Consider the following 144179-nt stretch of genomic DNA (forward strand, 5'->3'; position numbering starts at 1 on the left):
CTCCCTGAAAGAAGGGTGGGATATGAATGTAATAATAATCATTCATTTATGCTGTCTTTTAAAGTAAATTTTACGAAAAATAACAGCACACTAAAGGGAGAACCTTTTTTTAAAGAAAGCCAGATACATTTATTAATGAAAAATGATCTTATTCATATTTTTGTATTTGCCTTCTAGTTTAATATGAATATGTAAAAACGTTGACTGCTCATGAAGTACAAGGTGATTTCCATAATGTGAAACTGTCTGTTTTTATTAGTACTTGTATAAAGATCAAGGAAGGTGGCCTTAAAAAAAGCCAATACAGAGAAGGAAGTTAGGTAAAGAAAAAGAGCATCTCTAATTCTTCCTGACATTAGATTTACCTGATTAGTGGCCAGTGAACACACATAACCTACAGTCATGAGGAGACAGCCGCTCACCTTCCACTCTTGTACAGCTAACAAATATCTCCTACCTACACAGATATCAAAATAGTGCTTTTATTGCCATGCAATCACAAGTAGATGCATAGCCTGGCTTCTCATCTCAGATGTTTGGGAATTGACTGGGATTACTCAGCACTGAAAGGCATTCTGTACATGCACAGAGACATTTGTTTTTATTTCTAGCATTCCAGAGATGAATCTGCAATACTGAAAGTGTGTTCCAAAGCAACGGACTGGATGTTCAGCCACTAGAATAGATAAAATTAGAACTGAGCTGCACATTCAGAAAAAGCATATGGTACCAGTGCAGAATGCAGATGGAGAATAACATGTTTGAATACTACCCATGTCAAAAATAAACCTCCCTGGGCAAAGTGAGCCTATCAAGCAAAAGACTAAGTTGGAATTCTTCCTAATCAGAAGTTGTTTTTCCAAAGGCAAAATGTTTTTGTTATGGGAGAGTCATTCATTCAGTTAGGCAACCACATACACCTGCTTTCCAAAATGGTACAAGGAGGGTTGTACCAGGATATTTCTCTATGTATTTTTTATTTTAAAATTATATCCTGCATTTCTCAAAAAGATAATCCAAGGCAGTTTACAATAGTAAGTAAAACAGTAAAATACAAATAAATTAAAACAACAATTCAGACTGTACCAGTGCGGAGGAGAAAAAAACTAACTTAAAACACAAGGCCGGGTCACATGTACCACCGAACCAGGGGCCCATTGGACCTCGGGTTCCACCCCCACCCCCATCTCCACCCACTTCCCAGACATAACGCTCCAGAAGCTCTGCACAGTCAGCAAGACTGCAGAAAGGCGGGGGAGCTGGCTGTGCAGGCTTGCTTCTTTCTGAAGGAAAGCCTGCACAGCCAATAGGAGCTGGAGCAAGGGAGGAGCTTCCTCCCTTAACTGGTTTTAGAGCAGTGAAACTGCATTTGCATGTAACACTGGTAAAGGAAAACCAGAGGTAGAGCAAAGGAAACTTAGTGCTAACTGAAGGTATCAAAACACAGTTTGAGGAGGGAAACTATGGGTCCATTGAGAAACAAACAAACCTGCAGTTGCCCACTTTGCATGTTCAGGCTCGGGAACTGGAAGTGAAGGGACCTCCGGTTTCCTGTTACATGTGAACTCGGCCACACTTTCATAAAAGTTGTGAAGGGAAAAAGAAATGCCTTCACTGATGAAAAACTGCCAGAGAGGGTATAGGTTGGTTTACTCTGAGTTGGGAGTTCCATGGGGCAAGAACTATTGCCGAGAATGTCCTTTCTCATGTGGCTCCCAAATGGACCTTTGATAGATGCAGCACATGCAAGAGGGCTTTTTAAAATGATCTTATCAGATGGACAAACTCATGCAGTCTTTCAGGTACATGTAGTTCCACTTTAATTTCATTATTCCTATATCCATTGCTGGAACATCAAAAACAGTACTTACTTTCCAATGAGTTTTGTCACCCATAGCTTGGCATCTAATAGATTTTGAACAGTGCATACTTTCCAGTGGGGTTTATCACCCATTGGAGGGCAGAGTGGTGCTCTCCCACTGAAGCTCCTTCCAGTTGTGCTGGTCACAGGACCCCTTTGTGAGCATAACTCTCATGCTGATTACTGAAGGAATTTTCAGCAACAGCATTGAACTGCTAAGGAAGCTGCCCATTGTAGTTTTCCTATATGGAGATTATTACCTTTCTGTGGTGGCACCCAAATTATAAAACTCTCTCCCTAGACAGGCTTGCCTGGTACCATCTTTGCTATCCTTAGGGCCCTCTCAAAGCCCATTCTGTAATACTGTTGTGGACTGCTTTGAGACCACTTACTAATAAAATACAGGATACAAATCTTGTACATAAAACAAAATTAAGAAGGGTGGAGATCCTTAATGATACATCTTTATATAATATATACTAAATGTAGTAGCCCAAACAGTTCTATTACTTGTAGGGTTTTTGCAGCATCAGGTTAGGGCAATTTAAATGCTAAAATGCAATGTTGGGCAATTTCAGTCTTCAGTCACTAGCACAGGAGCTTTAACTCTGCACTGTGACATGAGATAGTGGAATGGAATAGAGGTTTCTATAAACCATTCTATATACCATTCATTAATTGGACACTACATTTGAAGTTTGCAAATGTTTAATTTTATGGTTTAAACATATACAATTTATCATATCCCCCCTGCCCAAAAATTAAAAGCCTGAGATTAGTTTTTAAATACTCTTGTATTTTTTCATATTTCCTTGGTCACTAATCTGCCAGAGCTCTCAGTTAATGACTAGGATGTAATTGGGCTGCTCAGTCAACTTTACCATTAAATTTATTCTAATACAGTTTTTATCTTTTCCTTTATTTTTCCCTTGCCTAACTCTGAGAATAGAGAAAGTTCAATTGCTCATTTATCACTGATATTTCTAGTAATCCCCACCTTTCCTAGCACTTTGGTCTGGATGGTCTATGAACTAGCCAGAACATTGTGGTACACACTGGGGAAAGGCTTATGATGAATTAGTTTATATTGGCCATGATGATTTATATTTGCCTGCTTGACATTCTAAATTCTGGTGGGTTTTTTTTAAAGGCATACCCCATCTTCAGCAGACAAAAAAGCTGCCTTAAGGTGTGTGGATTAGTCATCTGTCATGAGAAAAATAAATGCTTAGCTCTTCCCTTTCCATCTGTTGCTCAGTCAGCCTTAAGCATCTTTGGATTGCTTGAAAAGAATTTCCCAATTCCTGGACAGACTAGTTCACATACAGGAGAGAATAAAATCTTCTTCTTGCTACCTTCTTCATACTATGAAGAATGAAATATCTTATTAGCACTGCATAAACTTCCAGAGGTCAAACCTCTGAAATTACCTTGATGATGAGGAAGATAATGACTGACTTACATCACCAGCTGTGGGCAGACATCCTTTTACCAGTCATAATGAGTTTATGGGAATATAGGAGCTGAAGGTGCTCTCCTTGCGTTCACTCACCTAACACTGGCTCAGAAGATGCTTGTTCTGACTGGAGCTCTTCTGGAACCCAGGCAGATGTGGCTGATGCCCTTGCAATGGGCTTTCTAGAATCTGTACCAAGTCCTGCTTAGTAATTCCACCTTAGTGTAGGAAGATGATATCTGCCTACTTGCCTGTTTAAAACCTTTGTCATCTTTATAATAATTTTTTAAAAAAATTCAGTAAGAGTTCTATCTATAGGTTTCAGTTTATATTCAAGTATTCAAAAAGAGTGAAAACCCAAGTCCTCCGCAAGTCTTGCTATGCTGCCTCATAGTGGCGGGGGGGGGGGGTTCCTGGTAGGGGTGTGCATTTTGGAATTTTCTTGTTTCGATTTGTATCTGAATCGAAACATCCCCGTTTTGTTCTGTACCCAAATTTTCTGAGTCCAAATCAGCCCTGTTTTGTTTTGTAGCCAAATTTTCCAAATCTGAATCCGAATCGATTTGGATTTTTTAAAAGGGTCCCAGGGCAAAAAGAGTGGGTGGTGGTGGTAGTGTCCAATGGGTGGAAGCTACCATGCAAATTTCAAAGGAATTAGGCAAAGGGCTGATTTTTTGTGGGTTTTTTTTTTTTAAAGTTTACACATCTTTAAGAATTTTCCCATAGGGAATAATGGGGATTCCAGCAAATGTATCGCTTCAAATCAAGGGGAAAGGGAAAACACAGAGCAGAGTGTGGTGGGTGGTAGTGCCCAGTGGGGGCAAGGAAACTTCCAGAATTATTTCAAAGGAATTGGGCAAAGGGCTGATCTTTTGTGATTTGTTGAAGTTTACGTGTCTTTAAGATTTCTCCCATAGGGAATAATGGAGGTTTCAGCAGCCCCATAATTCCACTTGGGGGGGGCAAGGGGTTGTGTAGTGCACATAGGGTGCCAACCACCCCCATACCCACAAGCCTGTGGGGTACTGGGTTTTGTTGTTTCTGAGGTGTTCATTGTAGATTCTCTGGTAGCATATGAGATTTTCAGTGAAAAACAAGAATCCAATCTCATATGCTACCAGAGAATCTACACTTAGAACACCACAGAAACAGCAGAACCCAGAACCCCATGGGTTAGCAACCCTCCACCTGGCCAATGTGGGGTCAGTAAAGAGTGGGAAGAAGCAAAAGAGCCAATGGGGAACAAGGAGGGAATTGTCAGCAGGTCAGCCCATTATTTAGGTCACTAATCAGAAGGCTGGAAGGGTGGGAAATTCAAAGAGATGTCAAACAAAAAATGGAGACTGACTCAGAGATCACCACAAAATGGAGGTCCGAAACAACAAAATGTTTTGTAGCCGAAACAGGGGCGTTTTGTTTTGTATACAAAACTTTTGGATCTGGAAAATGGGTGTTTTGTTTTGTCTACAAAACACCCGAAACAGGCTGTTTTGGGTACAAAACGTTTTGTATCTGAAACGTTTCGCACATCCCTAGTAACTGGGAGGGATGAGTGAAGTACACTGGGAGGTATACTCCCAGTAGGGTCACCCAAAGCGCAAAGGTCATCCCAACTGCAAAGCAAAAGCAAGCAGATACCTATATTGGGCAGCAGCGATAAGGAAGGTGCTGGAGGCACCTTAAGTGACAACAAAAGCATCTGTTCATACTGCGCGAGAGAAGGCAATGGTAAACCACTCCTATATTTTACCAAGGCTAGAAATTGCCAAGAAGAAGAGAGATGCCAAAGTCAAGAAAGATAAAGAACTCAAGAAGAAACTTTAGGGAATTTCAGAAAGCTGTTAGAAGAGACAAGGAGCAGTATTACAATGACATCTGTAAAGACCTTGAGGATGGAAATAGACACGGAAAAACAAGGAAAGTTTCCCAAAAATTCTCTGAACTCAGAAAGAGGTTTCAACCTCGAATTGGTATGTTAAGGGATGCCAAAGGACAGATAGTAACTGATTCAGAGAAGATCAAACAGAGATGGAAGGAGTATACTGAAAATCTGTACAGCAGGGATGTCAACATCCAAGATACTCTAGAAGATATTCCCTACTTGCAAGAACCTCTTGTATGGAAAGATGACGTTAGATCAGCACCCCGTTCATTACCAAGTCAGAAGGCTACAGGAATTGACGGAATAACTACAGAAATATGGCAGGCAACAGAACAAGAGTCAGTCAAGGCTCTAACCAAACTATGCCTGCAAATTTGGAGAACACCACAGTGGCCAACAGATTGGAAGAGGTCAGTCTACAGACCCATACCAAAGAAAGGAGACTTAACAGATTGTGCAAACCATCGCACAATATCCTTAATTTCACATGCTAGCAAAATAAAGCTCAGAGACATCCAATGCACATGAGCGCCCTATGTGGAAAGGGAAATGCTGGATGTTCAAGCTGGTTTCAGAAAAGGTCGAGGAACAAGAAACATCATTGCTGATGCATGCTGGATAATTGAGAAAGCCAAAGAATACCAGAAAGAAGTCAATCCGTGCTTTGCGTCGACCTTGTCAATTTGTGGAATATCCTTAGGAAAATGGGCATCCCAGTACATCTCGTTATTCTCATGAGAAACTTATACACAGGACAGTAAGCCACAGTCCAGACAGAACATGGTGAAACAGACTGGTTCCAGATCAGCAAACGGGTAAGACAAGGCCATATACTTTCTCCTTCTTTATTTAACTTATACTCTGAACATTTACTGAGAGAAGCTGGACTGGAAGAAGAAGAGTGTAGTTTTAAAGTGGAGGAAGAAACAGCAATAACCTGAACTATGCTGATGACACCACTCTGATAGCTGAGAATGCAAATGATATGCAAGCTCTAATAATGAAAGTCAAGGAGTATATTGAAAAAAATGGGCTTATGACTAAATGTCAAGAAGACTAAACTAATGACAATGGGTACAGCAACCAGCCTCAGAATTGATAATGAAGACATTGAAGTGGTGTATAACTTCTGCCTTTTAGGACTGACCACTAACAGTAAGGGATCCAGCAGTCAAGAAATACGCCGCAGACTAGCACTTGGTAGGGTTGCAATGAAGGCCTTGGAAAGGATATTTAGATGCCGTGATGTGTCTATACCTACAAAAATTAGAATCATTTGGACAATGGTTTTTCCTGTGACACTCTATGAATGCGAAAGCTGGACTTTAAGAAGCAAGATAGAAAAAGTATTGACGCTTTTGAACTTTAGTGCTGGAGAAGACTTTTGAGGATATCATGATCAGCCAGGAAAAAAATATATAGATCATAGAAAATCCAGAATTTTCACTCGAGGAAACATGACCAGGCTTAAACTATCATACTTTGGACACATTGAGGATATTCTCACAATGGGGGAAAACTGGGCTAAAGAAGCCCAGCCTGGTTTTTCCCCATTGTGAGAACCAGCGGGCGAGCCCGGTGGTTCTCTAGCGGCTAGCCCACCAAAGTAGCCGTCCCTTTAGCCCAGGTTAGCGGAGTGAGTGCTCCATTAACCCGGGTTTCCTGATCGTGTGCCACCACGGCGTGGCTCTGCGCTATGGTGACACATGAGGAGATCCCCGCTGGGAGGCAGCAAGCAGCCTCCCAGGTTCAGAGGTTCCTCGAGGATGACCTGCGCGCTTGTGCGGGGCATCCTGGAACTTCCGGCGGGCATGTGGCCCCCGATCCCCACTGTCCCGTTGGCTCCATGACAGAGCCGGCAGTTGTGTGGGCAGCCTATACGGCCGCCCAGCTACGAGCGGCGCTCATCTGCAGAGAGAGTGGGCTAAGGGGAGGCTAAGCCTCCCTGAAGTTAGCCCCAAAGTTCTTCTCACTGATCGTGAGAAGAGCATCATTATGTGAAAACCCAGCTCCCTCGAGAAATCCATAATTCTGGGAAAGGTTGAAGAAAAGAGAAAAAGAAGACATCCAGCAGAAAGGTGGATGGACTCGATTACGACAGCAATTAATGCACCACTGAGAAACCTTAAAGGCCAAGTTGAAGACAGATCATCCTGGAGAGAATCTATCTATGTGGTCACTAAGAGTTGACACCGACTTGATGGCACTTAATCAATCAATCAATCAATTAATCAAAAGAGTGTGCCTGGATTATTTGGTTACATGCTGCCTTGCAAAGGTTTATGCGTTCTTTACAGCATAAATTCCAGATAGGGCAAACAGGAGGCCCCCAGTGTTTAAAGCAGTTCTTTCCCAAGCATCAAGACTTGCCCATATCCAGACCCTAATGAAACCTACTGCGAAGAAAAGGAGCAAGGTCCTGTCATACCCATGAACTATGACACAGCAAGGTGAGCTAGGCATGTTGTGGTGATTGGGATTTGTTTTATTCTGCCTCTTTCTAATCTCTTGTTCATCTGATATGTTGTTGTTGATATCTGGTTATATTTTGTATTTTGTTGTTTGCGTGTTTGTTCCAGTGAGGATCCTGTCATGCAGAGCTGCACAATTTCAGCCCTTCAACTGTTGTTGGACTACAATTCCCATCATCCCCAGCAACAGTGACCAATAATCAGAGATTATGAGAGTTGGAGTCCAAGATCTGCAGGAGGGCTGAAGTACTGCCCTGCTGTAGCGAGTGTGCTTGGTGGAGTCAGAAAGGAAAAAGGAGAAAAAGGAGAAGGAGAAAATGGAATTTTTGTTAAACCAAGGATAAACCATTAGTTAAATCTACTTAAGTTTTATTTGTGTGTATGAAGGAAACAGCTATAAAACATTTGGCAATGAAATTCTGAACCAGCTAAGCATGTGAGCCTGCAAAGCTTTGAATGTTCCTGCCACCTCATTTCCTTGCATTCTGGGCCTGCATTCCTGAACTGCTTTCTGCTATTGCTGATGCTGATTGTTTCTCCAGCTTCCTGATGCATGGAGGTATTTTTTCCTTATCAATCCTGAACTCTGCTGTTCACTGGATGCCCACTGCAGCATGGCTTAGATCCTCCACCACCTTTTTTCTTGTCTATCCGCTCTTCCCTGGAAACAATGGAGGTGCTTCTGTATTTCTGCAGCAAATTGGAAGGCTATATTGCTTCACTGTCTGTGCCCTGAAGGCCAAACAATATATAATCATTTGCCCTTTTCTGCCAATTTGGAAGGCGATGCCAATTCTTATGAAGCTGATCTACAAGCCTTAGATGATCATTTCAACCCTACACTGAATGTGGTTTCTGAACATTACAAGTTAGGGATGTGCAAACCAGTCCAGGGATTTGGGGGTTTGCGGGTTCAGAGTTGAACCACCACCACCCCCAGTTCAGTCCGAACCAGTACTAAACCCCCCAGCCAGCTTGCAATTTTTAATTTTTTAAAAATAGATTTAACTACCTTCTGCACCTTCGGGGAGCTTCCTATAGGCTGTGGGGAGTGGGTCCACAAACATTCCCCTGTCCCCCACCAGCCTCTAAAATCATGGCCCGCCTGAGTATTTCTCCCCCCTTTGGCAGCCATTTTTAATTTTTTAAAAAAAAAAAATAGCCACCACACATGCGCAAATGATCTCTGTGAGGCCTCCGGCCATGCTATGCCTCACAGAGGCCATTTGTGCATGCACGGTGACCTCCCAAATGGCCATTGTGATGATTTATGGAGGCCCAAACAAGCCAAAAAATAACATTCTGGTGGGCTGCAGTGGTGATTTTAGAAGTCTGCAGGGGGCAGGCATTCACGGAACACCACCCCCATGGCCTATAGAAAGCCCACGGAAGGGGAAGAAGGTAATTTAATTTATTTTTTTAAAAAAATTAAAAATGCATTAACCCCCCACCCCCGACCAGATTGGGGGTGGGGGTCGAAGTGTGCCAGACTGAACTGGCCTGGTCAGATTCAAGTCTGGTCCAGATTCGAACTAAACTCGGCCAGCCGGTTCCGTGCACACCCCTGTTACAAGTTCTATTTTAGATGCCAACTACCTGGTGAAACTATTGATAGATACAGTATATCACAGCATTGCATGCCTTAAGTGTAACCTGTGAGTTTGCCAACTTTACTGATGAAATGATCAGAGATCAGATTGTTGTGAAAACAAACTGCTCCAAACTGCATGAAAAACTGTTATTAGAGTGGAAACTTGTCCTGGATAAAGTTATAGAGATGGCTAAAGGTAGAGGTAAAGTTGTGCTGTCGAGTCGGTGCCAACTCCTGGTGACCACAGAACCATGTGGCTTTCTTTGGTAGAATACAGCATACCATCGTCATCTCCCATGCACTATGGGATTATGCCTTTCAGCATCTTCCTGTATCGTTGCTGCCCGATATAAATGTTTCCCATAGTCTGAGAAACATACCAGCAGGGATTCGAACTAGCAACCTCTTGCTCGCTAGGCAAGTTATTTTCCTGCTGCACCATTAGGTGGCATAGAGATGGCTAGGAGGGTGGAAAATGCTCTTCACAGTGCCAAATCGCACCCCTTGTTACGCAAAACTCACCTTCTGAATCCCAGGCTATTGAGTCTAAATGCTTCCAAACCTAATCTTCTCATATGGCACTGCCCCATAAAGTGGCAGCACATGGAGGGAAATGGCAAGTCTGTTGTCCACTCCATTACTGATTCACCATATTTTATTTGTCTATCTATTTATTTATCTATCTATTTATTTAATGTATTTGTATACCATCCAAAACGCAAATCTCTAGGCGGTTTACAACAAAACAATAAAAACAATTTTTTAAAAAGGTTAAAACATTACAATTTAAAATAATGTTAAAACTATTAAAAACCATCAAACTATTAAAACAGTATCTAATTAAAAGCCTGGGTGAACAAATGTGTCTTGACTGCCTTTCTAAAAGTTGTAAGAGATGGGAAGGCTCTTATTTCAGCAGGGAGCATGTTCCAAAGCCTCGAGGCAGCAGTGGAGAAGGCCTGTCCCTGAGGAGCCACCAGACAAGCTGGTGGCAACTGCTGATGAACTTCTCCTGATGATCTCAATGGGCAGTATGGTACAAAGAGAAGAAGACATTCTCTTAAATACCCAGGGTCCAAGCTGTTTAGGTTATAACCAAGACCTTGTTTTTTGCCCGGAAACTTATCGACAACCAGTGTAGATCTTTTAAGATAGGAATGATATGGTCTCTCCGAGATGACCCAGAGACCAATCTGGCTGCCATATTCTGGACCAACTGACTACATCCAAAGGCAGCCCCAAATATAGGAAGACTGCCAGTGGTGGCAGGCTCTGCTGATGATCCTGTTGATGCCCTGGTTGAGAACTGGAACAACTTGCTCACCAGGGCAGTAGATACGATTGCTCCTAAGCGTCCCCTCCAACCCGCTTCAAAATTGGCCCCTTGGTATACGGAAGATCTACGGGGGCTGAAGCAGCAAGGTAGGTTACTGGAGTGCAAGTGGAGAAAACCCGACTCGAATCTGACAGATTACGACATGGAGCACATTTAAAGATCTATGCTCAGGCGATACGTGCGGCAAAGAAACGGTTCTTTTCTGCCCGTATTGCCTCTGCGAGTTCACGTCCAGCGGAGTTGTTCAGGGTTGTGAGGGGACTAGTATCTGCCCCCTCTCCCTTGAACCAGAATTTGGAAGCATAAGTTACCCGCTGCAGTGTGTTTAATGAATTTTTCGCAGACAAAATCTCTCGGATTCGAGCCAACTTAGATGGAGACTCCACAATTAATTTGATGTCTGAACTGTGGAGGTGTCCAACAACTCCTCTTATACGATTTGACTGGATCAATTTCAGTTTGTGACTCCTGATGATGTGGACAAGCTGCTTGGAGAGGTGAGGCCTACCACTTGTTCTCTTGACCCTTATCCAACATGGCTTGTTCTATCTAGCAGGGAGGCTGTTGTAGGCGGCCTGGTAGAAATCATAAATGCTTCTCTGAGGGAGGGCAGGATACCTCCTTGTCTTAAGGAGGCAATTATTAGACCTCTTCTAAAGAAGCCTGCGTTAGATCCCTCAGAGTTGAGCAATTATAGGCCAGTTTCCAATCTCCCATGGCTGGGTAAGGTAATTGAGAAGGTGGTGGCCTCTCAGCTCCAGGCGGTCTTGGAGGAAACTGATTATCTAGACCCATTTCAAACTGGTTTTTGGGCAGGCTATGGGGTGGAGATTTCCTTGGTCGGCCTGATGGATGATCTCCAGTTGGCAATGGACAGAGGAAGTGTGACTCTGTTGGTCCTCTTGGATCCCTCAGAGGCTTTCAATACTATCGACCATTGAATCCTTCTGGAACGTCTGAGAGTGTTGGGGGTGGGAGGCACTGTTTTATAGTGGTTCCACTCCTACCTCTTGGACAGATTCCAGATGGTGTCAATTGGAGATTGTTGTTCTTCAAAACCTGAGCTTAAGTATGGTGTCCCTCAAGGCTCCATACTCTCTCCAATGCTTTTTAACATCTACATGAAACCGCTGGGAGAGATCATCAGGAGATTTGGAGTTGGGTGTTACCAGTATGCTGATGACACCCAGATCTACTTCTCCATGTCAACTTCTTCAGGAGTTGGCATATCCTCCCTAAATGCCTGCCTGGAAGCAGTAATGGGCTGGATGAAGGAGAATAAACTGAAGCTGAATCCAGATAAGACGTAGGTACTTATTGTGCGGGGTCAGAACTCTAGAGACTATTTTGATCTACCTGTTCTAAACGGGGTCACACTTCCCCAAAAGGAACAGGTTTGCAGTCTGGGAGTACTTCTGGATCAACATCTCTCCTTGGTTTCTCAGGTGGAGGCGGTGGCCAGGGGTGCTTTCTATCAGCTCGGGCTGATATGCCAGCTAATCCACTGCCTTGGGGAGCCCCCCAGAGGCAAGTCACATGATTGACTCCCCCAGCCACGCATCTGTCTGGGCTTCCTACAGTTGTATTCATCCCCTGAAACTGTTGTGAGTGTTAAGACCTGAAGCTACCAGAACATTATGTCTTTCTCTAGTATCATTAAATGACTTGTATCGTCCACAATTTACAAAACCTTTAAAAAAATAATTTAGGATTATGTTCTCTGGTGGCACATTATATATATATATATATATATATATATATATATATATATATATATATATATACACACACACACACACACACACACACACACACACACACACACTATGCTTTTTGTTACCACTGTTCAGCCTCATTTAAGATTTCTTTACTTCATGAGCTGAACTTCAGTGAGGGGGCGCCCATTTTAAAATCTTGTCTCTGGGCCCACTCCAATCTTGCTACGCCCCTGAATGGGTTTAACTTCCCCACCTGCCCATACTGTGCTTTAACTTACCCTTCTTGGTAGAGATTCAATAGAGAAAACAGGATTGGCACCAGCACATTTAGTTTTGCATTGCAATCAGAAATGCAAATGATTTTTCTTTTAAAAAGTTACACTATCAGCATGGAACTGAATCAGACAGCCATTGGGAAATCTGATTACAACACTAAAGGCTGAAAACCTTCCTGGTTTTCAGTGAGGAGATGCATAATAGAGGAAGCCTGGTGGGATGAAACTAGACTGGCTCAGCCAAAATCCAGAGGGACGAAGCCATTCTGGGTCAGCCAAAATCCAGCAAGGCTTCCAAGCTAACCAAATCACATGGTCTGCAGTTTTCCTTTCAAGTCATTTCAAATTGGGCTTGGAGCAATTGATTTGGGGATGCCAGCTGAGCCAAAGCAGAGTGTGTCAACATGCTTCAAACACAGCACACATGTGGCGCAACAAAATTGAGAAAACAACAAAAAGAGACAACATTTCAGCTCTGGCTACTGGCCAAACTTGGCTTTGATTTCCCAGCATGAGCTGCCCCTGATTGGACAATTAGCTCTTTGCAGTACTCTCTGCTAGCAGACTATTGAATCGGAGCAGCACTTTATTTTATTAGTCACAGAGGATACATCCTTTAGGGATAAATGGATGTGGGGCACATCCTTTTTTATTCTCAGATAAACAGTGCTCTTTGAGTCCATTATCTTCCTGCTGACAAATTTCCCCCATATACTGTAAGTAATGTTAATTACATCTAAGACAGTATTTAATTGTGTGGTTTGCTGCTGTTGACAGTGAGCCGGGTTTATACATATAATCCGTTTCCCCTAGCCCTTTGAAAAGCTTGTGGATATTTGTGCTGTATGGATAACATATATAGAAATTATACATCCCTCTGGTACCCCAGATCCTGTTAGGCTTTGCTTCTCCCCAAACCATCAGTAGACAGCTGAAAAAGATGAGAGCAGCAATAGTTATATATAAGGATATGCTGGCAGTAGACAGTACAGAAAAGATGGCTCAAATCAACAACCACCTTCTGCTTCTCCACCTGTTAAGACTGCTGTCAAAGGGGACCATATACAAAAAGAACAGTTATTTGTAGCATTTTAAACTGAAACAAATTAATAATGGGAATCTAAAACTGGCCAATGTACAAAACAAGGCCATGATTTGGCATGAACCAGCCCACTGTTGCTGTATGGCAATGAGAAACGTGAATCTAATCTCCCTTTCTTGGGCAAGGCAGTTTTTATTATACATAGTGCTTTAGAGTATTGAAAGCCCTTCTCATACATAATCTCAGTAATTCTAATATGAAACCTGTAAACCTGTGGTTAGTTGCATTATTCCCTGACTGCTGATGGAGGAGTAAACTAGTGAAGGAGAGTCACTTGCCCAAAGCCAGATAAAAAGTCATGATGGAGGTAAGGTCTAAATCAGGGATCTGGCATGCAGCCTGATAGTTGTTAAAGTTGTGCCATGGAGTCAGTGTTGACTCCTGGTGACCACAGAGCCATGTGGTTTTCTTTGGTAGAATACAGGAGGGGTTTACCATTGCTATTTCCTGCACAGTAGGAGATGATGACTTTCAGCATCTTCCTATATTGCTGCTGCCCAGTATGTTTCCCATAGTCTGAAGATAAAGAAAATAAGAACACCGTGATGTAGAAAAAACTGAACAAGGGTTCTGTTTTCTAGGTCTCTGAGTGGTGTGGGTTGCTTCTGGTAAATTGAATCTTCACTGCATTTCCCAGTGTTAGAGAGCTCATGAGGGGAGATGCCTACATCTACCCCAGCTGCAGCAGAAGTGCACAGGTAAGGGAGCACTGCTAATTAATATTGTCTGGAGACATGGAATTAACGTTCCGAATGAAGTAGTTTATTTGGTAAATCCATCAGGCAGATAGATATGACCTATCATGCCTCATTGCTACATACAGGATGAGGGGAAGGGAGAAGAAGGAAGTTTCTCTCTCCAGGTGAGAAAATGAAATCTGAGACTATCAGTCTAACAGAGTAGAGAAAGCATAGTCAGAGAGGGAATGCCCTTACTGAATGCCCCTAATGCCCCTAGTAGTCAATAAGGTTGTTGGCACTAAGAGTCGATGCCATGCAGGAGTAGCCCATGCCATTCAGGGACCTAGAAGGGAATTTAGAGGATCAAAAAAAGTGTCTGGGAAGCAAGTTGGCTGCTAGTGTTCCCTCCAGAGTGAAGAGGACATGATGCAGCCTGTCTCCTACCCCCACCTGCTCCCAGGTAAAAGGCAGTATTAAAGCCCTTCTTCTATCTTTTTTGACATTATGTTTTTCTTATATTCTCTGACAGAGTTCTGTAATGACATGAGGGAGGCTCCCAACGGTTCCTGCTGTCATGGCAGAATATCCTCCAACAGTAGTCAACAGGGGGCATGTTCGTCTGATATGACTGTCAGACTGACATGACTGCACAGTACTAAGGGGACCTATACCCAGGTTGACTTTTAAAATGAACACATGTACACTTATTGGTAGAATGTGTGCAGAATATGTACATGTGTACAGACACCTATGTGCACATAGAATGTAATGTCTGAATAGGGCCTTAGTCTCCAGCAATCCAGTTTTACAGAAAGCACAATTTGCTATTTCTGTTCCCATTGTATAACACTGAGTGACCCAGAGGAGCAGAATAGAGACCATCCTCTGTCTTTTTTTTTTTTTTAATATTTTTATTCAGTTTTTCTACAACACAAAGAGGAAAGCACAAATAAAACAAACAAACAAACAGAAAAAGGAGAAAGAACACATAAGGACTTCCATCTCATCATTAAAACACGTGTCAGTAGCAATACCCAGGTCTTGCCTGTAGTTTCATCATTCTCCCCCCAATATAAATCATACAGAAATCAACTCTGGGACATTTTTTTAAGCATTTGTTGTGACCCCCTCGAAGGCCTGATAAAAATCCATTTTATAATGTGTTTTTAGATAAACTAGAAGAGGGTCCCAATCCCTTTTAAATACTTCAAGTTTATTTCTTAATAATGCTGTTAATTTTGCCATTTCTGCCAATTCTAATACTCTAAGTATCCAATCCTCTTTACTCGGGCAATGACTGTCTTTCCATTTGCGAGCAAATGTCAGTCTTGCTGCTGCTGTCAGATACATAACGAGGATCCAGTATTTCCTCGGCAATGCATTGTTGTCAAGACCTAATAGTATTGTTTCTGGGCGAGACCATCCTCTGACTTGTGGGTCCAGTGATGGCTGTTGCTTGTAGTACAGTGGGAGCTGCAGTGGGGGGAGGGGGTGCTTCCTGAGATTATGTTTCTGTGCACAGGGAACGTTCTAGAATAGTTAAAATGCTTTAGAGGACTTATACAGTCTGCTGGTGCCTGAGGCAGACGATCTGAATGGCATCCACATGATGATAAAAACATAGTAATAAAGTAAATGTGCAATTATTTTAATAATAAGCTAAATCATTTTACAATGCGCAGTCCTTTAATGGCACCCCATAATTTGTAGCCTGGGGCACTCTCTGCCTCATCCTGCCTAATAGTAGGACTTGCTCTGGATACATCTTTAAGTTCCCACATGTACCACATCAATTGCATTTCCCCAGCATTCATTTTTCCTATTCACCCCCATCTACCCCACAGCCTGGTAGGAAGTTGTGCGGCTGGGAGAGAGTAGACTCTTCCCCTTCCTCTCCCTAGCAACTCTCAGCCCCTCAAGGCTTTTCTGGTAGCAACAAGCTATCTCACAGTCAGTTCTGTTTTTCATCTGTACTGTAGCCTCCTCCAGTCGGTATTCTTCCCTTCTCTTCTCTGAGAGCAGAAAAGGTTGGTGCAGGGAGCAGCTCCAGCCCTAAAGCTTTCAAATTTTCCTGCAATGCTTCTTTTTTGAATTTTTAAAAAAACTGTACAAATACTTCTTTTTCTGGCTTTTTGTTTCTCATGCGGTTTTGGCATACCACTCCTACCTTCCAAGTTTGCAGCAGCTCAAACACATAATTTTCTTAAGTATACGCTTTAAAAATGAAAGGTTATATTTCAGCTGTATATTTCACCTGGCATTTTAAAGGATCCCATTGTGCATAATGGTTTAAAAATCAGGCATAGAAAAAGGCCATCTTGAAATACCCATGATGCTGCGACTTTTTCCTTAACACAATCCCTGCACCACTTTTCATCTCCAGCTTGAGACAATTCAGCTAATACTAGAGGTGATGTACTCACAACCCCAGTCTTCAACCTTTCAGAAATTTCTGTGGTGTCATAACACTTGCTTTGGAAAAATCTAAAGCACTGAGGATTTATAAGCTTATCACTAGGGCTGCAACTTTATGTACATTTACTTGGGAGCAGGCCCTCCTGAACTCAGTAGAATTGACTTCTGATGACAAATGCAAAGAACTGGGCTGTATAACGTGAAATTGTTTGTACTATCCTACATTATTTATCTCCCACCTTTGCTAGGCTGACAGTTTGATTCCTAAAACAGGGCACCAATTGCTGTTCCTTGTTTCCTCACTGGGGCATGTATTTCCCCCATCCTCTTACCTGGCTGGAGAACACCCCCTTGCTGGAGAACACTGTTGCACGCAGCAGGAGCAGAAATGGAGAAGGGGCAGGAGGAGGGATCTCTGCCAATAAAGCTAGGCTAGACTTTACAGCTGGCTTGACTAGAGTGAATGGGTGGAGGACTCTGTAGTGCTGCTGGATGCAGCAGAGGTGAGTGAGTGAAGCGGGAATGGCACCAAGTTTACTGCTGTTCAGATTTCCAATCTATAGCAACTAACTGCACCATGCTGCATATAAGGGCCAGTCCTGCACTAGAGCCTTATGTCCGTGTTGTCCATTAAACCTTGACTACTGAATTCAGGTTCCACATTGGCACAGCAACTTAATTAATTTATTAACAGTTTTATGCAGTTCACTGGCAGGGGTCTTATCTTAATACTGGCCTGCACAAGGTTGCTACTACTTCAGAGAAAGCAAAGGAGGAGTGAATATGGAACAATGCACAGTTAATTCACTGTGTCTGAATACAGCACAAAGCCTACTTCTTTGAGAAATATTGAGCCCTTTCTCACGACTGAGCGAGAGGCCTTGAGGGCAGGTGGCAGGGAAGGCCGCAGAAGCTTGCCTTCCCCACAGACAAGCAATGTGGAGTTGCTGGGCACACAAATTGCACACCCAGACAGTCTGCAGCTGCCACAGGCAGTGTATCAGCCCCCGGAAATCCCACAATGCACCGCGTGAGTGCATGGTGCATTCTGGGGATCCCCAGCAACCAGCAGGCGTCCATCCGAGTTTCAGCATGGGCTGAAAGCAGCCGGCACTGACATACGGTCAATTGCATGGGGTTAAGGGAGAACCCACTCCCTTAACCTTGTTGAAGAGCCTGGCTTCTTAGCCAGGTTTGCCGCTGAGGCACTGCTAGGAGCCAACTAGCTCCTGGTGGTTCCCACGGGCAGCCAATCCCAGGCTTAGCTGCCCTAGGCTGGTCTGGGCTGCTCATGAGAACAGCTTCAATAATTTCAAGAGCCCATGTCAGACAACTTCCCAACAAGATTGATGAATGCATAAGGTGGAAGCAGACACCAGCTGTGCCCTATTAGCGATGCACCCACTGGCCATGTCCCAGCAGACATACTAGTAATCTTTTTATATATATTGCTAAGGCATACCAGTGGATAATACTATGCGTGGCAACTCTCGCGAGAGTTTGTGAGCAGAAGCACCTAATTAGGCAGTGGGGATTCCATATGCAGATAGGGAGGAGGAAACTGTGAGAGCAGAAGCACCATGGTGATTGGGCAATGGGTATTCCATATGCAGATAGGGAGGAGGAGCCTGTGATGGTGAAGGTCAATTGGAATGCAAGGATCTGCAAAGAAAGCGGTTGTGAGCAAGGAAAGAGCCCTTTCAGAGACGGAGGCTGCCACTGTACGAATTAGATGAGAAAACAAGATCAACAAGACCTGTTAAGTCAGAGAGAGAGAGAGAGAGAGAGAGAGAGAGAGAGAGAGAGAGAGAGAGAAGGAAGGGTGAGGGATTGGCCCGGGCCTGTCAGCTGCCTGAGAAGAATGAGCGGTCATGGTGGCGGCAGTGAGGAAGGGCCCGGTCAGCCGCTGCTGCTGCTGCAGGAAAAAGCAGGAGTGGGGTGAGGGTGGAGAGGTCTCTGGGGTTAATGGGCTGCAGCTTGGCCAACTGGCGCAGGCAACGCTGCAGCTGCAACCAAGAGGGGTGAAGGGGATGGAGCAATGGGATGGAGGAGTTACCAAGAGGGGTGAGAGGGATAGGAGTAACAGGATGGTGGAGGAGGAAAAGGAGCACAGCTCAGGTGAGGGTGGAGAGATCTCTGAGGTGAGGGGGCTGAGAAAGGGGGTGAGGGGAGCCATCAATTGCTAGCGCGCAGATGCTCTTCGTGAGTTAAGCTAGTAATGATATAAATGACTACATCCTGTTTTCAAAACCATAGGGATTGACCTTTGTGACTTCACCACAAGCCCTCCCCATTCTGTATTCCCTGTGATACAATAGCTAGTTCTTGCACACCAGTCACAGTGATTATTTTCCATGCAATTTTCATCACAAAAAATGGATGCCTCTTTTCATGTGCAATAGGATCTGCTCCTGAGAATCACCTATATCCACTTGTGTGTGGGAAAAGGCTAGTTTACTCAGCCGATCATTGGCCTGGTTCACACATAGGAACATAGGAAGCTGCCATATACTGAGTCAGACCATTGGTCTATCTAGCTCAGTATTGTCTTCACAGACTGGCAGCGGCTTCTCCAAGGTTGCAGGCAGGAATCTCTCTCAGCCCTATCTTGGAGAAGCCAGGGAGGGAACCTGAAACCTTCTGCTCTTCCCAGAGCAGCTTCATCCCCTGAGGGGAATATCTTGCAGTGCTCACACATCAAGTCTCCCATTCATATGCAACCAGGGCAGACCCTGCTTAGCTATGGGGACAAGTCATGCTTGCTACCACAAGACCAGCTCTCCTCTCCTGACCAGCTCTCCTCTCATCAAAACAGCTCTCCAAACATCAAAAATCAAGGTAGGAGACAGGCTACTCTGGTTTGTGTGATTTGATTGTTGGAACTCACAAACATCCCTCCAGTCCAGGTTACTCAAAACAGGATAACTCAGCTTTCCTACTCTGCTCTTAACTGAGGTAGGAGGAGAAGAGAGCTCTCTTATCTTGATTCTGTGGTCATGTGAGCCCACTTTCCACTTCCACCCAGCCACGGGAACCCAGCAGGCCCTATCTCACATAAAAACAATAGAAAGCTGTGGCTACAGGGGCTGCTGTCCATGGACATGCCACTTTGCAAAGCACACTCTATAATCCTGATCCTGTTAAAGCTGGGAGCAGCTTCAACAGGGCTGGGTCCTTCATAGCCAGGCAGAGGGCAGCTGCTGACATCATGAAGATTTCTAGTCCGCTGGTAGTGCAAAGCAGGCTGGAAAGGCATCCTAGGCCTCAGAGGACTTTCCATGCTTGTAGCTCCCAATCATAACATTGGATGCTGTACCTGGCTTAATCGTGTGTTTCTTAGGTTTGCTGACCCAAACAGAGGTTCTGGGTCATGTGTGCTACAGGGGTAGGAGCTCTCCTCAACCCTTCAACCTGCCCCCCAAATGGCTGTGTGGACTGCTTACTGTATGGCAGGCCACGTTTTTATGTTTAGGCCAACAACCAACAACATTCATGGCAAAGCCATCACGACAACACTCCAGCCACTCAGTGCCTTGCTGCTAAGCCCATGTAGCATTGTCTATGATGGTGCCCTAAACTGTACGACTGAGTCACTGGAAAATTGCTTTGCCACAAAAGTGGGGGGGGGGGGAAAGTAGCCACTTGCATTCCTAAAGTGGCCACTTACTGGGGCTATTCACACAACTGCATGTATGGCCGGGCAGGTGGGTGGGAAGGCAGGATTCAACCTACCTTCCCCCAGATGACCAGTCTTAGCCCTGCAGCACACAAGCTGAACACCAACCACAATCCGAGCAGTGCAGAGCAATAGAGGCCAGGACTAGTTATCCCGGCCTCTGAGTATCCCGGCTTCCAAGTATCCCACATGCCAAATGCAGTGCACTGAGGGATTCCCCCAAGGGACAGGCACTCTAGGCACCTGTCTCTATGTCAGCACGAGCTGTCACACAATCCCAGCAGCTGGGTTAAGGGCGTGTTTGCGCCCTTAGCCTCGGTTCAGAGCTGGGCTTCAGCACTGGGTTTGGCACTGCAGGACCACATGGATCTGCATGGGATCCTCAGCTGCCTAAACCTAGGCTTGCTGCTTGTGAAAACAGCCTTACACACTAGCTCAAAGTAGGACTTGTGGTGACACAAATATTTCCTTTATTTATTTATTTATTTATTTATTTACATGCCATCCTTTGTCCTGGGACCCCAGGGCAGTGAACAATTTAAAACCAATAAAGCAACCATAAGATTTCATTAAAACTCACTCAAAATCGACAAACATAGTTACAACCAGCTAAGAGGAAATCAGAGGGAAATTACTCCTTGACCAAAGACCTGGATAAAAAGGGCAGACTTGACTCCTCCAAAAGATTGGGAATGAGGGAGCCATGTGGATCTCATCTGATAGCAAGTTCCACAGTGTCTGGGGGCAATCACTGAGAAGGCCTTGTCCTGTGTTCTTGACAAACAAGGTTCAGCCGCTGTTGGTACATAAAGCAGAGCCCTCCCGGCCAACCTAGTCATGTGGGGGTAGATTCAGCTGGGAGCAATCAGGTAGCTGGGGCCCAAGTTGCTTAGGACTAAAAAGGCTTTCTAATGTATATTGCACTGAAAAGTGCTATATAAATGCCCATGTAGGATAAATGCATATCTATATATTTATGAATGCACTATACAGGGTTGGAACCCTTCTCTAGATAAAGGAGTCTTTCTGTCAGAAGAAGCAAATGTTTAGATCAGATCCACAGTTTTTTTTATTCCTTTCATCCTTCACAAAACAGTCAAATAGGGAAAAGATAGAAGAAAGATTTACAAAGCTCAGAGTTCCTGTTCCAAATCACCACAACAAAAGGTTGGTGGAAACATATGAAATCTCCAGTTAAATCTCTGTAAATATAAACACTCCTGACTCTGTGCAGAATGAATTAAAACAGATTAATCATAATCCCCTTCAAAATAGTATTTATAATGGAAACTGCTACTGATCCTTTTATTCTTAGAACAAGAATGTGACAAATGTGATGCATTTTATTTATATATCGCACATTGCATTCATCAAATTGTTTGGAGCTTAATTTCTGTGAAAGCTGTCTATTATATTTAACATTAAAGGTTACTTGGGTCCTGCCTGGATTGTAATGCAGTCTTCAGGTGGAAGTAGTCAAGTGCCATACATAACTCTGCACTGCTGGATAACTGCATACATTAAATTGTTTCTATGGCTATGAGTATATAGTGTAATTTCATCACACTGAATGCAACAAACATCCTATTTGTTATAGTTATGCCATACATCAGTATGCATGGCTGGATAGCTGCATACATTACATTGTTTTGTTTCTAGGCCTCTGAATCCATACTGTAATTTCATCACATCTAATGCAACAAACATCCTGTGGTTTGCTTTTTTTATTATTATTTAAATAAACACTTATGCCTTTCTTTGTCCTATCTTGGGAAATCATTACAGGCAAAGAGGGAGCAATTGGGGTCCACATCAGTGACATTTCTCTATAAAGGGTTTGTGCTGGTTTTACTAATATGATGACATTTGCTCCCTTTGAATATCATGCTGTAAATAAATCTTGGAAGGACCTTTAATGTGGATATAGAGCATATGTAATGTGGGATATAATTAATTCTGTAGATTAAAGTGACAAAAGAATGACACAGCTACTTCTATGACATTTGCTGATCCTTAGGCAAGATTCTTACGCTATAATTCTTAAGGAGTTTACTTGGAAGTGGGGCTGCAAACTTTAATAAACCAATCAGGATAATTGATCAACTGAAATGAGAATCCCAGACAAGTTACTGTTTTTGTAGAAAAGACTCCTTTTGTGCTATGGAAAGGAGCAGAGGGGAAGAGAACTCGGTAGGGCTGTCCTCATGACTGGCATTAGGATAGGAGAAGCCTAATGAGAATTCTACAAGCAAGGTAGGAAGAGGTGAAAATGCTTGACTGTGAGCTGGGTATGGAGGTGGGCAACAGGGATTAGTACAGAACTTGTACCCAGCTCCAGCATGATGGTGGAGGGAAACTGCCCAGAGATGAATGTTTGGGCAGTATATAAGTTTGATGAATGAATGAATGAATGAATAAAAGCACTGCCCGTGCTTCCCTCCTCTGTATCAAGCTCACAGATGAGCATTTTCCCCTCCTCCTATCTAGCTTGTAGAATTCTCCCTATGGCCAATCAGGAGCACACATAACTCGCAAATTAGAGTAGGAGGCTTCTCCTATCCTAATGCTGATCGTGAGAGCAGCCCTTGTATGCACAAGCCCCATCAGTGCATTGTGAAAAGGTGTTCTATGATGAATAAACTATGTCCACCTCAGGGGCATAACTATAATAGGGCAAGGAGAGATAGTTGTCTGGGGGCCCACTGCCTTGGGGGGCCCCCAGAGGCAAGTCACACGACTGATTCCCTCAGCCATGCACCCGCCCGGGCTTCCTTCAGTTATATTCATCCTCCGAAATAGATGTGAGTGTTAAGACCTGGAGCTACCAGAACAGCATATCTTTCTCTAGTACCATTAAATGATTTGCATTGTCCACAATTTACAACCTTTAAAAAAATAATTTAGGATTATGTTCTATTGTGGCACATAGGTGTTATATATATTTTACTGTGGTTTTGTTACCACTATTCAGCCTCATTTAAGATTTCTTTACTTCATAAGCTGAGCTTCAGTGAGGGGGGGCATTTTAAAATCTTGTCTCTGGGCCCACTCCAACCATGCTATGCCCCTGGTCCACCTCTTTTGCAAGCTAGTGTGTTTCAAAATCACAGTTCATTGGGGGCTAGAAAAGCAATATTGTCAGCTTTGGTTGTCACAGAATTCACTAGCCTGGTTCACTGGAATCTAGGTTTAATGAGCATGATTGTGTGAACTCACACCAAGGTGAGAATCCCAGATTCATCTCCAGACATAAACCACTTTGGTGTGGATTTGCACAATCACTGGTAACCCACATTAAACCTAGATGCAAACGATTGTGTGAATCAGGTCACACAAGGAGGTGCTTTACACAATTGGTGTGAAGCACTGTTAGGGTTTGTGCAGAGAGAACGGGTTTAGCCCTCTCTCCTTGCACACGGGCAGGGAGCTGTTCCTGGGTGGCCGAATTGGCCGGCCACACAATTGCAGGCTCCATTACGGAGTCGGCAGGGGTGGTGGGGATCGGGGACTGGCTGGCCCCTGGAAATCCCAGGATGCCCCGTGCGAGTGCATGGGACATCCTGGAGAGAACCCTGAGGCTGGGAGGCTTGTTGGAGCCTCCTGGCAGGGGTCTCCTCAAGAGTCGTCATGGCCTGAAGCCAGGCCGCAGCATCTCACAACTGTAAAAATGCAGTTAACAGAGAGAGCGCTCCATTAACCTCATTTAAGGAGAGGGGTTCCTAAGTGGGCTAGATGCCATGGAACCACTGGACTCGCAGGCAAGCCCAGTGGTTCTAACGATCACTAGAAACTGGGCTGGGCTCCCTTAGCCCAGTTTCTAGTGATTGTCAGAATAGTCTCAAGAGTTTTTAAGCTAAGGCTTTAGGAGTCACACTTTTAAATTCACTAAAAATCAGATTACAACTCCCAACTCAATGTTATCTGTAACTGATAAAAGGTAAAAGTCTCTTACCAAAACAAAGTCACAGAATCACACTGCAGAAGAGATACTTAGGATAACCAGAACTCACTGAATCCCACCTAAGGATCCAATCCCCTACCTATACACTCATAGGATTGTGTTTAAGCCTTCAGTCATAAAAGCCATTTTTTCACTGAGGTGGTGTTCCTGAAGTTTCTTAAGGCATTTTGGACATGTTCTTCATTTGGCATTGAAATTATCATGTTACCATTCTGCAATGGATCTAAAATAATACATGTTAAAGTTATATTATTTTAAAATATATATATTTTTAAAGGGGTCTCTTTCCCCTTTATCATTCTCCAACCATAGTTTTCACATAAAGAAAAAGAAGTCCACAATCTAAGGAAGGTTGTTAATTTTCAGCTAGTGACACATGAAACAAATAGCGCCATTGTATTAATCCCATTCTCATAGTATACATCAAATATCAGCTACACAGCAAAATATGTGGCTCTTTTCTTTTGAAAAACTTGCTTGTGTCACAAATGTTACAGGTTCTAAATGTCACCTCTTCTGTCTGTCTTTCCAAGCCCAGTGATATTAAGTTACAACATGAGTATCAGCCGTGGCCCAATTTAACATCAGGGCAAGGAGATGTTTTAAATTCTGGGACTGCCCTCAGCCATCTGAGACAGTCGCGTTGTGTAACATCTCCTTAAGATTTCAATTCTTGCTCCATTCACAGCTGTTAGAAGGTACAAAATACATTTATGTTGTCCAGACTCTAGCACCTGTTGTAGGCAACTTGAAATAAAAACAAGTTGTGGTTACTTGATAAAATAAGATAGGAACAAACTAATCCACTTCAGTGCCCTTGCTATGTGTTTTCTTCAGGAAAAAGCACTAGTAGCCTTCCTCTTTATTTTTCAGGTAAACATGCAATGTGTCCTTTCCCTCCCTGTCTAGGACACGGTGAGCTCTGTCTGGTGTGGCTGGCTGTCCTTACCTCCGGAGACGGAGGGGTGAGGGGGCCCGAGGAGGCAGGGATGGGTGGCAGCCGGGGAGAAGTGGAGGAATGACTGCCCACGGGCAGGGACTCGGCTCCAGCAGAGGAGGGACTGAGCCCTGAAAGGGCCGAAAGTGGGGGTGCATGAAGATAACATCAGCAGCATGCTTCTGAAGGGAGTGGGTCTGAGCAGGAGGAGGGAGGAGGGAGAATGGCAGCAGCTGTAAAGGGTAGACAATTACAGGGAATAAAGAGGGGCGTTGGCCCTGTAATTGGGTGTGGGCGATGCATAGCCTGGGAGGAGGCATATAAGGAGCCGGCCGGGGATGAGAGGCTGGCTGGTGGTGAGTGTCAGGGCCCCCTCCCCCCGGAGAGGGGCAGGCAGCAGATGCAAATAGCCTGAGATGGAGGAGAAACAGGGTGACGCTCAACCCCCTCCCCATCCCTGCTTTCCCTGGTAATCCTAGCCAGGCTTGATAAAGAGGACAGGGACGTGTAGCCAGACAAGCCCTTTCTCATAATCACTGAGAAAGGGCTCAGAGTGCCTGGGGAGGAAGCCTTGAAAAGCTTACCTCGTCTGCAGACGATCCCTCCGTCTGTGCTGGGCGTGGAGATTGCTGCGCCTACACATGCAGCTGCCTCCACTGGCAGTGTGGAGAGTTGGGCTGAGATTCATCACCCTGCCCACCCCCCCTCGGAACTCCTATAAGCAAGGGAACGGTGCATTATGGGGATTTCCCTGGCACTGGTCAGGAGACCGTTGCTATGTCGGCGCCGTGTGAAGCTGACACACAATCATTTATCCTGGGCTAAGAGCACACTCATGCCCTTAACCTGGCTAACAGGTGGGGCTCTTCGGTGGGTTTGTCACCGCACTGCCACCAGAAGCCACGTGTCTCCTGGCGATTCTCGTGCACAGGTGAAATCAAGCTTGGCTTCCTCAACCTGGTTTTGCCCCTGCATTAGAACCACTGGGAGCCACACGGTGGCTCCTTCTCTTTGGCAAGCCCACCAAAGAGCCCTTTCTCTTTGCCAAACCCGCCAAAGAGCCCCACCTGTTAGCCAGGGTTAAGGGCGTGAGTGTGCTGTTAAATGATCGTGTGTCAATGCAGCACAGCTTCGTGTGGTGCCAACCACCCTGAACCATTTCTGGAAGGGCGGTATAGAAATCAAATAAATGAATAATTATAACAACAACAACAACACAGCAGCAGCTTCCTGACTAGTGCCGAGGGAATCCCCATAATGCTCTGTGCACTCGTGTGGTGCATTAGGGGAGTTCCGGAGGCTGGGACATGTCACCCCAGCCCCTGACCCTCTGTACTGCCAGAGGAGGCAGCTGCACATCTGGGCACGCCATCTCCACGGCCAGCACGGACAGAGGGTCATCTGTGGGGGAACTAAACATTTCAAGGCCTCCTCCCCACACACCCAGAGCCCTTTCTCACTGATTGCATAAAAGGGCTCAGTATAATTTCTCTCAAGTTTCTCTTCTCTCTCTTTCGTATAGCAGCCTTGGGGAGAAAATCTGGATTGGGACCATGCATGGATTTATTTGCCTATTTATTGTTAAATTTGTATTTCATTAAAACAATCCCAAGGCAGTTCACACACAAATTAAAACAAGATTATAAAACTGACACAGTTAAAATATTAAGCTAAAATATAAAAAACATAGCTCTGACTAAAAAGATTTAAAATACAAGCATAAAATAACCATACAAAATACAAAGAAGCAGCAGTAAAGACAATCATATAAAAGCCTGGGTAAAAAGCCAAGATTTCACATACTTTCTAAAAACTGTGATGGAGACTGAGGAGTGAATAGCCACCGGGAGAGCATTCCAGAGTCTGGGGGAAGCAACAGAGAAGGCCCTGTCCCGCATGTAGGACAGCCGAGCCTCCTTCATGGTCGGCACCCAGAGCAGACTCCCTCAGATGACCTCATGAAGCGGGCAGCAACCCTTGGGAGCAGGCAGTCCCTCAGGTATCCCGGGCCCAAACTGTTAAGGGCTTCAAAGGTCAAAACCAGCACCTTGAATTGGACCTGGAAACGAACTGGCAGCCAGTGCAGCTCTTTCAAAATGGGTGTGATGTGATCCCAGCGAGCAGCTCCAGATATAATCCTAGCTGCTGCATTTTGCACTAGCTGCATTTTCCAAATATTCTTCAAGGGCAGCCCCACGTAGAGCGTGTTACAGTAATCCAGCCATGACGTGACTAAGGCATGGGTAACTGTGGCCAGATCTCCTTTCTTGAGAAAGGGACGCAGATGGTGCACTAGCTGAAGTCATGCAAAGGCACCCCTGGTCACTGCCTCCACCTGAGGTTCCAAAAGCAGAGCTGGGTCCAGCAATACCCCCAAGCAGTGTACTTGCTCCTTCAAGGGGAATGCAACCCCATCCAGAACCAGTAAAATCTCCTCATCCCAATTGGCTCTCTTCTTCATTGGATGAAGAAGGGTTAACCTTTTCCATGTGCCATTTTCTTACACATTCAAAGAAGCTATTGGTCTCCAATGATACAATTTTCAAATATATTATTTCGGTATACATAGTGATTTACATAGAATAACAATGGATATGACAATGAATATTTATATACCCATTTTCAACAAAAGTTCCCAAAGCGGTTTACATCGATATAAATAAATAAATTAGTTACTTCCTCCCAGGGGTGTAACTACCATTAGGCAAGGGGAGGCGGCTGCCTGGGGGCCCCCACACCTCGAGGGGCACCCCCAGAGGCAAGTCACATGTGAAGTGAGTGTGTATGTATCAGCGAGGGGCCCATTTAAAAATTTTGTCTCTGGGACCACTCCAGCCTCGTTACGCCCCTGCTTCCTCCCTTCTGCTCACTATTTACCCTGGCTTTAGGGGAAAACCTCAAGTGCCTATATAATTTTTATTTCCTTCCAATATCAATATTTCTGCTGCAATTTCCCCTCTCCTCTCTCTTTATGTTACTAAGCAATTCTGAATATAGTTGTTATTTAAGGCTTGACCGTTTTTGGTCCACACCCTTAATTTTTTTCCATCGCCAAGCTGTTCTTGCCCATTTTCTTTGCTTCTTGTCTTTATAACATTAACCTCACATGCCCCTTTGCTTGAATGAAAGCGAGCAGGGGACAGATGTTGATGCTTTCACATAATACTTCCAACTACAAGTACACCCAATTAAATAAACACACAACAGGCTTAAAAACAATCAAAGCAAAATTTTTTCCAGTGATCAACACTATACTTGCATTTTTGAAAAGGACAAGATATATTTATTGATGATGGGAATAATAGTGGCTGTTATATCAGTGAATCTACCCCAGTGCTAGGGGCTCTACTGGATTGCACAGAATGGAGAGTACTCACTTGGGAACATTGTGTGGTCTTCCCAAGCCTCTGAAGTGCCTAGGTTTTATCACTGCAAGATGACATATAGATAGTTGGATTGACCATTATCTTGGCCCATTAGAGCAGGTATCATTTTGAGCTGTTGCTAACTTAACATTTTTGCTTTGGAGACTAATAATGGCCTGCCCTGGGCCAAATTGGGAGGGGCGGTATAAAAATGCAAAAATGCAATAAATAATAAATAGATAACATACACAAGCAATTACATGTCATCAACAACAAGAACACAGGATTGGCATTATACTGGTTATTTGTACTATGCTATTGTTTTACTAATATTGTTGTTGTAAGCTGCCCTACGTTCTTTTTTTAGAAAGGCAAAGTATAAATCAATAAATCTTCATGCACAGTCCATAGACAGGGATAGGCTGGAACCTAGTTTCATATAAATGTAGCTTTCCTGCAAAAGAAGAAACATGCATTTCAAAACAGTGTTTTTTCATAAGCATTTCTTTATGAAAGAAAAGCATCACATTGGAATTTCCCTTTAATTTTGCTGATGCAGGGTAGACAGAAGCAACACTTGTCAAATCAAGTATTTTTTACCCTTTTGCAGAAGGTCTAGATTTAACCAGGCGCTCACACTCTTATACTCCAACATCCCACTTACACTGGCCTAATGTTGACCTGTCGAAGTCAAGATCCTATAGCAAGCAGACCAGCACAAGAAGGGAGATAAGAAGAAAAGCTGAAAACGCCCCAGAGAGGTGAGGCTCCACCAGTCATTCACTAGCAACCATGACAACAGCATGCATTAATCATGCATCCACCAATCTCAGATTTTGGAGAAGACAAATATTAGCAAACTGTTATCCTCATCTGTATTCTGAGGACAGCAGGCGGTTTGTGCAAAGATCTCCCTTCCTGTGCAAAGTTCCTTTTTTCTATAGTTGCCATCATCACAGTTCCCCCTTGTATGTTCCAAACGTACATGACATGAGGCCAGAGGGATGCAGCCCCATGCCACATACTCTGTCATTTGAATTATGGCCTCCTTGTCAGTACTCTATATATGAGGTAGGTGTGCTGTGACTGGATGCAGAGGTAGTCTGAAACCTCCCAGTCCATTTCTGGGCACAATTCAAAGTGCTGGTTTTAACCTTTAAACCCCCAAATAGCTTGGGAAGGTGTTACCTGAGATAGGTCCTTGCCCCACATGTCCCAATCCAGTCCTTCTTCGGAGGCCCTCCTCCAGGTGCCCCTGCCAAACAAGATGAGAAGGTATTTTCAGTGGTTGCACCCCATTTATGGAATAGCCTCCCCAGTGAGGTTCACCTGGCTTCATCACTTTGTTCTTTTAGATGCCAGGTAAAGACCTTTTTGTTCACTCAGGACTTTTACATTTTAAATTTAATTTTTAAAAAATTGATCTGATTGTAACTGATTTTTTAAAAAATGTTTTTAAAATTGCTTTTGTATCATATTTTGTATTTTCTTTCCCCTCCTTTTTTGGGCTCTATTATTATTTAATGTATGTTTTTATTTCATGTTGTAATATTGCATGATAAGCTGCCCATAGAACAATTTGTTATGCAGTGGCTAACAAAGGAAGTTCTTTATTATTATTATTTATTATCCACTGTGATTGCATGGATAAAGCAGAAGTCAAGGATGCAGTCAGTGTATTGTTGTTGTTTTCCATCAGTGTCAATGAGTGCTCTTTACTTGCACCATCATTAGAACTGCACAATGTCACAAGCCTGGCAGGATATAAGATTTGTCATAAGTCAGCTCCTTCCCATCCTGTCCACATCTTCAACCCATTTTGGGGCATCTTATAAAATATAAATATTCTACCCAGAATGAGCTGGAACCATCTATAATTGTGTTTACTATAGTAAGTTTGGCCCATAATGTCTTGACATTGGTCTACCTATCCTTTACCAGAAGACCTGTTATCGCCTTTGATAGTCCCCTGGACTTGATAGTTCCCCCATACAGCTGGCCAATGGCTGTAATAAAAACTGACTGACTGGTTCTCCCATATCACAATGCTAAAATATACTCTATTTTCTATTATTGCATCAGATGGTCCAGAGCTAAGCCTATGGGGAGCTCTGGTTTGAATTAAGTTCCCTAAGGCAACACTGCAGTTGGATCTATAGATAATGTTTAAATATGTGTTGGCTGATTTTTGAGCTTCGCATTAGATGGTTAAAATCTTTTGCAATCAAACTGGCAGTTATGGGGTCTTCTTGGCTGTCATTTTTCAAAAGTAATCGCTTTGGGTGCCATATTACTGACACCACTCAGGTATGGTATCTTTATAGTGGGCATGACAGTTCCTTTGTAATTAATATTAAACTAGATTCAGTGGCCATAAAAATGTATTCTAAATACAATACACCCTTATTTGTAATCATAGTTCAAAATATAGCAATTAATCAAGATAAGAAAAGATAATGGGATCTGTGTGATCGGTAATTACCATACTTGAAATGAAAGAGAGAGTTCCACATGCAGAGGAATTTTTTGTGTGGGGGTGGGTCTTCTTTACTCACAGTATGATTATTTCTGGTGATCCCCATCCTTTATGTTTTTCTTTAGAATACTTGGAGTGAAACAATGCATTTCTTACCATCAGAAAGATAATAAATGGGTCCCAGGAGGATTTATCTTAAGTCAGATGCATTTGTCATTCTCTATTGATAATCTTTGTACTTCATTATCATATTCAGCTTGCCATTTATATGCAGATGACACAATCATTTACGGTAGTAGATTATGCCCAGAGAAATCTTAATATTATCTTCACACTGATTTAAATGAGCTTTAAGATCATCTGGCAGAATCTAAATTACTCTTAAATATTAATGAAACAAAGATCATGTTATTTGGCACAAAACAAAAGTTGAGTAAACTGAACAACTGGCAAGCAATGTGACCTTGGAGACAGTTAGCAAATGTTGGTTTTAAGGACTTTGGGAATAAAGAATAGTTTTTAGCAATAGCACTAGCACTAGCAATAGCACTTACATTTATATACCGCTCTATAGCCGGAGCTCTCTAAGCGGTTTACAATGATTTAGCATATTGCCCCCAACATTCTGGGTGCTCATTTTACCGACCTCGGAAGGATGGAAGGCTGAGTCAACCTTGAACTGATCGAACTTGTAACCTTCTGGTTACAGGGCGGCAGTTTTACCACTTCGCCACCAGGGGCTCTTTTTCCTCCTACTGCTAAACAATTGGTGACTCTGAGGGTTTGAAAGAAGGCCAGGTTCCTTATTTGGAAATAGTAAGTACCATTATGTCAATTTGGTTGAGGTTTGAAGGGGTGAAATCCTGTTTCATAGTTCAGTCATAGTACAGTGTGTTCTTGTGAATGAAAGGCTCACCAATGCTTTCAATGGAGGCAAAAAAAAAAAAATCTTCAAAAATTCATGAATCCTATCAACTTGGGGGTGCCTGGGTGCAGTTGAGGCCAGCCCTGCCATGCCCCCAGACCCACTTTGGGGTGCCCTGGCACCCCACAAAGGGGGGATGGAGATGACTCAAATCCCCATTATTCTCTATGGAAGGAATTTAAAAATTGGGGGGGGGATTAAAAATTCACCAATAATCTCAGGAGTCTATGATTGCCTTGGGGTTTGGTGGATGGTTGGCACTCCTGGAAGCCTATCACCCACCCCACTTTTGTGCCCCTAGGTGCTCTACATAGGGTATAATGGGCCAATTCATGTCCCCATTATACCCTATGTAGAACTTTTAGAACAGGTTCGACTGGGTTCGAATTTGAACCAAACCAAAGTGAGATTCAAGCAAAACCAAAACCGAACCTGCCCACCCCAGTTTGAATTTGAACCGAACCAGGCAAACCAGTTTTATGCACATCCCTATTAACTACATATGAAACAATAACTGTATATTAGGCCTGTGTTTTGAATATCCAAATAATTATCAACACCCAACGGCAAATAATCAGCACAGCACCCCAGCACTGTGTGGAGGTGACGTTTCCAACCACTCACCTTCATGCACCTCTCTATGGGGAAAGTGCTGGAAAGCACTCCACTTCCCAGGATGCCTTACATGTCTTCCCAGACTTCACTGGGGCTTGGCAGGGCTCCATTTTTCTTTAAGGGGTTCTACCAGCACTGAGAAAGCACAGAATGACATGGAGGTGAGCAGTGGGAACAGTTGCCTCCGTGTGGTGCTAATGTAACTGTGTAGATTATTTGGACTTTGGGTACGCAGACCCAAACACTTGCACAGGTTTGCTGTACTTTAAAAAATAAAATATGATTGTAAACAATACATTGTGGAAAGGTATTGAGGTGAACATCTTTGCTTCCCGATGTTTTAAACACTTGGATGGACGTGGTCAAACCTTGCAGTTCTGAGTACAGGGCAAAGATTAACAACTTGTTTTTTAAAATTCACGTCTTTTATCCATTGCAAAGTTTTCCACAGACTGGTGTTTTCTCAGTGTTACCCAACATGGTAACATTTATTATATTGTCAATGAAATGGTGTGTTTTCATCTTTAATCACCTCCTAAGATAACCATTATTGGGAACATACTTTGTTCTTTCTTTTCTTTTTTTAAAATGGCCACCACCTGCATTATTTCAGTAATAATGATAGCAATGCTACACTCAGCAAACGTGGCTGTTTATTCCTTTTAGGCTTTGCAGCTTGGACATGAGGTTGAACTTTTGCTTCTTCTATCATTCTTACTGATGATAACTACAATATGATTCTGGCTTTTCTTCCATGGTGTCAGCATTGCTACAAGAGAAAAGGACTCTGTGTGTCTAGGTACACAATGCAAGCTTCTATATTGTTACCTAAGTATGCTATACAAGAACTATATGATTAGATGTTATAGAAGCTCTCTTTTTTTACCAAAGCAATTCAGTTATTCACAAATACTCATGGTATAATGTCTGATCTTAAAACACAATACTAGAATTTTAAATGGAATTTTTGAATAAAGTTTTTATTGTTTTTTGATAGCAAGCACCAAGTTTCTTGATGACATTGTTAAACACTGAACCTGATGGAACATAATAGAAACAATCCTTATAACCAATAAACTTCTGTAATGTCCTTCCACACATCTGTGAGTGTCTATTTGTCCATCTTCTCCTCTTGAACTACCTTGCTGGAAATGGCAGAAGTGGTACTGCCTCAGAAGATGGGGATGGTAAAAGACTGGAGAAAACTGAAAGTTTTTTAGCTGGGAGAGAGCTTCTTCCATTTTATTTCCCCTAATAACTGCAGCTGGGATAAGGCCTGCTTTCTGATATCTTAGGGAGACACAAGTCTTTTTGGGACATGACCAACCTGTTGGAATTTGCTATATAGGTGTTGTCTCTGCTCTTGTTTAGGGGCATGCTTGTATGTTTGTTTTGTGTCTATGTTCAGGCTAGGGGATGGAGTCTAAGTTTCAGTAAGCCTTCTTACTTGCTGACTTAAATGCCAACTGAAAAGTTCTCTCTCTCTCTCTCTGTGCATAAGAGGCAGTCTATTTATTGTTTTCTTAACCTATGTTCAATTAGTAATAAATATAAAACTCTTTTCTCAGTTAGTTACTTCCTGTTCAGTTACTTACAGAAGATAAGTAATTTCTCTGCAACATTGGGTTATGGGCCCAGTTGTGAAGCAATAGGTTGTTAGATAACAAAGCATTTGTAGGCAAGAAAGATAGACAAAATGACTATTGCATCTGTGTGGAGGCATCCCACTGTTGCTCAATGAAACAAACTACAGAGAATTGTCCTTCAGAGTGAAGATTTTGCTGAATATTCCTGGACTATCTTGTGTTCTGGAGGAACAAAGAGAAACAGCAAGAATGGGATTCTGCAAGCCAGCCAGCCAGCCATAGGACACATACCTCTGACTGTAAGTGATCAGTTAATCTATCATATAGAAGACAAAAAATGAAGTAAGAGAGATGTGGGAAAGATTGAAGGAGGTATTTCAATAAAGAACCATGAATGGTCAAGTTTCTCTTATGCTGCAATTGTGTAATAAAGGATTCAAAGAGGGAAAGAGTTTGCAAAAGCACATATGCTCATTTTTGGGGATACCAAAAGTGTTGGAACTGCAGGAGATAGATATGCCTGAAGCAGCAAGGGGGGGCGGCTTTTGCTTAATACCTTGCCTAAAGAATATGAGAATATTGTCAATGTTCTTCAAATTAAAGAAAATGTGACTTTGAGTTTTCTGCAGGAGCGTTTGGAAGAATTTTAAAAGGCAAACAGAAAGGTACAAATCATTAAAAATCAAGCCTACACAGTTGTTGATGGTAGGCAACGTTTTATATTTGGGAGCACTTTACATTTAAGGAATGCATGTCCTAATAAAAAGCAAGAGAATTATTCCCTACAGAGAAAAGGGAATAAGACTAAATTCCAGAAAAATTGTCTAACAAACTTGCCTATGCAAAAGTGAAAGCAATGAAAATAATGCTGAGAAAGATGAAAAATTATGTGCTGCAAAAGAAAGGATTAATGCAAGTCAAATAGAAACAAAATATATTTGGATAATGGAGCTACTTCACATTTCTTCAATAATTTGCAAGATTTCTCTGAGATAAGCATGGAACATAACAGTCCTAAATACCTTGCTAATGGGCAGCACATTTTTGCAGAAGGAAAAGGGACAGTTTATCTGAAGTGTAATCTTGGTTCAAACAGAGTGAATAATGTGTGTATTCCGGGACATACTATATTCCAAGTTTGTAAAACAGTTTGATTAGTGTAAAAACAGACACAAGGTGTGGATGTGGAGTTCTTTAAGAAGAGACCATTGCTTTATTTTCAAAGTAGGAAAGCTTCTGATGAAAGGCATGTTGGAAGGTGATCAGCAATATGAAATAGATTTCAAAAATGAGCAAGCAAAGTTGCAACTGAGTGTGCTCGCAAAGATTGCAAGAGTGTATGGCATTGCAGATTCAGGCATCTGATACCTCTAAATACCAATTGCAGGTGAGCAACAGCAAGAGAGGGGGCATGCATCTGGTGGGCCAATGTGCAAAACAGGATGCTGGACTTGATAGGCCTTGGGCCTAATCCAGAAAGGCTGTTCTTAAGTAAGCAAGAAATGCATTTCAAAATTTGTAAAAGAACAATTGGCAAGCACCTACAAGTTAAACCATGCAAATCTGAAGTCATATGCATTGAATGTGTTAAAACAAAAGCAACAAGGGGCACATATTCATCAACCACAGAAAAGCAATCAAATGAGGTTTTGGATTGGATTCATAGTGATATTTGTGGGCCCTTCCCAATAAAGACACTAGGAAAGAATATTTCCTGACTTTCATAGATGATTTTTCTCGCTATACTTACACTTATCTACTCAGAGAAAAATGAGGTGTTGCCAAAACTTAAAGAATGTGTGGCTAGAGTAAGCTACAAGTTTGGAAGAAAACCTAAAACTCTGCACACTGATAACTGTGGGGAATATGCTAGGAAAGATATTGAGCAATACTTATAGATATAGATACTATATAGATATATAATATCTATAATAATAGATAGTATAGATATTGAGTAATACTTACAGAATAAGGAATTAAACATGAGAGAACAATACCTTATACTCCAGAGCAAAAGGGTACAGCAGAGAGAAAGAACAAAACTTTGATTGAAATGCTTCTTGACTCAGGTCTGGAAAACAAATACCGAGGAGAAGCTGTAATGACTGAATAGACTTCCAATTAAAACTAAATGAATATAACTCTTTGAACTGTGGAATAAGAGAAAACCTAACGTAAAGCATATTAGAGTACTTGGATGCAAAGCATCTGCATATATTCCTTAAAAACTAAGAAGAAAATTAGATTGAAGAAGTGAAGAGAGAATTATCATAGGTTATGCACTGTACAGCAAAAGCTACAGAATACTTGATCCTATGACAGAGACTGTTAAATTGCACAGTGTTGCATATTTTGATGAGAGGCAAAAGTCAAATGCCAGTGTGATGTCTGACTGTGACCTGGATTTTCCAGTAAGTAGAAAATCCTAACAGCAATCACAGCAGCAAAATAAAGTAATCATAGACTTTTATATAATAGAGAGGTCCAATCAAGAAGGGGAGATTGAGATGGAACAAGAAGTGAAACACTGAAGCAGAATCAATAAAGAGATTCCACTTAAAAGATTGTCACGGACAGCCAAAGAAGAGAAAATGTCAGAACCTACTGATTGGCCCAAAATTGAATGTGTGCCTGATTCAGACACAGATAAATTGTTGAAGTGCAAGACAACAAGAAGAGGAATGTTGGGATTTGCTAGATAGGCATTGTCTCTGCTCTTGTCTAGGGACATGATTGTCTGTATATTTTGTGTCTATGGCTTGGGGGTGGAGTCTAAGTTTCTGTTAGCCTTCTTACTTGCTGACTTAAATTCAAACTAAGAGGTTCTCCCTCTCTCTGCATAAGAGAGTGTTAGTCTGTTTATTGTTTTCTTAGCCTATGTTCAATTAGTAATAAATATCAAGTTTCTCAGTTAGTTGCTTCCTGTTCAATTACTTATAGAGGATAAGTAATTTCTCTGCATCACAACCAACCCCTGATCTTATCTCAGACTTGTTTGCATGCCTACCAAGTAACCTAACTAATACTAACCAAAGGGGCAAAGATTGCCATCCTTGTCAAAGATTCCCATCATCCCTTTAAAAAGCTGGAAGCAAATGGTCAAGGATGAATGTGGACTTACAAAGGCAAGGAAAAATGGGCCCAGCTGTTATCTCAAATGAAACACAATTGAGTTACAGTTAGACAAGTAGGAGTACATTCTCCAAACCTTGGGGCCAACAGAAAATTAAAACACAATCCAATCATAGCAAAAACACCCACTTCGAGGACACATTTCCATACATATTCCTACTATCTGGTGGTTATCACACTAGTTTATCTTTGTTGAGTGCTGGATTTTTATTGCTTTTTTCACAATGCATTGATTTTATGTATCATGGGTGAGAAAGATTTACATTAAAATGAAAGAGGAGACAAGAACTGTGAAGCAAACATGGACATAAAACTGTTTATATTTAATGCAACACACTCTAAACAAAGCCTTTGTCTATCGGTATCATCATGCTAACCTGGAGATGTGCTCTTCCCAGTTCAGAAAACTGAAGTAAGAACATATGTATGATATAATGCTTTTAACACCATACAGGTACACAAGGATGTTAGTTGTGTCTTAAGAAGTTTTATCAGAGGCAATATGGCCAATGAACAAGCTGCACATGACATTGGCATTGATTTGCTGTAAATGCCATCCACCCGAATTCATCACCTTTGGCAAATCACATACCCACTTCAACATTAGTTGGGCATGCTTATCTATCTTGCCATACAGATGCACACTTGTAACAAAAGAGTTGATCACCATTAGGGATGTGCCTGAACTGGTTCAGCGGCTCCTTAGGGAAGTGCCGAATCAGTCCAGGCACCAGCATTTGAACTGGTTTGGCAGGGCAGGGATTGGTTCCTTTTAATAGCAGGTAAGCAGGACCTTACCTGTTCTTCTGCCACCCCACCACTTTCTTGGGCACGGCACTCACTGTGCAAAAGGCCGCGTGTGGCTCCAGCACTGCTCCCAGCAGCCTGCACGCGGCATCGTCATGCACCTGGCCACCACTGCCGGAGCCCTTTGTGCACATTCCTAATCACCATAAACAGAAACCTGAGATTTGCACAGCTACTTCTCAACTGATTGTTTGTTTGTTTAGCATTATATACTGCTTTTCAGGCGAACCTCCCAAAGTGGTTTACAAAAAGCTTGAATAAAAAACAATATATCAAGCCACACGTTTACATCTTTACATGGGCCTTAGACTAACTTCTTTTTTCTCCCCTCCCCTCAGAGCAAGAGGGTCCCTGATCACTCTGTGGTGGCAGTTGCGGGAGGGATGGAGGGGCCACTTTAGATGGAACCAAGGAGCTGGGTGGTGGCAGGTCCCCAGCCTGTCTGTCTCTCTTCTCTCCTCTCCTGCCCTCAGAGCAAGATGTTTGTACATTTGCAGAGAAATATAAAGTTGCAGCTACTGCTTATGGCAAGTGATTCAGACAAGCATGCTTCACCTCCAGGGAAGGGAAAAGAAAGAAGAAAAGCTAACTGATCAAAAACAAAATGGTCATGTGAACTGGATCTCAAAATGAGAGCATTCTGGGCTGAGGTCTTGAAGAATGTATGCAACTTTTTTACATTAGTGGCTCAAGACATTTACCTCTAGGGTTACCAAATCCTATGAAGGATATGGTCTTTATAGATGTAATAATTGTGTACAATAGGTAATTTTGGGAGGTGGAAGCATCTCTAAGCTCTTTAGCACTCCTACATGAAAAGTAAGAAACCTGCCAGAAATCCCTCTTTTCTTACTGTTAAAGGAACAGGAACCCTGTCCTTCATTGCATCTAGTAATATTACTGTGAAAACATCATTATATTTTTCCTAATAACATAACTGTCTATTGCTTATAATTCACTGGAAAGGCTCAGGACAGGAAAAAAGTAGATTGGAGTAATAACAAGTATAACATACCTGAAAATGCTTTCTGGTCCATTAGGACCTAGAACTGTTCAGGCCCCTGATGTTATCAACCATGCTTAGCCATTTCCACAAAGCTCTGCTACAAAAGCAAAACTTTTGTCTGGTCCTCTCACATGGCCCATCTCATCTTAATGCCTTCTGTTCAAGAGGCATTAGGCTGGTCAAGAGGCAGAACACAATGCTACTTATCTCTCTCAAATGGGGTTTCACATCCTGAAAAATCATTTCTTGTACAACACACTAAAACCAAATGGTGTCGTTCTTGCTCATTTCTTAGTCTTCATCATTAAATGCCATTCTATTGTGCAGCAACCAATAATGGAGATGATGATGTCACAAATGATATGTCACATTTTTGCCAGCTGATTTTATTATGATCTGATTCAAGCTGATTAATGAGCATAGTGACAAAGATCTGTTTCCATGCAGAAATCCTCTGTGTATGAAAGAAGCAGAAGAATATACCAACAAAACAGCCTTCCAAAAACAACTTCTGATACAATATGTTTGTGGAAAATATGTTTTTCCTTCTATGAGACCTTCTGTTTCAAGGGCACCCCTAAATCCTTTAAAGACGATAAATTCCAAAGCAGTGAGACCAGAGAGCAATATGCACATTGTGTTCAAAATAATCCTGCTGTCTGCCTTGTTAAGGAAACCAGATGTTTTACTAGTAATTATTATTATAATTCATATAAGTAGGAATAAAATAAAGCATAATTGTTTACTGCTGCCTGTTTTCCCTAGACATCCTAGAAAATGAGAACGAAAACCTCAGTGATTTTACTCTTGGTAAAATGATTTTTGTTTTCCATTTTACTAAGACACTAAGAGTAAACATGGATTTTTTTAAAAAAGATGTTCATACATATTGCACATGAGATGTAAATATACATTTCATATTTTCTTCCTCACGCAAGTCACCAAAGCTTATGGGGCCATTTTAGAAAGATCACATTGGATTCCACCTTTGATTCAAGTTAAGTCATCAATGTTTATTTCGATCAAATATCAAATAAAGAGATTAAAAACAATATATACACAGAAATATTATAACCCACTGGATCATGACTATACTAATTGTTGTCATATTTTCACTCCTGCTACACAAAATGTAGCTACTGTGCGGGTTATGGTTTGATTTGTATCAGAGAGCAATAGCTTGGTATAGAACACCCTCCAGTCTGTCTGAGTACCTCTGCAATAGAGGGGGAATATATCTTATACGGGAGTACTTGTAAAAGGGACAGTATAATAGGATATGTTGGATTGTTTCCATCTCCTCTACCCTGCATGGACAGGTTCGGTCAGCCAATGGCACTTTTGAGTATCTACCGTGCAGGAGTGCGGAGGGAGAACATTATGTTTTGCCCTAAAGAATTCATTTCACAGCCTGGAGAAGGAAAGTGTTGTTAAATAACGCGCGGGGCCTTTGATTAAGGGAAAAGGTTTTTCTGTTTTCTACTGTAAAATAGCTAGTAACTAGGAGCACAATCTAATCTACTGGGAAGGTCTCCTGTGTGAACCTCTTTAAATGAAAGGGAGTTGTTCAAGAAAATTGTAGTTCCTGTCCATTTCAAATGGACTTGCATGGTATGTTGTCGCATGTCACCAACTTCTTTGTGACCTAAAACTTCTCTCAGATACATCTTTCATCCATTCTAATTTTTTTAGAAAGTTTGCACTCTTTCTAACTGATGCATTCTTTGGGGTAGAGAGATAACAGTGAGGAAGTCTTACCTGCATATTCATATGTTATTGCAGTAGATGCACAGAGAATCTCAGTCTTCAGGATTGCCAAACTGGAGATGTATATAGGACATCAGGTCTGTATCAGGGTCAAGGCTGTATTTTATGATGTCAAGACTGTATTTTATGAGGGCTAATTTCAAATATGAGCCACCTAATGGTGCAGCAGGGAAGTAACTTGCCTAGGGAGCTAGAGGTTGCTGTTTCAAATCCCTGCTGGTATGTTTTCCAGACTATGGGAAACACCTATTCAGACAGTAGTGATATAGGAAGATGCTAAAAAGCATCATCTCATACTGTGCGGGAAATGGCAATGGTAAACCCCTCCTGTATTCTACCAAAGACAACCACATGGCTCTGTGGTTACCAGGAGTTGACACCGACTTGATGGCACAACTTCAATTTAATTTCAAACATCCACAGCCATATTAGTAAAAAATATCATTATATAAATCCCTCTTCCTTCTCTGGCTGTTTCCTTAACTGGAATACTGCTTTGCAGGAGTTTAAGGGAGTAACCTACTAAGCACTATAGTAGAAAGAAATTCTAAGTTTATACAGAAAGGAATTAAGATGGTTCATTTTCAAACCTTGGTGTGTTGCACCATAAGGGCTGATAAATAGTACAGGTGACCACGTACCAAGTGGTAATTTATCACACCGGATATAACCACTTATTAAGCTGGTCATGTGTCTTGCCAAGCCATGAGGAATATCTTAGCACTCTACTGCTTTCCTGAATTTCTGATCAGGTTCAGACGCATGAAAATATTCTCTTCGAAACTTGGTAAGACAAAACAAACCACTAGCTTAACAAGCAGTTAATGCACAAATTACTACATAGTGCACAGTTTCCCCCACCAGTGTTCCCTCTAACAGGGATGCCCAGATGTTGTTGACTACAACTCCCATAATCCTCAAGAAAAAGCCATTGCAGCTGGGGATTCTGGGCGTTATAGTCAACAACATCTGGGAATCCCTGTTAGAGGGAACACTGGTCCCCACAATATTCATGTGGTAAAATTGCAAAGTACCACTTTGTGAACATCTCTTTTTTTAAAAAAGGTTTTCCCCCCAGGATCTTATAACCATGTATATGTTTTCACAGTACCATAACATCCTATGAAAACTGAAGAGAAATGCCACCTAGCAAGGCCAGAGTGATGTACTGAAAACATTTTAGGATAGGTCCTTAAAAGCTTCAGTGTGAACGGATGGGGTTTAACCAAACAGAAACCTTATCAGGAATTAATGCATCTCAGTGATTAATGCACTGAGAGGGTTAATGCACCTCAGTGATTCCAATCACTTCATAAAAAGCCAGTGTTGATTCGGTTTTACTTTGATGAGGTTTATTGCAAGATTCCAGAAAATCAATTTTATGTGCGCAATATTAAACCCCAAGGAATATGAACAGTGTATGTACTACACATAACTTTTTGTTATTACTCAGTGGATCACTAGGGAAATTACATGTTTACCATGAAGAAGGGTTATGGCTTATGTTCATTATCTTGGGCAACTCCCAGCCCACCTGGACCAGAGAAATACTGTAAAACAAAAATGTTAAGGTTCTGAGTCAACACCTAACTTGTCTTCATGTGGCCCGAGGTATACGTATGCTCAGCAGCCGTGGCTTGATTTTCAAAAGGACTTTAAATAACGCCAGCATGGCATGCCTGCTGCTTCACATTCCTTTTAAACAAATGGTAAATGTGGGCCCTCCATGTGCCACTGCTGGTTGTCAGGCAGAGGTAATTTCAGCTTCCATAGCTCTTTCAGGGTCTTCAGAAGTAACCACATGGGTTTTCGACTTGACTTTGAAACAGTCTGAGTTAGATTGCTGATTTAGTAAACTCCAGAGAGTTATTTGAAGAGCTGCAAATATTATCTTGAATTAACTAAACGAGCAACTCTAAACCAAACTTTTTCAGCTAGTCGGGCTGGATGTGAGCCACTCACAGCTGAACACGTAAATAAGTAAGTAAATGGTCTTAAACCAGCAAAGAAGAAGAAAAAGATACATAATACACCATAATAAACCACACATATATAACTTTAGTTCAGCACTACAGATTCAACAGAGGGCTAAACACTTTAAAGTTCCATTCATTTCAATTGATAAGACTTAAGGATATGCTCAGTGCTGAACTTTGCCATTTAAAAAACCAGGACATTAAAATGCTTAGCTCTGTCTAATTCATGCCCATTTCTATAATGGGCATGAATAATAGTCTCTCTCTCTCTCTCTCTCTCCTCTGTCTTTCTCGGCCTCACGCATGCGCATGCATGCACACACACACGCAAGCATAAAGTTTGGTTCCATTATGCCGTTGTTCTTTTGTGGGTTTTTTAAAACTCAAATAGCAACTGAGGGGGCAGCAATCTTGATGAGGACCACACTGTGTGGGGAGGGGGTATTTAACTGTTTCCTGCCATGCCATGGTGCTTATGAAGCTGTTGTCACTGCTCTAAAACAACTAGAAGTTAGGACCAAATTATCTGTCACTTTATGCATGTGCAATGAAGCTGAGGCTTATTTCTTCTTTGTTAATCAGAATTGTGGTGAAATGGACTATACAAATCTATTAATGTAGATTTATGTGAAAGTTGTTACCACTGGCATGTCTGGTGGCGACTCGGAACCAGGCCTTTTCTGTAGTTGCTCCTGGTCTATGGAATGCACTCCTGGCAGATATCCGCAGTTTAGGCTTGCTGTCAGCCTTTAAGAGAGCCCTAAAAACTTATTTGTTTGGCCTGGCCTTCCAAGGCTTGTAAGTGTTGTTTTTTAAAAGGTATTTTAATTGGTTTAAAATGGTTTGAATTGTTTTTGAATAGTTTTTATATTGTTTTTAGCACTGTGTGTTGTTATATCTTTTTAAAAGTTGTTTTACACTGCCCAGAGCCTCTGGATTGGGCGATTTAGAAATGTAATAAATAACAATAACAATAAATAATATAGAAAAGTAGGAGGAGCTTGAGTTTCTCAAACAAAATTGGTAGAGGGACTGAAGATTCTGAGGGCAGAGTGACAGTGACAGTGACAGTAAAGACTTTAGCCCTGCTCAGACTGGGGGGGGGGGGGGGAGGGAAAGGATACTGTAGTCACAGTGTCCTGAGAGCATGCTGGCAAGGGCCGCACCAATGCTGACGCACTAAGAAGCCTTACACCATCACCAAACTTACTCCAAGTTTACAGTTTAGCTGAAGAGGACTTTTTTTAAAAAACAACTATCAGCTGCAGAGGGCCCCAATCAGAATCAGGACTATGGCCAGCATTCAGATTTTTAAAACAATAAAAATCAACAGCCAATAGTAGTTTACCTCCTGGGGCTAATACCAGCTTCCAATGAGGGGAAAGGATAAAACAGCCTCCTACCTCATCATGGTCCTGATTCCTGCCCCCTGCAGCAGCTCTTTACAAGCAAAACAGAATGCAACCCATGGCACACTTCATGTGTTTAAAGGGAACTTGTGTCCTAACACAATTTTGAAAATTATATGTTCATGCAGCGATGCAATTTTTTGGTGCTAGAACAGCTTTAATGGTTGAATATGCACAGTATTAGTCATGATGTCAGTCTCTCTATCCATTAATCTGAATTATGTTTCACTGCAGGCCCACGCAGGACTGACTTCAGGCAGTCTAAATATATATTGCATAACAGCTTTTGGATTTTATTTCTGAATCATTATTTTACATTGTCATACACAGAGATATGTATGCTCTTCCATTTCTCTCTCTCTCCCTCTCTCTCCTATACAAACATAATCATAATGTGTATATAGTTTAATTAACCCCGAAGCTCTTAGTCATAGAAAATTCCACTGAAAAATGTAAAAATTAAACCTTGATTGAAGAATGTGCCCTATCATGTGCTTTGGCAAAACCATAAACTTTGTCTCATGGATGGTTTAGATGAGTCAGTGCAGCTACTTATAATCACATAATACAGAGACTGTTTCCAAATGAGGAGCCTGTCATATGTAGTTATGGACTTCCTTGCAGAGAAGCTGATCTTACCATGCAAGACAATGCAGTGACACTGATTACTTCCCCTTTTCTGTACCTTACTGAGAGCACTGTAAGGTTGGCTTCACTGCCTAATTGATCATGATATATAGATTCAGCCACTGCACAGGTACAGTTTGGACAATATTTCATCCATTGGCCCAGTCACACACAGTTAGTACATTTGCATGCACATTCTTCCCTCCTCCCAGGTCACCTTTCCATAATTGTATGAGTAGAGTTCATCCAATTAGAGAAAAGCACCCAAATGTGCCTGGCAGTGGGAAGGATGTGAGTACTTAGAATGCACACACGTCCCCCTGCTAACTGGGCAAAGAGGCACCTTTTCACATGGTGATTCTCTTTATTGAGCAGGGGGAGAGTAACTGGCCCTATCCACCCCCAGCACAGTACTTCCAGTGACTGCTGCTGGTGTGTGTCTTATGTTTCTTTTTAGAATGTGAGCCCTTTGAGGACAGGGATCCATCTTATTTTTTTGTTATTTCTCTTTGTAAACCGCCCTGAGCCATTTTTGGAAGGGCGGTATAGAAATAGAATAGAATAAAATAAAATAAAATAAAATAAATTATCATGTGTGTTGAGGCTGGTGAACAAAGTATCATCTGAACTGGCACACAATGAGATCATCAGCATGTTGTACTAATCTGAGTACATGAAGTATATCTGCATCAAACCTTTATGAATCAAATAGTAGTCAAACCTTTGGCCCATCTAGTCCTGTCAACGTAGACTGGCTGTGGTTCAAGTTATCAGACAAAGGTGTTCCCCATACCTTTTGAGCTGGAGGTGCCAGGCAGGGGCATAGCAAGGTTAGAATGGGCCCAGAGACAAGATTTTAAAATGGGCCCCTCACTGATATACACACACAAACACACTTCACAATATATAGTGCACTCTCACACTCACATCCCCATTATGAATACGGTGAATATCTAGTTCACATTGAATGTAGTTCACAGGGGCGGATCCAGCAGGAAATTACAGGGGGTGCAACAAGAATCTTCCCCCCATAAAAGATTCCCCCCCATATAAATATTGGGGCTTGGATTTTCTCTCTCTTGCAAATGCACTATGCCAGGGGGTGTCAAATTAAAATCTGGTGGTGGGCCAGATTAGATTCTGATGCACCTCTGGTGAGCCACACATAGGCTTGCACCCACCTCACACCACCTGTCTTCCTCCTCCTCTCTGCTCTTTCTCTCATTCCTTTTCTCCCCCCCCCCCTTCAATTAGCTGAATTCATTACTTTTTACACTAAAATACACTCAGGGAAAGACTGATTTTGATTTTTGTTTTTAGAAGAAATTCGGAACATACCTGCTAATACCAGCTTTTGCATGGAAAATCCTATCACTCTTCCTCTCCCTTACAAAGGTGTTACTAGGTACTTAAAAGATCTAAGGCTTGGGCCCACAGCCTCCCCACATTTTGATAACGAAACCCTTTCATGCTCCCTTACAGGTATTCAACACTCTCCTCCCCACTAGCTTGCTTCACAGCTAAAAATGAATCCCTTTATTCTCCTGTATCAGATTTCTCCTGTATCCTACGCACACAGCTGAGAACCAGTATAGTGTAGTGATCAGAGTGTCAAGACTAGGATTGGGGGACTTACGTTCCCCATTCAGTCATGAAACTCACTGTGGGACTTTAGTTGAGACACTCTCTCTCTGCCATCCAAACCTGCCTCACAGGTTTGTTGTGAGTATAAAAGTGGGGAGGAAGAACATGTACACTACCCTAACCTCTTTGGAAGAAGAACAGGATGTGTGGTATACTGTTGGGATGGGGATGGGTTTTCTTACAAGTTTGCACTAGACTAGTTTTGGCATACTTTGAAAATGTTTTTTTTTTTTTAGAAAACTTAAGAATTCTCTCTCTCTCACACACAGGATGGGACGTCTCTCACATGGACAATATGCACACACAGTTCGGGGTGGGGGTGAGCAACATGGTAGCTTGACCAAGGGGAACAAATCACACACAAACCGATCAAACAACAAACAGCAAGGGTTGATTCATTTTTACAAAATGTCTTCTTACTTTCGTTCTTGGAGGGAGAACAACAAGCCAACAGCCAGCTTCCTGAGCTCTGCAGTTCCATACAAAACAAATTCCAAGCAGGGGAGGAGCACAAGATGCACAAGATGCCAGGAGAACCAATAGGGCTGGGAGAAAAGTTAACCCTTTCTTGACTCTCTGCTACTGCCCAAATGCTGATCTCCAAGAGCCTCAATATTAATTAATAGGGGGTGCAAAACAGGCGGGTGGGAAGTCATGTGATGTGCCTCTGGGGGGCCCTTGATGCAGTGGGCCCCCCAGACAACTGTGAGAGAGATGGTTGTGCATGGAAGACGTAAGACACTAGACAGCAAACCCCTGGCAATGTAGTTCAACTTTCTATATCACTTTCTTTGTGCTGATGTTGTAATGTGGTTATGTAGCTGTGTGTGTAAGCACTGCCAAATGCAAATCTGAGTGATCTGAATAGTATTTTGTAATAATGCTCCACATATTCTCCACACTCCGCATACCGGGTGGCCCTATCCACCCCCAGCACAGTACTTCCAGTGACTGTCACTGGTGTCTGTCTTATGTTTCTTTTTAGATTGTGAGCCCTTTGGGGACAGGGAGCCATCTTATTTATTTATTTATTATTTCTCTATGTAAACCGCTTTGGAAACTTTTGTTGAAAAGCGGTATATAAATATTTGTTGTTGTTTTGCACTGAAAGTTGTTTGAAGTTTTTCCTCTATTTTTCAAACTAACAAAAACGTTTGCTTTGTGAAATCTCCCCCAGCCATCTGAAATCTCATGTGGATTTCAAAAATCTGAAATCTCAGTTCATCTGAATTACCACAAGGGATTAAAATGAGGGGAAACTGAAAAAAGGTGAAAGTATGAGTGGGAGTGGGAAATCATCCTATTTTAAATGCTCATACATATCCACCCATTTTGGCTGTTTTTCATTTTTAGTTTGGTTTCACATAAAATTTAAATTCTATCCAGAATTGTTTGTAATTTGTAGGCTCCAGTGCATTTATAAAATCAGAACTTGAGGCTAAAGATAATCTTTTGGAGAAGATACAAGCAGTCACTTTAAATTAAACATCTACTGGTAAATAAAGATGTAATAAGAATGGAGATGCCAATTTAACAATAGATTAGATGATGGCCATGCTTTTTTCAGGCCTATTTACAGATGGGATTCCAAGGCATATCTCGCCATCAATACTTGAAAAGTCTATACCAGTATAACCGAATTTGTGTCTGGCATTGCATCAGCTCCTACAGTTTGGCAAAGAGCAATGGACCAAGTTTGTTCCTCATAAAAATGCTTTATTCCTGTCTCCAAGGAGACAGGAGCTCCCTGTCTCCTTGGAGTTATTCTGTGTGAGTGTTGCACAAGTTCTTACACTGGACTCCAGACCAGAAGGCTTCCCCTTTAAGGCCTCCACCATCTAGGACGAGAAGCAGAGTCCGGAAGTATAGCATATTTAAGTATAGCGTATTTAAGGGCTCAGTCTATCTCTGACTAGTATTGAAGCAAACTGTCTGTCCCTATTTGACATGGTACAACTCTGCCCCTCTTTGTGGATTCTCCTCTGAGGAAGTGGACAGAACAAGACAAAAGAAGGCAAGAATTAGCTTTAAAAAAATGGGCACACTTTTCATTTCTGTTCAGGATTTATGTACTAAATAACTACACTATGCTTAGGTAGCTAAACAAATTATGCAAAATTATACACTATGAATATTTTATCTTTCAGAACCCTAAAGCCTTTGACAGTTCTAAGTCTGCACAACCTGCATCATACCCAGATGAATTCAGTACCAGATAAGTTTCTCTTTATTCTGAAACTTCACTCCTGGCTGGTTTAGTTTTCTTTTTCTTTTTTAAAGACTGCTTTCCTCTATAATATTAATAAGACAGTCTCCAGGGGCTTTATGCAACACAGAAAAATAGCTGCCACGATTGGTATTCTTTCTAGTTCTGCAGAACACTGGGAAGTAATTCCCTGTATAGCTTTTGAACTGATTTTGAAATTCTCATAATCACATGAAGTGAAATGATGTGTGCAAATGCAGGAATAAGTGTGTGTTGTGTGTGTATGTAAATATTTCAAGTGCTGCAGGCAAGCTACATTTCAAGATAGCTTGGTTTTTACTTTGTGTTCTTCAATATCATGCTCTTAAAGAATATGCCTTGCCCCACCCCAATCAATAACAATATTTTTATTTGTTTGTTTAATTTCAAATTTGAAGACCACCCCAAACTTCTGTCTCTGAACAGTTTACAACATAAAACAGATTAAAAATGAAAACCTTAAAACTGTTTAAAACCACAGTCCAGTTTGAAAAAACAAGACTTTAGAAACTTTTTAATAGTTATCAGAGATGGGGAGGCGTTATGTACATTAAACTCTACTAGAATATCAGACCAGCTCACAGGGAATAATTAAAATCTTTTTCATGTAACTGATTGCTTCATCTTGGATGTATGCCACTGAAAAGTTAGCAAGATAACTTTTAGCTTACCAGATTTTGTGGCTTATACACTTGCTAGTTCATGGAATGATGATTCAGATAACCTAGGTTCATATTTCAGACAGCAAATGGTAGATAGCTACTCAGAAGGCACATGTTTACATGTTTCTTATTATCATTAACTGCAAATGTATTTCAGTAAAGTCAAGCCAACCCAACCATGAACTGATATGGTACTGCTGAAAGGATGCTTTCTATTCATTTAACATTAACAGCTTTTCAAGAGCATGTCCCTCTGAACATTTCCAACACTTCATTTGTGGACTATAAGCAGCTTTATGAAATGATTCTGGGGCTCTGCTAAAACTTTTTATACAATTTAGCAGGGGCAAACTATACTTTATATATACATCGTTTGAAGAAGGCCCAGCTAATTCTACAGGGTTGTAGGTGAATATTTACAAGGATAGTGATGTTTCTGCAACCCAGATGGAAAAGTAACTGTGGGGTATATTTTTGAGCAGAAAGGTTCTTGAAAGTGTTAAACTCACACACACACAAACACACACACAGAGGTTGTCACTCCTCCAATAAAACCACAGCCTCCAGAAGCAGCTTAAAAACACACACCCTTATTATATACCTTTTCATGTAACTTATTCCAGAGAAGATGGAACGCTCTTGGTAAGGGATTCTGCATTTCTGGATAGAGGTATTAAACCTGTCCTGGGTGGAGTTGCACTCTGAAGAGCCAAGTTGACAGTTTCAGGTTGCTCCTGGATTGACTTGTTCCTGGATGCTTTTAAGTGTTGGCTGTGGACAGGAAATGTTTTCATCAGCTTGTCTTGTTCACCAACTGCAACCGTATCTGGAAAGTGTTGACCTGGCCTCAGTTATCTATGTATTGTTACATCTAGACTAGATTATTGAAATGCATGCAGGCATGGGCCTGCCCTGATTACCAATATGCTTTCTAGTTCCATTCAAGTTGTCAATTTTTAACCTTTAAAGCCGTGATAACAAGCTACGAGCCACTGTTCCCTCTAACCGGGATTCCCAAATGTTGTTGAGTACAACTCCCAGAATCCCCAGTTGCAGTGGCTTTTGCTTGAGGAGTATGGGAGTTGTAGTCAACAACATCTGGGAATCCCTGTTAGAGGGAACACTGCTAGGAGCAGTTTACTTTAAGGACCATCTGCAACCATACAGACCTGCACAAATTTTGATATTGACTATGGAGTCCCTGTTTGCGGACCTGCCACTGACAAAAATTCAGTGGGAAGGCACTAGAGACAGGCGTTCTCAGAGTGCCACCTTCATGGGATGCCCTCCCCAGGGAGATCTTTCTGGCCCCATCTTTGACTATTTTTAGACAGCAAGTCAAAACATTTCATTTCTGGAAAACATTTAGTTTGCTGTGATTATCTGGGTTAAATTTGTTTTATTGCTAATGTTTTAGTCTTCTTTCATGCTTCTTGTGTTGTAATTTGTTTATTTTTATATTTTATATCCCGCTCTTCCTCCAAGGAGTCCAGAACAGTGTACTACACACTTAGGTTTCTCCTCACAACAACCCTGTGAAGTAGGTTAGGCTGAGAGAGAAGTGACTGGCCCAGAGTCACCCAGCAAGTATCATGGCTGAATGGGGATTTGAACTCAGGTCTCCTCGGTCCTAGTCTAGTACTCTAGCATCTACACCACGCTGGTAATGTGAAATGCTTTGTAGTGTTTAACTAAATGAAGAATATAAAAATGATGATGATGATGTACCTCCTTGAGTTCTTAGTGTTACATAAATATCCACAAAGTTAAATCTTCCTTCTGTCAAACTGATTTATAAAATACTATTACTGTTGATGCTGAAACTTGATGTATCAGGTGTGAATGACTGTACCTAATGAGGCTTTTAAACATTCATTAACTGTTGTTCTCAGCTCTTTCACTTGACCTTGAGGTCTCCAATTATGGCATATCTATTTTTTTTACATTTTACCTAAGTAACATCAATAAAATTAGATATGATGCTTTAATATTTACATTTATTTAATTGGGCCAGATTTCAAAATGTGTGTTGAATGGAGAAAAGATGAATAGTCTGATCCCAGGCTGCTTCAGACAATACAGTCTGATTGGCCACCCAGTCTTGTAAAATGGAGCATGTGTGCCCATGTCTCTTCCCCCACCAGTGTACAATTTCATCCCTGCATAGTTATGCAGGGAGTGAAATGTTCCAACTGCCTCTAATTGTGTGGTTAAAATATTAAAAGTAGTATCGTCATCACATAATATCAGGCAATTTGGACAGTCTTCACCGTATGTGATGATGTGGGGGTGGAACAGTGCTGCATGCACATGCTATTCCTCATGTCCTGTGACTAAGTGGCCAATCAGATATTATCCAAATTAGTTCCCTGTGGGCTGATGTACTAAAGAATAGGTTTATAGGACCTGGCATTTAAAGCTTAATGTTACTCAAAGCAGCCAGTTGCCAAGTCACTCATGGCAATGAAGTAAGTATTGATAAAAGGGTGCCTACTCATGCAACTCTTAGTACTAAACTCCATGATTTGTATGCTATGGTAGGATTTGCTCCCACCCAGGGCTTAAAGCAAGATAGGAAAAGAGCCCAGAGGGGATTTTCATATATCTACATGGAGTTATCCAGAGCTGGTGAGAACTGTTAAAATCAATCTGAAGCAGTGTTAAAATTAAATAAGCAACATTCTGAATTATGATCTGCTAGCCTAAGCCTTCACTATAATGGAGAGAGACAGACTGTGCTTGTACAGGAAACTTTCAGACTTGTAATCTGGAAAACAAAGACCAATATGCACATGCTCTCTCAAGAACTACAAATCCCAGAGTTACTTTGTACCTGCTTGTAGCAGATTTAACTCAGACTTTGGGGCTATTCTCACGATCTGCAAAAATCGAGCTAGGAGAGCCTAGCCCGATTTTTGCAGATCGTGAGAACCACCGGGCTCAGCTGCGAGCCCGGTAGTTCTTGAGTGAGTAACCCACTCCTATAGCCCTCCCCATAGCCCAGGTTTGCGGAGTTGAGCACTCCGCAAATCCAAGCTATCTGATCGTGAGTAGCCGCGGCGCAGCTCCATGCTGCAGCTACTTGCGAGTAGAATCCTGGAGGGGAGGTGAAAAGCCACCTCCCAGCTCTGGGGGTCTCCCCAGTATGCCCTGCATGCTCACGCAGGGCATACTGGGGCTTCCGGGGGCCGTGCAGCCCCCAAGCTCCCCAGCCCCCGCCGGTTCTGTCACAGAGCCGGCAATTGTGTGGGTGGCTGATTTGGCCGCCCAGGGCTCCCTCCGCTCTTGTGTGTGGGGAGAGCGAGCTTAGCCCGCTCTCCCCGCTCACCACCACAAACCGGGTCTCACTGATCGTGAGACCCAGTCCATTGTCTCAAAGCAAGCCCACATGAGGGGATGAAAAATGCTGAATCATCCTTTGTCTTGCTTTTACCCGCAAAGGCTGTTGCTTTAAACTTAAACCATTCTTTTAGTAGCTCAAATGCTGCCACCATACCAACTTTCTAACAGTTTAATCCCCCCCCCCCGGTGTGGGTGAAATTTCAGGGAACTCTCCTTCTCTTTACTATTGGAAAAGTACTTTTAAAAAATCTCCATGTGCAAGCCTACACGTGATGAGAATACTTGGTAGAGTTTTGAGCAATTAAAATTGAGACATGTTTGCACCAGAGTAAACCTCTTTCCAGCCCCACTTTCCTGAGTTATAAATCCACTCAAAGAGGCAGGTTAAAATTGCAAAGGACCAAAAAAAACACAAAACTTTATTTAAAATACTACAGACTGCTTCTGTCTGAGGCTTTCTCAGCTTTTAGTTACAGGAAAAAGGAGCACTCAGTAACTGCAAGAATACTTCAGAAAGCACCCTCAGATGATATTGGGGCAGCACACTTTTAAAATTGTGATTGCCCAGTTGCAAAGAACATAAATGTAAGAAAATACAAAAAGCACCTTTGAGAGTCTACAGAGACTTTTGCAACACCCTAGCTGGAAAGGGCACTGGCTCAATTTCTCTTAGCTTGTTACATTACAGATAAAACACAATAGAACTGTTATAAGGATTTGCATAGCACACCAGAAGAAAATAATCTAATGCGAGCTAACAAACTGTTCCCTGGCTAAACCCTTCAGAAGGCAAAAGTCCTGGCTTCCTTTCCTCTTGAACTCACCCCAAACTCCAGGAGAAAATTCAAGCTTCCTGCAATCCTGTGTCTCAAGGATCTTCAGATGCCCTTCCTAGAGAGAATTCTCCAGGCTAGCTATTGACCATGAGGCAGCAAAGTTCCATTGCTGTTCACTAAGCCTTCTGCCCTTCCTCTCTCATCTCTCGCCTAGCTGCTTCTGCACAAAGACACACTTCTCTTCCTGCCTCATGGCCCTCAAGGTCCCACTCACCGTGTGTTGAGTGGCTGATACCTAGAAGTCACTGCCTGTCAGTCAAGACAGGGTTCACTCCAGGTTCACTCTTTACAGGAAAGGAAAGGCTGTTACTGCCTGATCGTTACACTGATGGCATTTCCTGTGCATAGACTGAAGGAGGCAACAGGGTGTGGCATCTGACTAGCAGAAGGCGAGAAGGACAAGCACTGTAATAACCAGGGACATTGAGATTCCACAGACCGAGGGAGCCAACATTACTGATAGGTTTTACAGCCCCAGAAAATATTTGAGTCAATAGTCCAATTCAGACATTATGCCATACGAGTGTAGAGATGTCTGTACACTCATACATATGTTAGTTGTTTATTTACAATCTTAGATCAAACAAAGTACATATGTTTGTGTGAATGACTCTACCTGTGTTCATTTTAAAAGTGAAACTGGATACATCTCCTTCAAATGCATTGTACAGATAGGAAGCATAGTTCTTTACCTGTGCTCAACATAACATGTGAATGATTGTATCTGTTTACAGATCTGTACCTATGTACACTATGCAATCATTGTACAAATGTTGAACATACTGCATGAATGGGCCTATTGAGTTAGGCCTTTGATCTCCAAGGTGAGAAGCTGGTTAGGAAAGTTCTGAAATTACACAGGTTTTTCTTTCCAAAGGTTTAGAAAGAATCTCTTGACTTGTTCAGGGCTCTTTTGAAGAGCTAATTTGTTTTTCTTCTGATTTTTTATGAGTTATAGTGGTGTCTAAGTTTTGTTGCCCAAGTTGAGCAGTCTAATGTAATTTGGTGGGACATGATGTCTAAGCCAGTGGTTCACAACTTTTGCCATTGCAGAGACAGGTCATCCACATGGGACTACAGGAGACAAAAGGAGGGGGGTGGGGAATATCCCTGTCAATTTATTGACATCTCCAGGAATCTTGCTTCTCTCTTTCTTGTAACCATGACACATGGTTTTGCACTTTCTTAAATGCAGTGATGATAAATCTCAACAATTCTGAACAGTAGGCTGATTTGTTTGGGCTACGGCTCACTCCACTTAAGTTAAATGAACATTTGAAGCTGTTACATAGTACCAAGGCAGTTTTATTTTTATATATATATTTTTTTACATTTTATATCTCGCTCTTCCTCCAAGGAGCCCAGAGCGGTGTACTACATACTTAGGTTTCTTCTCACAACAACCCTGTAAAGTAGGTTAGGCTGAGAGAAGTGACTGGCCCAGAGTCACCCAGCTAGTATCATGGCTGAATGACGATTTGAACTTGGGTCTCCCCAGTCCTAGTCCAGCACTCTAACCACTACACCATGCTGGCTCATTGGTCTATCTTGCTATCTCAAATGACCTGTGGTCACTGTTCCATGGGGAGGGAGTGTTTTCATTGAAAGATTGCTTGAATCCACAAATAGGTTGTGCTGCTGTGCTAGTGCCACAGGGACAGGCTCATAACCACTGCAAATTTCTCAAATAACTGTGCCAAAAAATTAAGTGTCATTGTTGTTCATCATTCTCTTCACTCTTTCAACTTGTTTATGTGGGGCTTCAGGGGCAAAACAGTGGCTTGGGTGGCAGTGCCCCAAGGGTGGTGCACCCAGATTCCAAATAGGGCAAAGGACTGTTTTCTTAGGAATTTTTGAGGTTTACGCGTCTTTAAGATTTTTCCCCATCGGGAATAATGGAGGTTACAGCAGCCCCATAACTCCACCTGAGGGGCAATGGGATGGCCTGAAGCGAGTGGTGGTGTAGTGCACAGAGGGTGCCAACCCCCCCCCCCCGGATTGCTAACCCATTGGGGTACTGGGCTTTGTTGTTTCTGAGGTGTTGAGTTTAGATTCTCTGGTAGCAAATGAGATTTTTAATGAAAAACCATGAATCCACTCTCATATGCTACTAGAGAATCTACTCTTAGAACACCTCTAGAACAACAAAACCCTGTACTTCATGGGTTGGCAACCCATGTGGGTGGTTGGCACCCTATGTGCACTACACTGCCACTTGCTCTGGGCCACCCCAGTGCCCCTCAAGTGGAGTTATGGGACTACAGAAACCTCCATTATACCCTACGAGGAAAATCTGAAAGACGCGTAAGTTCATTAAATCTTTAAAAATCAGCCCTTTGCCAAATTCCTCTGAAAAAAATTGTGGTAGCTTCCTTGTATCAACTGGACACTACCACCAACCACACTCCACTCTGGGCCACCCCTCCACCACCCCCACCCCCCGCGTGAAACTATACTTTTCTTTAAAGCTCCATCATAGCCTATGGGGAAAATCTGGAAGTTTTTCAAACTTCAAAAATTCACCAAAAATCAGCAGTTTGGCCAATTCTTTTGAAATTTTTGTGGTAGCTTCCACTCATTGGGCACTATAACCCCCACCCACTCTTTTGACCTACTTTTTAATCTGAGTTAATTCAGATTCGGATTCGGATTAATTCGGATACAAAACAAAACTGGGGTGATTTGGCAGGCTTAATTTTGGACAAAATACAAAATGGGGTTGATTCAGATTTGGTACAAATTGAAACAGAAAAAATACAAAATGTGCAATCCTACTGATAAGTTGCTAACTTGCCTGCTACCTGTCATTCTTCTGGCCATTGTAGTAAAGGAGCAAACAGAGGTTTCCTCAAATATGGGTTGGCACCAGAAATAGACCCTGGTTTCAGTTTCCTGCAGCAGTGCAGATCACTGCTTCTGCTGCTACAGCTTAATCTAATCCATAGATGTGGAAGCCTGAGGGCACATTACTGTCATATTGTAAAGGTGAATAATAGAATGAAATCTGTTTTTGAGTTTTCTGCTACTTCTGGTTTTAAATGACTTGCAGCTGATCTCCTTCTAAGCTTCCCTTGCTTATCTTAACTGGCATAACCCTGCTTAGAAAATCTCAATTACTTTTATGATTCTTTGTATCACTGTAATACCCTAGAACTGTGGATTATTGTCTCCTCCTCAAAACTGTTGATATTGCTCCCACTAAAGGACTTTTTAATCCATTTAGAACTTTTGAATTCTGACATTAAACTTGAGTGCACGATGAATAATACATCATTATGACTACTGAAAGAGTTTTTATCTTCATTCAGAACTACAAAAATGACAACGATTTTGGCACCTCAAAGGCTAATAAGTTTATTGTGGCATAACTTTTGTGACGGAACTTCATGCTCGCTATATCAGATGCATGAAGTATAGTACAGAAAAGGGAAGACACACATACAGTACATCCACAGGTACAGGCAAAAGAAGGCTGGGGACAGAATATCATTACAAAGCAAGCTGAATAGTGTTCATGAATGCCTAACAATGGACCAGTACTCTCTTTAGTGAATTAGTCACTTCTAGTCTCTGTTCAGCTACAGTCTGGAAGTGGCTAGTTCACTAGAGAAAGTAATGGTCTTTCCTTAGATGTTACAGGCTGCAAAATCTTGCATGTCAGAATAACTCAGGATGACTGGTTACTATGTTGAATTATATCCCTTTTTTCTCCAACATCATCACAAAAGCCTAGCACAAAGTACACTGTTGAACTTTGTACCATTTGAAGGAGTGGTCTAAATTTGTAAGTAGGAAGAATGAAGAAAGAATGCATCATTTCTGATTGTACAAACACATCTATCTTTTTCAATCTTAGTCTTCATATATCATTTAAAGTCCTTTCTTACATTAGGCGTGGGAGCCACTGCATAGAGTGAAATTCAGATACCACTCCTGTAATGTGTATGGTTACATAGATCCTTCCAATGCAACTATTGCACCATTTCCTACAAAGAGCCAACATAATATCAGGAAGGCCCTTCAGGTTGCTTTGTTGTATGTTATAGCAGTCATCGATGACCAGGAATTGTTTTCAGCTAGTGGCAGCTCTGTACATGGGCCATAACATGTATCAAATCAGTCCCAGTGCATGGCTTGCTGGCTATGTAAACTGCTATGGGAGCTTTTGTTGAACAGCAGTATATAAATATTCTTAGTGGTAGTAACAGTGGTTTATATTCTGGTTCAAAGCAAGCTTCCTCATTAGGTAAAAACAATGAGATTTCCCTACCATATAAATGTGTTTAAGGCTGGCAGTGTTGCAAGTCCATTGGAATCAATGGAAGATATTTCCATTGACATACTGTCACTATTCCAAAGCTTCATGTGCTCTGTGATGTACCTTTCGAGCTTCTCCATGAATGAACATCCCATCCCTTTGGGTTGTTTAGGATATGAGATCACTTAGCAATAACCACTTGCCTCAAAATAACAAAAGATGCTCATGGAGAAAGACATAAATTCCACTAACTAGAGACCTTTACCAGACATGTTCTTCTTTTTTTCCACAACACGAAACAAGAGTGAAAGACAAACAACACATGACAGATGTTATTCACATGGCTTAACACACCACTGGAAGGTGAACAAATAGTACATTAATGAAGGCCATAGAAGAAACAGTTTAGAACAGTATTCCCCATTAAATTTATAGAATGTTATTAGGGTATAACAATTCGTAATAATGTACGTGAAGAATTTTGACTGCATGTGAAGTATACATGCCAAATGCATAGTTAGATTTCTAGAAAAGGTGGAGAAATTTAAAACAAACTGGTATAAATCTTTTAAAATGCATTAGTTTTTAAACTGAATTTTGCATAAACTTCAGTATTATGTGTAGGTGAGACATTTCTCTTTGGTGTATGCATCTGGGCAATATTTGCAATGACATTTGCATGCACTTTATTTATTACTTTCATAACCCCAAAGGCAGATGTAATAGTGGTAGCTAATCCATAAAACATAAGCTACTTACCTTGAATTATTAATTATTATTACTACTGCCACCAGTGGATTATAAGATTATATTATGGAACTAAAATTGTTCTATGTGCTTTGCAGCAGAAGATGGCTTCCACAGTAAGAAGGGCACAGTCTAAATCCTAAAAATTCCTGCAGGTTTTGTGAAACTGCAACTACCTATGAACCAAGGTTAAATTCAGTATGGAACTACTGAAGTCATCATATAGAAGACTGTTGTCAGTAGTGCAGGCATGAAAACATATTGATCAGAGAAATAAAAATTTGTTTATTTTTTAGTTAGATTTCTAGCTGGCTCCAATCTAAAAGTTTGAGACAAATAATGCCATTCAAATAAAATGCTAAAACTTCATAAATAAAATGCCACAACTGAAATTCCCTCATCTTGAGTACTCTAGCCTTTGAAAAGTGACTCAAATAGATTTCTGAACAGAAATCCAACTTAGATTTCTGTTGGACAGGTTTCCAGGAAAAAAGTACTCCATAGTGTGGGACATCTGATGGAACATCTCTCTCTCTGTGCCCTTCTAGTAGAGAGAGATGATATCATCAAGAGATACTTTCAGCTGATTGGGTGGTCTTTTTACATCTTTAATTTTATGGGGGAAAGTTACATTTTTAAACAACTAAATAACTCAATCCTATTTGTATGATCTGAAATTTAGAATAACACATCAAAGAAAGAAATAGGAATAATCAGGAATACAAAAAATATAACAAAAAGGGTTGCTGTGATACATGTTTAAAAGAATTCAGTAACAAACATATATCTTGTAATCAACAGAACACTACTGAAGAAAATTGGTCTTTTGCATTTCCAGTTAGATGAGTCAATTACGTTTAGAATTACATTTAGAACTGGAAACCATTTTTCTATAAAATCATCATTGAATTTGGGATTTACTGTAGCTTTTATTTAATGTGAAATTTTATCCATTGATAATATTACCATATCTTATCACATTATCTCTGAATAGCAGGAAGCCTTTTATTTTTCCATTTAACTGTGTGTGGAAGACATAGAAGAAAGCACTTTCTCTCAGTTATAATAGATCCAAGCTATTTAAGGCTTATAGGTCAAAACCAGGACCTTAAGTTGTGCCCAGAAGTAAACAGGGAGCTAGTGCCTGTGCAGATGCTAGAACACTGCTTTAATGTGCTCTCTATGACACCCCTCCCCATTAGGAGAAAAATATTGTTCCCATTAGGCTAAAAATTAGGATGGGGGAGTCACCACATTAGGCACCACCTGAAGCTTCTGAACAGTCATCAAGGGCAGTCCCACACAGAGTTAAGTCTTCAAATATACACAGGGAATTAAGGATTAGTGAAGTATTCTGAATACAGCCTCTTTACACAGCAAGAGTTCTTCTAGTATAAAGTCCTGTTGCTAAGAAACTGTAATTACAAAATGTCAAGATGAAGTATTTTTAAATAGGAAATGTTTATTGTTGAAGGTACTTACCTTGGAGATTTTTGCCAGAAGCAAACTATTATTTGCAATGGCCAGTTTGTTCACACAATTATACATGCTTTTCTGAAAGAGCCAGAAACGTTCTCAGCACATTGTTATAAAACAATGTACTGAGAACATTTACTCATTCACTCATTCATTGTAAAATTCAAAACCAGGCATTTTTTGGTATTTTTTTTAAACCTCTATTTATAGATATAATCAAAATGTTTCCCAAGACATTTTGAAGCCACAATATTGATCGTAAATACAAATGGGAGAAAGTCATTTTTATCTAGGACTAGCCTTACACCTTGACACTATATCACCAGGACCGGATGGAAGACTCAACACTTGCAAAGCTACCAGGTGTATTATTGAGCCATATACCAGGGCTTATTATAATGTGCAGCTGGACACATTTTGTGCAGTGGGAACTAGGTTTTTGTACAGTTGGGAATATGGTGGTTTAAGAAGGAATGCATGGGGCGGGGGGATGAAAGAAATAGAAAAATAAGATGGTTGCAGTATCCTTTCAATCTTCATAACTCTATATTATTGGGACCAGCTACTTGAGTAGACAAAAGCATTTATAAGTTCATTGAATTCTAAATACAAACAGTACATGTAGGTAATACAATAGTTACATGACTGTGAAAATGTGTCTCTAGTGATAGTGCCATATGCCAGACCACTTCTCACATTATATTGATCACTGTTATGTTTTTCTTTCTTCTCAATTAAAGTTTAGGCAGTACTCAAGGATTGAGGGGTGGGGGCTGTGTTGTTCAGTTGTGGGGGAAGCTTAAACTGAACCTTGCCGTATACCAGAGGACCACATAGTGATCTCCATGCATGCAGTGGAGTTTCTGACTGTTATTTTCCTAAGCATGTCACTTGACCACCTACTTTGGAAACTCAGGGCACTTTCACAAGTTGTAATGCAATGTAATGCAATGTAATGCAACACTGAAAGCTGCTCTTAGGACACATGGACTTGCCACCTTCTAAAACATGAGGCAGATGAGCTTCCTCAACAGGAAAATGGCCTCACAGGCCCCAGTACATGCTGGTACCAGGAAGATCTTACTCCTGCTAGTGTGGTGACTCGGGGACAATCACTAAGGACAGTCTACCTTAGAACCCACAGAATCCAGAAACTTGGACATATACCCCACTGTCAGATGCCTGGACTCCCCTGATGAGACAGGATTCTCTACAATCACTCCCTGGACTCCAAAAGCAAAGACGGTGACAAAGATGGAAGCTACTGTTAAAAGATGAGGTGTTTCATTGGTAACACAAAGCTTCCGTTTATCAAGTTCTGTTCCTGAGAACAAAACCTGACTTGAATCCTTCCAGGATCAGGACCTCCACTAATATACTTGGAATGCAAGGCCTACAATAAGAACCCTCACATCAGTGGCGGCTGATGCAGGTGCCACCAGGGGGTGGCTGGCGGGAGGAACCTTTAGGTATAGATTAGTAGGAGCTTACCTCTCATACCACTGCACCGGAAAACATTTCCCAGCAGCAGCGTGCCATCTAGCACCTGCTGTGGTGGAGGATCAGCTCTGTCACTCAGCTGGCGGAGGCCATTTGCATGGCCAGCAAGTGGCCTCCACACATGTGCAAAAGCCAGCTGAGTGGTGGAGCTGATCCTCCACCACAGTGGGTGCTGGGTGGCACAGCACTGCTGGGAAGAGCTTCCGGGGTGGTGGTATGGGAGGTAAGCACACTAATTTACACTTAAAGGTGCCTTCCACCACCACCCCCGGCAGCGCCTGCACCAGCTGCCACTGACTCACATGCTGCCTGCCTGATGCTAGTGGAACACCAGTCCTGCCCAGGTCTTTGTTCTGTGTTCTTGCTGCCTTGTGAGCAGCTACCCTGCTATTCAGCAACTGTGTTCTGTTAGGAGTCCAGTATTTGTCCCCTACCTGGAAAGCTCTCCATCTTACTTTTCAAGCCTGTGATCTCATGCCTACCAGCTGATGTGCTGGTAGGAACAAGACTTAGCGGTAAAAAGATCAGAAGCAGTAAAAGGGTCATGCATATACTTGATTATTCTCTCAATCACAGTATTGAGGAAGAGGTCAAATCCTTACGCTCAGTCCTATGTGCTCCACTGGTATAACTAGTGTATAAATCAAGCTATTAGGCATAGGGCACCCTAGGGCAAATGTTCAAATGGCATCCCCTTCAAGTGTCCCTGGTAAATCAACACCTCTATACAGTTTCATTTAGCAAGTGATCACTCCAGGCTTAAGCTTAAGATGCATGATTATAGTGAACATAAGTTTTTACTACGATTTCCTATAAGCCTTAAATGCCACAAAATAAATTTTTAAAAACTGAATATACGATTTGAGTTGCACTAGGAGTAATTATATTGTAGATCTTTGAGACATCAAAGAAAATGATATATGGAAAAATCACTATGTTGAGCAAGCAAGAGGGATAGGATAGGATACTATTGATATTCACACACAATTAGCATTCAGAAATCCAATATTTCATCTTAATCTGTGCTTTGTTTCACTAGATTCAAAGCAATTCATATTAACCTAAAAAATCTCATGATAGATTGCAACTATCTCGTGTTAACTAGCTTGCATGAAAGACAGTCCTTGATTGGCATTTTCCTATTATGTGAGCAAACTACCCATCAGTGAAGGCAAGCTCAGTAAGTGTTTAGTTTATTGCTTGCTATCACTTCAGCTGGTCATGTAAATTGATCTCCTGAGAATAAAGAAGTTGAAATAGTCTTTATCATTCTCTTAATAAGGAAGACCTTCTGCAGAAAAGGAGGAAGGACTGGAAATAACTGGAGTTTCTCCTGCTGCTTTCCCCAGTACAGTAGCTTTAAATAAAGTAACAATTAGGGCACAGTCCACTTGAATCCAAGATGAAAAGGAATGCAATGTTCCTGAATTCCTGAGGCACACATCAGCATAATCTGTGGGCAAAATCAACTTCTGGTAAGCTTATGACCTGCACATGGCTGTTACATACAGAAGAGTTAGAAATATTCTGGATCTTGCTTTCCATTGTAATTCGCTTTGAGTGGATGAACACTGATTTCTTCATTAAGGCTGAGAGTTGCTTAAAGTTGTTTATTTAAATAAACAGCAATCAGGTTGCCTCAAAAAATTTAAATGTCCAGTTAATACGTAACACCAAATTGGAGTTAAATAGGGCAGAAGTCGGAACTTCATTACATCTGAACACATGAAACCGCAGTTTTGAGCTGAAAGTGACCTGTGGTTTGGCTCGCCAAACCTTCGGTTAGCACAAAGGTTCGCCACCGAGACCTCTGGTTTGACTGCTGAAGTGTTACATCCAACTCTAAATGCTGCCATAACCATGGTTTCATGCATATTTTCAAACCACAATCATCGAGGAGAAGGCGCAGACTTGCCCAGAGATATGGCTGCTCTGTGCATGCCGTGGATTTCGTTGGCTGCCTCTCAGAGAAACAGCCCCAGCCCTCCTGTCATCGATGCAGCTACAGAGTTGCCCAGAAACAGGGACGCTGCCACGTCCCATTGCAGGCTTGTCATCCTCTCAAGTGACACAGACAGAGAGGGGTATTCTCTCTTCCAGCTCTGTCCTTTGCTCCCCACAATCAGGCAAGCTGGAGGGAAAGGGGATGGGATGACAGGATGGGCACGAAGTTCTTTGTTCCCAGAGAAGGAAGCAACTGTGATGTCTGTTCACAAACACTCTAGGTGGCAACAGAGGCAGGGCACCCCATCACAGCACCAAGAGGAGAACACTTAGTGGGAGGGGTTGCCTGGGGTCAGGTCCAAAAGACAGCCCCAAGCAGGGATTTTGGAGCGCCTATTTTTCAGGTGCTAGGTTGCACTCTGGTACTTGCCACACATTATCCCACAGACCGCTCTCTGACAAGAGTTCCAACCCATTGGGGCTTGCAAGCAAAGATACTCTATTGAAAAAAGCCGTGAGGACAGATACTTCGGCGAGTGCTGTCACAGTCTTGGTGACTGAGGCCAAGTAGCTGTTAAACCATGCACCCTGACAGCCTCTCCACCCATGTGGACATATGCACTCTTGCCTGTGTCCCAAAATGGCGTCCTCACTGTCCTGGGGCCAGTGGGAAACAGGGATCTCCTCTCCTGTGAATCCCCATGCTGGGAGAATTGCATACGGCACATCACTAGACTGAGCCCAGGAATTTTGAATAAGTTTTAAAGTCTATTCCAGAACCTGGTGTCTCCCCCGTCGGCACACGCGGACTGGCTCTGACACATGGGGCACCAAATCCTCTAGGGGTACACACAAGGCTTCATGGAAAAGGGGGGTGTTGCAGCGCTCGAGTTCAATCTTTTGCCATTGAGAGTTGCATGACCCCTGCAAGTACGGCCCCCTCTAGAGATATTTGCTTGTCCCGTGAGCATGCAGTCCAAAGGGAAACCAAGGGCAAACACCTCTGGTCTTCCCCAGTAGACTGGTCCTCTCATGCGAGGGATAGCCAACATAAGCAGGGCACTCTATTGCTGTGAGGGGAGCAAATGGTGTGTGTGTGTGTGTGTGTGTGTGTGTGTGTGTGTGTGTTGTGTGTGAGCATGCATGCGCGCTCTTGGCCGGGTTTAAAAGGCAGCCCCATGCAGGGATTCTGGAGCTATCTTTTTCACTAAAAGGTTGGGGAAGGGGAGCCCAGCCCCTTCCCCTTTGGGGGGGTTTGCCTCCCTAGGCTTACTCATGAGCAAGGCCAGTCGCCAGGGTCAGTAGTGCTCCAGGCTTAGGAGAGTGCACAACTACGGTGAAGACAAATCTGGTTGATCTGGGACAAACTGCCCACTCACAAGAGTGCCAGGCCATGAGGACAACCCCTTACAACTCATGAGAAGGACCATCAGAGTGGAAGGGAGATAATCGCTTAGCAAAATTTCTAATGATATCTGATAGCAAAACATCCCCCTTCTCCCACAGATCACTATCTCATGAGAGTGACAGACCATTGGAGCTCCGTATGGAGCCAGGTTGCTGTGTGGAGGAAAGCCATCGGGAGGGGTACCCTGGATAGTGCTTTCCTTGTCTTGGCAACTGCTGCCAAGTTGCTGTCAAAGTGTGCCACCTGCCAGCCCCTCTGCCCATTTATTGACATGTGCATCCTTGCCTGCACTCCAAAACTGTGATCCTGCTATCCTGGGATTGCTTGAAAATGTGGGCTCCCCCCTCCACACTTGCAAATCTGAATACAGCACGACCCTAGACTCGACCCTGGAATTCTGAATAGCTTTAAAGGTTCATCCGAGTGTCTCCCCTATCTGTGCACATGGCCAGGCTATGGCACATGAAACGTCAAAATCTGCTTTGGGTCTGTGCAAAGCTTCATAGGGATTTGAGGGGAGGGGTTGTGGAGATTCTGTTCTATCTTTTACCATGAAGAGTTGGGGCCCCACACAAGCAGAACCCCTTTAGGTGGGCTTCTTCCTTACTGATCTTCTCATGAGCACATAGTCCATGGATTGACCAGAACCCTCACAGCTGCATGGTCTCCCCAGAAGACTGGCCCTCTCATGAGAGGGTGAGCCTGTGAGCAGGAGGTTCGTTGGGTCTGGATGAACTGCTTTGAAGGGGTTACCCCTCAGAACACCATCCTAGGTTATTGTGGGACAGACCTCCCAGTATCCTTTGCCCTCCCTCATCTAAATATACCCTCCTAGGAAGTCTCAATGTTTCCCTCCTCTCCCAGAGTAACACAGAAATATTCCCCACCCCCGGAACCCCACCCCCGAATTCGTGCTTGTGAGGGACTATCAGAGCTCCACTCTTTGTGGACCTCTGGTGTCATTTCTGTCAGAATTCAACTTAAAGGGCATTTAAATCCCTTTAAATGCCCTGCCATTTAAAGGAATTTGCCCTATCCCTGCCGAGGGAAGGCCGTGCGTTCTGAAAATGCATGATCACACTTCGAGATTGTGGCCAATTGCAGCTGCGCCACTGAAATGCTGACACTTTGCCCACAGTCCGTCCGTGTTGCTGCTGGGTTCGCAGATGAAAAAACAAGAAGCACCCAGCCAGACAAGCAAAAAAGGAGACTAAGAAGGCTACTTGCTCAAGGTCTCTTTGAGATAATTACAAAGTATTGCCCCTGAAGAAGGCCTCTGAGGGCAAGACACGTTGGGCTTCAATAAAAGCTTCACCGCATTGTGAGACGACGTCTCCTTTTTTGCTTGGCTTGCTGGGATCAGCCTCGGAGGCTGCGCAGCAGGCAAGTGCTCCCCTCTCCTGGAACTGGAGCTTGGCGGGCTGCAGTTTGATGAGCGTTTGCAGTTCAAAATTGAAACCTGGGTTTGCCATCCTTCTGTTTCATGTTATGTATGAACCGGGCCAAAGTGTCAATACTGAGTGTTGAGAAGTTGCTTCTCTCTGGGGTATATATCCTTACTTCAAGATGGACTGTTCATAAAACCTCTCCAGTCTTTGTGTGTAGTGAAGCTGAGCCTCAGAAAATGAGAATAATTCACAGTACAATAAAGTTCTGTTTAAACATGTAGAGTTTATCCTGCAGGAGAGTTCATAGTGGAGTGTGTGTGTGTGTGTGTGTGATGACACTATAGAATGTGGAAACTGTCTGAAAATGGGCGGTGAGTCATGTAGCTTTCATTTCTCTTTGATTTTTTCTTTGGCTTTTGATTTTTCTTTGGCTGATTTTTCTTTTTAACTTCATGTTCCAGCATTCTTGCCCTGATCCTTTTTTACCCTACAACCCCACCTCCATTGCTAGATTTACTGTCTCAGGTGCTGGGAACTGACTCAACTGCTTCCGCTTGTTCAAGTTTCATTTACTTTGAAACAGGCTAGAGCAATGAAGCATGCTGTGGAATAATATGCTCATTCTTGTTGAAAGTTACACCTTCATCATGGTCACCTTTATCCTGTTCTTTGTAGTCCAATGTATGCCCCAAAATTATTGCTATGCTTATTGTGCAATATATGAAAAATACTATTGCTTGTAGTGTTAAATAGCCATTCAGCACAAAACTTCCTTTACCAAATTCAGCCAGCTGCCCTCAGTCTTCCAGACCTGGTCTCAGGCATTCATGCCCTCGTCCAGCCTCAAAATAAATGCACTCTATATTGCGCTGCTTACAAAGATGGTTCAGAAATTTATTTGTTTGTTTGTTTGTTTGTTTGAAACATTTAATATACTGCCCACTTTGAAGACTCCGGGCAGTGTATAAAAACATGCAAACAAGACAACATTAAAAACTACATTCTAAATTAAAAACTAAAGTAACTACCACAAAACAAATAAGGTAATCTATAGGGCAAAAGCCTTGAGAAAAAGAAAAGTCTTCAACAGAGATTTGAAGATCAGTAAGGAAGGGGCTAATCGAATCTGAACAGGAAGAGAGTTCCAAAGAAGTGAGGCAGCAACCGAAAAGGCCCTTTTGCGGGTCCTAGAACCCCAAACCTCTCAGAAATCAGGGACCGACAAAAGGGCCATCTGAGATGATCTTACCGGATGGGATGTAACTGGGTGGGAGAGGCGGGCCTGTAGGTAGACAGGCCTCCAAGCCCCACATAGCTTTGAAAGTCAGAACCAGGACCTTAAATTGAATTCGGAAGCAAATGGATTTGGTTCCAGATGCAGCTGCCTGGATTTGACTGGACCCAAGTTCAGTTCAGACATTATGTGGTACGTGCGTGCAGATATCTGTACACTTGTACATGTGTCTGTATTATTTGAAAATGAACCTAGATACAGGCCCTTCAAATACATGGCACAGAAAGGAAGTGTACTTCTGTACCTGTGTTCAACATAACATGTGAATGACTGTACCTGTGTATATATCTGTACCTGTGTACACTGTATACTCATTGTACAAGTGTTGAACATAACATGTTAATAGGCCTCAAACCAAGCAGGATTCCATATAGTACACAGATATTTTATCATATGCATAGGGTGTCAGTCCTTTTTGGCATTCAGGAAAGGTTCTGAACCTGACCAGAGTATTTCAAGAATTGACTTCCCCCCTACTTATGGCCCTGCCCAAATTCTACAGTTCACCTTTCTCTTACTCCCTTTCTCTTACTCCCTGTCATCGGATGTGTACTGGTTGGGTCTTTTTGTCTATGGTGCCTAAAATTTGGAATAACATCCCAAAGAATGCTGATCACTTTTTGACCAATAATGATATCTTCTTGTTAATCCAGTTGAATAAACAACAGCAAGTTTTTTCAGGCCATGGTATTCAAATTAAAATCTGAATGCTGCTGACATTATACTTAACTCATGATGTTTGGGTTTTCACATGATGCTAGTGTTTTTGTAAGGCATATCACATACATATAGCATACTGTGCTACCTGTTTTATACTTTAGGAACCAATATAATAAATTCAATGGTAATCTGTTGTGCTAGGGTTCTTTTGTGGCATTGCAACTTAGACTCCATCTCCAACTCCTCTTTTGGGGTTAGGTTGGATCAGTTTGTGACTCCTGAGGATGTGGACAAGCTGATTGGAACGGTGTGGCCTACCACCTGTTCTCTTGACCCTTGCTCGACATGGTTTATACTATCTGCCAGTGGGATGGTTGTAGAGGGCCTGGTAGAGATTATAAATGCTTCTCTGAGGGAAGGCAGGATGTCTCCTTGTCTTAAAGAGGCAATTATTAGACCACTTCTGAAGAAGCTTACCTTGGCTCCGTCAGAGCTGAGCAACTACAGGCCTGTCTCCAAACTTCTGTGGCTGGGCAAGGTAATTGAGAGAGTGGTGGCTTCCCAGCTCCAGAAAGTCTTGGAGGAAACTGATTATCTAGACCCATTTTAGACTGGCTTTCGGGCGGGCTATGGGGTGGAGACTGCCTTGGTCGGCCTGATGGATGATCTCCAATTGCGAATGGACAGAGGAAGTGTGACTCTGTTGGTCCTTTTGGATCTCTCAGCGGCTTTTGATACTATCAACCATAGTATCCTTCTGGAGCGTCTTAGGGGGTTGGGGGTTGGAGGCACTGCTTTGCGGTGGTTCCGCTCCTACCTCTCTGGCAGTTTCCAGATAGTGTCCCTTGGAGACTGCTGTTCTTCAGAATCTAAACTCTTATATGGTGTGCCTAAGGGCTCCGTATTGTCTCCGATGTTGATTAACATCTACATGAAACCGCTCAAAGAGATCATTGGAGATTTGGTGTAGGGTGCTATCGGTATGCTGATGACACCCAAATCTATTTCTCCATGTCAACATCATCAGGAGAAGGAATAACCTCCCTAAATTCCTGCCTGGAGTTGGTGATGGGCTGGATGAGGGATAACAAACTGAGAATGGATCCAAATAAGACAGGGGTACTCATTGTGTAGGGTTGAAGCTTGGGAGATGGGATTGATCTGACTGTTCTGGATGGGGTCACACTTCCCTGGAAGGAACAGGTACGCAGTTGGAGGGTGCTTCTGGAACCAAGCCTCTCCCTGGTGTCCCAGGTTGAGGCAGTGGCCAGAAGTACCTTGTATCAGCTATGGCTGATATGCGAGCTGCATCTGTTTCTTGAGATAAACAACCTCAGAACAGTGGTACATATACTGGTAACCTCCAAACTGGATTACTATAATGCGCTCTGTGTGGGGCTGCCCTTGTATGTAGTCCAGAAACTACAGTTGGTCCAGAATGCAGTAGCCAGGTTGGTCTCTGGTCATCTCGGAGAGACCATATTACTCCTGAATTGAAAGAGCTACACTGGCTGTCGATATGTTTCCGGACAAAATACAAGGTGCTGGTTATAACCTATAAAGCCCTAAATTGCAGGGCCCTGGGTATTTAAGAGAACGTCTTCTTCGTTATGAACCCTACCACCCATTTAGATCATCAGGAGAGGTCTCTGTGCAGTTGCCACCAGCTCACATGGTGGCTCTTTGGGGACGGGCCTTCTCTGCTGCTGCCCCAAGGCTTTGGAATGTGCTCCCTAACAGCATCCCCATCTCTGACAGCTTTTAAAAAGTCTTTAAAGATGCATCTGTTCACCCAAGCTTTTAATTAAATATTGTTTTAATAGTTTTAATACTGTTTTAAAATATTATTTAAAGATTGTTTAATTGTTGTAACATTTTAACTCTTTTGTTGTTCGTTTGTTTTAAGTAATGTTTAACTTTTTTGTTTTTAACTTTGTTGCAGACTGCCCAGAGACGTAAGCTTTGGGCAGTATAAAAATATGTTACATAAATAAATAAATAAACAAACAAATAAATATTTGTATTATAATAACATAGGATACTGATTAGGGAGACATCCTTAATCTGCCAGAATAGACTAATGTTAAATTGCAATTGTGTCTGATTTTACAGCGACTATTTAAGATACAAGAAAGACTCTTGAGTTCTTAAGTACTAGCATCCTTTGCCTGCCTGATCAGTTTTGAGCAACAACACCGTTTTTTAAAAAGGCAGAGTATCTCTATTTAAACAAATGATGCATCATGGGATATCTTAAAGAGAAAGAGAAAAGAACCTTAGAATATCTTCTACCGTGTCCTCCTCAAGCAAACTTACTATACAACAATAATGTATTCTTGTCTTGGGAAATGGCATAACCCCACTAAATGCCTGCCAACAAATAGTAATGTACTGGGTGAGGGATGATAAATTGAAGCTGAATCCAAGCAAGACAGAGGTACTCATGGTCAGGGGTCATACGTTGAGGGACGTGATAGATTTTCCTGTTCTGGATGGGGTTGTACTCCCCCCGCCCCCGAAGGAACAGGTATGTAGCTTGTGAGGGCTTTTGGACCCAGAGCCTCAGTCTGGTTTCTCAGGTTGAAGCCATGGCCAGAAGCGCTTTCTATCCATTTCAGCTGATATGACAGCTGCATCTATTCCTTGAAGATAATGATCTCAGAACTGTGGTACACTCTTTGGTAACCTCTAGGCTTGATTACTGCAATGCGCTCTACGTGGGGCTGCCTTTGTATGTAGTTTGGAAATTTCAGTTGTTTCAAAATGCAGCAGCACTGCTTTGGGAACTTGGTTGAAAAGCAGTTTATAAGTATTCATTGCATTTGTATTCCTATCTGTGTATAGCTAGCAAGTGCCACAGCCTTTTCTGGATATTCAGGCAAGCCCTGCTGTAGAGAAAGTGCCTGAACTGGGCTCTCCCTCCTTCAGATCCATCAGGAGGGAAGCTCCAGGCAGCCAGGAGAACACTCCATCTTTGGATGGGGTGAGCTCCAACACCCTATGGTGTAATTATGACTCAGCTCCTGAGTCGTCAGGGATTCTGGTGGTGGTTCTAAGGCTGGGACAGCTAATTTGCTCGGGGACACCAGGGTACCAGTGCTCCAAGGCTGCTCCAAGGAAGTGACCAGCTCTGGCTGCTCTTGGTCTGAGGGATCTGGACATCTGTCATTGGACTGGGGAGCCAGACTAGAGTGGCTTCCCCATTCTCCAACAGAGTTTCTTCTAGGAGAGAATCCAGGGGTACCCAAGTAACTAGCCACTCTGTCAGACAAATAAACTCTTCAGGCATTCTTAGGATGCCCACCTGATTGTGGCATATGCTACAGGCATTCACATTATGCTCTTGAGTGTCATTCACACAGTCGACTCAGAACTATAAAAACTGGGGAATGGAACTCCAGTAGCACCCCCCACTTCACAGCAAACAAGAAACCTAGAAAGATATCTGAGACCATTCCTAGTGGAAGAATAGTAATAGGCTCTAGCTACCAGCCCTGTACTTTCTGTAGTGTTCTAGAGGAAAGCCTAAATCACAGGCCATCTTTCTTGTTCTGCTCTAATGAAGCAGTTTTTGATTAATTCCTGCAAAATTTAAAATATCAGGGTGCCCCATAAATATAAAGATAATCTATACTTTGTAAAACATAGTATATGCATAAACCTTCTTAACTATAATCTATTACCATTTAGCTTAAGTTCATCCCCACCACACACATAATGAGCTTACTTGGAGTAGCCCAGTGCAGGATTCTATAGGCCCTGATCAAATGTACCCATTTCTACTGCCCCTGGCTTGGGCCCTCAGTCTGCAGAAACTGAGAAGAAGATGAGCCATCCTTTCATTTTGTCTCCACTTATATTTAGGGGCCTCCACAGGTCTGTGATTCATCAGGGGAAATGGGTGGTGGTGATGGTGCTTGTGATCAAGCTGAAGGTTCAGTCAGAGACATAGGGGGTGAAACCAGAGCCCTATTCACATGTTAAGTTCAACACTCATACAGTCTGTGTACACAGATGCAGATCTGTGCAGAGGTACAGTTCATATGTTGCGCTGAACAAAGGTACAGCCATATACTACCTATCTGTACCATGTCTTTGAGGAACATGTGCCCAGGTTCTTTTAAAATGAATGTAAGGACAGTCATTCACACAAAAACATGTATGTAATACCGACATCTCATACATAATGTATAACATAAGTAAAACATTATGAGGTTGTTCACACAAGCAGCCGTAACTGGGCTTGCAGAGCCCTACCTGGGTGGGATGCTCAAGTAGAGTGCCGAGATCATGCCCAATCCCAGTGCTGCCCTGCCGGTTAGCCCGAGTTTTGGTCTCAGGATAATCAGTGGCACACCTAGGTAATTTTGGACCCCAGGCCCCGTTGTGAGCCCCTGGCCACCGTGGGGCTCCCCACACCACAAGCACCCCCCTTAAAATTGTTTTAAAAGGTAAGAATCCTGCATTTGGGGGGCCTCCCTAGAAGCCTGCTGCCACCCTGACACTGTCCCGCTGCGCAATGGGGCAACGGTAGGGCAGGCAGGTGGGTGGTGGCAGGCCGCTTGGGGAGCCCCCCCCTTCTGGGACATTTGGAGGCCCCCATCTGCTGTGAGGCCACAGACCAGAGCCCCAAGGTCCAGGGGTAAGAGTGCCTCCGGGGCTAATACCTTCCATCGTCGTACCAGGTCATGTGTCTGCTCAGGCGGCCTGCAGCCCGAGCCGCCACTGAGATGGGTGTCTATAATGCCTGGCTCCTGGGAAATCCCCCAATGTACCACACTCCTTGTGTGGTGCACTGAGGGGTTTTTGGAGGCCTATATATAAAAAAACCTGTAGCCCCTTTGGGGGGGCTTCCTAGAGGCCATGTGTGTGGGGTCTGCAAAGGTTCCCCCTCCCCCCGCTGGCCTCTAGGGCCTCACAGGGACCATTTGAGCATGTGCGATGGCCGGTTTTTAAAATATATTTTTTTAAAAAATGGCCGCTGAAAACAAAATGGCCACCGCGCATGCTCAAATGGCCTCTGCAAGGCCTGGCATGGCCTAGGGCCTCACAGAGGCCATTTAAGCATGTACGGTGGCCATTTTGTTTTCAGCAGCAATTTTAATTTTTTTTTCATTTTTAAGAATGGTGCCCCCCCCCTTCAAGTGGCGCCCGGGGCACGTGCCCTGCCTGCCCTATCCTAGATACACCCCTGCTGCCAATTTGTTTCTGGGTCCAATTCAAGATGCTGGTTTTTACTTTAAAGCCCTTAACGGTTTGTGTCCTGGATACCTGCCTACTCCCAAGGGTTTCTGCCTGCTTGGCGAGGTCATCAGAGGGGCTCTGCTCTGTGTGTTGAAAATTAGAGAGGCTGAGCTGTCATGCACACATGACAGGGCCTTTTCAGTTATTGTCCCCAAATTTTGGAATGCTCTCCCAGTGGGCATCTACTCCTCAGTCTCCATCACAGGTTTTAGAATGCAAGTGATCTTGGCTTTTTACCCCAGCTTTTATGTGAGTGTTGTTTTTGTTGCTGCTGCTGTGTATTTTATGGTCCTATTGTGTATGTTTTTTAAACTTTTAATTAGATTTGTATTTTTATATTCCAAATTAATATTTTAACTGTGTAACTGTTTTATAGTCTTGAGATTGTTTTAATGAAAGGTGGTATATTAAAAAAAGACAGAACTCAAAAGTTCACATGCCACGTTGTGAACATTATTGTTTTGCTATTCTTGTACTTTTTCATTTTTCTAAACACATTACCTTTAAATGTCCATCTTTGTAGTAACTGGAGGTATTTGCAATTTAACTTCCCCTTTCAGCTTATAGGTGAGCTAGTTGAATGGTAAAAGTGTGGCTTATGCGTCTAACCCAAAGCAGAAGTACAGAGGCCCTACATTGTGTTTTGATTGACATGATTTCTAAAGTGGGGTGGAGCTCACCTGGCTTAGTTATTTGGTGAGGAAAATACACTCTGAATATGTTATACCCTGCCTTCAAAGTCTACTGTAACTAGTAATTTGATAAATAAGATTCCTAGAGTAGAAGGGGGATGGCTGTGGTTATTAACTGGGGGGACACTTATGTGTCCAAAAGCATGCACAGGTACAAGAAATATGTACAGATGTGATAAAGTGATGCACACAGATCATATCACACATACATATACTCCTCAGCTACATACTCTCAACCACCTCCCAAACTCACCCATTGCCTTGTGTGCTTGGACTCCGCTGACATACAGAACAAGGATGCACCAGCCCAGTGAAAGAGCAGAATAACAATACAGTACTTCCCAACTAGCTGCACTGGTGCTTCGGGGAGAAGCAATTTTTGATGCCCTCCCTTTTACCAGGAAACTCTCCATGACAGCCAAACATATGCCCTTGGGGGCTACATAGCCCTCAGGGACATATTTATCTGATGGTACAGAGGGCCTCCTAGGGAAGGGGAGGGTATCCAATATTCCCGCCTCCCCACTACACTGGTGAAGTTGATTGGGAAGTTCTGTTGGATTGCTTTTTCGCTGCACCAGTGCATCCTTTCTCTATTTATCAGCCCATGTCTTCATACATGTTCATTAGCTGCATGTGCATACTGTCAGGGCTTTTGGCACAATGTTGCTAATAATGGGGTTCAGCCTTGGAAAGGGGATGCTCCTTAGGTCTGTGGCTTGTCGGGAGTGCAGGTGTCAAGAGAAGAAATCATTCAAGAGAGGGACAAAAACATTATTTAAAGGTGACACAGGACATGGTCCACCTCACTTGACGTTCTAAATGGACAAGGTTACATGCTGAAAGGTAATGAAAAACGTGTTTCAACAGTGCATAATTTAATATATAAACAGCAGAAGAATCTGTCTTTGATGAGGCATGAAATCTTCCCAGAACTGAATGAAGTGCAAAATGAAATAATTCATGGTTTGGAGGGGAAATAACATAATGAGTTATTGTGGCCTTGTCTAGAAACACTAAACTTTCACATCCTGCAATCAGCTAAAGCAATAAGGCAATATATAAGCTTGCATTTTAATAACTGCAAATGTTACGCAAGTGAGAATCTCTTGATTAAATTTATTAGAAATGTGTTACTAGCATTTTAAGAAATAAAGCATTTATCACAAAAGGATAATTTCTTCAGTTAAGCTCATTAGGAAATCACACATCAATTCATGCATAATTACAGGGGGATTTCTGCCACTCATGACAAATCATTACCATATTTGCTTAAAGTTGAGTTAATTTATCTGCGATTTCAAAAAGGTGGTATCCTAAATAGGAAGAATTAGCTTATACAAATGATGAGACTATCAATAGCACTTCAAAAGACTCCCTCCACCAGACAAAGGTCCATCTTTTAACGCCTTTGCATGAAAAGCTTGTTCTTCTCAATGAGCACTAAAGCTTTTCTTCCCGTGTCAGAATCCCATATTATGTATCCAGTACCAGGTACTTAATGAATAGTTTATAGTCTGGGCACGTTTACTTGCGCCAGACATACTCATTGTTTTTAATGATCGTTGCAGTTTGAGATTGAATTGAAAGAGGGGGGCGGGAGATGAGGAAGAAGCAAGTTCTGAAAGTGCTGGAAAACTAATGTCTCAGCAGCAAAGCAGAAAATGAAAGTGAGCAAAATGTTTTGTGTACTGGCATTAAAGCTCAACAGCCTCTGCATTGTTAGGAAAGGTTGGAATAGGAGAGAGAATTCAGCCTCTCTTTTGTCTCCCAGAATTTACACTTTGAGCACAATAATATGACACTATCTTCAAGAAGGGTTTCACAATTCACAAGGTCCAGGTCACCAGAAAATGTGTGGCTCTTGCCCTGGCTAACCTATGAAAGGATGTCTGTGTTCTTATGATATAGTGGAATACTAATCAGGGTGGACAGCGTATATGCACATTTGAAACTGGCCTCTGTGCTGTATCCTATCCAGGTATCTTTTGTAGTTTGTTTGTTTGGTCATTTGTCCCAAAGGGGATCCTGTAGTGAGTGTGGGTGGGAGAGTCAGAAGAGAAAGGGAGGAGAAGGAGAAGGAGAAAATTGAATTGTTGCTGAATAAACCTTTAGTTAAAGCCGCACAAGATTTCCTTGTGTATATGAGGGAAGCAGCTATAAAACATTTGCAGCAAGACTTTGAACCAGCTAAGCATGTGAGCCTGCAAAGCTTGTGAGTGTTCCTGCAACCTCATTTCATTGCATCACTAGGCCTACATTCCTGCACTGCTTTCTACAGCTGCTGCTGTTGATTGTTTCTCCAGCTTCCTGACCTACAAAACTCCTGAAGGTACTTTTCCCTTATCAGTCCTGGAGTCTGTTGTTCACTGGATGCCCACTGCAGCATGGCCAGATCCTACAGGGGCGTAGCAAGGTTGGAGTGGGCCCAGAGACAAGATTTTAAAATGCCCCCCCCCCCAAAGTCCAGGGCCTCCGCACACCCCAGGCCCCCAAGGATTTAAGTCTGATATTCCAAACTAAGTATGCTGCCTGGAAATACATCTCACTGAATACACACACGCACACGTCACAATATATAGTGATATACATTGAGTACTATACATTTGTATTACTTTTAATGCCTAGAACACACTAGAAAGATGAATTATTAAAATGGGCCCCTCGCTGCAGATTAGCAAAGGAGACTTTCAACCATGCAGGGTGAGCCTATGTTTGTTTTCTCAGAATTCTGAACAAATTCAGTCAAGTTTGATTCCAGGAGGTTTTTCACAGGAGGCTTTTAAAGCCCTTTAAGACACATCTCCTCTGGAATGGAGGTGCTGCATTCACATGTTGGCCAGATTTACCCTGAAGTCCCTGCAAGTTATTGGGGAGCAGTTCACACACAAGAAAAATAAAATAAAAGCACCACACATGCTTCACAGTTCTCACTCAGACCTTCTGGGTTGCAAAACAACTTGAACATAAGTGCATTTATAAATGAATGAATGAATAAATAAAATTAATAAAATACTGTTCCAGAAGTTTTTGCAATTTTCTGCCATGAAACAAGCCACTTATAGGACTTTTTAGATAGTTTTTTTTAAGTCAGCAAATTTTCCAAGCTGTTTCAAAATAAATATTCAGAGACTTCTCGGTCCCTCCCCACCCCCCCATATCCAAGCCCTATGGCAAGCAGATCCCTATATATGGGGGGGGGGGCGGGAAAGGTAACCACAAAAAGGAGTTCACACTCTACCTGGCAAATGCTGGTCTGGGTTAAGCAGGGCAGCAAGGGGTCTTCTGCTGCAGAGAACACTCTGGCTGCCTCCTCCTTCCTGGCTTGCTTGGGCCCTACTCGAGTTCAGGCTTCACTGCGGCCTACACGGAGGCCTCCGTGGAAGCCCCGCCCACCCGCCGATCAGCTGAGAGGCGGGAGAAAAGGAGCTCTTTGCAGCTTGCCTGCTGCTTCCATTGCGGGCCAGCAGAACAAGCAGGAGAGATGGCGAAGAGGGCAAGTGGCTGAGAGGCTATGGGGCTGGGCAGGGGGCAATGGGGAGTCACATGAGGTGCCTCTGGGGTGCCCCTCCAGGCAGTGGGGCCCCCAGACAACTGTCTCCCCTTGCCCTATCATTGTTACACGCCTGAGATCCTACCCACCTCCCTTTTTTTTGTCCACCCCAGAAGAACCTGCTCTTCCCTGGAAACAATGGAGGTCCTATTTCTGCAATTACCGCCTCACCCCTGATTTTACTTCAGATTTTACTCCAGACCCCTGATTTTACTCCAGCAAAGTGGAAGGCTATATTGCTTCACTGCCTGGGCCCTGAAGGTCAGAGAAAATACAATCATTTACGCTTTCATGCCAACTTGGAAGGGGATGCCAATTCTTATGAAGCTGAAACACTTTTCAAGTGTTAGATGATCGTTTCAACCGTACTTTGAATGTGATTGCTGAATGTTACAAGTTTTAGTCTAGATCTCAACTGCCTGCTGAGTCTATCGATCAGTATATCACAGCACTGCATGCCTTAAGTGTAATCTGTGAATTTGCCAACTTTACTGATGAAATGATCAGAGATCTGATTGTTATGAAAACAAACTGCTTCAAACTGCATGAAAAACTGCTATTGCAGCAGAAACTTACCTTGGATAAAATTATAGAGATGGCTAGGAGCAGGGGCGTAGCTATAGTTGAGCGAAAGGGTTCAAAGAACACTGGCCCCCAGCTCCTGAGGGCCCTCCAGCTCCACCCTCCCTATTTTCTTCATTATCTCCCTCACTCTGGGGGGCCGCCAGAGAGAGAGGGATGTACATGGGCCCCCCATCCCTTAGCTACGCCCCTAGCTTGAAAGGAGGAAAATGTCTTCACAGTGCCAAATCGCTCTTTTTGGTACCCAAAAACCTGCCTCCTGAAATCCAGGCTGTTCAGTCTTAATCCCTCCAAACCCAATGCTCCAGACAGAGGCAGCACAAGGAAGGAGCTACCAATGCTACTGATGTGAAGACTCTGCCCACAAAGCCAGTTTTGTTCACTGTCCTGCATAGAAGGTCACATACAACAGGTGCAAGGGGACACTTTGCCAAGGTTTGCAAGTCTTCTGTCCACTCTATTACTGATTCAACAGACAAGGATGAGGCAGATGACCTGTTTCCTGACAGCGTTTTAAGTGTGACAGTGTCAGAGCCTGCTTCCTCACATTGTTAAGTTAAACTTATTGGCAATGAAGTGAGGATGATGGCTGATTCTGGTTCTCCGTACACTATAATTTCCCATATGCTTTACAAGAAACTCCTCACTACATCAGATCTGCACTTGCAGCTCTCAGACATCCACCCATGGGTATATGGAGATTCCCCTGTTGCCATAAATGGATACTTCACTGCTGTTCTGGAATGCAAAGGATGTGCTGCAGAAGCGAAAGTGTAGGTGTCACAAAAAGGAGTCTCAATATTGGGCTGCAAACACCAGAAACATCTATGGATAGTGTTAAACCCAAGTAGCACGGAAACTGTCCTACAGATGATATGCATATGCTGTATGATTGCTGATTTCTCAGACGTTTTTTGCTGATACTCCTGGCACTGCTATACATGTCAAACATAAAATTCAGATGAATGCAAATGATACACCTGTACAACACAAAGTGAGGAACATACCCACAGCATTGTGCCAACCACTAAGAGAGGAGCTTTTAAGACAGCAGTGTGCTGACATCATAAAGCCTGTTGATTAATCAGAATGGGGTCTCTCATTGTTCTTGTGCAGAAATCAAATGGTACACTTCAAACATGTGTAGAGTTAAGAGATGTGAATTCCAACATGGTAGTGGATTACCCATCCATTACCCAATATGAATGAAGTGCTGATTACTGTGAAAGAAGCCACAACTATGGACTTGTCTTCAGCCCATCATCAAATTCCTCTGCTCAAGAGTTATTGCATATACACAGCCTTCATTACCTCAGAGGGTCTTTTTCAATACAAAAGACTGCCTTTTGGATTAGCTCTGAGAATTCAGTATTTCAACGAATGATGCATGCAATTTTGGAGACTGGATGGCATCGATTACTTTCAGGATGATATTTTAGTGTATGGCAAAACCACTGATGCTAAACTGACAGAAGTCTTAAGAAAGCTCTGACAACATAGACTTACTATCTCTGCAGAGAAATGTCGGTTTTGCACACACACAATGCCGTACTGGGACACAAAATATATCACAGTGACTTACATCCCCAAACAGACTTGGTGAAAGCTATTCAGGAAGCACCAGAGTCATGCAGCAAGGATGCACTTAGGCCATTTATAGGATTTTGCTAGTATTACTCCAAATTTGTTAGCCAATTTGCCTCCAGATTTGCTCCATTGTGTCTTCTTTTAAAAAAAGAATGTAGCATTTAACATTGAGATGCGTCTTGAAAAGCTAGTTTTCATACTATTCAATTGGCCACTGCTGAAAGCCCTGCTGTCACTTCTTTTGACACCAACAGGCACACTATTGTAACTACTGATTCTTCTGAATATGGTTTGGGTGCTATCTTAACCCTGCAAAAAAGGGACAGGGAAGTTACAGTTGCCTTTGCTTCCAAAGTGCTCACTGCTTCAGAGAAGATGTGCTCAACCATTGAAAAAGAAGCTTAAGGAGAGGAGAGCTGGTCTTGTGGTAGCAAGCATGACTTGTCCCCGTAGCTAAGCAGGGTCTGCCCTGGTTGCATATGAATGGGAGACTTGATGTGTGAGCACTGCAAGATATTCCCCTCAGGGGATGAAGCCGCTCTGGGAAGAGCAGAAGGTTTCAAGTTCCTTCCCTGGCTTCTCCAAGATAGGGCTGAGAGAGATTCCTGCCTGCAACCTTGGAGAAGTCGCTGCCAGTCTGTGAAGACAATACTGAGCTAGATGGACCAATGGTCTGACTCAGTATATGGCAGTTTCCTATGTTCCTATGTTCCTCTAGCATGTTTCTGCATGGTGAGGCTGTTCAGGACTTACTTGTGGGGCAGAAATTTCACTTTTTTGCAAGAACATAAACCCCTATTTATTTACTACTCAGGGATCAGGTCAAGGAATCCCAAGAATAGCCAAATGGATCACCAGACTTATGGATTTTGATTTCCAGGTGGAATATCTTCCACATCTTTGGAATACCATACTGCAGATTGTTCAAATCAACTTCCACTTCCAGGCCAAGAGGAGATCCCAGAAGACAAACATGAAGGGTAGTAACTGCACAAATAGCTTCATCCACTCAGTCATGGTGATCAAATCTTCTGAATGGAAAGCGGCCCTCAGTCAGAGCCAGATTAACGTAGTAGCAAATGTAGCATTTGCTACGGGCCCCGCATTTCTGAGGGCCCCACACACCCAGCTTGAACTGCCCCTTCTTCTTTCTGCTCTCTACTTGGTTGGTGCCGCTTCTCTCCGTCCTCGCTGCCTGCTGCTGCCAAAAGTCTGTTGCCGTTGATGCAAATGTTTTCCTTTTTGAAGGAACTAAGAAAGAAAGGAAGGCAGGGAAGGGGGCGGCAGCAGATCAAATGGCCAAGAGCAAGGTGTTTGTCTGCCTGACAGTGGCGTGGAGTGCAGCCGGGAGAACTGGGTGTTTAGCTAGATGCACTGGGTCTGATTTTTCAGTCTGCCCTGTAATGTGAGCGTGGCTGAGTGGTGCGAGATGGGAAGTTCTGCTTGGCAGCAAACATGGAGCAGGTTGCCGCTTGTATGCACTTTTTGCACATATGCCGCCCAGCCTCTCTCTGCAGTGAAATCCTGGCTTGCATCTCACCCCCTTCTCTTTTTAGCAGCTTGATGGCTTTGTCAGCCAAACACCTCTGGGAAGGAAATTCCGTGCCCTACTTGGCGCTCAGAGCCTGACTTTTGCTGTCTTGGGGTCATATTCTCGTGCAGCAAGCAAACACGCGTAGCCCTAAGGAGGTGCTGCATGACTTCCCTCCTCCCTCTCCCAGCCCCCTTGGAGTTTCCCAGCTCCGTCTGGTATGGACAGTAGCAGCAGCTCGTAGGAACTCTAGCAGCGCTGCTCACCATGCTCAAGCTGCATATAAACAATGGGGCCTCTGCAGGCCGGCTAAGACTGGGGTGGGGGAAGGACTTTTGTACTGTCATGGGATGCTAGCAATAGGTATCCTTTCAGGCTGTTCCTTCCCTGGTCCAGATTCTCTATAAAATGTCTCTATAAGGACAAACATGGGTGTGGGGTAACAAGGAGATTCATGGAGGTTTGCAGAAAACCACAAGGCGAAGAGAGAGGTTCTAACTCTTATACTATCTTGTGAGGGGAAAATGACCATCTTGACACCAATAGGCTGGAGGGGATTCCAGGCTGGAGTCAGTAAGGTTATTGTCTCCAAAATATCAATTTGGGAAAGGTTGGAACGAAATAAATAGGCATTACTTCAAGTCAGTTGTTTTAGGGTGGGTTGGTTCTCATGAAAAAGCCAAGGAGTGGGCTTTAAATAAGAAAACCGACTATTACAGCAAATGAAAAAAATTGAATTATTTTACTTTGCAAGTAAATAATTTATGTTTTAATATTTATGTGCATTTTTAAAATTTAGGGCCCCTTTATAACATATGCTACAGGCCCCACACTAGTTTAATCCGGCCCTGCCCTCAGTGTTGATCAAGTGCTTACTAAACTTAAACCTTACATAACTAATGGGTGGCCATGCATAAGCAGGGTACCTGAACATCTTCAACTATACATGCATGTAGCAAGTGAGTTGTCCTTTCTTAATGAATTGTTGCTGAAAATGGAACGTTTGGTGGTGCCAACCTCCTTACAAGCAAAAGTGATCAAAATTGCCCATGAAGGTCACCTGGGCATGAGCTTGACTAAAAGATGAATCAGAGAAAGTTTCTGGTGGCCAGGTGTGGACAAATACATTGGAAAATGTAATCCAGAACTGTATGGCTTGTGCTATATCTGACATATTGCAGAAGAATTTTACCACCCCCTTGACTCCAGTAAAGTATCCCAATAGTTCCTGGGAAAAACATGCTCTGGATATAATGGGACCTTTTGATAAGCAACTCACAAAACAAAGGTTTGTTATAGTGATGGTGGATTATTATGTCAGGTGGCCAGAAGTTTCATTTGCTGACAACTTAACTACAAACAAGGTGATCAGTTCATGGCTGCAGTTTTTGCAAGGGAAAGTCTTCCTTAAGATGAGTGACTGACAATGAGTGACAGCTTGATTGATTGATTGATCGATCAATTAAGTGCTGTCAAGTTGGTGTCAACTCTTAGCGACCACATAGATAGATTCTCCCCAGGATGATCTGTCTTCAACTTGGCCATTTAGGTCTCTCAGTGGTGCATTCATTGCTGTCATAATCAAGTCTATCCACCTTGCTGAGAGGCAGCTTAAGGTAAAGTGTGCCATCAAGTTGATTTCTACTCCTGGCGCCCACAGGGCCCTGTGGTTTTCTTTGGTAGAATACAGAAGGGGTTTACCATTGCCTCCTCCCATGCAGTATGAGATGATACCTTTCAGCATCTTCCTATATCGCTGATGCTCGATATAGTACCAGAGGGATTCAAACCGGCAACCTTCTGCTTGTTAGTCAAGCATTTCCCCGCTGCGCTATGCTTACCTCATAGGAAATGGAGCAATCCGTGCATAACCATGAGGTAAAACACAAGACTCTTTCCTCGTACCATCCTCGGAAGGAAATGGCTTAGTGGAAAGAATGAACAGATTATTGAAAGAAGATTTGCAACTGGCTACTACACAGCAACCACCCTGGAAAGAGGCAATTTGCTTATCGAACTACTCCTCATTCCACTACAGGACAATCATCTTTTGAACTGCTGAGAGGATGCAAAACTACCACCAAACTTACCCAATGTGTTGTATCCTATCCAGTTATCTTTTGCAGTTTGTTTGGACATTTGTCCCAAGGGGGATCCTGTAGAAAGTGTGGAGGAAGAATCAGAAAGGAAAAGTGAAGGGAAGGAAGAGAAAATGGAGTTGCTGCTGAATAAAACTTTAGTTATATCCACATAAGGTTTCCTTGTGTGTATGAGGGAAGCTATAAAACATTGTGCAGATTTCATAATGTGCATAGGTGTCTGCTTTTAGTTCACTCCCTCAGGGAAAGTTAACAACTTACTCACAAACCAAAAAGACAGCACAATTTAAACCACAGTTACCACACACTCTTTAAACATCTCAAAGCCTATGCTGATTTCCCTAAGAGCTTGGGTGGTGCAAAGGCAAGGCACTCCTAGGAATTTTTGGCAAATGCCAAAAACACAAGCTTTTTGGCATTTGACAGGTAATGTTATGTATCTCTAGGAAAGGAAAGGTTGTACCGTCGAGTTGGTGTCGACGTCTGTTGACCACAGAGCCATTGGGTTTTATTGGTAGAATACAAGAATGGCTTACCATTGCCTTCTTCCTTATGTATCTCTAGAGGAACCTTATTCCTCCAAATTTTTCATAGGACACTCGGCAGGCTTTGTAGACTGTAGGGCCCTTTCCCCCAACAACCCAAAGTCCTCCTTATTTTTCACACACATAGTCTAGCTTTGTCATTAAACTCAGTTGATCCTTACGCAGCTCGTCCATTTTATATTTCCTCAGTGAAGAAGTATCACTCATTTTGAATGCTGATGGGTTGTCAGCCATTTTCTTCACAGTGTTGAGGATGACACAAGATGATGTGAAAGATTAGTATACATTTGTCTTTATTTCTTCATGAAAATAGAAGGAAGAATGCTATATGCTGCACTCCTTGTAACATTCCAGGCCTGAGAAACTGTTTGATTAATTACATCATTCTTTTACAAGTTCAAATAAAGCCTTCAAGGCCTTTTCAAGATACAGCAATATGTGATGCTATTTAGTGATACGTCTAAACCTGCTGCTCAACATCAAACACTTCAGTAATAACTCACATATTTTAACAACAGACTATCCTTTGAAATCACCTACAGGCATCTAAAAAAAGGCAAGAAGGGAGGAGATACATTTATAATTGTGGTAATTGCACTGTGTGTTTAGTAATCCCAGGATACTATGGACCCAAGGAAGGTGCTGCAGTATGATGCATTAGCAAGCATAATGAAGCTCTTTGGTTGAAAGTATGCCCATCTTACCCATCTCTTTACTATGAGAAACCTCTTACCCATCTCTTTACTATGTTGAATTGCATATAGTTTCTTGGAACCAAAAAAACAGATACAGCCCCATTTGGCATAGCCTTTGCACAAAAAGGAGACAAGTAAAGGGTTACAAGTTCAACCATAGAGCTGCCTTCAGCCCAAGGCATATTCCTGAGTCCTATGAGGACAGTATGTTGAACACTTGTACAAGTGTACAGTGTACAGAGGTACAGATCTGTACACAGGCACACTTACTCACACATTGTGTTGAACACAGTACACTTCGTATCTGTACCATGAATTTGAGGCACCTATTTGAATACTATGAATTCAAATTCAAATACCATAAATTTGGGACACCCAGGCTCACTTTTTAAATGAACGCAGGTACAGTCATTCACACAAAGCCATGGACAAGTGTACAGACATCTGTACACTCATGAAGCATAATGAGCTGGTTCCCATGAACTGGCCTACATTGTCCCTAGGTATGATAATGTCAGGGCCGCTGAAACAAGATCTCATTGCAAGACCTCAATACTGTCTGGTAGAGTAGCAACTACTCTCTGTTTATCAAATATTCAAATTCGTTCTGGAGGTCGGCCAGCTGCAGCCTCACTGCTATTGCCATCAAATCGGGCAGCTACACAGGGAGAGCAGCATGACGGCCACGCTCTTCCCCATACCAGGGTAAGTTTTCCCACATTTTCTTGCCCTACACCCATCATCCCAACAATGTCCTTGAGTGACTTTGGGTGGGTGTGTTCTTTCACGCCATCATGCCGATGTTACTGCATGCAGGGATAATGCGGAACAGTGTCAATGTGAATCGGCCCAATGTCTGAATAGGACTCTGCTTTCATTGTAATAACTTATTAATTTATTATTTGAAATATTTATGTCCCGCCTGCTGACTAACAGTCTTGTACTAGCTTACAATATGTTAAAAGACATGAAATCAAACATTCTGGTCTTAAAGTCCCTCGCTGGGCAGGCTGCCAAAAATGTCTCCCACAGCTCCTGGCTCTCAGTGGTAGAGACACTGGAGAGCGGTCAAACATGTTTACAAGCCTGTTTACAAGCTTCTCCCCCATCTTCAAATATAAACTGCCAGTCTGTCTACTGTTGGATCTCTTGACCAGAGCAGGCCTCATAGGAAATAACCCTGGCCTGGTAGTGGCTGCAGATGCTAGATGTTAAGAGTGACATTATGCTGGGAAAGGAGGTTTCAGCTTTTCCAGTGCAATGGTAGCTTTGCCTGCACAGAAGTTCATAAGATCAAGCCAGAAAGATTCCATTTGTACTTCTGGGTAATGCTTTTGGGCAGAATACATTACATTACACACACACAAGCATCTCATTCACAAGGGTTTCCCTTTTTGGTTTGTTGGTTTGCTACTGTTTCTTTAAAGTGTCCCTTAGATGTCTATTTCCTGCATGTGAAGCTCACTACATTGCTCTTTGGCTACTTTAGCTACAGCCAGTATGAACATTATTTGATCCATAATGTTATATGTCCTATTGAATAGCTTACAATATGGGTGACCTGAGAAATTTAACATAATGCCTCCAAATCTTACCAAAGGAATGAAACTAACAAATTAAATCAGATTATCTGTAAATACAACTTAGAGGTTTCAAACTAAGACATGGGATGCCAAAGCATACAGCAAATAAATGTGTTTTTGTATGTGCATCTTTGTAGATCTACTTCATGTATTTTTCCCTGGCAAGGAGTATTCGTCACCCTATTATGTTTCTTCCGAGCAGTAACGATTTTGCCTATCCTTAATCTATTTGCTCATGACCAAATTTGTAAGCTCATAGAATTGCATTTAACCCCTAGTCACGTTGTATCTTACCTTCTTGCTATAAATGCGCTCCATTTATCAACCCTGCAACTTCAACATGTATTTGATAAAGCTGCAGAAAGAAGTAATACGTCCTAGAACAGAAGGCAATGTATTTAACAGAAGAGGGGCAACTTTGGGCATGGGTGAGGAAACTGTAATGTTTGGGGTTTTTTTTAATGCAATGCAATGAAAGAGGCCGTGCACTACTTTGTATTGAAATGAATTGGCTTTGCATAATTGATTCCAACACACTGGTAGCCTGAGGTCTGAGCTGTTCAAACCGAGAACTTATTAGCCATGCTACAAAGACTGAAGAAAATGGTGCCATCTGTTGAAGGTTAGGGAGAGAATAACATTACTGATACAACACAAGCTCAAAAAGTAGGGCAGAACCAGTGAAGTAGAACCCCTTTATATAACTATGACGACTTGCCTATCTTTTTCATATTTGCCTTATAAATTGCTCTTCAGCGCTGTTTGGATGATACCGAATACTGAGCAGTATAATCTTTACATTTAATCTTCCCATTATAAGGACAGTTCAGCTAAAACGGACTAGCAAGGCCTTGCGGTAAGAAATGGGAGTTAAGAATATGTTGCTATAAATAACAAAATATGAGCGACAGTTGTAAAATAAATTGTATCCTGCGTGTTTTTTAATCTGTTAGTTGCCAGTAATTACTTGGGATTTGTCAAATTCGGAAGAAGCACATGTTTTGTTAAGCGGCTGCAAAAATATAGGAAGCAATGTATATGCCAGGAAAAGAAAAGCATCATATTTGCTACTAATAAAAACTTCAAAGCTTCTCCATCCATACGTATTGCTTCTTCTCTTAAAAACTCTGGCTGATAAACCTGTGCGAAATTGGATGGTAAAATCAGACATGGTCAGCCAAGTTAGGCTCAGACTTATCTGACCCCTTTCACTAAAAAATTGAGGTTTCCAGAGCTCCAAACAGCACCGAGAGTCTGCTCCCCCCCCTCTTTTAGCAATCGTGGCTGTGGGAAGGGGGGTATCTTCTAGCCTCTATCTGCCTGCCTGCCCATGCATATCTCAATTTTTTTAAAAGTCCCCCCCAAGTTTTTTTTAGCCCATTTACTCACAAAAAGTGGGTTTTCAGTTTCTCCTGAGATATTCTGATATTACATCACTTCCCCTTAGATTATCTGATGTTACCTCACTCGCCCTACAACTCTCTGATGTGCAATAACTTTTCTTCCAGGTTCACAGTGAGGATCTGTGGTTACTTTTTAATTATTTTTTAAGGTTTGTCCGATTCCAACCCTGGTCCTACCCCAGTCCCAGCCCCAATCCCAATTCTCATCTTGATCCCAGCCGCTATCCTGAAATGAAGAAGAGTCCAAAGGCTCCCAAACCAACATTTTCAGGGTCAGATTAGATGGAGTCGGACCCGATCTCGACTTTTGTATTCATGCACAGGCCTACTAACAGATCCAGACTAACTCTCCATCAACACAACAGGGTTTTCTGTTGTGGATGAGGAGAAGCAATTTTCAACTATCTCCCCTTCCTTCTGCAGTCACCATCTCCCTAAGGGTCCCCAACCTTCAGGGACATAATTTCAGTGGACACAGGTAGATGCAGAGGGAAGAGGAAGTTACCAAAAATTGCCCCTCCCCACTGCCTACAACAGAAAACTCTGACGCATCAGGAGAGGGTTAGTGTGAGTGTTGACTACCATAAACTAACCAGACATAAAACTGAATTTACCTTTCAAATTTGAGATCTCCACTTCTGAGGGCCATCCGTCTGCCTTCCTAATTGTTTACATGTCCTTGGCATATCTCTGAGTACAATCCTTAGGAGGCCACGTAAAGGACACTTGTGTATGCATGTACTATGCAGTTGTATAGTACTTACATGCTGCTGTGCTGAACTGACATTATCAGCTGCTGTGCCGGTGGATCTTAATATGTGTTTACCTTTTGCTGCCCAGCTTTTTATTGGGTATCTATCCCACTGGTATGTTGATAATACATGGTATTGATATTGGCAGGAACTGTGATCCAAATAAACTATATGTACAGATAAGTTCTCTGAAGTTCTCACTGCTATGCCTCTGACTGCTAAAAAGGCAAGCCATTGTTTATTTTTTTAAGTGACTTGCCTCTTTGGCTACCAGAGCTGTCACCGCAAAAACCTTCTAAGATCTGGCAATGGACATCATCTCACTCACCCATCCACCTACCCTGCCTGTTTGGATCACAGTCTAATCTCATATTCTGCATCAATTAAAGTAATTTCTTTTTTAAAAAATCCAAAAGCTAAACCTAAATTTACTGACAAACAATTAATTTAAAAACAACTGGGAATTGTATTCCTATTATAGCATTAAAACTATAAGCATTATAGCATTAAAACTATAGGCTATTTCATGGAAGTTCATTATAGCACCAAATCTTGGCAGGTTGCAATGTATTTTAAAATCTATTTTTTAAAGAAACTGTTGAATTGGAACAAAAAACAGATTGGAAAGAATACAAATCCAGTATGACAGCACACATTGAAAAATAGTAATAGTGCTGGTAACTGCCCAACTGTGCCCATGAAAAAGCCACTGCAACCTAACTATAAGACCTATCTCACAATTATCAGTAATGAAAAAAGTCACTGAAAAGGTATCTGATTCTAAAGTTGTTTTCAGTAGTTCAACCTTGAAAGAATTACAGGGGTTGTTGAAACAATAACTATGCTCTGTAAAAAGGGAGTCTCTTTAGAAAGGCAATGCAATGACTCATCACTTTTTGGTTTAGTTTTAAAACCACTTAAGCTTGCAAAATCCCTTACAACAAAGAAATTAACCAATGCTTCAAGAGACCCTTTTCAGATAGATTTATTGATCAAAAGGAGCCATTTTTGAATGTCTTGCCTGCACTGGTAAAGCCCCCAATTTACTCTCAGTGTTGAGTCATGATTTTCCATATATATGCTGACATTGCTGAAGGGGAAAAATATAGGCTAGCTATGAGAGCCTTTAAAAGGGTCTAGATATTGTTTTTTTGGAGTGCCTCGTAGAAGTCAGACATGTGGCAGCTCGGCTTGCTTTTCACAGCAGGTTTGACAGATAGTCAGCTGAAATTACTGTTAATAATAGCAATCATGACATGGTGCTAGAGGACCAGGTAGGAAATGGCAGTTCAGTCTGATATATTTTGAGAGAGAGAGAGAGAGAGAGAGAGAGAGAGAGAGAGAGTATTTGCAGGCTAGTTTATGTGGGGGTTCATTCCCCTCCCCCACCCCATTGTTTGAGACAGTGGCTGAAAGTAAAAGTATTTGATTACTGTGCTATTTCTGCAAATATAAGGTATGTAATTAATACAATTTTATACAGAAAAAGTTTATTACTGTAACTATTAACTACCTATCCTTGAGTGTTACAAGAAATAAGAAATCACATGAGAAGATAAGAACAGTCCTGGATCAGGCCCAAGGTCCAGCTAGACAGGCGTCCTGTTTCACACAGATGCCGCTGGGAAGCACACAGACAAGAGCTGATGGCATGCCCTCTCTCCTGCTGTTACTCCCCTGCAACTAGTATTCAGACTAGAGGCATCCTGCCTCTGAGGCTGGAGGTAGCCTATAGCCCTCAAGACTAGTAGCATTTGATAGACCTCTCCTCCATGAAGTTATCCAAACCCCTCTTAAAGCCATCCAAGTTGTTGGCTGTCATCACATCTTGTGGCAGAGAATTCCATAGTTTAATTATGCATTGTGTGAAGAAGTATTTCCTTTTGTTGGTCCTAAATTTCTTGCCGATCAGTTTCATGGGATGACCTCTGGTTCTAGTGTTATGTGAGAGGGAGAAGAATTTCTACATGTTAGAATGGTCTAAGGCCTACTTTTGTGGGTTGCTATGCCACAAACGATGCACTCAGGTAGGGTGCAAATATTGCAGTGTCAACAACAGCATCATGGGTGGAGTTTGTAAGCTAGCTAAGCTAGGGTGTCACAGCAAGCAAATAATGCTGTTTGCCAGTCACTTCACAAACTACGAAACTCTAGCCTTCCCTGTTTTGCTTTTCCTTGGAAAACAACTGTGATTGTCAGTTGCTGGGATGACAGAGTAGTGAGTTGAGTAGGGAGGATATTGGGCAGACAGTTTATATTGTAATGGGCAGAGGGGGAGGTATCATACAGGGATATAAGAAGCTGCCTTATACTCAGCCAGACCATTGGTCCTGTGGTTGTCTTTGGAAGAATACAGGAGGGGTTTACCATTGCCTCCTCCCACGCTAGCATATTATCTACCCTATGTATTACCTACCCTGCCTGAAGCAGCACTCCAAAGCTTCATGCAGGAGTCTTTCCCAGCCCTACCTGAAGATGCCAGGGACTAAACGTTCTGCAAGCAAGCAGATGCTCTACCACTGAGCTACAGTCACACCCCCTGTGACAGTTCTCACATGTAATCACCCATTCTAAATGCAAACCAAAGCAAACACTGAAGCTATTCTCACGATCACTGGAAAGCGGGCTAAGGGAGCTTAGCCCGCTTTCCACGGATCGTAGGAACCACCAAGCTCACAGGCAAGCCTGGTGCTCCCAAGGCGGCTAGTCTGCCTAACTACACCTTCCCTAAGATGAGGTTAATGGAGAGAGTGCTCCGTTAACCTCATCTATTTGCTTGTGTGTTGCAGTGGCATGCGGCAGCAAACAAGTAGACCCCCAACTGGGAGGCTGCAAACAGCCTCCCGGGCTCGGGGGTCTCTCCAGAATGCCCTGCACACTTGTGTGGGGCATCCTGGAACTTCCAGGGGCTGCGCCGTCCCCAATGCCCCTGCCGATTCCGTGATGAAGCCAGCAGTCATGTGGGCGGTCAATCTGGCTGCCTAGGTACAAGCAGCTGCTCGTCGGCAGGGAGACCTGGCTAAGCCCACTCTCCCTGCAGTTAGCCCCAAAGCCAGGGGTGTAGCAAGGTTGGAGTGGGCCCAGAGATGGGATTTCAACCCCCCCCCCCAAAAAAGTCCAGGGCCTCCACACACCCCAGGCTCCCAAGAATTTAAGTCTGATATTTCAAAATAAGTATGCTGCCTGGAAATACATTTCACTGAATACACACATGCACACTTCACAATATATAGTGATATACATTGAATACTATATATTTGTGCTACTTTTAATGCCTAGAACACACTAGAAACACTAATTATTAAAATGGGCCCCTCGCTGCAGATTAGCAAAGGAGACTTTCAACCATGCAGTGTGAGCCTATGTATGTTTTCTCAGAATTCTGAACAAATTCAGTAAAGTTTGATTCCAGGAAGTGGTTACCCCACCACCACCGGATATATAGGGATCTGCTTGCCATAGGGCTTTGATATGGAGGTGGAGACTGAAAGTCTCTGAATATTTAATTTAAAACAGATTGGAAAAATTGCTGGCTTAAAGAAAACACTATCCAAAAGTCCTATAAGTGGCTTGTTTCATGGCAGAAAATTACAAAAACGTCTGGAAGAAACAATATTATATTATATTATATTATATTATATTATATTATATTATATTATATTATATTATATTATATTATTCATTCATTTATAAATGCACTTATGTTCAAGTTGTTTTGCATCCCAGAAAGTCTGAGTGAAAACTGTGAAGCATGTGTGGTGCTTTTATTTTATTTTATTTTTCTTGCGTGTGAACTGCTCCCCAATAACTTGCAGGTACTTCAGGGTAAATCTGGCCAACATGTGAATGCAGCACCTCCATTCCACAGGAGATGTGTGTTAGAGGGCTTTAAAAGCCTCGTGTGAAAAACCTCCTGGAATCAAACTTTACTGAATTTGTTCAGTACCTGGCAAAGGCTGGGCTGGCCGGCCTGGGCAGAGAGTGTGCTGCAGAGAACTGTGGTTGCCACTCTGCCTGCCTGCCTGCCTCCTTCCTTGCTTGCTTGCTTGGGGGCCTGCTGGCCTACTCGCATTCAGGCTTCAGTGAGGCCTACTCGGAGGCCTCTCTGGAAGCCCCGCCCACCCACTGATCAGCTGAGAGGCGGGGAGAGAAGGAGCTCCCTGTAGCTTGCTGGCTGCTTACTTAGATTGCGGGCCAGGAGGACAAGCAGGAGAGAGGGCAAACAGGGCAAGTGGCTGAGGAGCCTTGGGGCTGGGCAGGGGACATGGGGAGTCATGTGAGGTGTCTCGGGTGGGGGGAGGGGGGCCTTCAGGCAGTGGGGCTGCCAGACAACTGTCTCCCCTTGCCTAATCGTAATTCTGCCCATGCCCAAAGCTCTTCTCACTGATCGTGAGAAGAGCTTCCCTGATTAGCAAAGAGGACAGTTCATCTTTCCTGCTGAAAGACTGACCCTCCTCCAACTTCACAAGAAAGGGAAGGGAAAGGGGAGAATTCATTGTTACAGCAGGCAAAGGCACGTTGGGCCTGCTGAGGCCTTCCGCTCCCAACCTAGGCTTGAGATGTTCAGAGCAATATAGTACCCGATGTTGTTTAGTATGAAATCTCTAGTAGTAAATAAAGCCTCAACCATCAATTTTCTTCTTCTGCCTATTGCCAAAGACTAGAGAATATGTCCTGGCTATTGTTTGCCCAGATTATTTTACATGGTTTGAATTGTACTTCACTTGAATTACAGTGCTGCATCATAAGTTCACTTCAAAAGCTTATCCAAAGTCCTGCAAATGATGGAATTATGTAGATGGTCAGTTATCCCAAGATGAAAACAGAAACAAGGAAAGAGCTCTTGATTAAGAGGAGGGCTGGTCTTGTGGTAACAAGCATGACTTGTCCCCTTAGCTGAGCAGGGTCCACCCTGGTTGCATTTGAATGGGAGACTAGAAGTGTGAGCACTGTAAGATATTCCCCTCAGGGGATGGAGCCACTCTGGGAAGAGCAGAAGGTTCAAAAATCCCTCCCTGGCGGCATCTCCAAAATAGGGCTGAGAGAGATTCTTGCCTGCAACCTTGGAGAAGCCACTGCCAGTCTGTGTAGACAACACTGAGCTAGATGGACCTGTGGTCTGACTATGTTCCTATTATCTTGGAATGCTTTCCTTTACTTTTAGTTTGAATTTGCCCCTCAATTATTTCAGCAAATCTAAAATAGAAATCAGGGTATTCCAGGTTAAGCAAGCCTTTGGAACTCGTACATGAAGGGTTTTCTATAATTCAGACAGTATCACTGTTGTTTAGTACAAGTACATTTGCTTGAGTAAATCCTTTTAAGCTTTTGTTTGCTGGGGGATACATTTCTCCTGAGGGGAAGAGTTTCTCAGCCCTATCATTATGTAGCATTTTATTCTCTCTTTGAAGTTTTGCTTTGTCCATTTCTGAGGTGCAGGGTTTTTTTTAAGACAGGAAAATTGAGCTTAATTTTTTAAAAAAGAGAAAGATACATAGATACATCCCAATTAGTTTTGTTTGTGTTCAGCATTCAGCTGCTCACTGTCAGCTTACTAATGTGATGTACTGAGGCAGAGCTGAGCTTAGACTCAGGCCCAACCTCCCAAGGCCAAGGCCAGAATTTGTAATTAGATAACTCTTGCAGAGAATTGTGGCGGGCGGCAGAGGGTGGGGGGGAGAACTACTCTCTTGCTGTTAGCTGAATACCAGAATAGACAGGGTTCCCCTGGCAGCAGCTGTGCCATTATTTTTGGTTATTCATCTCCCCTCTTATTATTTCCATCATTCAATGCAAGACTTCCAGCAAAGCATCTTACCTCCAGCAAAGTCAGACAATCGGAGCCGCTTTCTCTACACACCTCACTGCACTGAGAAAGACCGGATGGGGATTGCTATAAAAACTATACAATCGGGCATTCTCGCACTCATCTTCACCACCACCACCATACCCTCTCTCTCTTTTAATGACGATTGCATATGATTGTTTTCTCAAGTGCCAAGTGGTGCAGGACTTGGAATGTGTACCTTACATATAGACTTGGGAGGGCACAAAAAAGGTAGTAGGCAAATGCAGCCAGTGTGTGGCACCACCTGCTGGATACTGCTACAATCTGGTATGAACTTGCTCGCTTTCTGTCAGATGACCTGCTTACCACTGTTGTCTTGCAAGAAATAAATGGAGTTATGCTATTAGCAGAAAACAACATTACTTACAGCTGTCAAAGACTGGTTTTTATGAAGAGAGAAGGCAGAGCAGTGCTTTCACTCATACTAAGACACTTAGGATGGCTTCATTTATCTGGCTTATTAACAGTTAGGGAAACACTTTCCCCAACACCACAGTCATTGTCCTTTTGCAAAGGAAGTTAACTGGAGCTTACAACTACAGTGGATTTTCACTTTGATAATTATATTAAATGCTGCCTGAACTGACACAGCCCCACATCGAGTTTCCTCGATATCACTATAGCAATAGCACTTACATTTATATACCGCTCTATAGCCAAAGCTCTCTAAGCGGTTTACAATGATTTTTAGCATATTGCCCCCAACATTCTTGGTACTCATTTTACCGACCTCGGAAGGATGGAAGGCTGAGTCAACCTTGAGCCCCTGGTCAGGATCGAACTTGTAACCTTCTGGTTACAGGGAGGCAGTTTTACCACTGCGCCACCAGGGGCTCATGACTATTTATCTCAGGTCCTGATGCAATGGTAGATAGGTACTTCACCATCTTCTCAATCCCCCACCCCATGATGCCTCCTGCTCTTCCCAACCTTCCCCCTTGGCTGGGGGTGGGAAGTCTCTTGGGAGGAGAGGGCTGCAAGGAGGAAGCAGTGGATGGGAGAAGTGGGTTAAGCACTCCCTCCTCCGTACTGCTGCCCGATTGCAAATCATACCCTCCCCTGTCACTCTAGAGCTCTTCAGCAGTGAACTGCCTTCCCAAACCCAGGTCTGCCATATCTTGCTTGGCCCTTTGTTCATAACTGTGAGTAGCTGGTTGAGATGAAGGACTCCTAGACAACCTTGGAAGAGATGGGGATATCAAATATATACCTCCCATTTTTAAAAGTGATATGAAGCAGATGGTTAAAAAAAAGTGAAGTATTTGACAAACAATATTTCAATACCTGTGGACTATATGCTGTACTGGCTAGTGGGAAATGCATCATAAACTCTTTTTAGAGTGAATCTATAGATCCCAACTTAAAAGAATGTTCAATGGGGCTGTGAAAAGAATGAAAGTCTGGATATGGGTATGCAGTGGCAATACTTTCAAATCACAAGTCAAGTATCTCTTCTTTTTCTTCCTGCATATCTACATTTGTATGGGAAGTTAACTTGAAATACCATCAGTGGGAAAGGCACTAATTAAAGAATAAATGCTGAATTCTTCTTTCAGATAGAGTGTTCCTGTGAGCACTGCACAGGCATATGCACAAAGCAGCAACATTCATAGTATCTTTTCATTTCTTTAGATCTGTTATGAGCCAATTTTACTTCAAGAGGCATGCAAAGATCTGTTCATCTGAAAGACTTTTAATTATATACAGACTTTCATAAATGCATCCCCCTTCTTTGAAACGACAAATAGTTTGGATGACTTCCTAAAAAGCATCCTTCCAGAATCATTTTTCATCCTTAAATCAAATTTGTATAGTGCAGCTTCCCTATATAATGGGAAATGTTCTTTGCAAAGAACATTAGCGTATGATATAAATGTATTGATTCAGAAAGAATTTTGAAATGGCATTTTCCAGTAGCATAGAACTGTTAGAAACATAACTCTTCAATCCAAGGAGCATGGCATGAAGAAGGCCAGAAATAAGAAGCCACTTCCTCTTTTGCAGGTATTATAGAAGACGATGTGCAACATTTTGCACAAGCAGAACTATAAAAACAATATATAAGCTGCCTATTGTAGCACTGTGTGGATTCACAAAGTTTTCAGAATGCCACTAACGCTATGAGAACTATATTCTTTCTCTCATGATTCTTTAGATAAAACCCATTGTAGGTGGCAGCTTCTGGGAAGTCTGAGTAGACATGCTGTTTACAGTTAGGGTTGCCATGTCCCCCAGAATTTAGGTTAGCCCCCAGATTTTGGCTCCTCCACTCGGCTGCTAAATTCCACCTTGATTTACATGGATTTCAAAAGCTCTGCCCAAATTGCCCGGATTTTACTCTGGATCCGATCACTTGGGAGGGCAGAGAAGGAGGGAAAAGTATACAAATCTGTCAAGTAAATAAATAAATAAAATGCAAATTAGTTGCCACATAATTTGCCTAATTTGCAAATTAGGCCACCCAGCTTTGGGGAACTTGACTATGGCAACCCTATTTACAATGCACCTAGCACCTAGCACACTCTTCATTATAAAGTTATTAAACAATTAATTAGTAGTAATGGTGTTGATAGCAGTTAGTAGCTGGAAGCTACTAAAAAAAATCAATCTGTTTCTAAGCAACATAAACAAATAGAACTCGAATGAAAAAAATCCAGGTATTTTGAGAGGGGAGTTGGGGAACGTGCTAATGTTTTGCCCTCTCTCACCACCCATTTAGACACTTATAACACTAATAAGACACTGAAAATATAAAATAAAATAAAATAAAATAAAAGCAAGCGTAATGGTTAATGAAGCAACCTTCATTATGGATAATGGTTCTAAGATGTCTATTTCTCTTCTAGTTCCTCATGTTTACTAGCAAGAACATAGCCTTCCAATGTGGATTGGCTACAGGATTTTCTTCCCATTTAGCAGAAATGGGTTAAATGCAAAGTCTCTTCCATCAGCTCTGATCTCCATTTAGCAGCAACAACTATTTCTAAAGGAAAGGGCACTTATATTAAAAAATGCATATCCGGTTACCAGGTCAACCACCACATTCCTGGCTGGTGGGTGTCAGTTAATGTGTTAGGGGAAATTATATGCAGTGATGATAGACACAAGCTGTAAGCTCTTCTTACCACAGTAGGCAGGAAAGGTTACAGAAGAAAATGCCTTGTGGCAACAGTGACCTAAAACCTTGGTTCTTTTATGACTATGTGTGCATGCCTCTATGAAAGAGGGGTAACTGTTAGGAGGATCAAAAGGTAAAAATCAAGTATTAATTACATTTCAGTTTCCTGGGGTTATATGAAATAAATAATCAGACCTCACTGATGATGAGATCAGAGTGTTTGCTGCCTGTTTCCTTGCATTTAGAGGAAATGATTTACTCATGATTAGTTTTAACCTTGCACCCAAATCTACAGCTCCCTTATGCTCTTCTGTGGATGCGGAACTCCTACTAGGGCTGTGTGAAGTTTCATTTGTCCAGGACCAGATAAGCAGACCTCCAAATCTGTCAAGATTGAAGAACAGTAAGTTGAAGCACTGAATCAAACTGGGGTCCCTCCAAATTGGCTTCCATATTGAATATTTGCACAGCCCTGGTTTCTATACATACAGGTTTTCCCATACATGCCAACAAGATGGGGCAGTTCTATGTTGGAGTGGATTAAAGCCTTTGTCTCAGAGCTAGCTCACGTGGGACTGGGCTTCTCCTAAAACCTTTCTATATTTATGGTAGATTTAAAAGGCTGCCCACCAGGCACCCTAAAACTTTCAGAGAGCCAGACCAGTGGATTGGGTACTTCAATTCAAGGTCCCTCTGTAATTGGGTATTGGGCAAATACAAAAAAATCTTCAACATGTGACCTTGCACAGGATCAACTGATGGCTGCTGAGCATCTGAGGATGCTTTTGCACCAGAGAAATCCCCCTTCCGCTCTGCCCCTTTTCCTGAGTTAAAAAAGCTTGAAAAAAGAGAACAACCCCCCCCACCACCAACAGTTTTATTCAATTACTACCGACTGCTTCTGTCTGAGGCTTTCAGGTTTTAAATACACTCACAAGTACTTAGTAGCTTACAAATATAGGTTGTCCCTAGGCTTCAGTTTCAGGTTGCATTTAAGCATGCTTAAAAGTTTACAGAGTCTTTTGCAGAGCCCAAAGTGGGTTGAGCATAGGCTAGTGTATCTTATTTCAATTATGTTGCAGGTAAACAATAATAGAACAGTATCAGGAATATGCAAAGCACACACACAAAGATATATAAGTTTCTAACGCAAAATCTGACTGACAAACTGTTCCCTATGCTGAATCCTATTTTCCTTGGAAACTCATCCACCACCTTATGAGGATCAAGCTTCCTGCAACCCTGTCTTTCAAGTATCTGCAGTTATTCCATGTGAGAAACCTCTATACTGGCTTTGACAATGAGGGAGCAAAAACTCCATGCCCCTCACTAAGCCTTTCCATACGTGCTTCTCCAGCACAGACTGCCCTTCTTGTTCCCAGGATTTCCAGGAACCACTCTCTAGGTCTCACCCACCTGGTGTACTGATTGGCTGCCCTGGAGTTCACCAGCCTGTCAGCTGAGACAAGGGTTCACTCCCTGTTAACTCTTTAGAGGGAGGGGAGGCTGATCACTCCATATGTGAATATGGGAATGCACATTCAGTGGGAATTCACTGAAGAGTTTCTATAGAATACAAATGTGAAACAGAAGAACTATTAACAAACATCAATTAAAAGTAATACACAAATTCATAAATACAAACATAAATATACATACATACATACATACATAACATAAATTCACTGGATTATCCCTGTCTTTATGCTTCTTAAGGGATCATTTCCCTTAAATGATGTTCTGTTCTTCACCATAGCATATTTAGCAATGCATTTAGCAGTTTTACCCTTAAATAATTTCTATAATGTGCATGAAAAAAAGGTTCTGGAATCTTCAGCACCCCAGAATTTAATTTTGTATTTTCAGTGTTTTTAATGAATTTTTAAAATGTTTTTAAAATGTTTTTAATGAATTTTTTCATTAAAAAACAATTAAAATACAAAATTAAATTCTGGGGTGCTGAAGATTCCAGAACCTTTTTTTCATGCACATTATAGAAAGTATTTAAGGGTAAAACTGCTAAATGCATTGCTAAATATGCTATGGTGAAGAACAGAACATCATTTAAAGGAAATGATCCCTTAAGTAGCATACAGACAGGGATAATCCAGCGAATTTATGTACTTGGAGTTTTAAAATCTCATTAAAAGCTCCTGAAGAAACAACAGCCTTGTTTGCTGTAAGAATAGATACACATATTTCAGAATTTGCAGAGGTAAACTGTGGGCTCTCACAAGATCAGTACTGGAATCTGTGCTTTTTAGCATACTTTCCAGTAGGCTTATGAGATCATCTGGCATTCCGTGTGTGTGTGTGTGTGTCCCTACCTATCAACTTCGCAATGCTTGGACCAATATGAACCAAATTGGGTACAGTTGTAGGGACACATAGTGTCACCTCAACGGCGTAGTTTGTGATGATTTCATCCACCCCAATTCAAGATGGCGGACATGTGAACATTTGAGGTGCAAGTGGGCTAACTTGCGGAACGTCTAACCAATTTGAAGCAAATTAGGTACAGTTGTAGTGAGTGACACACAGGGACACCTCAATGGTGTAGTTTGTAAAGATTCTATCCTCCCCGATCCAAGGTGGTTGACACATGAACATTTGAGGCGCAAGAGGTCTAACTTGTGGACCTCAGTCTGAACCAAATTTAGTCCAGTTGTAGGACTAGTGAAAGAAAAGTAGGCAGATTAGTTCTTATTAAAACAACTTGTTAATTTATTCATAAATGCTGCAGAGATGGTCAATTTATTTCCATCACTGATGTTACAAGGATGCTTGCCATGAAATGAACTAAGGACAGAATGATGACACATAGTTGGCAATGGTGGAAGTCTCTGCAGCATTTTCCACTTTGATGCATTTTCTTTCATTGAGAGGAACTAAATTACTAAGTCCAGAATGCATAGTTCTGTTAGCATCAGCTATAAGAGGATTGTACTGTTCTTTCTCATACAGATTGAGATGTGTCCAGGAAAGATTCCTCCATTGACATACTATGAAATGTTCAGAATTTATGTTGACAAGGGAGTTTCAGTTTAAGTGTTGAATTCAGCAAAAATGAGATTAAAAGCAAAGAATGAAAGCTACTTGCAAAAACTTAACCACAATGAATTATACCCAAAAAGTTTAGTCATAAGCATTGTTGCAATCAATGAGACTAGTTAGTAATGACTAACTTAAGACCCATTAATTTCATGACTAACTTTCTTTGGTGGCACAGACCATGGAAGAGTCTTTAGAGATGATGCAATTATCATGCTACCTCTAAGATATTTCATCAATCTCAGCATTGTCTACACTGAATGGCAGCAGTTCTCCAAGGTTTCACATATCAGTCTTTTTGATCCCTACCTGGAGATGCCAGGGATTGAACCTGGAACCTTCTGCATGCAAAGCAGGTTTTCTTCCACTGTTCTACAGCCCTGCTCCAGGGACCTATGAATACCTTTCACAGATCATGCAAGATGTCCTATTAATTCCACTAGAGGACTTCCCATCTGGATCAGCTTCTAATAGACTGCCCAAGAAGGTGATTCAGCTCTGTGTTATTAAAAAAAAAATTACTGTATTAGGTCATCTGCTTCAATATCACAAACACCAAATTTGTTGCAACATCCCTCAGTTTTTAAGTGGTGGTCAAGTGGTGGTTTTGATCTTTAAAGTTGGGATTGGGAGGCACTGTTCCACACCAACCTCTCAGACAGATTTCAAAGTGGAGACTTTCACTTCAAAGTGAGAGCTTTTGCATGGAGTCCCACAGGGCTCCATACTGTCTCCAATGCTTTTTAACAGATATATTAAACCACTGGGAGGGATCACCAGGACATTTTGAGCAGAGTACTATCAGTATGCTGATGACACCCAAATCTGTTTCTCCATGTCAGCCTCATTGGGAAATGGCATAACTTCCCTAAGTGCCTGCCTAGAAGCAGTCAAGACTGGATGAAGGATAACAAATTGAATCTGAATCTAGGTAAGATGAAGGTACTTATTATGGGAGATTCGGACTCAAGATATGGTTTAGATCTACTTGTTCCAGTAGATCTCCCCCAGAAGGAACAGGTACACAGTTTGGGAGTCCTCCTGGATTCAAACATCTCCCTGATGTCTCAGGCTGTGTCCAGGAGTGCTTTTTATCAGCTTCAACTGATACACCAACTACGTCCATTTCTCAAGATAAATTACCTGAAAACAATGGTGTGGGTCACTTCCAGGCTTGACAACTGAAATGTGCTCTGTGTTGGGCAGCCTTTGTATGTAGTCTGAAAACTGTGGTTGGTTCAGAATGCGGCAGCCAGGTTGGTCTCTGGGGCGACTTGAAGAGATCATATTATTCCTATTTTAAAATATCTTCACTGACTACCAATACGTTCCAGGGCCAAATACAAAGTGCTGGTTATTACCTATACAACCCTTAATGGGTTGGGCCTATGTTATTTAAGAAAGTACCCTTTTCATCATGAAGCCCGCTGCCTACTGAGATCATCAGGGGAGATCTGGTTGCGGTTACCACTGGCTTGTTTGATGGTGACTTGGAACCGGGCCTTTTCTTTAGCCACCCTCAGACTTGGGAATTTGCTCCCTGTCAGAATCGGAGCTCCCCCATTTCTGGCTACCTTTAAGAAAGTTCTAAAGACACATCTGTTTCTTCAGGCTTTTAGTTTAAAGAAATGTATACTGTTTTTAAATTTTTCTAACTATTTGGTTTTTAATGATTTTAATTGTTTTAATTTTATTATGTAAACTGCCTGGAGATGTTTATATCAGACAGTTTATACATCCAACAGATAGATAGAGCCCTAAAGTGTGTGGGAACAGGGTGCCTGAAGGACTGACTACTTCCATATGAACCTGCTCAGCAGTTGTGATCAGTATGGGTCCCTACTCTTAGTGCCCTTTCATGAGAAATGTAGGCAGGTGATTACTTGGGAGAGGGCCTCTAGGACCTTTGTTCAGGTCAGCCCAAAGTCATTGGGCATCTGAAGCAAGGTACCAAATGCTGCTTTTCCCTGCATCTGGAGGTGGCTATAGGCAAGATGCCTCTAAATACCAGTTGCAGGGAAGCAACAGCAGGAGAGAGGGCATGCCTTCACCTCTTGCTTGTGGACTTCCCAGAGGCATCTAGTGGGCCACTGTGTGAAACAGAATGCTGGACTAGATAGGCCTTAGGCCTGATCCAGCAGGCCAATTCTTGTATTCTTCTCTTGCAGGCTTTAAATAGAATAGCCTGCTGGTAGCTTCCTCTCATCACCCCAGGTTGCAGGGATGACTCTGAGGGATAGCAAGCACTTCCCCCAAAATATTTCCTGCTCCCCCTTTCACTTTCCTGTCCACCAGACTGGAACTTTACAACAGATTACCAGACAATACAGTCATGGTACTATAGCTTGAATTAATTATTTTGAAAGGCATCTATTGTTTACAGAAGCCTCATTCATTCACTCCTCAACCCCAGAACAGCCAGCAAGTGAAGTACGATGCGCATGCAATACCTCTTACCTTTCTTTTAGCCCGGGTTTAAAAACTGGGCTACCTGGTCGAGGATCTCTGGGATTGGTCCCAATCCTGGCAGTTCTCACCACCCACCCTACAGCTCTCCTACCCAAGTAGGGCTGGTCATGAGAATGACCTCAATGTATAGCACAATCCTCGTAGCCTCAATAATATTGTTTGCCACCCCTTTGCTCTCACAAGTTAGTTGTTCTAGAGTCGCTCCTGCTGAGCTACAAATGGTTAGATTGGGAGCTTCCCATCCGACCACTTTTAAAGGGGTGTGGGGTGAGAAGAAGAGGCTCCTGGCACCCTTCCTTTCTTTGCCCTATGTCTTTTAAAACCTGAAGAGGTTGGAACCAATCCCTGCAGGCTTTAAAAAGGGTGCAGGATGAGATGAAGAGGCTGCTGACAGCCTGACCACTACTTCCACTACAGTGGCCAGTTCCACACTCATCCTCCTTTTGGAAGTTAGTTGTGGTGGTGTCATTTAATTTATTATAGGGTTTGCTTTGCTTCCTGTGCTTCGATGCCGTTTTGGTCTGCAGATGGCTTACAAGCTTCTGAATTGGTTAATTGCTGCTTTTAGCTATTATTTTTGCATCATGGCATCCTTTTATTCTGTTTGCTCTTCTCTTTTGTCATGGATTAATGCTTTCCTCTATTTTGTTGAGCTGCCTTGAATGCCATTTGGCAGAAAAGCAGCATACAAATTTTGGACAATAAAAAGAAATCAAACAAGAATTTTATGATACTATTTAGGAGGAATGGGCAGCTGTGTGTGTGTGTGTGTGTGTGTGTGTGTGTGCGTGTGCGTGTGCATGCTTAACTTTTGGCACAAAGTACGTCTGCAGTGAGGAAAAGACCCCTTGCTATTTGTTACCTCATCAAGCTTCATCAGTAGTTTCCCAGAATTACTTGTGTTAAAGCTCACATTCTGAATAAACAATTGATAGGCAAAGTATGAAGGATTTTCCCTCTCTCTCCTTTCCCCTCTTACTCATTGTCCTTTCCTACTTTCCATTCTGCTGAGCTGTGCATTCTGTGCTTTACAGGGGCTGAACAAGTTTTAGATGCTGTCATGGTCTTACTAACCTTATTCTTACCACAATGTCTGTTCATTTCATAATTGCCGGTAGATGTGGAAGACTCCAGATTATCATCTCTAACATATGGATCCATTCATACATACACCCACACATCGTCCCAAATCCATTTTTGAGATTATCACACGTTTGTTATGCAGATTTTTCATTCTGCCAGCATGTTCCGTACTCTTTGGAATAGTCATTTATTCTGTTACAAACCATCCCTCACTTTCTCTGAGTATAGATAGATAGATAGATAGATAGATAGATAGATAGATAGATAGATATCGCCTGTGTACATGGAGAGGCATATAGACATACTGCCCTGACACAAGACACAACACATTGGCTATAAATTCAAAAGGCGGAAAATAAATAACATTCACTGTCTGAACGTGTGGTTTAGCTTGGACAGTTCAATGTGCAAGTTTAAAAAGTGAATACAAATTAGTCATAAAATGGCCCCATCTATTATTCACTGGGTTTGCTGTGCTGTCATGAACTGAAAAACATATTTATTAGAGTGAGAGCTTTTGCAGCAGAAGGGATATTAAAGCAAAGTTTTGCTTTGCTCCTCAAAGCTCTTATTTTCTCTTAGATTTGCTACCCTAGATACTATTAAAGAGCTTTGGGTCAGAAATGAAAATATCTTTAATAAAACAAATTGGACTTCACGCTGTGGTTTGCAGTCAGTGAGTACGTTCACTTACCAACTTATTTTTCCAACATCCTCTGTTGCTTGTTTTAGAACAGATATGTTAAAGGTAGGTCTCAGTCTTCTAGAGAACTGTCTTGATAGATGTATTGCTCAGAGCAACATCTGTAATTTATGAATATAGAAAATCTACACTGGCTCTCATTGTCTGCGCAGTACATGTGCTTTAGGGCAAGTGAGATGCTTGGATAATGGAAAAGCAGAGTGCTAATAAATCTCTCTGCTATGAAAGCACTGCTTACATCTTCCCTTTAAAATAAATCCAAAGCTAAATTCTAAATTACATCTTTAGAGATCACTGATGCTGTTTCTTCATGTTATTGCTATTGTTATATTGAATGTTTGCTTTGTAATATGCAGGCGCTGATGTTTGGTTTAAAATGGATCTAATTAAGTGGAGAGCATCTGACTTCTTACCAAGAATAAAACTAGTAAATCACCAAGATCCTATAAAAATGTACTATACGGCTCTGAATGAGATGCTGGAATCATTTAAGTTACTATCTGTGATAACAGCAGAATGGCTGAAACTATTACAATATGCTGTGAAAATTTCTACTCTGGTATAAATAACTTGATCCCAATCTCTGCAGACTGTGAAGAAAATTAAGAACATAGAGATTGATGCACCGGAACAGACCAATGATCCATCCAGTTTCATATTCTGCCTCTGACAGTAGTCCAGGCATGATGATCAGAAGAAAAAAATATACACAACCAGTTGTGGGATACTGTACCAGAGAGAGAATTTTTTCCTTAACACCAGCTGGTGATCAGTATCTGCTTTAAAGCATGAGGATTGATGGCAGTTGTAAATTCCATCCTAGCTAGTGCAGCTAAATTGGATTGCTTCTTATTGTCCCCAACCTACCCTTCACCTGTCCTCCTCAAACATGCAGTCCTGTTGCCTATAGCTAAAGATATAATAGGATTTCCCCCCCTATATGTTGTCCTAAGAAGGCTTTCAGTTTTCATTGCCTGACAAAAGCTCTCCACCTAGTTTGAAGATTATCTGGCAAAGAAGCAGTCCCTTTAGAGTTAAACTAGACAAAAGGTATTCTGTGACTCATAATAACCATGGCCTCTTGTCATTTACACCTATGCTATCCAATAACTTTCCCAGTTGCTGCAAGGCCCTGTCATGGTACAGTTTCATTTTTAAGCAATGCAACCATTGTTAAGGCTAGAATAGTCATGGCTGGAAAGTGTGTGTCCCCTTACCTCTAAATCCATAAAGCTGGGCGGGGGGACAGCTTAGAACTTTTCCTAGAGTGCATAACAGCTCCTAGAGGATATATTTGTTGCCTTCTCTCCATCTGATTACTGGCCTTGGTAAGGTTTCTTCCAGAAACGTTACTATAAGTTTTCTATTATATTGTTATGATTTGTAGACTAACTTAAGCAAATTTTCCCCGAATTGTATTTTCCAGAAGAACTAGTATTGAAAAACAAAAGAATCTGCATGGAAGTTTTCTTTCGTTACCTTTCCCCCAACTAAAAATTGGCTGGATTTTGTTGAATTGAGAATATCTACATTGTACAATGTTTGTTTTAAAAAATAAACAAGAGTGCCACTGCCAACCTGTTAATAAAGGACAATCAAGACAACTTGCTTATCACCTGATAACTGTAACTATATCTAGATGTGGCTCATTGCCAGAGGTGACTCATAGTCATTCTTTGAGCCAACAGTCTTCATCTCTGGTGTCCCAGGCCAGAGGTGATTTCTATCCATTTTGGCTGATACACCAGCTATATCTGTTTCTTGAGATGAATGACCTCAGAATGGTGGTGCATATGCTGGTCACCTCCAGACTGGACTACTGCAATGTGCTCTATGTGGGGTTGCCTTTGTACATAGTCTGGAAAATGCAGTTCGTACAGAATGCAGTGGCTAGGTTGGTCTCTGGGTCATCTCAGAGAGACCACATTACTCTTGTGCTGAAAGAGCTAGCTGCTGATAAGTTTTGGGGCAAAAAACAAGGTGCTGGTTATTACCTATAAACCCTAATCAGCCTAGGCTCTGGGTATTTAAGAGGACGTCTTCTTTGCCATGAGCCTCATCACCCATTGAGATCCTCAGGAGAGATTCAGCTATGGTTTCTACTGGCTTGTCTGGTAGCTACTTGGGTACAGGCCCTTTCCATTGCTGTCCCTGGACTTTGGAATGCACTCCCTGTTGAAATAAGAGTCTCCATATCTCTGATAACTTTTAGAAAGACATTGAAGACACATTTGTTTACCCAGACTTTTAATTAGATTTACAGTTTTAATAGTTTTTAATGTTGGGTTTTAAATGATTTTAATCTTTTAATTATTTTTAATTTGTTTAATTTGTATTGTCTTTGGTTGTACACCACACAGAGATGCAGATTTGGGGTGGTATATAAATATGTTAAATAAAAAATATATATAAATAAATTTGGATTACTGTAAGATCATATGTGGACATCTATAAGCAAAGTATGTGAAACCAAGATACCTGAAGAAGCTGGTTTCCTAAAAATTTAGGGAAAATGAAAGCACACATTTATAGGCTTACTGAAAAGATTTCCAGAACCAACTGGGGTTATAGCTAACTTATTCTAGTACAGTTTGTTTTCTTTTTCTGATACACTATTTGACTGAAAGGAAGGTGTTGCTAGTCTGTCAACAGTAACACCAATCAGATGTTTAAACTAGGCTGGAAATTTCAGGGAGGCAAAATAACATATCAAGCTCTGTAATATTATTAAATAATATATTGTATGGCACATAAGTCTAGCTACCTATCAGACAGACAAGATTAAATCAGCTGCATAGCCAGAAGACACAGTGCAATAAAGAATCCATTACATAAATCATTTTATGTAAAAAGAAACAGAAAATGTAAAGACATTTACATTAACATATATGCTAATGGAAACATTTGTGCTCTTGGAGGAAGAAATGCTAGCCCACTGTCCATCTCCCAGTATGATTGCAATACTGGATCAGCCATTCATTAAGCTGCCTCTCAGGTTCAAAATGAATGCATTGATCCTCTGATGTAAAGAATATTATAAGAAGAATGAATATTCTTCTGTATAACATTTTATCATATCTTTTGCTGCATAAACTGCTCTGAAAACCTTTTGCTGAAAAGATCTATATGAATATGTTTAATAACAGCAATAATAATGATGATATATTTTATAGTCTTTTACCAGTACAGCAGTTCAAACTGAAACATTACAGGAAAAATATCTTTATAACTGAATTTCTGGTCACCATTAACGCTGTAACTATTTCCTAATGATGAAGGCCTTACTATCTTCCCATTGGAGCCAGTGTGAAAGCTCTGTAGTAGCTGTATTTTGCAAGCATTGTACAAATAATCTCTAATTGAAATTGGTATCCAAGAATTAACTAAGATACTCCTTGGATCAAAAGTACTTATATTACATTTGGTATATTAGGCTGTACAAATGTAGGACTAGTCAGCTTTTCTCCACCATATTGAGGCACAGAGCTGACAGTGTTGATTGCATTTCAATACATGTGAGGAAAGGAATAAATGGAATAAACACAAGGTTCATCAAAGCTCTGTAAATGTAAGGAACAATGATAATGCAAAGGCTCATTTAAGAAACTAGCCTTTTTTTTATTTAGCATGGGTCTGTCACCATTATGTATTGACTGAATTCTCATGCAACCGCGGGTCCAATGGACCCATGGTTCTGTTCTCCCCACCCTCTCTCCTGTCCGAATTTGAATATAGCAGAGAGCAGAGAGCCTGAAGGCAGGGATAGTGCAGAGAGGAAGGGGAACTGGCTGTGCAGGGTTCCTTCCTGCATGAAGGCCAGCCCACTCAGCTAATCATGGCTGGAGAGAGGAAGGAGCTTCCACCCTCAACTCCGGTTACAGTGAATGCAGCCTCCAGTTCTGCATTTGCATGTAATGCTGGAGAACCTAAACCCCAGGTGTCAGCAGCGAAACTCACTACAAGCCGAGAATTCAAATTGGAGTTTGCGGAGTTGGACACATTTGGACCCGGGTTGCACACATTTGGACATACAGGTTAAACTCCAGTTTCCCATTATGCATGAATGTGGCCATTGTATAGCCCAATCTATGTCTACTCAGAAGTTCCTTAGAATTAGTGAGATGTGTTGACAAGTAGAAATACATACTGATGTGTCAATATACTTTCTCATGCAACCCAACCCTATGCATGTTTACTCAGAAGTAAACCTCAAATGGCTTTGCTTCCAGGTAAGCCTGCACTGGATTGCAATCTTAGCAAAAGAGGGCAGAAGTTGCCAAACCAAAAATGTACTGAAATGTCAAGGTTCATCTGGTATGTGGCATATTATTCTCATTTACTTTTTCACTTCACAGTCAATGGCAAAAGAGCACAATCAATGGGACAATCATATAATATGTGTTTTTTCCTTGGATTACACGACTCCTGTTTTTCTTATTCATCCATCTCCATGTATGTCTGCAACTGGTCCTGCAGCATCCCAATGTGGTTGAAATTGTCACTGACTCTGCAACCTGAGTCATCATCTGCTCATCTCAAGTGTGTCCCTCAGCCTCTCTACAAATCCAGTCGAGACACTGAATTCCCTTTCTAGAACTCATTCCTCATATGAAGGTACGGTTATTTGCCACAACTACCCACCGAGCTTTTTCTCACAACCCATGGGAAGGGCTTGAAGGGGTGAGGGGAGGAAGCTTTGAAAAGCTTACCTCCTCCCCAGACGATCCTTTCATTGTTGCTGGGTGGGCAGATTGCCCACCGCCTAGAGGATTGCTGGCTTCTGCAAGCAGCAAGGAGGTTTGGGGGCCCGAGGCTACCGGTACTCCCAGAATGCACCACACAAGTGTGCAGTGCATTATGGGGACTGTGTTGACACTGGCTGGGAGGCTGCTGGTGTGTGAGTGCAACAAGGAGCCACGTGGCATCAATACACAATCTGTTAGCCCAGGAGAATGGTGCATTTACAGGCTAACAGCCAGGCTTCCCTTGCAAGGTTACTGCTGTGATGCCCCTGGGAGATGTGTGGCTCCCGGCAGTTCTCATGCTCAGGCAAAACCAGGCTGGGCTTTCCTAGCCCGGTTTTGCCTATGTATGAGAACAACCTCACCATCTCTGTTTAAGCTTTTGTTTTAGTTGTTTATAGCAGGGAAGTATTTCCACAGCGGAATTTAGAATGGAGACAGACATTTCATTGCAGCTCTTACCCAAGGAGAATTATACTGGATTTGTACTATGTAGGGATTTTTCTAAACTTGAGAGCAAGTTAGAAATACATAGCCTGTTGGGGATTCTAAAGCACTCCTCTTCCTAAACCACTATACAATCAAAGGCCACCTTTGGACATAATGGCAAACCGCAGGTTCAATGGCCCTGCAGTTTGCCTCCATCCTCCGCCTCCCCACATGCTCCCAGATGATCCCTATCTGCAACCTGGGAGGGCACTAGCTGTCCAGGCTTCTTTTGATGCATGGAGAAAAGCTGCAGCAGCCAGTCGAGTAGGAGGGAGGAGCTTCCTACCTTCAAGGCTGGTTTGTGCAGCTTGCACAAACCAGAGGCCCCACTTGAATAATTCAGATGACACAATGCTACTTTTGGACCTGAGGTTTCAGTGGCAAAACTGAATTGCAACCAAAGGTTCAGATTCAGGTTTGGAGGCTAAAACCAACCTATGGTTCGGTGATGAAACCGTGGGTTCACACATTTGGATGACCAAAATCTTGAACCTCTGGCATGGTTGCCTCCAGTTTTGCTTTATGTCTGAAGGCGGCCATCGTCTCAAGAATGTATAAAGTGTACATGATTACGTTATATCGACTGAAGATGACTCTTTTTTTTTTTTTGATGTTGTGAGGAGGAGAAAAACTATTTCCAGTCACATCCTTCTAAGAGTTTTAAATGAATATCTCTGAAGTGTTTTAGTTCTGTTTAGGTTGAATGATAAAGCAGGTATCTCACAAATGGAAGAGCCAGAAGCATCAGAGACAACAACTTCCTTAAAGACAAGGGCCCACATGCTTCTATAAGAGATCTGTGTACCTGCTGAGCAAGACTACTTCAGCCAATGTCCTGTCAAGCAGCACATCATGTGGGGCAAGAGCACATGATGCCCTTGCTGAATCTCCCTGCCTCTGATTAGTGCTCTTTACCATATAAAACTATGTCCCCAAGGACTGCACAGCCCTCAGGGATATATTTCTGGATAGCAAAAAGGCAGGGGTAATCACCAAAAATCCCTCTGCCCTCACTCCCTGTACACTCTTCTGCTTGACAAGATGGCTCTGCTTAAAGCAGCCTCACTGTGCAGAGATAAACTATGGCAGTGGGTGGCTGCACAACCAATGGGCCAGGCTCCTTTGCACACCATTGCCACACTGATCAATTCATGAAGCCACTAGTTGTGTGGATTCTTTCATCTTCTTCAAAATTCGACTTTAATGGTAAATAAAGTTTCAGGCCATGAAAGCTCTGGTTTCATGGATGTGCAATTGAACTTCTAGTTTTATGAATTGTTTGGTGAGCCTGGACCGAGGTCTCATCTCTAATTTGTTTCCTGTTCAGTGCTGGCCTGAAATAACTGAACAGAAATTTGGACTTTACCTCCCCTCTGCTCTTCCTTTCTCCTTTTCGTTACAGGTATGGTACCAATGCTTCCTTAACAGGATAAACAAGTAAAGGATGATGGCAGCACGCAGCGGCGGTGGAGTGCCATTTTTCTCTGAGGATATTTAAACATTGACAGCACATTTTTTATGTTTGCTAAGCTGATTCTGTCTGGGCCTGACATGGTAACGATTGCACCTATGCTGAGGAACGTATACCTTCAACCCCCTCCAGGCCTCATTGCTCAGAACTGTTACGGTTTTGACAGTTGAGGAAGGTTGTCTCAGGGAAGTCTTATTAATTTTTTAGGTGAAATACCAGAGATTGACACTTGCGGTTATTTCCTACAATAAGACCATTCAAATGGTGTTCAAGGATAAGCAGAACAGAAATGGGGTTTTGACCTTTTATGTACACTGGCAGATCAGAGTGAATCACTGTGTATTCATGTATCCAGGATCATTTACGGTTTTGCAAATCTCTAGATGTGAGTGCATAATTTATAGTAACTTATAATAATATGAATGAGACAGATACTTTTGAAAGGATAATCCTCGCCTCCACCGCACACGGAGTGAACTGTTTTTCTGATTAATACAAGTTTGTTCCTAATGTGTTTAGTCATTGCCTCTTCAGAGCTTCCAATCAATAATCCAACATCATAAGGATTAAAGATGTAGAAATCTCCCAGTCCCAATCTGGAGTGGGGAAAGCAAAGAATATGCAAAACTAACTTGAAGGACATGAAAGTTCTAAGAAAACAGAAGTTTTGTGGCCCCATATGACTCCAAAGCATAAATTACACAAAAAGGAAATCTGGATAATTTTAATCACAGCAACCATCATTCCTATTCAATTCACCTTGCCCTGCTCCTGAAATAGCAATTATTCTATGCTTCATGATGGCTGGACTTTCACTGTCTTACATTTTTGCACAGCTGGAAATATGACCCTTATTTCTTTATGTGATGGGGACAATCTCTGTATTTTGAGTTGCATGAAGCGTTAAGAGCCCAACAGGAAATGCCCATATTGGGAGTTTCACAAATATTATTATTTTTATTTATTTTATTTATATACCACCTGACTCCAAAGGCTCTATGCAGTTTACAAAAGTAAATACAATAATATCAGAATAAAACAACCATTAAAACAACAATTTTGGCTAAAAAGATGCATCTTAAGGGCTCTTTTGAAGGCAGGTAAAGATATTGAATCGTAACGGCTATAGGGAGCGCATTCCAGAGCAAAGAAGAGACTATAGAAAAGGCCTACTCTCGAGTCGCTGCAAATAGTAAACATTTTTAGTAAATAGTAAGCATAGTAAACATGTTAAATAGCAATAGTAAACATAGTAGACATGTTAAAGCAACATTTAACATTTCTTATAAATCAGAACACTTCAGTGCTAAATATACAAAAATATTATCAATCAACACGCCCAACTCCTCGTTCTGATAGCACAGCAGAATGTCAGTCATCAGTATAGACATCCCCTGCAAATGGAGGATGCACTTGATTTCCTGTGACAATGGGGAGTCTTGACAAGTCAGGACTTGCCACAAGATGAGCTGGTGGCATCAGGACACAGACCTCTCTTGAAGACCTTAATGTGCAGTGGGGATCATGCAGGTATCTCCCAGGTATCTATGCCATTGTGTAGAGTCCAATACACAAAAGCTTCAATATAGTTATACCACAGTTTGGCTGGAGTACTGCTCTGTGGTTTACATGTGTTCTGCCTAATGCTAGAGACTGAATTGATAAGCTGTTAGATCAGGACTGCACAGCTTCAACCCTCCTGAAGATGTTGGACAGCTCCTATAATTCCTGACTATTGACCACTGTGGCTGGGGATGATAGGAGTTGTAGTCCAACAACAGCTAGCAGGCAAAAGTTGTTGAGCCTTGTGCTAGATTGTATATGTTCAAAAGCAGAGATGCAGCCATTTCTTGTCCCAGGGGCCCATTCGATTTTGCTAATTACTTTGGTCATTTAGGTCATCCTAATAAAATGTAGTTATAAAGAGATAAGTATATCAGCTGATCAACCAGCCTCCATTAATGGGATTGTTTCATAGATGACAGAACCTGTGCATGATGTCTGTTATGTGCCTGCCTTTTCACGCAACCTGTTTTCTCATAATGTGTTCTAGTTGTTGCTGTGCAATATATATGTGCTTTACACTGAATATTGAAGCTTGCTTGTCTGGTAAAAGACTGTTTTGGGTTAGGGATTGGATCTCAAAGCTTCTCTTAATGTGAAATGAATTGGGGAATTGTGAAAACATTAATATTTTGTCAGAGAAAGGTGATATGATAGAAACATGTACATATTTGTGGCATTTTAGTTTTAAAATCTAAATAAAATCTAAGCATTAGATTTCCCTGTGTTCCAAATCTAAACATTTGGGACATAGGGAAAGGTAAGTTTCAAAAGAAATGCAAGGATATAGGAAGCTGCTTTGCTATATTTGACTTATCCCCCCCCCCCACACACAAAAAAATTGTTTAAAGGACAGCTTCTACACCAAAGTAGTACAACAGGGACAGGTGGGAATGATCAGCCTCTTGGTAGTTTAAATAATACTTTTCAAAAAAAAGTATAATGTGTGCACATGGCAAAGGGAGTTGTGTAGCTCATCCTCATTTCCATCATAGCCACATGGCAAGAGCATTTGGGAGTAATATGTATTTTCTTGGATACAAAATATTTCCGTTTGATACCAGGAAAATGTGACATCTTTGCAATGGAAGGGAAAGCTTTCAGAAGAATATCTGTATTGCCCTCAGCTAGCAAATGGGTGGCAACTGCATTTTGATTGTGCTAAAACAGATGATCTGGGAAAAACTACTTGAAATGATGTTGAATTACAAAGAAATGTTAGCACTCAGAATCCTCACAAAGCTATTCCTCAATGCACTCTAGCAAGTATTTAACAGTTTATGACAAGCTTCATATTTTAAAAAATTAGAGTTCTCTCATTTCCATTGCAGTTTTCCTGTACAGAGCATGCCCAAGGAAGAGACCCTAAATATGTATGCTCATTTTTGCTGGTCAGGTTGTTCTCCATTTCTGTTAGCCCAAAAAGATTGCATAAATGAGGAAATATTCATGGTATCTCCTGGCTTTCAGACAATATCACTTTGTGCTGCATTATCACTTGCAATGTTCTTTTGGAAATCTTTCTAAGCAACCATTTCTGTATATCCAGTTTTTCTAAAGAGGTTCAACAGGTGTAATGCTAGAATATACTAGCAATAAAAAAATTATTCACTGTAATCTCACTTAACTGCTGTGTTATTCTTTATTCCCTTATAAATACGAGAGGTGGTATATTATAGTGGTTAAGAGACTGTGCAATGTGAATCAGGATTGCCATGGTTAAAATCTCACCTCTGCCTTAGGTGGCCGTAGGCCAGGGGTGGGGAACCTTGGCACTCCAGCTGTTTTTGAACTACAACTCCCACCATCCCCTACCACAATAATTGTGGCTGGGGATGATGGGAGTTGTAGTTCAAAAACAGCTGGAGTGCCAAGGTTCCCCACCCCTGCATTAGGCAAACCATGCCCTCCCAGCTAAGCCAGCTTCAACTATAGTATAAGAATATAGGAAGCTGCCATATGCTGAGTCAGACCATTGGTCTATCTAGCTGAGTATTGTCTTCACAGACTGGCAGTGGCTTCTCCAAGGTTGCAGGCAGGAATCTCTCTCAGCCCTGTCTTGGGAAAGCCAGGGAGGGAACTTGAAACCTTCTGTTCTCCCTGGAGCGGCTCCAGCCCCCTGAGGGAATATCTTCCAATGCTCACACTTCTAGTCTCCCATTCATATGCAACTAGGGCAGACCCTGCTTAGCTAAGGGGACAAGTCATGCTTGCTACCTCAAGACCAGCTCTGGAGATAGTAATACTGTATTTACTTGAATACAAGACGATGTTTTTTTCCAAACTCTTTCATGTTAGAAATTAGGGAGTGATCTTAAATTCAGAGTCCTCTTCATTTTGGGTAAATAAGGGTATAACCTGTATTTAACCTCTATTTTTAAAGTGGCTAATCTTAAATTCGGAATCATCTTGTATTCAGGTAAATATAGTATTTACCACAGAGTTATTTTAAGTAGTACAGCAAAGTAATGCATGTGAAGTGCTTTGCACACTCAGAACTCTAATACTGTGCATTATACAAACATTAAGTATTAACTGCAGCCAACAAATATTACAAAAATGCTCTGTTCTCAGGTGGCATTTGCTCCACTCAAAAATTCAGCATCAGTATTATCCCTACTCACCATTTTTGGAACTAATTTTTTTTTAATGTCTTTCTATGTAGAAGTGGCCACAAAAACCAACATAATTTAATGTTTTATCCCTGCTGGGAGTCTCAGTTGGCTCCAGACATTAAAGGCTCTGCTGCTGTAGTGCTTATGTTGATAATATGTTGATTCTTGTCTTGTTCTATTGAACTTTCACAGGCCAGGCTTATTTGTGTTTCATTGACAGTCTAGCTGATTTCTCTTCCACTGTTCCAGTGCTTCCTACAGTATATGGCTATTGTCATTTTCAACATCATCAAATAGTAGTGGTGGTGGAGGAGGAAGACTGAATTATGCTAATAAATGCAAGTCTTTAAAATCATGAAGAAATAATCCCTCTCCTTTCAGATATCACTATGGAATGTGGTAGCAGACATTTTCATGTTTGTGCATTGGAAAGATTCTTGTCTAGAGAAGCAGAATCATTAATAACTAGCTGGGTCAGGTGCAGAGTATCTGCGTCTCTGGCCAGCCCGCCCACCCACCGCTGCCTTTTTCTTTCTCCCACCCACCTACCTGCCTCCGCCACTTTCTGGCCAGTGGGCCCACTTCTTCTTCCCCCACCCTGCTTCTTGTCCCCATGGCCAGCTTCTTCTCCCCACCTCCTTTCTGGCTGGCCGGCCGGTCCACTTCTTCTCTGCCCCTCACATTGCTTTCTGGCCAGCCGCTGCCACAGCCACCATTTTCTTTCTTCCCACCCATCCCATGCCTATCCAGCAGCTCTCTGAACTCTCGTGAGAGCTGCCACGTATGGGATTAGCCACGGGTATGCCTTAGATAATTAAATATAAAGATAATAATTAATTAATTACTGCCTCCTTCTCCCTTTTCCTCACAAGGGAGATGCTCACAACTCACAAACATCCATGCATGCATATCTGGACACTGGTCAGGATGCCATTTCACAGACCTGGGAGTCCAGGTCCGTGTGTCCACTCTCCTAGAGGGCCCTATGATTTTCCCCAAGGAAAAAGAGGGTCTCTAGGCCAGGCCAAGCCAAGCAGGTCTCTTTCATATTTCTGGAATGGCTTGGCCTAGAGTTCTGAAACTTGATGCAGATGTCGGACAGGTTATCAGGACTCAATGTATTGATTTTGAAGCAGATCAGTTAATTCTTAATTATTTTTTAATGATTTTTGAATTTTAAAAAACTTTGAAAAGGTACTATTAGTGGATTGTTTCATGGCAGAAAATTACAAACATTTCTGGAACTGAAGCACCCACTTGGACTAGCATTTCACCTCCATGTGAAGGAACCTGACCTTTGCTTTCATAAAGAAGTGCAACATGCCCCCCGCCCCGGCTTTGCCCAACTCTTTACATTTCCAGAATGGCTGGGATTAGAGTTTGGGCACACATGTAGTCCAAGATGGCACAATTCTGTGTATTTTTATTTATAATATTTATTTTATTTAATAAAATAAAAATATTTTATTTTATTTATAAAATCACAATCCTGTGATTTTTAATGAATTTTTCCCTACTGTAATAAGGTGCCCCAAAGAGTTATCTATATCCATGGTGTACTTCACATCTAGTGAAAGTGAAACTAACTGCTACATCTGAATAAACAAACAACATGCACTATGCTCAAGTGGGTTTGTTATCCAAAAGGTCTGCATGAGAAATGTGAAGCAATGGCCATGTGTTGTGGTTGTAATTTTTTTCTTTATGAATGCACTATATGTCCAAGTTGGTTTTGTGTTTAGAGCAAAGGATACATGTTGTGTCCCCTAGTTAGTTTGTGAATGGTCAAGAAGCTATGTGAATCCATTGGGGCTTGCATGCCCCCCCCTTTTTTTTCTTTTTTCTTTTTTTGCAAATGCACTCTGGCCCAGATCTGTGGGTCTGTGGTGAATGATCATGAAGATATATGGATCCCTTTGGGGGTGGTTTCCATCCCCCCACCGCCCACAACCAAATGCATTCAGGCCCACACCACTGTTTTCTCTATGTGGAATGAGTTTTGTTCTGAGAGGCAGGATCAAGGCAGTGTGCGCACACATGCATGAGCACATGCATGTGTGCATGCCTTAGAGAGAACACTGGCCCAGACCTGTGAATTTATGGTAAAAAGAATATATGTGGAGAGGATGCTTATTTTGCAGGGGCAGGGTTAAGCTCATTAGGTCTAGGGTCCAAAGTTACCTAGCTGCTCCTCTGATGCTGACATCATGATTTCATCATGGATAGGGGCCCCATTTAACGGCATGTATACTTATAGCACCATAAAACTAACTCTGGGGCCATTGTATCAACTCAGTGAAGATCTCTATTGGAAGAAGTCATACTAAAGTGAATGAGGCTCTCACATAAGTGAGCGAGTTAAAGATGGGGCTATCCAATGTTGGGTTTTAAAATAAGCCCAAAATAGCCTACTTCTGCTAAACCTTAGCTCCAGAAATCATATTCAGTGCAAGAGCTCTCCTCTGAAAACAAAAACAGAAAAGAAAATGTCTTTGATCATCCAGAGGTTGAGTTTTGTTAGTCTATGACAGCAAAAGCATCTGTGGCAGCTTCACTACATTCATTGTAGCATTTTGTGGACTACCATCCACTTTCTCAGATGCATCAGATAACATTTCAGGCATCTAATGAAGTGGACTGTAGTTGACAAAATGTTATGGCACAATATGTTTGTTATTCTTTAGGTGCCCCAAGGCTCTCAGTTGTTTTTGTCTTTTGAACATGTGCACTATGTTGTCCCTTATCATTGATTAACACATTGGGATTTATGGAAAAGTCTTTCTCGTCAGAGTATCACTTTTAATTTTTGATGCTTCAAAATTTTTTGATGCTTCAGCACCAAAAATGACAAATATTTATATATTGCTTTTCAACAAACTTTCCCAAAGCAGTTTATATAGATATAAATAAATAAAATGGCTCCCTGTTCCCAAAGGGATCACAATCTAAAAAAGAAACATAAGATAGACACCAGCAACAGCCACTGGGGGGATGCTGTACTGGAGCTGGATAGGGCCAGTTGTTCTCCCCTTGCTAAATAAAAAGATGGCAATGGCCACCCACCATTGTTGAACTGATGGACTCTGTTATTTTTTCCTTAAGGTCTGTTTTCCAAATAGTTCAACTTCCTTCCTAGTTTTTCCATCCTGAGTTTTAAGGAGGCCGTTTGCTTGCTCAGGGCTACTCGTTTCCATAGCAGTTGTAATTCACTTCCTAAATGGGCCATTGGAGATTTTATACCACTGTCTTTAGAAATATTTGAAATTGTCTCATCATCCAGTCTATTATGTCTACATTCTTCCTGCACTTTGGCATCCTAAATAATGGGCTTCATCAGATGCTTAGGTGTGCTTGACTTTGACAAAGAGTTATTTGTAGCAGTTTGCTTCCAGCATTTTAACTGTTGTTAATCCAAATAAAAAGTATGATTGCATAATCTGTGTTTCTTCCAAGAAAACAGCACCTGTGGCCTGCCTTTTCCTTGAGGGACTGCTTCAGAGCCTGAAATACTTCTTTCTTCAAAATGTTCATCTTAACTTTCATTCTTTCCCCTCCCCCCCCCGATACCAGTACATCTATCCCTAGTAGTTACTTTGCAAGGTTTTTCATAAAACATTGATGATCTTGAGAGTATCTTGTTTATGTTCAAATCTTTTAACCTGAACTTCCATATGTGCGTCTGTTCAAGTGTGATCAGGCCAACTAAATGAGATTAGAGCTTTCATCACATCTCTCTCTATAGATGAGACGCCTCTGATAATGCAGGCTAGATTTACGATGGATGCTTACTGACTCTTGATAAATTGGTCACTAATTTTCTTTCCATCATCATCTCAAAGGCTAATCAACAATTTATTTTCCAGGCACAGGACAGCTCCACCAGCGAGTCCTATGCCTGGATACCTATGCAAATATATTCTGTCAATGTGTATTCCACTTGCCTGGCTTCCTGATGAACCATCACACTTCAGCTTATATGCTTTATATCAAAATACATGTTTATGTCTGAAAGCAAATTGTGTGTCTGCCATCTTCTATTCCTAGGCACAGAAGGGCACTGCAGTACTGGAGAAGGAACTGGATGTTATTGCAGGTACTAGCTCCTCAGGCATAGATTAGGCTGCCAGCTCAGAGCTTGGCCAGAAAAGTGAGCTTATATCACTGCATTGATGGCAGTAGGAGCACCTTTGCTCCACACCTCTACCAGTATGTATAAAAATCCACAACCAAACAAACAGGAAACATTATTGTTGAACCAAGTTTTCTCTGTAGGTTCTTTAAAAAAAAAAAGAGCACTAACTATAGGATCTTTCCTTATCTCTTGCCTTCTCCTTCCTCTCTGTTGGATCTACTAGATTCCCAAGAGCTTAAGGCCCCTCCCATTCTTTTCATACACTGCTGATTTGTAACCTTTTTAAAATGTCACATATATTTGAACTGGAAACCAAAGGGAAGCATTTTATTTCCCCTGCACTTTGGAAACAGTATACGCTCCAGTCACTGAGCATTTCCCTCCATCATTCATATCCCTTCTCTTACTCGCCTGTTTTGTCACATTACTGAACCAAGCACAGCAGTGTGCTGATTTCGGTATGCCAGTTATCTCATAGCAGGTTGCACTGTCAATGCATACTTAAGAGGAATCCAACTGTGGTGCCTTCATTTCCTTTGCTTTGAGAGGGGTCAATCCCACTCCAGTTTTTGTAGCTACAGGTATTCCCTTAGCATTTCTCCTCTATTGATTTATTGAACCAGCACAGCTCAGGAGAAAGTGGCTCAGAAAACCATTTGGTCCCACTGTGCACTTCTATTAAGCTCTGAGAGACTACAACCCCTTGGAAAGTTCTAGAATGACAGCATGCTTGGGAGGCCCAAAGGCAAGGATGAGAGCTCTGATAAGCAGGTCTCCTCAGTGAGAGTCTTATAGGAATGAAGGCATTGCATTCTTGCCACAAGCTATCATGTGGAACCAGTTTTTTTAAAAAACATATGACCGTCTTAAACATATCTGGGGTCAATGGTAATTCTGATTGTGGGTTTAGCTTGGATTTTTAACTTGTTTAACTTAATTTGGTTAATTTTATTTGTCTTATTTTACATTGTATCTATTTTATAAATGTTCTAAGCCGCCCCCCCCCCCAAGCAGTAGTGTACTGGAGGGGCAGGGTATAAATATTTTAAATAATAAAATAAATGGTACGGAGAGGCTGAGGAGGGTACCGCCGCCTTATATTTTATTTTGGGCTACTTGACTATTCATTTTAGAAGGGGTGCATGATATGGCCAAACTGAAGGGGAAGGAATCAGGGAATGGAACTTGGGAGTTTCAAACTTGGGAGTTTCATTAAGGGCTTCCTTACCTATACGTTTACCATCCAGGCACAGGTTGAACCCTGGCTATGCTTCAGGACACAAACAACTCCTACCAAGTCATCTCCTGCATTGACTCAGGGGCAGGGAGCAGCTCCTCAAGCACACGCTTCTATGCAGGCAAAGCTATGCTAGATATTATTAATGAAGTTAAGGTGGAAGCCCACATGCAGGCAAGTAGATTGAGTGTACCCTACTCAACTCAGTAGGAGATGATAAGAAGGTACCTGCAGTATGCTGACAATGTGGTCAGTCTGATGGATGACCTTTACTGGGGAATCGACAGAGGGCATATGACTCTGCTGGTTCTTCTGAATCTCTCGGTTCAATACCATCGACTATGGTATCCTTCTGGATCGCCTGGGGGAGTTGGGGATAGGGGCACTGCTTTGCAGTGGTTCCACTCCTATATCTCAGGTAGATTCCAGATGGTGGAGCTTGGTGGCAGTTGCTCCTCAAAATGGGAGCTCTTATATGAAGTCCCTCAGGGCTCCATTCTGTCACCAATGCTTTTTAATATCTACATGAAACCACTGGGTGATGTCATCAGGAGATTTGGTGCTGGGTGTTATCAGTATGCTGATAACACCCAATATCAGTATGCTGATAACACCCAAATCTACCTGTCCTTTTAATCTTCAGGAAATGGCATGCATTCTGTAAATGGAGTAATGAGCTGGTTGAGGCAGTAATGGACTGGATGAGGGATAACAAATTGAAGCGGGATCCAAGCAAATTGGAGGTGCTCATTGTGGGGGCTCAGAATCTGAGGGGTGAGTTAGATCTTCCTGTGCTGGATGGGGTTACACTTCCCCAGAAGGAGCAGGTGCACAGCTTGGGAGTACTCCTGGACCCAGGCCTCACCCTGGTATCTCAGGTGGAAGCCATGGCCAGGAGTGCTTTCTATCAGCTTCAACTGATTTGACAGCTGCACCCATTCCTTGAAGAGGATGACCTCAAAACAGTGGTGCATCGTTTGGTAACCTCCCGGCTTGATTATTGCAATGCGCTCTACGTGGGGCTGCCTTTATAAGTAGTTCAGAAACTTCAGTTAATTCAAAATGCGGCAGCCAGATTGGTCTCTGGGGCAACCTGGAGAGACCATATTATGCCTGTCTTGAAACAGTTACACTGGCTGCCAATATGTTTCTGGGCAAAATACAAAGTGCTGGTTATTACCTTTAAAGAGGTAAGGAGCCAGCGTGGTGTAGTGGTTAGAGTGCTGGATGAGGACGGGGGAAATCCGAGTTCAAATCCCCATTCAGCCATGATGCTTGCTGGATGACTCTGGGCCAGTCACTTCTCTCTCAGCTTAGCCTACTTCACAGGATTGTTGTGAAGAGAAACTTAAGCATGTACTACACCGCTCTGGGCACCTTGGAGGAAGAGCAGGATATAAAATGTAAATAATAATAAAGCCCTGAACAGCTTAGGTCTGAGTTATCTTAGAGAGCGCCTTTTTCTGCATGATCCCCACCCCACGTTAAGGTCATCTGAGGAGGTTCGTCTCCAGTTACCACTGGTTCGTTGGGTGGCGACTCAGAGGTGGGCCTTCTCTGTAGCTGCTCTTGGGCTGTGGAATGCATTCACAGCAGAAATCCATAATTTGAGTTTATTACTGTCTTTCAGGACAGGTCTTTTTGGCCTGGCCTTCCAGGATAAACTACTGTAAACTGTTTTAAATTGTTTTAAATGGTTGCCCTGGTTTTCCATGGTTTTTAGCTGTTTGAATTGTTTAAATTGGTTTTATTCTGTTTTTATAGTTTTGATTTTAATTGTTAACTGGTTTTAATTGGTTTTATCCTGTTGTAAATCACCCTGAGCCATTTTGGAAGGGTGGTATATAAATCAAATAAATAAATAAATAGATAGATAGATAAATAGATATGCGGAACCCAATGGAAAATCTCAAGAGAATGTGTCATGTGTTATTTTCAAACCTTCCAACATTTCACACAGTGCTTTTAACAACACCCCAGTTCTCATACCAAGGATTATTTCCCGACTCCCTGATACACATTGATGAAAGTTCTGCTTTTCCTTTTATATATGCAGGTACTTTGCCATTACTGCTTTTCCATCAGTTTTAGAGCCAAGGGAGGGTCTTTTTCTAATACCTCTTTAACTCTTTAACTCAAAGAATAATCAATCATATAGCTATATTTATGAATGAGAATACCTTACAACAGTTTTGAAAAATGAACCTGTGAAATGGCAGGCTGTGCAATGCATGGTGTCTTAATGTTCATGTGAATGCCTTAATGTTTACTTGCATGTTTGCTAAATATCCACCCACTCAAAGTTTTCAGTTCTGGAGAACCAGGGAAGGAAGCTGAACACTAGACAATGAAAATGCTCCAACAAGGTGTCCTCCAAAAGGCAGAAATGGCAACGAAGTAGGGATTTGATTTACCCGGAATAGAGACCAAAATAAAGATGTCCTTGATAAACAGGGACAGTTGAAAAGTAGGTTTCTCTCTATATCTTAACAAACAAACAAACAAACAAACAAACAAACAAATAACAGGAGGGGAAATGGCTTTTAGGGAAGACTGATGCTTGGTATTCTGGTTGGCCTTTTAAAAAGGCCAACCCAGGAGGATATGAAGTTTAACAGTGGCAATGTAAATAATTAATCTATAAGATTTTCTTCAAGAAAGTATTTAGGTGAAGAGTTGTTGGCTTCTGCATCCACCATCTTCCCCATCATCACATCCCAGTGTCTCTTAACTGAAAAATTGCTTTGAAATAATCTCCACCAATAGCATAGTATGGCTGGCATCCTAACTAAACTTATGAGTTCTATTGAAATTTCGTAGTTCTTTAGAGTAACTCCTGAGTAGTGCTACTGAGTAACTTAGTCTAGATGTCAGCCATTGACTTCATCTTTATGAGTTTCAGTGTAGACAAGACTTGTAGAATTATAACAGCTCCCCGCTGCCAGACTTCACAATAAAGGGGGGTGTGAGTTGTGAGCACAACCCCATCAATTGGCATGGGAGCCACCATTTTGTTCCCCCAGCACGTGATGGTGGACAACTAATGGGAGCGGGGGAGCGACTGCATTAGCAGCTGGGTCTGCTCATTCTGAGTTGCTCTGGGGTGAGGCACCTGCCTGCCCATCCCATTTCAGTGAGGGTTATCTGGTTGCCTTTTGAGGGCCAGGTAGGATTTTTTTGGGTCACACCCAATTGGCTTTGGAGGTGGCCTTTTTTCACCTGATCCTCACTGAATCCCATGGTAGGGGTTCATTGTCTAGGTCAATTTTCAGGAGAGTGTGAGTTGAGGTAGGTTGCCTCATATTGGTGTTTGACTGGAGGACTGATTAAGGTGAGTGGGAAGCTGAGGAACAGCCCTTGCAGGTTTTGCGGCCCTTGGGCTGGGATTGGCACCTTCTTGGAGGCTGGTTGTGCCCACCACACTGTGTTTTGTGGCTTGGGGCAGGCTGGCCTCCCCTCAGCAGGGATAAAACCTTTCAGTTGTGATGATATCCAGACCTGGAACTGGGCTGAATCAACACCCAGTCCTTTGCCCTGCTGTGGGCAGACCTCCTTTTGAAGCTGAGTCACATTGGTTGTAAAGGTAAAGTTGTGCCATCAAGTCGATTTTGACTCCTGGAGCCCACAGAGCCCTGTGGTTTTCTTTGGTAGAATACAGGAGGGATTTTCCGTTGTCTTCTCCTGCACAGTATGAGATGATGTCTTTCAGCATCTCCCTATATCGCTGCTGCCCAATATAGGTGTTTACCATAGTCTGGGAAACTACCTGCACTCTATTTAGTATGTTCCTCATTGCAGGTTATTTGTAAATTTAATCACTAAAGTGGCCCTAGTTCTTCCAAATTATACATGTCCTGTCGTTACTGGGGCCTGAGTGTGTAATTTTTTAACCACTTTCCCAGTTAAATCTTTAATACTAAAAAAAGGTTTTTACTGGCAAAATTGATCTCTGTAATTAAAAAGAAAAAATCATCTTCCCCAGTTTTGGCCTGGGCTCTGTAAAATTAGTGTAACAAGCTCAGATTCCTGACCAAGCACATTATAAATGTTATGCCCCTTTATGTTGCACCATAGACAAAAGTATTCTTGTATACCAGGCACCAGAGTGTGTTGGCCATACCAGAGGAAGTATTTATTTCCTGGTCCGTGCCTTGGGTAAATCGCTATCTTTATTTTGTTTCTGCCTTTTGGTCACAGCTTTTTTGGACTTTGTGAATTTTCTTGATCTTTGCTCAGACTTTTCCATATTGCTTTATGATATCACTTCCCTAGAAGCTGAATTTTCAATACTATTTCCCCTCTCAAATTTGTGGTATTGAATGCAAAATGCAGTACATGCTCAGCATATTTGATAGATCATATAGTTTTGCAAAAAGGGAGATTTGGTTGTGAGGAAGATGTGTTTGTTTATTGGATTCTTTAAAAAAAAAACTTAGCTGACATGCTGTGCAATGGAATGTTGACTAGGCAGAAAGGCATCTTTCAAAGTAGTGATTCTCTTTATATTAGGCTGGGGTAGAGCAACTGGCCTCATTCCTAGCACAAAATCTTTCCAGTAGCTGCTGCTAGTGTCTACTTTTTGGTTTCTTTTTAGACTGAGAGCCCTTTGGGGACAGGGAACCATTTTCTTATTCTTTTTCCTATGTAAACTGCTTTGAGAACGTTTTGTTGAAAACCATTATATTAAGAAGGAGGAGGAGGAGGAAAGAGAAAGAAAGAAAGAAAGAAAAAGAAAGAAAGAAAAGTTAAAATAATCGACATAGCAATACCAGGGGATAGCAGAATAGAAGAAAAAGAAATAGAAAAAAATCACCAAATACAAAGATCTACAAATTGAAATTGAAAGGCTGTGGCAGAAAAAGACCAAAATAATCCCAGTGGTAATTGGCGCCCTGGGTGCAGTTCCAAAAGACCTTGAAGAGCACCTCAACACCATAGGGGCCACAGAAATCACCACCAGCCAATTACAAAAAGCAACTTTACTGGGAACAGCCTATATTCTGCGACGATATCTATAATAATAACAGCAACAACAATGATAATAAAATCCAGCCATCCCAGGTTCTTGGGAAGGACTCAATGTCTGGATAGAACAAACCAGTCAATAACACCTTTCTGACTGTGTAAACAACAACAATGATGATATTTATTGATATGCCCAACCATTAATTTTTCTCATGGGCCTCACTCAGCTTTACCTTTCCAATAAGGCATACAGAGACTTTTTTTTTAAATGGGCTGACATGCTGCACTGTGGAATGCCAGTGGGTTAAACCGGACAGGGCTGTTGCACATGTGAAAGTCCACCCCAGAGGATATCATCAATCATCATCATCATCATCATCTACATTTTATACTCTGACCATCCTGCAAGGAGCCCAGAGTGGTGTACTACATACTTAAGTACCTCCTCACAACAACCCTGTGAAGCAGGTTAGCCTGAGAGAGAAGTGACTGGCCCAGAGTCACCCAGCAAGTCTCATGGCTGAGTGGGGATTTGAACTCAGGTCTCCCCGGTCCTAGACCAGCACTCTAAGCACTACACCATGCTGGTGGCAGAGGTGGGCAGTTCCGCCACAACATAAAACAGCACACAGGCACATCTGCAATGCTACTCCCATTTGAAACACTGGAAGCAGCATGATGCAAGTGCCGGCAAGCTCTTCCAAGGCGTTGCAGCTGCCTGCCTCCGCAGCATCCCTAGGGTGCACATCCGTAGGTGCCCCAGCAGGTCTGAAATACTAGCATTCAATTGTGCTGCCTGCCAACCCTTCTTTTTAAAAATGTCTATAGATGCCTTACTAGAAAGATAAAGTAGAGCAAAGCCCATGAGAAAAATGAAATGCTTAATGTACTCTTGGCTTTTATTTCGGTTGTTTGTAAACTGCTTACAATAAACTTGAGAATTAGAAACTTGAATAAAGGTCTATAAAGTCTGTTAGAATCAGATTCAAACTCAAAGGGCAAATTGGGTCTTTAACTATAGTAAAGTGTCAACCATAACAGGATGGGCTCCTGTTGACTAATTAGCAATTTCTACAGATCACATAGTTGCACTCTAAAGTGTTCATTCTTTTATCCATGTCAGTTCAGTGCTGGAAAATATCTAAGGGACAGTGGGACTCAGTTCTTTAAGCAGACAAACGCTCTCACTAACCTTAAAAAGCACTCTGCGATCTAACACACAATTCTAAAGTGTATCTACTCTTAATGTGCGTATGGCTTGCAAAGCATAACTATGCATGGTACATTTTAAATCATGATCTAGTAAGACTATGTTAACAGAACTGTGTTAATACTATTCATCAGAACCCAACAAAAAAACAATGTCAGCTCTTTCCCTTCATCTACTGTACAATACTATTACTTGACCTAACACTGTAAACCTTTCTATCCAGCATTCCCCCACACAATACATTATGCTCAATGTTCCCTCTAAGTTTTTTCATCTGTGCGTGGAATGAGTTTTGTTCTGGGCAGCAATACCAAGACAGTGTGCACGCACATGCAGTCAGAATGAGGTTTTTTTTAATTCAACCTGAGTGGGATCGAACATTAACTGAGCGGACATAAAAAAAACTTGTGTGAACACATACATGTGCACGCCTTAGAGGGAACACTGATTACTCTACCTGAACAGAATGCTCTTCAGTGGCTGGTCTCTGCCAAACAGAAGCAAATCCAATGGACTGTTCATGTAGCTATAGCTACTCCCAGGCTAGAGATACTATGGGGTATTTTAGGGGCATTATTTAAATATAGCCACTTTTTTTGTCCACTAACCCCACTGGTTTGTCTGTGTCCCCATTTTCAGCCAATACCTGCTCATCTCCCAATAGACACACAAGTCACACATTGTTTTAATGTATGTTTCAGACACCTTAGTCTGGTTCAGGCATTACTGTATTCAAGTACAGTGTACCCTGATGTAGGGGGAATGGGAACAAACTGGGGTATTTTCAGAGAGCAGGCTTTAGCAAGAGTTTACTGTGGGGCTTTACTGCGAGTTTTAAGTTGCTCCAAAAAACTGTCACAAAAAGTGGATTTTTTAATCCCAGATATAAATCAGGCTGCACTCTAAAGGGCAATGAAAAACCTGAATCGTAGCTTGCAGGGACTTCAGGGTAAATCTGGCCAATGTGTGAATGCACACCCTGGTTGTGATGCGAACTAAAAGCCCTGTATGAAAAAGCTCCTGGCCAGCCTCCACCCCTTAACAGCACATTGTGTGGCTAAGTGCCTGCCACTCTTCTGCAGAGATAAATGCTGTATACTTGTGTGAGAATTTCTTCCTGTGATCTGGAACACAGCAGATAATGGGAAGAAACTCAGCCAAGTTCAGTGTATGCCTGGCACAGTTTTGGCTTCTGCAGGCACACATTGTACACAGGGAGAACCAGGGGCATGGCTACAGAGCACATCAGCAGTGGTGGGGCTAGCCAGTACATTCCCATTTCCCCTGTACTTCCTGGGTACCAGTGGCAGCTCCAGGGAAAACCTAGGAGGGGCACAAAGGGAGCAAAGTGCATCCATGGGTGGGTGAGCTGGGTCCCACGCATTCAATTTCTAAAATGGGACTGGAAGGGCGATGTGGGGCTGCTTTCCCACCCAGCCCCTTCCCCCCAGAGCTGCCCTTGCTGGTGTGGTAACCCCTGCGTGGGGCTCCAGTTATGTTCAACAATTGGAAATAGTGAAAATGTGTGCCTTTAAAAAACAAACAAACCTTATATACATTGCAGAGACAGTCACTGTATAGCAGGACTAGTAACATCTCCCTACAGCGTAGGCGTGTTCACAACCCATTGAATGTCGAACCAGTTCACATCGAACCGGATTGGTTCAGCAGCTTGGTCGCAGACTGAACCGGTGCCAGTTCAGTCCATGATCAAACCGAAACAAGTCTGGTTCAAGTGGACCAGTTCTACATTGAAGGGAGCTGGGGCCGGGGAATGGCAGTGGTGGGAAAAGTAATGTGAAGTTCTTACTGGCCGGAGCAGCTGCTGGAGCAGCTGCTCTCCCCCCACCCAGCACTGCCCAAGCATGCAGTGATCCATATTTACCAAGCTGCCCCACACAGCAGCAGCGCGGTTGCAGCCTCTGGGCATCTCCTGGGAGACAAATATCAGGAGGGAAGGAAAACCTCTTTCAACTTTATCCCATGCCTTGTATTCTCCAGTGGGCTTTCAACATCTCTTCTCCCTTCCCCCTCAATATGACTGGTGCCCCATTTTTAGAAATCCTGACCTAGAAATAAGCTCATGAAACAGTGAGATTAGTGTCAACAAGCAAGTCTTTTTCACAACTAGAGTAATATATGGTAAGAATAATGTCCACATGGGATGTTCCTTTAGACCTAGAATTTCCCCTCTGAATGTGTTGAAAACAATGTGGGAGAGATGTGTTTTTATGGCTAAATAGGTCTGTGTCTTCCTCACTGACCAAAGTTAGAAAGCATAGTGGAAGAGCATAACTGTTATTGCTAGTTACACCAAAACTCATTAAATATAGGTGCTTCACTGATGCAGAAAATGTATCTTGAATCGGCAGACTTAAATGAAGGGACTCAGACACTAATTAGAAAGGGGAATATTTTGAAGAAGCAAAGATGGAAGAAATTCCCTCTGTGCATTTTGTCTGCATTGTATTGTGTAATAATAAATAATGTTGCGTAATAGTATTTCTGCACTTAGGAAATGAGCAGCCCTGAAAAGACATCAGAGATCCTCACTGAGATTTCTCTCTTCAGAAGAGTCTGAGGAAAGGGGAATGAAGGGTTTTACCTGTCTCTGCTAAGCACTATGAACCTGGGGGAATTATTCTATTTCTGTTTACTGCCAAGCGGCTGCCTTTTTTCACTGGGGAAGGATTTTATACCTCGAGCATTAACGATATAAGCAGACAGTAGCTCGGGGCATGTGCCATGCTTCTTGAAGCCTGAATCTGCATCCAGCTGAATTCTAATCATTTCCCTGGCCACCAATAATTCTTTATTTTATGAAAGAGAAATGGCAGGCCAGATCTGCTACCACACCTGCTCAAACCAGGACAATAAATTGGTATTTACCATTTATCCACACAAAATGGTCTTCTGCAGAAGGAGAGATCACAGAAATGAGCAACAGAACAAAATGCTAAGCAAACTCTAGTATCCTGCCCCTGCTTTTAAAACAAAGAGATCTGTATTGGCCAAAATGTGTGCAGGAGAAGAGTTTGTTTTACATGCCACCTATAGACAATGGCTGCATCTGCATGCAGTGCAGAGATGTGTGTCCAATGGAACTGCAGTTCCACGCCCCCTCCCCCCATTCTTCCGGCCACATTCAGACATTCAGGCGAGAGTCCTCTCTGCAGTCAGTGAGACTGCACAGAGATGGGGATCTGGCTGTGTGGGCTTCCTTCTTTCTTGAAGGACAGCCTGCACAGCCAATCAGGGAGGGAGAGAGGAAAGAGTTTCCTCCCTCAACTTCATTCTGGCTGAATGCAGCCTCCAGTGCTGCATTTGGACAGCAGGGCGGCTCTGTGGACCCTTGGTTTGGAGCAGCAAGACTCACTACAAACCAAGGGTTCTAATTGGAGTTTCCTCTGCACAACCTTGGGTTGCACTGCCGTCAGGACCAGAATTGCACACGTTCGGACATAACGGTAAGGAAACCACAGGTCCCTGAAACTTTGGTCCCCCATTATGTGTGAATGTGGCCTAAGATACCAAGGGCTTTCGGAAATTAAGCTTATGAGAGCAACTGTCGTTATTACCTCCTTTTTAAGATGGAAGTAGGAATGTGACTAAGATAAAAAGATTAACATTGAAGTATTAATTTTTTTTTTATTTTTTTTTTTTTATTTTTTTTTTTTGCTGTCTGTACCTTTCTCGCTTCAGTTGGGTTTTTTGTGTCTAATCCTTTTCGCTTTTTTAACTGGACTGTGGTTTTAAATTGTTTTGAGGTTTTCATTTGTAATCTGTTTTATGTTGTAAACTGCCCAGAGATGGAAGTTTGGGGCCATCTACAAATTTGAAAAATACGAATGAATGAATGAATGAATGAATGAATAAATAAATAAATAAATAAATTCAAATAAAGTCATTTTGTTCTTTTGTCAGTTTTGTCACTCTGAACATTCATTTGATGTCTTTGTGAATTCCATTACATTATTTTAATAGCATTACTTGTAAATCTCTTCCGGGCTTTGCATGTTCATGCAAGTCTCCTTTGGATTGGATATACGTCAATAGAACGGCTAAATATATCTGACTTTAAGATAATATATACATAGCATGTATTGGTTGAGGAACTATTACTGCATAAACTGTCTCTGCGTATTAAGCATTCATAAACAGCGTGTTCTAGATTGTCTTAGGCAGGTTTTTAAATATTATTTCTAATGCACACTGACAGCCCACACTGTCCCAGCTGCACTATGTGTCAGTAATCCTGGAAACCGTGGCAACAGCTTTTGTTACATTTTAATATGGTGCCTGATCCCTTACTAGTAAGTCAACTAAAGCTTTTGTAATTAAGAGCTGGACCACACAGCCATAATGTGTATTATTGATTTATTTCAAACGTGAGCAAGTGGGTTTTGCATATTCATGGTGCTGCACTGAAGAATGTGGAGGTTGTACACTTAGCCATAGAACTGCTTTCAGTGGTCTGAGTCTAAAATAACAACTCCATTGAAGATACACAGAGCACTGTGGACAGCACAGATGATGCTTACAACATGTGATTAGATTTCCAATACCCATGTAAAAATGATCATCCGAATGGAAAACCATACATTCTCTACCCTGGATTTAAATACTATATGTAGGATTTAGAATGTGGGGTGGACACTATTGTGTGATTAGATGATTGCCTGAGCTGCAGTGTGGTGCCCCCATCCCCTTTTAACCATAGAGTTTGCATTGTAAACAGGACAGAGCCCAGGACTGAATCATCCAGTTATCAGTTATATAAGCGGGACTTACTTTTGGTGCAATTTTTCCCCCACCCCTACCAGCGCCTGAGGTGGAGAGTTATGAGAGAGTTCTTTGATTCTTGGCCACACTAACTGACATAGATGAGAAACGTGCTGCTTACAAGACAAGCGTGCTGTTTACCATTTTCACCCACTTTCTGGTATAAAATAAATGTAGAAAACTCTCTCTGTGTGCTCTGTGTGTGTTTGAAACTCAAACACACACACAGAGTTGAAACTCAAACATAAATTTTAATTTGTTTTAATTTTTTGCTGTGACAAGAAAAAAGCGGGGGCAGTTTTACCCACCAAGCCTTAAAGGTCACCCTTCACTCCCTTCACACTCTTCACTCCCTCACCTTCCAGGGCCCCACTTACAGTCTCTTCAGTCACTTCCTTCCCCCCACATTTCTCCCTCCTGGGATCTGACAGAGCATTTTGCCCAGGAAGATCCCAGTCAAGTTGGGAGTGAAGGATTGACAGAGAGGTTGCAAGAGGAGAGAGCCCAAACTGGGGTGGGGTGGGGGAAGCCAGACCACTAGGGGTGTGCACAAACAGTTCAAAGTGAACCAGTCCACCACAAACTGGGCCGGTTTGATTGCAAACCGCACCAGTCTCCAGGAAAGCAGCCTGGTCTACATTTGAACTGAGTCAAACCCAGTCCAAAGCGAACCAGTATGATGGTTCAAGCAGTGTGGCCATGTTAGAGGGCTGTGTCTGTGTTCAGGGGTGTAGCTATAATTGAGAGGATGGGTTCAAAGAACCCGGGACCTCCAGCTCCACCCCTCCCTATTTTCTTAGTTCTTGCACTTCAAGGGCCCGCTAGGGAGAGGGGTGAACAAAGGGCCCCTCTCCTCTAGTTACGTTCCTGTCTGTTTTGTTTTCCCCTTGCTGAATAGTTTTCTGCTACTCCCTTCTGATTGGCTTGCAATCTCCTTTCTCCTGGTTGGCTTGTTATCATTCAAAATAAAGTGTTGTCAGGGTCAACTTGGCCCCATTGACTGGCAGGTAGGGGAGGGACTAGGGATGGGGGAGCAAAAAGGAGGGAGTTTCAAGTGTATTTAAAGCCCAAGCAGACACCGCCTGTTTGGCTTCTGCCTCTGGATCTGGAGGAAGAGAGAACTGCTGTGCTTGCTGCTTAGGGTTGCCAACTGTCTCACACTGTGTGGGATGTCCCGCATTCCTGGGGAGAAATTCTTGTCCCTTTTGGGACTCAATTTCTCCCGCTATTTTACCACTTTATTTAGTTTTACTTTTAAAGCCGCCACTGAGCGGCGGCAGAGCGGGATGGCAGTGAGAGCTTCCCTGCCTCCCCAACGATGGGCACTGAATGGCTGCCGCAGCTGAGCTACTGTAGCTCGGGCAGGGGCAGGCTGGGGCAAAACATTCACCTCACCAGTCAGTGACTGACTGAGTTGGAGAGAAGGCGGCAAAAGACTACCTTCCCCAGCCCTGACTTCTTCCTGCGCAGAAGCCTGAAATGGGCCCATCTGTCTCATTTGGAGGCAGTAATTTTCTCAGGAAAATTTGTGTGAATATCCTCATATTGCAGGGGCAGATGATGAGTTTGTGACTTACTCAAGGTCATCTAGTATGACCTGAGTGTAGGGTAGATACAAGATTTGAACTGCACACTTCCAGGTTTCATCTGAAGACAAGAAATGTGACTATCCCATCTCCTTCTGAGGAAACCTAGAAGCATGAGGGAAGGAACAAAAACAAAAACCCAAAACATTCATGATTACTCTCTGGCTGGCTTTTGTCAAACCATCTGAAGCTCTGATGGACAGTCTTCTGTGCAAGATACTATATTCCTGCTTATATCTACATGGAGTGAAGCGCCCAGAGGATGTCCATTGGTGAGATTCCAAGTAACTGAGGCTACTTGTAGGGTCACACAGACCCTACAAGTAGATTGGCCACATGTGCAGCAGTAGTTTTCTTAGGCAATTATCTATCCACAGAAAGATGTGCAGAAGTTTGCTTCCACTCACATATGCCCTTTACTGAATTGGGGTATGCAAAAGTGCTCAGTACCAACAGTTACTACGTTCTACTAAAGTTATTTGGTAATTATGTCCACAGTTTTCTTGGCAATTCCCTTCCAGTATCTCTTCCCCCTACTTAGTCTCTCTTCAAATATTTTCCCCAGTCTCCCTCCCGGGTTTAGCTCCATCTTGGTTTGCTGTCTCTCTTTCACGGAGGAAGGAATACGAATATGACAGTTATAAACAAAAAGTGGATAAAAGATAGCCAAGCTTTGCCATCCCTGGGACTATAATCAGAATTGAGTTTTTAAGAGGTGTGCAAAAGACATAGCTTCCACCTTAAGAAAAGCATCTTAATTATCTATAGACAGACAGAAGCAAGAGAGATGAAGGTGCTAAAATGTAGCAGTAAGGGCAGCTCAAACAGGAGCCCTGTCATCTGAGAAAGAGAGCAAAAATGCAGCATCTCCAAGAGCTAGCATGGAGCAACCCTACTTAAAAGGAAGTTGTGGAGAATAGGAGGGGCCATTCACATGACCTTTCAGGTGGGTGGGGGGAAGCTCTCCAAATCTTGCCTTCGCCCAATTTGATCCTTGTAAGCCTGGTGGGAGCGCAGTTTGCACTCCCACACAAACATCCCTGCTCCGTGCAGTGCAGAGCACAGCAGATTGATCTGAGGCTAGGACTCGTTATCCCAGCCTCCATGCAGCCCACAACACACTGAGTGACTCATGCACTGCATTGGGGGAATCCCCCCATAAGATGGGCACTCTAGCCACCCATCTCTGTGTTGGAAAAAGCCTGTGTCCACAAACAAGCAGGTAGCTGGGGGTAAGGGAGCATTTGGTCCCATAATCTCGGCTAACAGCCAGGGTAAATAGCAGTGCTAGGCTGCAGAGATTGGGCCCAATCCTGGCAGTTGTCACACACAACCTAAACCAGGCTGGGCATCCCTAGCCAGGTTTAGGCTGCTTGTGAGAACAGCCTCAGAGTTTCTTTGTATTCATATTGTGACAGAAGAATATATTAGAAACCTTTCCTGGAAGTATTGGTTAGGACAGGAGTGTAGGAAGTTTTTCCAGCCTCTCTTTAAACCTTACACACACACACACACACACACACACACACACACACACACACACACAGAGAGAGAGAGAGAGAGAGAGAGAGACAGACAGACAGACAGACAGACAGACAGACAGACAGACAGACTTTGAACATTGTGAGTTGTATGCTGCAAATTAATACAACCTAAATTACAAGAGCCTGGTTTGGCCAACACTTTGTCCAACTGGCCTTCACCACGTAACAATGACATGAGTGCATCATAAGTATGCATGTCTCCCTTCCCAGCATGCCTTTTCTCAATCACATGTGGGTACATTACATCGAAACCACCTCTCTTTTAGGGTTGCCAGCTCTGCCAAACTATTCATGGATATTTTATTTCCAGTGCTTTTCGCAATATCAAGCCATTGACATATCCAGGATTACTTTCAGTAGTCATCTTGAGATCGATGCCTAGGCAGTTCGCAACCCTACTCCTTCATATGTGAAACATGACTTTCAAGTAATAAATGTAAAATACAACTTTAAAGTAGTCATAGTGCTCACTATGAAGGCTGATTAATAAAGACCATTCCTTGCCAGGGAGCATGTTGTAGCCTCCTCAAAACCTTTCTGCATATTTGCAAAGGTGTGCCAAAAACTGAATCCTGGGTTGAGAGCCAAGGTGTGTTAAGTTTTAAAAGGTCGCAACCATATACCGTATGAATCACTTTTAATTAAACAGCATCTTTATCATATCCTGTCACAAAACAGTAGGAAGACAACTGTTGTATGATCCAAGAAATGGAATATTGCGTACAGTTCTGGTCACCGTATCTTAAAAAGGATATTATAGAACTGGGAAAGGTGCAGAAGAGGGCAACCAAGATGATCAGAGGCCTGGAGCACCTTCAAGGGAAGGCTACAGCATCTGGGGCTCTTTAGTATGGAAAAGAGGTGACTAAGGGGGAAAATGATTGAGGTATATAAAATTAAGCATGGAGTAGAGAGAGTGGCCAGAGAGAAATTTTCCCCTCTCTCACAACCCTCGAACCAAGGGTCACCCCATGAAAATGAAGGTCGGGAAATTTTGCCCCGACAAGAAGAAATACTTTTTAACAGCACATCATCAATCAATCTATGGAATTCTTTGACATTGGATGTGGTGATGAGCCACTCGTTTGGATGGTTTTAAAAGGGTCTTAGATAAATTCATGGAGGATAGGTCTATCAATGGCTATAGGCCTCTCAATGCCTCTCAATACCAGTTGCAGGGGAGAAACAGCAAGAGAGGGCATGCTCTCAGTTCTTGCCTGTGGGCTTCCCAGGGGCGTCTGGTGGGCCACTGTGTGAAAAGGGATGCTGGACTAGATAGGCCTTGGGCCTGATCCATCAGGGCTGTTCTTAGGGACAACAGGATTATGGTCCTCAGGCATAAGAATTACCAATTTATAAGCTTGCCTCCAACTTTACAGCCCTATCAGAAATACATACATTTCTTGGACACAGGGTGTAGTGATTTCAATGAAGTTTATTTTCAAGTCACATTTGAGATGTTGATACTGTGTGACCTTGGCTCAGTCACATCCCTTAGACTTAACAGCATGTATTTCTCTTCGATTTTCTGTTTGTACAGTGCTATAAGAATATGAATATTTATTCGCTCCAGCACTTGGTGCAGCAGTGAGGAATCTTATATAAACTGAACAAATATCCTGTCCAGTAATTTGCCTGTGCTGGCTTCAGCATAGCCTGAAGCCAGGAAGAAGACTTGTTCCTCATGCAGGGAATCAAAGGACAAGAGATACAACTGAAACATCTTCTGAAAATTAGAGAAAATTGCATAGTCCTACAATTAAACTGGCCAACAGCTGAGTGATTCCACCACTGCTGTGATTTTGGGAGACCCAGGGCTCAGCAGGGTTTTGGTTTGTTTTGATTTATTGATCTCCTAGTCTTGAATCAAGATGGTTCTCTCTTAAAAATTCACAAAAATGGTAGTAGTTGCACCAGAATAAAAATATTGGAGGGGCACAGAAGAGGCTAAATACATTTGGTGGGGCAAACTTATAGCCATGTTGGATTTAGAAAGACAGAAAACAAAACTAACAGTGGGCTGATTTTCAGAGTTGGGCTTGTTAGTTATACTGCCTCAAGTCAAGAGGCAAAGGTACATGTACTCCCGTGAAAACTGGCAAAGTTATTGTGTGCCAGCTCCAGTGTCAGCAGGGTGCTGCACTCCACTGAACATTCAGCCATGATCAGTGATCTAAGATCTGATCTATGATGCAAATAATGATTGGATTTCTGTGGGGCCTGGCACCCCACCAACACTGAAGCAAGCACACAATCATTCTACCAGCTTTCATGGGAGCATGCATCCCACCACTTCCCACTTGCAGCAGCACAGCTAACATCATCCGATCATGAGAACTAGCCCAGTATATTTCGCATTCATTAAGCCATCTTAAGTCAGTGACCAACTAATATCAATTAGATTTTGTGGACAACCCTTTAACATGACAGTTCTTCAAGTCTATGCCCGAATGACTGATGCAGAGGAAGAGGAAGTTGATGAGTTTTATGCTCTAGTCCAGTCTGAAATTGACAGAACATGCAAGCTAGATGTGCGGCTGGTGGTTGGAGACTAGAATGCCAAAGTTGGAAATGGTAAGGAGGAAAACACAGTCAGACTGTATGGCCTAGGAAACAGAAATGAAGCAGGAGGATGACTTATTAGTTTCTGCCAATCCCACATTCTCTTCATTGCTAACCCATTCTTCAAACAACTAAAGTGGTGCCTATACAACATGGACATCACCAGATGGAGTACACAGAAATCAAAATGATCATATTATTCATGCGAGGAGAGGAGAGCTGGTCTTGTGGTAGCAAGCTCGACTTGTCCCCTTAGCTAAGCAGGTTCTGCCCTGGTTGCATATGAATGGGAGACTAGAAGTGTGAGCACTGAAATATATTCCCTTCAGGCGATGGAGCCACTCTGGGAGGAGCAGAAGGTTTCAAGTTCCCTCTCTGGCTTCTCCAAGATAGGGCTGAGAGAGATTCCTGCATGCAACCTTGGAGAAGTCGCTGCCAGTCTGTGAAGACAATACTCAGCTAGATAGACGAATGGTATGACTCAGTATATGGCAGCTTCTTATGTTCCTAAGGAGGTGGAAGAGCTCAGTTATAACAGCAAAGACGTGGCCAGGGGCCGGTTGTGGAACAGATAATGAACTGCTTGTGTGCAAGTTCCAATTCAAGCTAAAGTAGAAAAACAAAGCTAGCCAGTTTCCACCATATGATCTTTAGAATGTACCCACCATTTTCAAGGAGAACATCAGGATCCGATTTGAAGTTCTGAACCTCATTGATTTGGAACCAGAGGAACTATAGAATGAAATAAAAGAAGTTGTTAAGGACAAATATGAAAAGAGACTGCCAAAGACCAAGAAACAGAAGAAAGCAAAATGGATGTCAGAACAGATGGTGGAAATTACCAAGAGGAGGAGAGAAGCCAAAGTCAAGAAAGATAACCCTGGGGCAGCTGTACTAGTGGTGATGGGGAATCGATGAAGATATGGAGTTGGTAGGCCAGTGGGCCATTACAGGGGAAGGGAATTCAGAAATTTAATTGCTGTTCCAGCAGGCCTACCACCTCTTTGACCTTAGAAAGCAATGCCAACCACTCACAGAACCTCAGCTTATTACTCTGTAATTTAGGGCAAGACATGACATGCTACCTTCAGCAGTGCTCTCGGGAAGGTTTCTGGGGATCCCCAGGGAGGACAGATTATGCCCATGTGGTGAGGGCATAATCGCATCCATCCAGCATGTTCTGTTGCGCTGTCCATTATATAGAGATTTAAGCTGCTCCTTATTAACTCCTCTTCTGACACCCTTCCCAGGCTGTTCAGGAGACTTTTATGTTTCTTATCTTCTTGCAGATGGAATTTTAGATGTCAACTTCACGGTGGACAAATTTTGTTCTATTGCAGTATTGTTACGGCAGCGAGTTCTTCTTGATTAATTGTATAATTTTTATTGATTATTTATCCGTGGATACTTATGCACATATTTACATATTTCCTTCTTACTGCCATGGCCCACTTCTTACAACCACAACCCACCTCTGCAGGGGTGAAGGACCTATTAGATTGGTCCGCCCAAGGAGATTATTGGATCCAATAGGATTCTAAGAAGCCTTGGAAGAGTTTAGGGTTGGCTCGGCTAGTGATTCTGTCAATGCTCTGGTGCAAACATGGAATAATGAACTCACTAGAGCAGTAGACACAATAGCTCCTAAGCATCCTCGCCAACTTGCTTTAAAGACGGCCCAATGGTATTCAGATGGACTACTGGAGCTGAAGTGGCAAGGTAGATGACTAGAGCATAAGTGGAGGAAGACTCAGCTTGAGGCTGATCGAGCACAACACAGAGCACATTTGAAGATCTATGCTCTGGCAGTGCGGGCAGCAAAGAACGAGCTCTTTTATGCCGGCATTACTTCCACACATTCATGTACAGCTGAGTTGTCTAGGATTATAAGGGGGCTAGTATGTACCCCATCCCCCCTGAACATAAACTTGGAATGATCAGTGGCTTGCTGTGACATTTTAAATGACCTTTTTGCAGATAAAATCTCTCATATTCGGGCAAAGCTGGATTCCCCAGTTACTGCAGCATCTACTGTGTAGGTGTCCAGCAACACCTCTTATAGGATTAGATTGAATCTTTTTCAGCGTGTGACTCCTGAGGAAATGAACAAACTGCTTAGGACTGTGCATCCTACAGCTTGTTCTCTTGACCCTTGCCCAACTTGGCTTATCTAATCTGATAATTGTATTATCAGAAAGGGTCTGGTAAATATTATAAATGCTTCTCTGATGCCTCTTTATCTTAGGAGGCTATTATTAAACCACTTTTGAAGAAAAGTACAATGGATCCCTCAGAGTTAGCTAATTACATACCGGTTTCTAATCTTCCATGGATGGGAAAGGTGATTGAGTGGGTGGTTGTCATGCCCCTGTCCTCAGACAGCGAAGGGGAGGAGGATACTGTCAGTCCTCCAGCCAGCGCAGGGATACCTGAAGGGCAGAGCCCGGCTGTCAGTCCACAAGAAACTGCTGATGCAGGACTGGCTGCAGTTCCAGGACAAGCAGAGCAGTCAGAGGCAGCAGAGATGGGGAGTGGAGAGCAGGACCCCGAGTTAAATAGGGAGCACCCTCTGACTCCACGACAAAGGAGAGTTACAAGATGCCAACACCAGCTGGAGACTATCAGAAGGACTAAACATCTCCTTAATAGGGCTGATAGATCCTGAATCCGTGCCAGCTGATAGCCATCAAGCCTGGCTATAAAATCAAGTCTGCAGCCAGGCACTGGGAAACCACACACATTATTCATGAAGCGTCTACCAGCCCCTAGCCTGAGCTGAGGAGTTTCAGCCATGTGTCTTGGCTCTGCGACCCAGATTGGCTTCCTGCCTTGTTTCCCTGCCTTGCACGTTGCCAGCTAGACTCCAACACCGGACAGACCAGCTGCTGACAGTGGTGGCCTCTCAGCTCCAAGCAGTTTTGGATGATGCAGATTATCCAGACCCATTTCAAACTAGCTTTCATGTGGGCTGTGGGGCTGAGACGGCCTTGGTCGGCCAGATGGATGATCTCCCACTGGCTATCGATGGAGGAAATGTGACTCTACTGATCTTTTTGGATATCTCCGTGACTTTTGATACCAGTCGCCATGGAATCCTTCTGGACTGCCTGAGGGAGGTGGGATTGGGTGGCACTGTGTTACAGTGGTTCCACTCCCTACTTTTTTTTTTTTTTTTTTTTGTAGATTCCAGATTGCTTGGAGACTGTTCTGCAAAGTGACATCTAAAGTATGGAGTTCCACAGGACACCATACTGTCTCCAATGCTCTTTAACATCTAAATGAAACCACTGGGAGAGATCATCAGGTGATTTGGTGCAGGTTGTTATCAATATGCTGATGACACCCAGATCTCCTTCTCCATGTTGACCTCATCAGGAAATGGCATATCTTCCCTAAATGCCTGTCTGGAGGTGTTAATGGGCTGCACAACAAAATGAATTTGACTGTGTACTGACTGTGGAGGGTCAGGACCTGAGAGATGTTTTAGATCTGCCTGTTCTGGATGGGGTTACACTCCCCCTGGAAGATCAGGTATGTAGCTTGGGAGTGCTCCTGGACACAAAGCTCTCCCTGGTTTCTCAGGTTGAGGCAGTGGCCAGTAGTGCTTTTTATCAGCTTCGGCTGATATGTCAGCTACATCCATTTCTAGAGGTAAATGACCTTAGAACAGTGGTACATATGCTGGTAACCTCCAAGCTTGACTAATGTAATGCACTCTATACGGGGCTGCCTTTATATGAAGTCCGGAAACTACAATTGGTACAGAATGCGGCAGCCAGATTGGTCTCTGGACAACACAAAGGGACCGCATAAAACTGGCTAATATGTTTCCGGGTGAAATACAAAGTGCTGATTATTATCTATAAAGCCCTTAATGGCTTCAGTCCAGGCTATTTAAGAGAGCGCCTCCTTTGTCATAAACCCTGTTGCCTTTGTCATAAACCCTGTTGCCCCCTTCTGGAGGGTCTGGTTATGGTTGCCACTTGCTTGTTTGGTGGCAACCCAAGACTGGGCTTTCTCTATAGCTGCCCCAGAGCTTTAGAATATGCTCCCTGCTGAAATAAGAGCATCTCTTTCTCTGTTGGTTTTCAGGAAGACCCTCAAGACTCTCCTATTCTAGCAACTTTTAATTAGAATTTATTTTAGTAATTTTAATTGTTTTAATAACTGTTTTATACTATTGTTTTTGTTGTGTCTCATGTATTTTACTCTGTGTTGACCTTTAAATCTTATTTAAAATTTTGTACACTACCTAGATATGTACATATCAGGTGGTATAAAATATAATAAAATACATACATACAAGTCTCATGAAGGAACAATAAGGAATTTCAGAAAGCTGTTAGAAGAAACAAGGAACAATACTACAATGACATCTGTAAAATCCTTGAGGATGGAAATAGACATGGAAAAACAAGGCAAGTTTTCCAAAAGATCTCTGAACTCAGAAAGTGGTTCCAACCTCAAATTGGTTGGATTTGGTATGTTAAGGGATGCCAAAGGACAGATAGTAACTGATTCAGAGAAGATCAAACAGAGATGGAAGGAGTATACTGAACATCTGTACAGCAGGGACGTCAACATCCAAGATACTCTAGAAGATATTCCCTTTTTGCAAGAACCTCTGGTATTGGAAGATGAAGTTAGATCAGCACTCCGGTCATTACCAAGTCGGAAGGCTAGAGGATTTGACAGAATAGCTACAGAAATATGGCAGGCAACAGAAGAGGAGTCAAGGCTATGCCAGCAAATTTGGACAACACCACAGTGGCCAACAAATTGGAAGAGGTCAGTTTACATACCCATACCAAAGAAAGGAGACTTAACAGATTGTGCAAACCATCGCACCATATCCTTAATTTCACATTTCATCAAAATAATGCTCAGGATCAACTCAGATTAGAGCCCACATGGAAAGGGAAATGCTGGATGTTCAAGCTGGTTTCAGAAAAGGCCAAGGAACAAGAGACATCATTGCTGATGCACGCTGGATAATTGAGAAAGCCAAAGAATACAAAAAAGAAGTCAATATGTGCTTCATTAACTTCTTCGATTGAAAAGCCTTTGATGGCATCAACCATGCCAAGTTGTGGAATATCCTTAGGAAAATGGGCATCCCAGAACATCTCATTGTTCTCATGAGAAATCTATACACAGGACAAGAAGCCACAGTCCAGACGGAACATGATGAAACAGAATGGTTCCTGATCGGCAAAGGAGTAAGATAAGGCTGTATACTTTCTCCTTATTTATTCAACTGCCTCAATCGGTCAGGCATATGTTGTCTGAAGAGAGTTGTATTGGGTTTTTTTTGACAGAGCTAACTTTCAAGTAAGCATGCTTAGGATTGCTGTTTTATTCTAATTTCTGTTTTATGATTCAGTTATAGTTTCCGGGTGTTGGCAGTAGAGTGCTTCTTCTGACTACTAAATAACATGGAAAATCTATTTCCCTTGCCCAGGAAGTGTATGAACAGGCTTTTTACTTCTTTTTACAGGGAGTGAATTCACTTTTGGTTTAAATGGAACCAAAATGGAATGGGCCCACTCAGTTTGGGTCCAATTTGTCCTGAAATGAACAGGCTGGGGAACAAATTGTGGTTTCTTTTAGGAACCCCCATTTGTACTTATTTGTTTTCAAAGGGTTTTTTTTTTTTTAAACAAATTTTATTTTGAACCACTTCTTTGTCAGTCCCCGAGTCAGTAGTAGAAGGAGCTACAAATGTAGTTGTGTCCTGGTAGAAACCATTTGCAAAATCCATATCTTCCCCAGGATGCAGCATCATTCTGGGGCAGTGTGAGTAAAAAAGGCTGCCACCATGAACAAACTGCACATGCACACCCTGTTGTCACCACACACACCCCAACAGCACCTGGCATTTCCCAACATAGCGTCAAAAAGGAGGTTGCAGCAACTTCTTGATTCCTCTTCAGTTCCCTTTTGAAGAAATCAGGCATTGTCAGAGGGGTGGTAAACAAGCACTGAGAGGACTGGATGGGATTGCCTGTAGCTATCCATTTTGACAGCTGTGTGAACTAGACCTTTCATGATGAATGCTGCACAGTTCTGAAAGCCCATCTAGGCCCAGGCAGTCCTATAGACTTCCTGTCCTCTCCCATTCATCACCCAGCAAATGCTGGGCTGCACTCCGTTGGTAATAGGCAACCTTGCTTTAGGTTCACACGTTTTCTCCGCCCACTTTCCTGAACCTAGCAAGCCTACACTGTCCTGCATCAAATGCTAAATTGCTGCATCTCATGTCAGTGATTTTTGCCCCCCTTTATCAA

At 42.4% G+C, this 144179-nt stretch overlaps 2 long non-coding RNA genes across 4 annotated transcripts; one reads left to right on the forward strand and one right to left on the reverse strand.

Annotated features, from left to right (window-relative positions):
- Window positions 1-26919: 26919 nt before the first annotated feature.
- Window positions 26920-77858, reverse strand: LOC128325994 (uncharacterized). Its single transcript, XR_008307787.1, has 3 exons — window positions 77634-77858; window positions 29915-29981; window positions 26920-29180 (listed from the first exon to the last, which is right to left on the reverse strand). It is a non-coding gene; the product is annotated as an uncharacterized LOC128325994 (long non-coding RNA).
- Window positions 77859-95918: 18060 nt separating this feature from the next.
- LOC128325810 (uncharacterized) lies at window positions 95919-114808 on the forward strand. 3 transcript variants are annotated; one of them, XR_008307648.1, is made up of 6 exons: window positions 95919-96574; window positions 97984-98091; window positions 101118-101226; window positions 101582-101670; window positions 109350-109608; window positions 111628-114808. It is a non-coding gene; the product is annotated as an uncharacterized LOC128325810 (long non-coding RNA). The 3 variants fall into 3 exon arrangements; XR_008307649.1 differs by lacking the exons at window positions 109350-109608; window positions 111628-114808 and adding an exon at window positions 105351-106598; XR_008307646.1 differs by lacking the exons at window positions 109350-109608; window positions 111628-114808 and having other exon boundaries at window positions 101582-106598.
- The last annotated feature ends 29371 nt before the right edge of the window (window positions 114809-144179 follow it).

Source organism: Hemicordylus capensis, chromosome 5 (assembly GCF_027244095.1).
Source record: "Hemicordylus capensis ecotype Gifberg chromosome 5, rHemCap1.1.pri, whole genome shotgun sequence".
Lineage (NCBI taxonomy): Eukaryota > Metazoa > Chordata > Lepidosauria > Squamata > Cordylidae > Hemicordylus > Hemicordylus capensis.